Source organism: Mytilus edulis, chromosome 3, assembly GCF_963676685.1.
Source record: "Mytilus edulis chromosome 3, xbMytEdul2.2, whole genome shotgun sequence".
Classification (NCBI taxonomy): domain Eukaryota; kingdom Metazoa; phylum Mollusca; class Bivalvia; order Mytilida; family Mytilidae; genus Mytilus; species Mytilus edulis.
In genome coordinates, this window is record NC_092346.1 from 67,296,220 (window position 1) to 67,410,975 (window position 114,756).

General features: G+C 31.3%; 3 protein-coding genes across 15 annotated transcripts; 2 read left to right on the top strand and 1 right to left on the bottom strand.

The window, feature by feature from the left end:
* Nucleotides 1–32,290: 32,290 nt before the first annotated feature.
* LOC139517216 (probable RNA-binding protein EIF1AD) lies at nt 32,291–61,642 on the top strand. 2 transcript variants are annotated; one of them, XM_071307975.1, is made up of 5 exons: nt 32,291–32,407; nt 49,851–49,983; nt 53,625–53,733; nt 59,128–59,236; nt 60,555–61,642. In XM_071307975.1, exons 2-5 carry the CDS (start codon nt 49,897–49,899, stop codon nt 60,739–60,741), a joined length of 492 nt encoding a protein of 163 aa, XP_071164076.1. In that variant the 5' UTR covers nt 32,291–32,407; nt 49,851–49,896; the 3' UTR covers nt 60,742–61,642. The 2 variants fall into 2 exon arrangements, with proteins under 2 accessions (XP_071164076.1, XP_071164077.1); XM_071307976.1 differs by lacking the exon at nt 32,291–32,407 and adding an exon at nt 45,137–45,247 and having other exon boundaries at nt 60,555–61,514.
* A 3,850-nt stretch (nt 61,643–65,492) lies between these two features.
* LOC139517218 (uncharacterized) lies at nt 65,493–71,139 on the bottom strand. The gene is made up of 3 exons (XM_071307977.1): nt 70,992–71,139; nt 67,790–67,874; nt 65,493–65,814 (listed from the first exon to the last, which is right to left on the bottom strand). Exons 1-3 carry the CDS (start codon nt 71,057–71,059, stop codon nt 65,557–65,559), a joined length of 411 nt encoding a protein of 136 aa, XP_071164078.1. The 5' UTR covers nt 71,060–71,139; the 3' UTR covers nt 65,493–65,556.
* A 1,031-nt stretch (nt 71,140–72,170) lies between these two features.
* LOC139517219 (ectonucleoside triphosphate diphosphohydrolase 1-like) lies at nt 72,171–113,217 on the top strand. Of its 12 annotated transcripts, XM_071307989.1 has the most exons (8): nt 72,171–73,448; nt 77,677–77,730; nt 104,495–104,828; nt 105,253–105,439; nt 106,818–107,059; nt 109,583–109,872; nt 111,144–111,306; nt 112,940–113,217. In XM_071307989.1, the coding sequence occupies exons 3-8, from the start codon at nt 104,498–104,500 to the stop codon at nt 113,074–113,076; spliced, it is 1,350 nt and encodes a 449-aa protein (XP_071164090.1). In that variant the 5' UTR covers nt 72,171–73,448; nt 77,677–77,730; nt 104,495–104,497; the 3' UTR covers nt 113,077–113,217. The 12 variants fall into 12 exon arrangements, with proteins under 12 accessions (XP_071164090.1, XP_071164087.1, XP_071164084.1 ...); XM_071307986.1 differs by lacking the exons at nt 72,171–73,448; nt 77,677–77,730 and adding an exon at nt 80,706–80,798; XM_071307983.1 differs by lacking the exons at nt 72,171–73,448; nt 77,677–77,730 and adding an exon at nt 80,818–80,929.
* The last annotated feature ends 1,539 nt before the right edge of the window (nt 113,218–114,756 follow it).

Sequence of the window (114,756 nt, forward strand, 5' to 3'; positions counted from 1 at the left end):
GACATCATGCTAAAAATAACACATAGCGTAAGCACTATCGTTAGATTTTTTAAGAGTATGAATTTATAAGACGTCATATTTCAGTAATATTCTTCGTTAACTCTCTTTACTGATATCGGCTGTATTCAATGAACATTAAAATATTTTTATGTGAAATAATTTACTTGTATATTACTAAATATACCACTGTAATGAATGTGATCAACCATGCATAATAAAACCTAAATACAAGCATATATTTTTTAAGACTCGGGTTAACACAATAGGGAGGAAATTATAAATCACTTAACATATTACTTCTGTTTTAAGTAAATTGTAATATAAATGAACGCTTTGTGGATTTGAATTGTTAGTAAAAGGAAGACGAAAATAATTATGAGAGGTCACTAAAATCCAAACTGACCAATCGAACAGACCACACATTGACTAAGAAAAGAAGAAAAGAAAAAGAAATAAACAAAAGTAAACAAAACCCTTCACACTAAAAGTAACGTTGATGAAAACAAATCCGAGCCAAAGAATTTTGGATTGACTCGTGTGCAGTGCCTACTTTACTAGTGACAACTGCAACATTTTTCTTGATTAAACAGTTTGATTAATCATATAGGCCCCAAACTGTAGCGTACAGTCATCACCAAATTCGATATCCATCAGTACTTTCTCCAAATCTGAAACTTGTCAAAAAATGTCAAAGTTTGAAATAAAAACAGGATCTCCCAGGACAAAAGATGCTCAGAAGACAAGCTTCCTAATAAATTACAACAATGAAGACTTAAGCTAAAGCAATGGTAACTAAATAAAACAAAATAGGAACGAATTCAAGTGCTAAAAATGGATAAACTATTCCTTCCTCTTTTGGGGCATCAGTCTTTTGATACATTTGATATATACTCCAAGGAAAACTTAAAACCTTTTGGATTATAGCTCTTCATCTTTTATATAGGCTTTGGATTTCAAATATTTTGGCCACGAGCATCACTGAAGAGAAATGTATTTCCGAAATGCGCATCTGGTGCAGAAAAATTGATACCGTTAATGTTATTAAAACAGAAAGTCCCTTATCAAATGGCAAAATCATGGGTTCAAACACAGCAAATGCAAAGTTACATTCCTGACTTTGTACAGACATTTCCTTATTTAAAAAAAATAGTGAATTAAACATGGTTTTATTGAAACCTATTACTTGTGTGACAGTCGCAAGTTGGTGATATGTCTTATTGAATGAAATCAACATCGAGATAATTAGTTTCTAATAATATACCCTTTTTCAAAAGTTATAAAACGTTTGAAAGAAAACAAATTTGGGTTACAAACTAAAACCGAGGGAGACACATCAATTTAAATAGGAAAACAACGAAACAACAGAAACACTCAAGTACGACAATTGAACACACACCGAAACGAACTATAAGATAACAACTGCCATTTTCCTAACTTGCTACAGGACATTTAAAGAAAAATGGTGGGTTGAACCTGTTTTTGTTTTTATCTAGCCAAACCTCGCGCTTTTATAGCATGAATAAAAAATTGAAAACAACACGTTTAATAATTTCTTCCGTCCGAAGCGCTTTTCTGGATTTACCTTCATCAAGAACGCTCAAAGCCAAACATTTGAAATTCGAAGATGTATAAGTACCGAAACCGTTAACGAGCTATATGTAAAAAAAATACCTTAAATAGATAACCAAATTCATCAAAAGCCTGAGGGCTGAAACCTTAGTTTCTTAATAGTTTCAAATTTCATAAACGGACAATTTTAGTAAAGTTTGTTGAATCATGTCAGTACCGAAATACTGACTACTGAGCTGATAAGTATAACACTGAAAGGACAACATTACATGTCAGGACTACAGTACAAATAAATGGAAGAACATTCAGGACAGAGAAATACACAAATAAACAATTCAATACTACATTTCGACATGCTTATAGTTATCAAAGGTACAATGCTTATAATTTAATACGCCAGCCGCGCGTTTCATCTACATAAGACTCATCAGTGACGTTTAGATCAAAATAGTCAGAAAGCCAGACAGGTATAAAATTAAGAGCATTAATGACCCAAAATTACGGCTAAGGTTATCTATACCTTGGATAAGAAAATCCTTAGTATTAAGAATAATTCATCATTTTCGAACAGTACATTTATAAAAAAAAACCAACAAAAAAACATATGACCATATAATTTATATTCCTGTGAACCTTGATATTATTTTATTACTTCCTTAGTTTTCATAAAGTTTTTTATACAATTTTTAATAGACAATACGATTCAGTTCAATAACTAATCTTTTTTTTTTTATATCTCACTTATTAAACAGGTCAGGACCACTACCTTATATGGAAATGCATAAATTAGCATACTTATGTTCTCGCACATGTAATTGTTTATTTACATGTGACGCAATTTATTTTTACCTAGGTTTTTGACCAATCCACTAAATGAGTCACAATGCATGATGGACTTCTACGTGTTTACTATCAACAAAGAACACGTGTTATTTACTGAAATACAACACATTTTTCGTGCAATGCGGGATTCACAATTTCTCTTAGTTTTTCATTTTGTGATTCCTCATTTATAGTTCGTGATATAAAGTATTACTTCCATGCTCAGATTAACGAAGAGTTGTTTCTATGCGAAGAAAAAAGGGTTTGAATTACCCGATATATAGCCATTAACATGTTTGATGGTGGCACAGAGATTTCATGTATTTGTCCACCAGAAGCAACGAAACAACAGCGAAAAAACACAATTACCCATGAGACAAACTTACTGGTGTAAAGTAAGCCGTCGATAACAGCCGCTGCTGATATTCAAGAGTACAGCAATGTTCGTATAGATAATTAAAGGCAAATGTGGGATCCTTGAATTTTGTGTTCGTAAAAAAGGCGAAGAAATATTTACATACATGGTAGTGTTAACAAAATCTATAAGTATTTTTGTTGGTCACATTTCAGTATATGGGACTTCCAAACTGTTCCTTTTTTTTTTTAAGGTAGTGAAGTCAGCAACTGTAGTTTCAGTTTGTTCGTTTTTTAACGGGCTCGGACATTTGCCAAACTGAATAAAATCATTACAGCTGATTTCTTAAACCTGCGAAGTAAAACTTTGGTTGGCTTGCTTGCTTTGTTTGTATAGTTGTTTATACAAGCTTTGAAAATAAGATTGACATATTTAAACAATGAATATATATAGGCATAGTTTTACTTGTATATTTTATATTTTGTACAATATACAAACAAAGCAAGCAAGCTAACCAAAGTTTTGCTCCACATGCATTAGGAAATAAGCTGTAATGATTTTATCCATATGTACAAATGTATGTGCGACAAGGTGGAAAATTTGATATGTTTTGTGAAAATTGCAGCCTGGGTTCTATAATAAAAAAGAAGATGTGGTATGATTGCCAATGAGACAGCTGTCCACAAGAGACCAAAATGACACAGAAATTAACATTTAGAGATCACCGTACGGCCTTCAACAATGAACAAAGCCCATTTCGCATAGTCAGCTATAAAAGTCCCCGATATGACAATGTAAAACAATTCAAACGAGAAAACTAACGGCCTTAATTATATATATATTTAAAAAAAATTTAACGAAAAACAAATATGTAACACATAAACAAACGACAAACACTGAAATACAGGCTCCTATACAACATATTTTTTTTTTGATGGGATAGATTTCTTGTCCTTTTATATATTTAATTGGGCCGGTTTTTTTATTTTTTTTGTTTTTTTTGTTTGGATTGTTTTACACAAGTATTTGTTGGGTCATTAATAGCCGTTACTTTTCAGCATTGGACCTATGACTGCTTACTTTACTAAATTATGTCTTTGTTGGAAAGATGTCTCATTTGGCACTCATATCTCATCTTCTTATTTCTATATACAAAGCACGTTTTAGAAAAAAAATTAATAGGTAATATGGCACCCACTATGATCCAGAGACTTTTAATATTGGAGATATTTTACATATGTCAACAGGACAGCAGCCGAACGATAAAAAAAACCTCTGAGGTATATTTTGTGATAAAATTAGCAACAAACGGATATTATCGATGGATGAAACTTTAAAAAAATGTATTGAGGTATATACCGTACCCGCTCAGTGGCGGATCCAGGGGGCGGGGGTTCCGGGGGGTGGCCCCCCTTTTTTTTGAACGATCAGTGCATTTGGATGGGGACATGTAGTTGGAACCCCCTCCCCTTTTGTCCAGGGTTAGGACCCCCCTTTTTTAAATGGCTGGACCCGCCCCTGCCGCTTTCATAACACTTCTTTTTAGCATACTGAATATTATGATGTTCTTACTATTAGTTCAGGTCCTGATAAAAAAAAAATACACATTCAGTACAGAAAGAAGTGTTTCAATGAAAGTTTCGTGTTTTTTCTAGGCAGAAATGATTTTGCAATGACATTATACAGGTTTAAAAGAGCTCAAATGATTTTCTTACTGGACAGTGGTCACTTCATTGGATATTTCACTGTATCATGTCGTGAAATTAATGCAGGTTCAATTCATAACAATACACAAAACCGGTTCAACTACTTTTGCAAGGCGAAAAAGAAAGTCGAATCGTGAAGCCAATAAACAATATTTTTTTAATCTGAGCATGCAAATTGAAGATTACGTTATATATTTTACATTAAATATATTTGCAGAATAAAAAATTTGGTAATGAGAGTCCCAGACAATATTAATTAACTGTTTTCCCGCTAATTCCACGTGTTTTAAGTAGTAGTTTACTCGTAGTAGCCCACAATGCATTGTAGTTCATTGAGTCGATTGGTCAGTTTTTCAAGGCCATATTGGCCTTGTGATTTGGAAATTACTATGCAAATATAATCTGACGTCAGAAAATCTAGAGTTCTCGACCTGTTAAATGCTTGAAAACGTACATTGCCTTGATATTTATCATTATATTCTAAAACGTTCGCTATATTTTTAGCGTTTTTATTACCAATGTTATTTGAACTGATCCGGCGGATCTTATGTTTTAATTTGCATAAGGACAGTCTATTTGAAGATGTGTGTGATAAGGACGATTACCGTTATAATAATTATTGAATTCTAATCATCAAACGCATATACAAAAGAACTGAGTGTACGATATGGGACAAATAACTGGACACTTCATTGATGAGTTTATCCCATAACTCCTGTCTATAGATGGACTGGTCTTCAATAAGCGAACTTCTTAAACCCCGCACAGTCAAGTAAAATAAATCTAGTAATATAACATGAAGAAAACCAATCCAACAACATAGTATAACCTGTCAAAATACCCTTGCAATTCTTATTATATACGGGAACTCTTTCAAATGCTTCCTGAAATGAACACAGCCACTTAGTGATAGTTTATCAAAACGATATTTATAGATTATCGCTATTTGACGTATGACGACGTTGTCAATTTCATAGCAATTTCATTAGCAATGCCAAATGCCACCTTAGTTTCAAGCGATAATTTTCATATGAATCGACTACACTGAGAAAGGAAATTACCAGTCAGCAAGATCAAAGGAAAATTTTGTAAAATAGCGATACAAATAGTTATAGATGTATTCTTACATACATTGATGTACATCCATAGCATTTCGGAATATCGATTGAATATGTGTGCAGGTGTGTGATGTAACCCTGGTCAAGTGCTGTATACACAAATGATTTCAATAAAATGAAATCGACTCCCTTGAATATTCTAGTGTTAATTATAGAAATATGTATCCACGATAACTTTTTTAAATGTTAGAAGTTCCGAAGCATGATTTATATTTTTTTTAATTTCTAAATCTTCAGAATATTGTTTGAAATTATTGTACTTCATGTATTCGTAGAAAGCTATATAAAATAAACGTTGACATGAACTTTAATGCTTTCAGTTATAATCTTTTTTAATTCGTTTATACTTGCTAGAGATATGCTACTTTGGAGTCCGCGTCCTTCAGTCCAAGGATAAAATGTGAAATTATTTTATATTTCTGAATGACTAATGATCTTGAGAGATGCTTATAAATATAAACGTACTCGTTTGTCTTTGAATCAGCTGAAATTTCCACCGTCCCCTTTCATAATTGTTTTTGGATTTTGCATGATTTTCTGGTAGACACCCATTTAAGGAACATATAAGAATCTAATAAAATTTCTTCATTTGAATATGCTAGTTCACAATTGTTGTCTCTTTGGCACATTCCCCATTTCCATTCTCAATTTTATTATAGTTCACAGTATTTGTTTATGAACCGTAATGAAGTTCAATTTTATTGGTCATTTTGTTGAGCAACCTTGTGCTACAATAGTGCGAGCGCGACATACATTTTCCATACAAAATTTAGATTTATGCAGCACAAACGATGGGAAAGACTTCAAATATCATCAAAGTATCTTATTTCAAAGTATGATCGATATTACGAACGATCGCTTTGTCTGGTTTACGGTAAGCGACTCAGGAAACATCGTGGACATAAAATGGAAAAAGAGAGTCTCTTGAATTAACATTCTGCAGAAGTTATACCTACAAGAACTACAGACAATATTTTTTTTTCATAATCTGACCGACAAAAATATTTGATATCTCTACCTGTGTGACGTTAAGATTCTAACGTCAAACACGCGATTCTAATTCAGAGTTAATGTTAATCTAAGCGGCGTTTGATGCAAGTACTTAAAATATTTCAATCCTTTATGGGCTGATGATTAAACATACATACATAAAATACAAAAAATAAGAAAACCATGAATGAGGTTGTTAAATTTGATATACTTGTATGCCATTTTGTGCTTCTTTGTAAGATGTGTGTTTGTTTTTTGTGATTAAGATAATAACACACTGTTGACTGTTGTACCCCTGTTTTGACATTTAACCCATTATGTCTGTTTGTTTTGTTAATTCATTGTTGCCAATATAATGGAATTCGATGCGACTGTCTTACAAGTGGGAGGTTTAGCGCTATACAACCAGGTTCAGTCAACCATTTTCTACATACGAATATGCCTGTAGCATGTCAGGAATATGTCAGTTGTTATCTATTCGTTTGATGTGTTTGAGCTTTTGATATTTGCCATTTGATTAAGGACTTCTTGTTTTGAATTTTCCTCGGAGTACATATTTTTTGTGATTTTACTTTTTGAAACTGACCAGGTTATCGAATGTGTTTTATGATTCAACATCTGGATTAATACAACATACTACAATCAACAGAAATATAGATTGTCAGTAAAAAATCAACAAAAAAGGACTCTGTTCGAATTAACGTTATCAGTATATACTACATAACTGTTATCTATATCTACTACTGACATCTAAACATTTAACAAAAGTAACAGCTATTTAAGTGTGACTACTTTTATTTACACAAATACTAGTTTTCATAAGAATCTGACTAGTATATAACTTCCGTTTCACGTATGATGAATTCAGTGGTCAAGTCTGCTAAAGAAAAAGAACAAATCTATAAAGCTTAATTCATTATGTACACATTAACTAATGAGAAAAATAATATGTTTAGCACATCACGCACCACTCACCCGATTACAGTTTTATATACAATAAAATCTGCATTCTAGATCAAACCTTTATCTTACTTATGTTTTTAAACAGTTCACATCATGATGAACATCATTTGAACATAAAGCTCTTACTTTTAACTACAACCTTTAACCTGATAAAAACAGGACAAAGAAAGTATAACAACTATTGAAGGTTAAGTAAAACGTGCATTAAAATCTCAGCAATCAGTAGAAAGTGTCAATCCAAGCTTATGCCATGCATTTGTGTTGTCATTGTCGCACCATTCAATTATAGTGATATCGTCCTGAAATTTGGCAACTTCTTGTAGAGGAAAATCTTCTGTGCGTGCATTTCTCTCAATGACTATTATTTTCTGTAATTTGTTGGTGAATTTTTCGACTTTTGCTCTTTCTATTTCAAACTTTCCCCATGTTTTTTTCCTATACTCTTTAGAAATAATGATAAGAAAATGCCTGCTATTTTCAATTGCATTCGATAATTCATCGGCGACAGACATACCAGCATAAATGTCACGGTCTTCAATACACATTTTCAAATTCCAAAACTTTTCAATTGTTGGAATTAATTCCTTTGTTATCCAGTTTATACTATCGTCAGCATAAGAAATGAAAATATCATATTGAAAATTATGATAAAGTTTTTTTCTTGATTTTGAATATATCCAAAGAAAAATACGCCATCTAAAATTAAAAGTAATAGCTACTATGATTGTTATTGTTATGAATGTAAAAAGACTCCAAAGACCCACCTTTAACCAGACACTATTACTACAGTGCACAAAAAGCTGATGAAATTCATTGTAAACTGTTTTTGTATCAGATATAGTTCCATTACTTAGCTGACAAGTATAATTTCTAGAATGAAATTCAAATGTCAGATTCGATCTGACGATCCACTTTATGAATTCCATACTGTCACAGTTACAAAGGAACATATTATTTGCAAGGAAGAGTTTAAATTTTTTTTTCGTTTTCTCATTTTGACTTTCCATCCATGATCGCATCGTTTCGTTTATTGACTGTAATTCGTTATTTCTCACATCTAGTATTTCTAATGTGTCTATATGTGTAACTGCGAGGGGTATTTTCAATAAAATATTATTTGACAATATAAGATGCTTTAATTTTTTACTGTTACTGAACGTAAATTCATTCATATACCATATGCTGTTTCCAGAAATATCAAATTTGTTCACTGTTGATACTATATTAGAAACCAGATCACTGTCACGAAATATTTGACCAAGATTAGCATCTCTCATAATAAGTGTACTTATACTTGTTATTGAATTAAAGAACGGGGTTTCTAAAAGAAGTTTAGAGTCAATTCCAGATACATCTAAGTGTTCAAGGTTCATTTGTCCATCAAAAGTAATTCCTTTAAAAACATTCATTTGAAAGTAAGAAAAATCTAAATGCCGTAAATTAGAAACATTCTTGAGTGTTAATCTCTGGTTATTATAGCCATCGACCGATAAATAATATGACATTCTAAGTGTATGTAACTTGTTTGGAAGAGCAAACGTTTTATGAGGTCTATCTTGAATATCACTTTTAAGTTTAGATTCAATACATTGGTTACCATGATCAGATTTTCGTTTTACATGTCTTGGTGTCTGGAACTCCTGAATCAGCTTTTTTTCTTCTAATGGTTGAAAATGATTTCTACATACATATGGAATTTTTAAATACTGTATTTTATTGTATTTAACTGGATTATACGAAAAGTCAAATATTTCTAGATTGGTCAATTGATTGAGCAAAGCAAAAAACAGTCCATAATTTGAGCCAGAAATCATGGAAAATCGGTTTCCAGATAATACAATAGTATTAAAGCAGTGAGCATTATGAAAAGCCGCCAGAATGTTCGGGGCAAGGCCAACAATATCATTTTCAGCTAATACCAATGTTATGATGCACACATTTTTCAAGTATGATACCATTGTTTCTGTAAGTACAACTGAATTTCCAGGAGGTGTGCCAATTTGTTTGAATATCACAGCTTGCATGGACTTATTTTGGAAAGGATATACGATTTTTAAAGCATCGGAAAGACTGCATATCATTCTGCATAAACTAAGCACTTGAAGATTTGGGAACGGCTTTAAAAGGTCGCTCTCAACAAGTGAAATATGTGGTAGTAAGGAGTTAATATTTCCAAAATAGATCTCTTCTACACTATCAGGAAAATCTTGAAAAGTTATATTTTTAAATACTGTTAAAATACAATGTTCAAATCTTATTACCTTCAGTTTTGTTAATTTTTTTACATCCATCATTGTGAAATTCGGGTTGTCAGTCAGGTCAATATATAAATAGATGAGATTAGTTAAATGTCCCAAGTATGGATATGTCACCAATGATTTCATGGTTTCCAAATTTTGTCGAATATCTAAAAGCTCCAATGATTTAAGAGAGCGAAAGGTTTCATTAGTGTTAAATTCTTTAAAGTTAACAGTATTCTCTTCCATTGAGAGATTTAACAATCGTTTAATTCCAGAAAAGGCATCAGTTTCAATCACAGACAATCTGTTATTGTCAAGAATTATGGTTAATAACATCGAATATCTTGCAAAAGTATTGTTTGGCAATGTTTCAATTTCATTGTGCTTTAAATCTAATGAAATGATATATCTTGGTAGATCCTTCAGTACAGATATGAGACCTCTACTAGTGCAGTCCGCTGTTCTATATAATATTGAACAATTATGGCGATTACTTTTTGCCAAAGAAAGTAGACTAAAAACAATGCATATGGTAATCTCCATTGTTCAAAATCTGAAGTGTAAGCTATCCTAGATGTTACCCCTTTGTTATTTGTTATTAAGAGTCTCGTTTTGTAGTCGGAAACATATGTCTCGTTTTGTAGTATGAAATAGTATACTTGCACGCACTACATTGTGTGTTATAACATTATCGTTTTAATAATCAAACAAGTCTTAATAAAAGTGGATATTAAGGGTTAAAATCAAACTATTTACAAGGAAGTTATCTATCGCTTGAAATTGATTTATGATTTAAACATTGCTTTTAAATGAGTAGAAACATGATGTCGCGTTTCTTTCAGTAGAAAAAGACATCCGTGTTATTAATAGCATGTATTAAGGAAGCTCGCGGGTATATAAAAATCAGCAAAAAAATAAACATTTGTTTTTTTCATTACAAATTTTTATTTATGACACTTTTGGTTATGACTTTATTATATGGTACAAAAATCATCCAAACAAATCGATTTGGTTTGGCCACAGATGACTTTAAAAATGTTTATATCATTGAAAAAGCTCCAAAATTATCTCCCTTTGGTGCAAAAATATAATTTTTTTACGTTTAAATTGAAATATCTTTTTTAACTCATCGGTGACCTATATTTATTATTATTGTTTTCAAACAAGCTGTACATAAACTAAATAATTGTAAAATTTAAGCGATTTCTGTAATTTAGTTCTTTTTTTATTTCAATATTACCAACAGTTCTCCTATTAGTTCAACAGAAAATAAGGACATTAACAAAAATGTATGCTTCTTTCGGAGGCAGATTGAGAGCTTAAATGAACGGTGACCCCATATTATTATTTTATATTTCTATTAGATATAACATAAAGTTTAAACATAGAAAAAAATAGCTAAATCCTATATTAGAAAAAAAAGTTGATTTAGACCCGCGAGCCCCCTTAATGTTGTTTAAATATGATGTCATTTTTTATACGCTTTTTATGTGCTTACCACACAAATTTAGCCAATCAATGTATGTTGTATTTTATTGATTACAGTTTGTTGACATCTAGGTTTTTATTTTTTATTTATATATATATATATATATTGATTTCTTAAATTTGCATACCATTTCTCAGTTTGCGAACAATATTTGGAATTTTACTGTCGTCCTCATGAAATGGTTTTATCGGTACTAGTACATAATTTCAGTTACTAAAATCACTATAATAACTCTGTCATGGAATTATCAACAAAACAGATTCATTGCAATATATTATTTCTTCATTTTACGCTTGCGCCTGGGGTTGAAGTCATTAAACTTTGCTAAGTGCTCGGAGCACAAATCCAGCATTTTTATTGGTTGATTTTGAAGTATGAGTATAAAATACTGTCTCGAAAGTTTTATGACTTCAACCCCTTGATCAGTCTATGGAAGAGGCGAATCGATAAAAACGTTTCTTATATCAATATAGAGATATTGTCTAATATCAATTGTAAATATGCAGACATTCCATGCGGAAAAAGTAGTTTTTGGCAACAAAAAATTAAGAAAATACGAATTCTTAAACAAATTGTTCAAATATAAATAGCAATTAAGTCTAAATATACATTCAGAAGTTATTTAAAAGCAAACGTTTTAAGTCAGTGTAATATTTGAAGTGCTGTGTTTTTCTTATGTACATTAATAAACAAATGCTATAGATTCTAATATCAATGCGATACTTTTAAAATATGATTTGTTATGTCAGTATTAGAAGTATTGTGTGATTATAAGCAGTTTTATTGTCATTGCTTAAATTCAAATTGTTTTTGGTAACATCTTTCAAATTTCTGAATTGGTTTAGGAAGCAAAACTAATCAAATAAGGTTGTCCAATAATCTCCCAACACATGCATGGAAGACTTTCTTTATTGTTAACAATCAAACTAACTTGTACCAAAGATGAATCACACTGTCCTCGTTCAGATTGAATCGACAAAATGTGACCTGTACTTTTAAATCTCGTTTTTTTATACAAATTAGGCCGTTGTTTTTTTTCTGTTTGAATGGTTTTAAACTATTTATTTTTGGGGTCCTATATAGGCTAGCGTGTTGTTTGGTGTTAGCCAAAGCTCCGTGTTTAAGACCGTACTATGATCTATAATCGTTTAATTTTAACAAATTGTCATTTTGATGGAAAGGTGTCTCATTCGAACTCATACCCTCATATCTCATATCTATCTATAAATCTTTAAAATTTCCCCTTTAATAACTGCTTTTCAGTCCCCCAAAATCGTCTGACTACTTCATTGTTTCGCATTGCACATCCATTTCAGTAGTGAACCAGGTGACAATATCGAGAAATAACTGATACGATATGTTGTTAAAAGGGAGAAGCTTATGGGCAAAGCTTTTGAAAATTGAAGTACTGAAGTACTGAACACCAGATGTATGCAAGTTCTTGTGGATGGTCACAAGCACTTGTCCTAGGAAAATAATATTATCTCTACCTTGAAAGTGAGGTTAATGTACCGAGACAAGTTCGAGCGTAAATAGTGAATAAATAACAGGCAATTCAACCTCACCTTAAAAACTATTTTATTATAGTGATACAATTAAGAATACTCTGATTTGTTGTTATATATAAATTTATATGAATATTTGTATTTAACATATCATATATAACTTTCATCTATTTGTATACCATTATATTCTACTATTTTAATAATAGAGTAGTGCAAGTGCATGGTGGAGACAATTCGATTTATCTATTCGATTGGATTTTAGAAGGCATTCATAATTTTCCGAAAAAAGTTTTTGAGATATTCTTCCGTGTGTGTTAACAAAAAATTTCTGTACGTGTGCATAGATATTAATGATTTTTATTATATATGTATATGGACACGAGGCTAAGCGATTGGTGTTGTAGTATATCAAAGGTGTGAGATCGAATCCCGCTGAGGGAAGGACAATATGTGTCAGCAGAAAAAACTTATTCTAAAACTGTGACTGTTAGCAGTAATTTTCAGATTTATATACATATTTCTAACGTCAAAATATTAACATATGATTAATTTGTGTTTAAAAATAATATTTTTATGAGTATTCATTGAAGAAATGAATGTATAAAAAGCGATAAGAATTGTTATTTTGCACTCAAAAATGTATACGTATTTATACGATGACCGAAAGTCAAATCCCTGTGGCAACAATACATCGGTATGCCCTCACGGTCATCGCGATGTAAAAGAGTGTCAAAGCGACGAGCTGATTAGTGCATAGAGATATCGAATTGCGATTGAGAAAAGTATTGATATCCAACCAAAACTGCTAAAGTTCCTCCTCAATATTTTTTTCTATGTTAATAATAAACACATCTTCTGTTTTAACAGATTTTTCAATCGTGGTGTCTGAAGTTGTTTAATTTATGGTATGAGGCTGCTCAATTTGTATCTTCAAAGTTGGGGACATAAGCATTTGTCATTTTTCTTTGATGGGAATATTTATTTTTCCATTTAAATATTCATTATTAAGTGTAATAGGTAGGTAGACCATTTACAGTAGGCGCATTTAAATACCACCATTGTATGATCAATTCAAATAGAATTAGTCGGTAAAACCTTATGATCGAAAAGAATGGACTAAGCAGGCTGTTAACAGTGTCAACTATCAATAGGGTCAAGCAACTTTTTCGAAATTATTAGTTCATGTAAGCTTTAATTTTGTCACAGGTACTAAAATTTAGTGACATTGGGCCTCAAACATTAAACCGGTTTTGAACTATGTTTGTGAATTATGTTCGCGGTTTTCTTGACATGCATTGTGACGTGTTATCGTATTCATTTTATATGAGAAAACTATCGCAGTTATATTAGAAAAATATCGCATTCATAATTTTTTGTATTAAAGTCACATCGCTACTGTATAAGACAAATATCGCATTGATATAATAAAATATAGCAGTATCTTTGACTTGTAGGTGATTTTGGCTTAGCAAACAATTGAATTCCACTTGATTTTCATGATATTTATTGAATGTGTACATCTACAAATGGTAAATTGTGCATTTATGTTTCATTTAATCAACAAATCAATTTTCTCGTATTAATACACCTTGCTTGTTATTATATTACACAATTCATGGAAATTATACAGCAGACGTATGTCGTGTTAAATGTCGACCTGTTTTAAGAAAATATGCATTACTTTATACCGAGAAATCTTTCTTTCTTCATACAAATGTTAACATTCGTCTGAAATTTCCCACAATGCAACTCGTTGATATAAGGCAATATAGCTATTTGATATCAGAAATTTTTTTATCGATTCGCTTCTTCCATAGACTGTTGATGTGATGTTTGGAATTAAAACTCTTTTCTTTTTTTTACGATTAGAGACTGTTATGGCTTGTCAGGTGAACTTATTTCAGCAACATCTTTGAAGTGTTTTAAAAGGTTGTTTTAGCTTTCATTAACTTTTTATATTATTGGGGTTTTTGTTCTTTCTTTTTTTATCTGATTGTGAACAGATGTATCATGTTAGCACTCCACAGTTAGGTGTGTAGTTTCGCATTTTGGCCCCTGTGGATTTTTCAAATATGAGAGCTAGTGTGCAATAAAATTCATTTTTGGATAGCTGAGTACTAAAATAGCCTTCGTATTGGGTTTATATGAAAATCAAGATTATGTAATGTATGTAATATAGGCTGTTTTCTGTATGACAGTCCGTATTTGCATGTCCGTACCATACATTGGTCCGGCAATTATTATAATGTTTCTTTCCAGCTTTTTGTCGCACGAATTTTGTGATAAGATTTCACGAAAAAAATGAGGCGAAAGACACCCATTTTTTATTTGATCATTCGGAAGATTAATGTGAACAGTTTCTAAAAAGTTATCACTCAAAGGCATTGAAATTCTAGTTTGATCAAAATCTATGGGGATATGTGACATGTTCACCCCCACCCCCTTTTTGCAATATTTTATGTTAAATAAATGCAGAATGTTGCCAAGGATACACATAAAAGGAATTATTTTTCACCCTTTTAACTTTAGAAAATCAAATCTATGGAAGATACTGATTACATACATATGTACAACACAAACAGTTAGGTAAATGTATTAGAAATCCAGGAATAGGAGATGATAAAATATTTTGTGGCTCATTTTTAATTTTATTTTCTATCTGTGGAGTGCTACTTAAAGAAGGGGGATTTGCGAAAAATACCAGTCGAGAGAATGTAAAATTTCACGAGCTGTAAGGCGAGGGAAATTCATTCTCAAGACTGGTATTTTTCGCAAATATCCCTCAAGAACATGCTATATCTGTTTGATTAAACCGAATGTTAACGTTTAAAAACGCATTGATGATCATGACGTTACAAGCGTTCAGTTGGATAAAGTATTTTTTGGCAAAATACCACGGAAGAGAGGGTAAAAAATGCATATCCTTTTCGCAAATACCCCGACGAAATTAAAAAATGAACGATATTAATTTGATAACAGTAAATTGGTGAAAAATACACTGGCTACCAACCAATCAAAACCCAGGGTTCTTACATAAGGTGTAATTATACTAAAACTCTTCTTTTATTTATCATTATTTCATATCACTGCGTTGAACATGATTGTTAGGTTGTGTGCGTCTAAGTAAGAATGGGTGAGTGATTGGATGGGTGTAAAGTCAATAGTTATAAAGTCAAGTTATATCCGCCTGCCTTGTCCTGTATTTGTTGTCTTGTTTTGTGTTTAACATGTTTGTAAACAAAACAAAATCTTTGTTAATTATGAATCTGTATATATCTATGTTGAGGAGACCCACACGTCGCCTTTGTCTGTTGGTAATCCTCTTGTAATGATAAAAGAATTGAAGCTTGAAAGATGCTTATAAATACAAATTCGTACAACTTTGTTTTAAGGAACATATTAGCATCTAATTAAGTTTCTACATTTGAATATGCTAGTTCACAATGTTTGTTTATGAACCGAAATGAAGTTCTATTTCATTGGTTTTTGGTTGAGCAACCTTCTGCTACAAAAGTGCGAGCACGACAAACATTTTCAATACAAAATTTAGTTTTTGCAGCACAAACGACGCGAAAGACTTCAAATATAATCAAAGGGATCTGAAAAGTCTCTACTTTGAAATTCAAAGTATGATCGATATTACGAACGATCGCTTTGTCTGGTTTACGGTAAGCTACTCAAGAAACAGTGTGGACATTAAATGGAAAAAGAGAGTCTCTTGAATTTACATTCCGCAGAAGATATACTTATAAGAACTATAGACTATATTCTTTTTATACTATATATGACAAAACTATTTTATATTTCTACCTATGTGACGTTTAGATTATGACGCAAAACGCACGATTCTTCGTCCGAGTTAAGGGCATACGATACAGATTTGATCTCGTATTTACAGTTTGATGAAAATTTCCATATAGGCTATTTTGGCCTGATTAAATCAAATATGTAATTAAAAAAATATACCTTCATGTGCTACTTTCTGAGTTAAATGAGGTCAACATTTTGTATATTTGCTCAAAATTCCGATTTGTGACCGTATTTTTCCTTTCGAAAGAAAGACATAACTTTTTTGTTTTAAAAGATAAACACATATTGGTTTTTTTTTCGATAATTTGTAATTTCTGTATTTTAGAAGTATTCTGAAAAAAATGCATTTTTTATTCAGAAATAACTCATATTTATCAAATGGACATGAATTGAGAAAAAAAGTCATTTTTTGCTGTATATTTATCAAAATTAAAAAAAATTGCACTATGTACAGTTTTATAAAATTTAGTCCACATAATCTCCCTGCAAAATGAAACAAAATGTCGTTTTAAAAAATAGGGGTCCATGCACTCGTTTTCAAATTAAATCAGTTTGAATGATAAAAATCAGTGGAAAATGCATCTTTTCCCGATATGTCACAGTTGGACGTCGCGAAAATAACATTTTACGTTAGCAACGTGATTACCTCCCCTGTAACTGTATCGTATGCCCTTAAGGTTAATCTAACCGTTCGGTCCCAGTACTTAAAATCTTTAAATCGTTTATGGGTACATTAAATATACATAAAATACAAAAACAAAAACAAGAAAGTGAATGAGGTTGTTAAATTTGATATATGCCATTTTGTGCTTCTTTGTTAGATATTTGTTTGTTTTTATTACTTAAGTTTATTACACAATGTTGCCTGCTGTACCCCTGTTTTGACATCTTACCCATTATGTCTGATTTTTTTGTTAATGCATCGTTGTCAATATAATGGAATTTGATGCGACTGTCGTACAAGTGGGAGGTTAAGCGCGATACAACCAGGTTCAATCATCCATTTTGTACATAAGAAAATGCCTGTAGCAAGTCAGGAATACGACACTTGTTATCCATTCGTTTGATGTGTTTGAGCTTTTGATTTTGTCATTTGATAATAGACTTTAAAAAAAAATTATTGTGATTTTACTTTTTGAAGCACGACCAGGTTATCAAACTTTTTTTATGATTCAACATCTGGATTAAAACAACATACTACAATCAACAGAAATACAAATGTAGATTGTCAGAAAAAAAATCAACAAAAAAGACTCCGTTTGACATAACATGGGACTAACCGTTATCTGTATCTACTACTGACATTTAAACATCTAAAAGAGGTACCAGAAATTATCTGTATCTACTACTGACATTTAAACATCTAAAAGAGGTCCCAGGAATTTGACTAGCATATAACGTCCCTTTTTATGATGAATTTAGTGATGAAGTTTGCTTAAGAAAAAAGAAAAGTCCATTACGCTTAATTTATTATGTACACATGAACTAATAACAAGAAGAATATGTGTAGCACATCACGCCCCACTCACCCAATTACAGTTTTATATACAATAAAATCTGCATTCTAGATCAAACCGTTATTCGAACTATGTTTTCAAAAAGTTCACATCATAATGAATATAAATTGAACACCTAAGCTCAAACTTTTAACTGCAACCTTTAACCTGACACAAACAGTAAAAAGAAAGTATGACAACTATTGAAGGCTTAAAAAAACGTGCAATAAAAACTCAGCAGTCAGTAGAAAGTGTCAATCCAAGCTTATGCCATGCATTTGTGTTGTCATTGTCGCACCATTCTATTATAGTGATATCGTTCTGAAATTTGGCAAGTTCTTCTAGAGGAAAATCTTCTTTGCGTGCATTTCTCTCAATAACTATTATTTTCTGTAATTTGTTGGTGAATTTCTCGACTTTTGCTCTTTCTATTTCAAACTTTCCCCATGTTTTTTTCCTGTATTCTTTAGAAATAATGATAAGAAAATGCCTGCTATTTTCAATTGCATTTGATAATTCATCGGCTACAGACATACCACCATAAATATCACGGTCTTCAATACACATTTTCAAATTCCAAAACTTTTCAATGGTTGGAATTAATTCCTTTTTTATCCAGTTTATACTATCGTCGGCATAAGAAATGAAAATATCATATTGACAATTATGATAAAGTTTTTTTCTTGATTTTGCATATATCCAAAGAAGAATACGCCATCTAAAATTAAAAGTAATAGCTACTATGATTGTTGTTGTTATGAATGTAAAAAGACTCCAAAGACCCACCTTTAACCAGACACTATTACTACAGTGCACAAAAAGCTGATGAAATTCATTGTACACTGTTTTTGTATCAGTAATAGTTCCATTACTTAGCTGACAAGTATAATTTCTAGAATGAAAATCAAAGGTCAGATTCGATCTGACGATCCACTTTATGAATTCCATACTGTCACAGTTACAAAGGAACATATTGTTCGCAAGGTACACTTTAAATTTGTTTTTCGTTCTCTCATTTTGACTTTCCATCCATGATCGCATCGTTTCGTTAATCAATTGTACCTCATTATATCTCAAGTCTAGTATTTCTAATGTGTCTATGTGTGTTACTGCGAGGGGTATTTCCAGTAAAATGTTATTTGCCAATATAAGATGTTTTAATGTTTTGCTGTTACTGAACGTGAATTCATTCATATACCATATGTTGTTTCCAGAAATATCAAATTTGTTCACTGTTGAAACTATTTCAGAAACCAGATCACTGTCACGAAATAGTTTACCAAGATTAGCATCTCTCATAATAAGTGTACTTACACTTGTTATAGAATTAAAGAACGGTTTTTCTAGAAGAATTTTTGAGTCAATACCAGAGATATCCAAGTGTTCGAGGTTTACTGGTCCTTGAAAAGTAATTCCTTTAAAAACATTCATTTGGAAGTAAGAAAAATCTAAATATCGTAAATTAGAAACATTCTTGACTGTTAGTCGCTGGTTATTTAACCCGTCGGTCGATAAATAATACGACATTCTAAGTGTATGTAACTTGTTTGGAAGGGCGAAAGTTACATGCGGTTTATCTTGCATATTACTTTGAAGTTTTGAATAAATACATTGGTAATCATGATCATGTTTTCCACTTACATGTGTTGGTGTCTGGAACTTGTGAATCAGCTTTTTTACAACTGATGATTGAAGATGATTTGTACCACATACATATGGAATGTTTAAATACTGTATTTTATTGTATTTAACTGGATTATACGAAAAGTCAAGCATTTCTAGATTTTTCAATTGATTGAGCAAAGCAAAAAACAGTCCATAATTTGTGCGAGTAACCATAGAAAATCGGTTACCAGACAAAACAATAGTATTAAAGCAGTGAGCATTATGAAAAGCCGCCAGCATGTTCGGGGCAAGGCCAACAATATCGTTTTCAGCTAATACCAATGTTTTGATGCACACATTTTTCAAGTATGCTACCATTGTTTCTGTAAGTACAACTGAATTTCCAGGAGGTATGCCAATTTGTTTGAGTACCACAGCTTGCATGGACTTATGTTGGAAAGGATATACGATCTTTAAAGCATCGGAAAGACTGCATATCATTTTGCATAAACTAAACACTTGAAGATTTGGGAACGGCTTTAAAAAGTCGCTCTCAACAATTGAAATAAGTGGAAGTAAAAAGTTAATATTTCCAAAATAAATCTCTTCTACACTCTCAGGAAAATCTTGAAAAGTTGTATTTTTGAATTCTGCTAAATAACAATGTTCAAATCTTATTATCTTCAGTTTTGTTAACTTGTTTACACCAACCAAGGTGAAATTCGGGTTGACAGTCAGATCGATATATAAATATATAAGATTAATCAAATGTCCCAAGTATGGATATGTCCACGATGCTTCCATTGTTTTCAAATTTTGTCGAATATTGAAAAGCTCCAATGATTTAAGAGAGCGAAAGGTTTCATTAGTGTTAAATTCGGTAAAGTTAACAGTATTATTTTCGATTGAGAGGTTTAACAATCTTTTAATTCCAGAAAAGGCACCAGTTTCAATTACAGACAATCTGTTATTGTCAAGAATTATTGTTAACAACATCGAATATCTTTTGAAAGTATTGTTTGGCAATGTTTCAATTTCATTGTGGTTTAAATCTAATGAAATGATATATCTAGGTAGATCGTTCGGTACAGATGTGAGTCCTCTATTAGTGCAGTCCGCAGTTCTATATAATACCAAACAAATAAAGCGATCACTTTTTGTCAAGGAAAGTAAACTGAAAACAATGCATATGATAATCTCCATTGTTCAAAACCTGAAGCTGTCATAGATGTAGCCTTTTTATCATTCGTGCTTAAGTGTCGTATTGTAGTCGGAAATATTATAATTGCACGCACTCCATTGTGTATTTTAATATTATCGTTATTATCGTTATTATAGTCAAACAAGTCAGAATAAAAGTGGTTATAAATTAAACTGTTTACAAGGAAGTTATTAACCGCGTAAACTTGATTCATTATTCATGCATTGCTTTTAAATGAGTAGAAACACGATGTGTCATTTCTTTCAGCGAAAAGTACAATCACAAAAATACTAAACTCCGAGGAAAATTCACATCCGTGTTTATTGTTTCTTAGAATATGACGTCCCTTTGTGTATGCTTTTTATGTGCTTGCCACACATTATGTTTTATAGCCAATCAATGAACGTTGTCCTTTATTGATAACAGTTTGTTGACATCTACATCTTTTTTTATAAATTTTTGTTTTCTTAAATTTGGATACCATTTCTTCTTTTGCCTACAATATTGAGAGTTTTATTGTCGCCATCAAGAAATGATTTATCGATACCAGTGCATTGTCTCAGTTGCCAAAATCACTAGTCCGACGCTGTCATGGATTTATTAACAAGGCAGATTTATTGCAATGTAATATTTCTGGATTTTACGGTTGCTCCTGGGTGTGATGTTTGGATTTCAAACTTTTTTTCTTTCTACAATTAGCGACTGTAATGTCTAGTCGGGTGACCTAATTGCAGCAACATCTTTGGGGTGTTTTAAAAGGTTGTTATTGCTTTCATTAGCTTTTATTTATTAATGTAGTTTTATGGGTTTTTTTGTTGACCTGCTTGTATTAAAAATCTTCTTTTCTTTGTCATTATTTCATATTACTGAGTTAAACATGATTGTTAGGTTGTGTGCGTCTAAGTAAGAATGAGTGATTTGATGGGTGTGAAGTCAAGTTACATCCGCATGTCTTGTCCTGTACATGTTGTCTTGTCTTATCCGCTTAAACATTTTTGTTTATTGTGAGTCTGTATATATCTATATTGAGGAGACCAACAGGTAGCCTTTAAATGTTGGTAATCTTCTTGAAATGATTAAGGAAATAAATGAAATAAGGAAGAAAGTATTGACGGGGACCCGATATTTCATTATTTTCCTATAATTTGATACTTTAATTGTTGGTAATTAGTTATCAAAAGTACCAGTAACCACGAATTTATTAGTATGACTATATTATTGTTTTTTACTATTTTGACTACATGGGAATTCCAGAATTCGAACGGTTAACGACGCGTAAATATAAAAAATGAACATATCTAACATCTAAAATTGAGAATGGAAATGGGGAATGTGCCAAAGAGACAACAACCCGACCATAGAAAAAAACAACAGCAGAAGGTCACCAACAGGTCTTCAATGTAGCGAAAAATTCCCGCACCCGGAGGCGTCCTTCAGCTGGCCCCTAAACAAATATATACTAGTTCAGTGATAATGAACGCCATACTAATTTCCAAATTGTACACTAGAAACTAAAATTAAAATAATACAAGACTAACAAAGGCCATAGGCTCCTGACTTGAGACAGGCACAAAAATGCGGCGGGGTTAAACATGTTTGTGAGATCTCAACCCTCCCCCTATACCTCTAGCCAATGTAGAAAAGTAAACGTATAACAATACGGACATTAAAATTCAGTTCAAGAGAAGTCCGAGTCTGATGTCAGAAGATGTAACCAAAGAAAATAAACAAAATGACAATAATACATAAATAACAACAGACTACTAACAGTTAACTGACATGCCAGCTCCAGACTTCAATTAAACTGACTGAAAGATTATGATTTCATCATATGAACATCAGGCACAATCCTTCCCGTTAGGGGTTTAGTATCATACCATCATAACATATATGAGAAGAACATAACCCGTGTCATGCCAACAACTGGTTTTTGAATAAATGTGTTTAGTTCCGATGCAAAGACCCTATAAGTGAATCATTATTAACGCCAAAATATGCAATCTTTAATGACCTGACAACAGTATCGTAACTATATCCCTTCTTAATAAGTCTATTCAAAGGTTTTGTTAGTTTTTGAGGTGAATACTGACACCTTTGTGCTTTATAAAGAATATTTCCATAAAAAATTGGATGTGAAATACCTGAACGTATAAGAAGTCTGCATGTTGAGCTATATTTACGAATGATGTCCTTATACCGATGATAAAATTTAGTAAATGTTTTGACTAGTTTGTGATATCGAAAACCCTGGTGTAATAATTTTTCAGTAATACATAAATTTCTCTCGTTAAAATCTAAAACATTGTTACATACACGAGCTAATCATACAAGTTGAGATATATAAACACCGTAAGATGGTGACAAGGGAACGTCACCATCTAAAAATGGATAATTAACGATAGGAAATGAAAAATCATCTCTTTTATCATAAATTTTAGTATTCAGCTTTCCGTTAGTGATATAGATATCAAGATCGAGGAAAGGGCAGTGGTCATTGTTAGTATTAGCTTTATTTAAAGTAAGTTCAACAGGATAAATTTCTTTAATATACATACTGAAGTCGTCATTATTGAGAGCCAAAATATCATCCAAATATCTAAAATTATTATTATCAGATGTTGTTTCGATGGGTCTTTGCTTATTTTTGTCATAAATTGTAACTCATAGCAATACAAAAACAGGTCCGCAATAAGTGGTGCACAGTTAGTCCCCATTGGAATTCCGATAATCTGACGATATACGGAATCCCCAAAGCGAACAAAAATGTTATCTAGTAAAAATTCAAGGGCATATATAGTATCAAAGCATGTCCAATTGACATAGTTTTTTTGTGTATTGCTACTAAAAAATGACCTAAAAGAGTTTGAACATATATATTCACATTTTGATTTTTTAAATGCCCATTTTATTAGGTGTGTGAATTTTTCTTAATGAGAATGTGAGGCAATGTGGTATATAGGGTAGAAAAATCAAAACTTTGAACAGATTCAAAATCACCAATATAAGCATGCAATTTATCAAGTACTTCCAACGAGTTCTTGACACTCCAAAAGTAATTAATTCCACTATTTTCGAAGGCCTTATTTGAACAATTTATTATCAGGTTTGTAATGGTACCAAGTGTGCTGGTAAGAAGTATAGACAATTTAGTAGTGGAACAATGGCTTGAAGACGAAATAAATCTATATTTGTAAAGTGTTTTGTGTAGCTTCGGAAGCCAATACATAGTTGGGACTTTCATTGTATTTGGCTCTGCTTGTAAAGCGGTAGCTAAAAGTTTATGTTTGTTACAGATGTCGTTTTCTGAAAATGGAGTCAGTTGGAATGTTGGTGAATTGGTGATTTCTTTTTTCAGAACCTCAATGTAAAATTTACGTCAAACAATAATAATATTATTAGCAGCTTTATCGGCCGGGACAAAAACAAATTTCTTGGCTAGTTCTTTTAGTTTATGTTTGATACGAGAAATAGGTTTATTGTGGTTATTGTTAATAGTAAAATGTTCTTTAAAATTTTGAATACGCATATCAACTATCTTCATTACTGAATTAAAAAAAGAGTCCAAAGATTTTTTGTCAGATTTTTCCCGTTTTATCCATTTCATACAGAAAGTATGGAGTAAGTCATGGATGATATTACGACACTCATTTCAATGAATAGTTGACGGGGGACGATATTTAGGTCCTTTACCGAGGAATGATTTTAACTCTCGGTCTTGAACGATGTTAAGATCTCCTGTTATAACATGGGAAATGGGTCCATAAATAAATTCGGAGGTACTACAATTACATGAAGTAGGTGTATTTTCACTGATATTAACATCTTTACACAATTGACTATAATTAAACACAAATTTCCGGGTAGATTTCTTGTAAATGTAACAAATAAGAGGTAGCTCAGTATTGTCAAAATATCCCGGAATTTGTTCTTTAACAGAATGGTCGTTAAAAATACCGGCAATATTTACAAAATCAAAACCTTTATTGACATAATTTATTTTAATAAAATGTTTTTTATGATCTTCAGGGCGATCAATTGTGGGAAATAGTTTAGAATAACAATATGCCATAATAATTTGAACAATTTCATACTTAGGACTGCTATATGAAATTGTGTTGCAATCCTCCAAAATTTTATTTAACTTATTAACCGGTAATGAACAGAGTTTTGTTAACAGATAATGTCTGCCGTTGTTTTTTGAATTAGAAATTAGGTCCGAAATATTGGTATGATTGGTCCGAAATTTTCTTTGATTGCGATTTGTTCTACGACCGTGAGAACGGTTTTTACGAACAGTTTTAGAAACTATATCCAAAATGTTAACGGAATCGGTTCTAGATATATTACCAATTCCCATGATATTATCATTAAGACCGAGAGGGTAGACTGTCTGTAATTTTTTAATCCAATTTAATTCAATTATTTTCTATCTATATGCATCTTATCAAAATATCTGATAGTCGAAATATTTTAACATGCCGTTCTGGTTAAACATATATATATATATATATATTTGTTTGTATAAAGTCTCTCGTATGAAATGTTATATTAAAATCTAAAAATATATAGGATTTGTATAAAGTCAATTCATTTTGGTAACTGTCCTTATAAATGAGAGAATTCTAAATTAAACATAATCAAACATGTCATCATGGTAACATAAGCGTTATTACTATTGTTACTTTTTAAATGCCTTAAATAGTAAAACAAATCGTTAATGAGTATAGGGCTACCGATGAATTGTTATTCATTACAATAATGTTAACATGATTTGTGGTCGGTAGGGTGTAGTATGTATATTTTAGCTTCAGGACTGCTGCAATCTATTTTTCATACGTATCAAGTTCCTTAGCAGTTTCCATCAAAAGTAACTTTCCATATCTTTGTTTTTGTTTTTTATATATATTAACAAAAGCGAGAAATAAAGGCCACAGTGGTATACCGTTGTTCAATAGTCACTGTAAGTCGATTCCGAGAAGACAAATCCGAGTTAATAACTAAAAAGTAAAATCACAAAAATACTGAACTTAGAGGAAAATTAATTCGTAAAGTGCATAATCACATGGCAAAATCAAATAACAAAACACATCAAAAACGAATTGACAAGACCTGTTATATTCCTGACTTGGTACAGGCATTTTGAAATGTAGAAAATGGTGGATTAAACCTAGTTTTATAGCGCTAACCCTCTCACTTTGATGACAGTCTCATCAAATTCCGTTATATTTACAATGATGCGTGAACTAAACAGACACAATAAATAAAACCGAGGGAACTCAGCTATAACAGGAAAACAACGAAACAAGATAAACACTGAACTCCAACAAAAAAAAAACGCCAATGTACATAGTAACGGACTACTTGATAACAATTACCAGATTCCTGACTTGGTACAGGATATTTAAAAAGATTGAGTGGGTAGAACTGTTTCTCGGGCTAGCCAAACCTCCAGCTTATATGACAATGTAACAAATTTCGCTAAAAAAAACTAATTGTCGTTTGTTTATTTAATTTATCCGTATCGTATCGTTTTTTATATAGACTAGACCACACTAAAATTTACGACAGAAGAGACGATTTTTCGTTCCCTATTGTTAATTTTCCATTTTTAGATGGTGATGGTCTTTTGGCACCATCTTACGGTGTTTATATTTCACAACTTGTTCGCTATGCCCGTGTCTGTTGTGACGTTTTTGATTTTAACGAACCCAACCTATGTATTACTGGTAAATTATTAAACCAGGGATATCGTTACCATAATTTACCTAAAACCTTTACTAAATTTTTCCATAGATATAAAGATTTGGTTTTGAAGTTTGGTTGTACCTGTAGAAAACTTATTTCAAACGGGATAGCACATCCTCATTTTTACGAAAATGTTGTTAACCGTGCCCGGAAATTTAGAAATGATCCATGTAAACTTGTCGCTCCTTTAAATAAACTTATTGTAAAAGGTTACCTATTCAACACTGTAATAAGATCATTGGATATTGTTTTTATTGGTATAAATATTGATTTTGTTATCAGTAAATTAAAAGCTAACTAAATATTACTAGTATATTATATACATATACATATTCATGGATCGACAATCTGTCGATACCTGTAACTTGGCATTGCACAAGGTCATGTTTTTCTCTGGCTGTTTATGACGTCTTTACACTAAATCCGTTGGATGTTGGATGTGTACGGATTGATAGTTTAGTCTTAAGATGCATGATTTTTTTATTAGTTGTTAGTGGCTTTGAACTAGCTGTCAGATAACTGCGAGTACTCTCAGATCTGTTCATTGCGTCTTTTTGTGTCGGGATGTATAAGTACCCGGCCACGTCCACTTGTATTTTTGTCCATCTGATGAGTTAAGCCTTTTTCAACTGATTTTTATAGTTCCTTCTTATGTTGTACTGTTATACCACTGTCCCAGGTTAGGGGTAGAGTGGGATCCCGCTAACATGTTTAACCCCGCCACATTATTTATGTATGTGCCTGTCCCAAGTCAGGAGCCTGTAATTCAGTGGTTGTCGTTTGTTTATGTGTTACATATTTGTTTTTCGTTCATTTTTTTTTACATAAATAAGGCCGTTAGTTTTCTCGTTTGAATTGTTTTACATTATCTTATCGGGACCTATTATAGCTGACTATGCGGTATGGGCTTTGCTCATTGTTGAAGGCCGTACGGTGACCTATAGGTGTTAATGTTTGTGCCATTTTTGGTCTTTTGTGGATAGTTGTCTCATTGGCAATCATACCGCATCTTCTTTTTACATAGACCGTTGGTTTTCCCGTTTGAATGGTTTTACACTAATTATTGTGGGGCCCTTTATAGCTTGTTGTTCGGTGTGAGCCAAGGCTCCGTGTTGAAGGCCGTACATTGACCTATAACGGTTTACTTTTATAAATTGTTATTTGGATGGAGAGTTTTCTCATTGGCACTCACATCACATCTTCCTATATCTATAAACTACGTGACAGAAATATGGTACAAACAAACGCAAGAACACTCAGCACAGAAACATACATAAATAAATAATATAATAGTACCTTACAACATAGAAACCGTAGAATTGCAACGGGACACCTCCCATAATTTTACGACAGCACATCAGGAATAGAAAACGATAGAACAAACAATAAGATTAAATTACACATAGAAAACTTATGGATTAAGAAACACGAAACATGCACAAAAATCTAGGGATGAAAGATATGCATGTGTTGCACTGATTATGTTGCACTAGTTTGTAAAAATTCGGTAAGAATTCGTTTTCTTCGGTGTCGTGTACAATCAAGGGAGTTGGACTATGGATCGGTTATGTGGAATATCTACCTTATTCTTTTTTAAGTCGGGAGTAACACGAAGGGTGTCTCATTATACAAATATTTTTTTCGTATGAACATCGAACTAACTTTTATTAAGTATAGGAAATAATAAAAAGCAACAAAACTGACTAAAATCTTTGTAAGTGCGGTTGATTGAATACCGAGCATGATAAAATGTGTTGATAGAGATATCCTTGATATGGTCATATTTATAAATGAATTGTTTTCAATAGTTTTAATTGTTCAAACTATTTGGGTATTTCGTTGACCTTGATTTAAGTGCTTATCAAACAAAGTTACTTAAAGACAAACGGATGTTATTTAAACAATTATAAAATTGAATGGACTTTAGGAAATAATAAAAATCATATTGTATAATTTTTAAGTGTTTAATAAGTAATAACATTTTAATCATTGACATTATCTATACAATGATTTCCTGTCAATGAAAGTTTAACTATTGGCAGTATGTACCAGTGCATTGATCTAAAAGCACTGTTATTTTCCAAGAATCGTTGCATGACAGAAACTGATGCAATACAAGAAAAAGAATAAATTTGAAAGTAATAAACTCCATTTTTTTATTTTATCTTCATCACCTCAGTCTTTCTAGATTTGGTAAGACTGGGTCGATGAAGATAAATTTAAAAAAAATATTGCAGAAAAAAATAGATAATCTAAACATTTACATTCAAGTACATGCGATCCACAAAGACTTAGAGTCATATAGTAAACAAATATATGATAACCACATCCAAGCTTAAGGCTTCTTTCGAACATTTTAAGGTCCCTTCTATGCATTGGTTACCTAAACTACACAAAAAAAAACCACTTACATATCGTTTCATCTCGGCCTCTGGTAAGTGTTCTACAATTAATATTTCAGTGCTTTTAACAAGTTCCTTAACTACTATCATATAAGCTTGTCATAAACTATTGTAATAAAATATATGAACATAGTGGAATTAACAAATTCTTTGGATGTTTTAGATAAATAACGTGCTTTTGGTGGTCCTTTTGATTCAGTTGACAGTTTTGATTATTCTACTCTTTTTACTACACTTCCACACTATCTTAGCAAACAAAAGTTTTCCTATTTAATTAAATGGTCGTTTGGTAAATCTGAATGCAAATATATTTGCTGCAACTCATTTAAAGCCTTTTTCTCTAGTGAGAAAGGTAAATATGCTAGATATACTTACTGGAGGTGTGATGAAATGATTGAATCTGTTAGTTCTCTCCTTGATAATATTTATGTACGTTTTTGTAACAAAGTTTATCGACAGGTTGTGTATCCCTGTGGGCTCTAATTGGACCCCTTTAATAGCATACTTGTTTTTGTAATGTTATGAAAAACAGTTTATGACTAAACCCAGTAAAGACCCGTCGAAATTGCATTTAATTGATAAATTCAACAACACTTACCGTTATCTTGATGATATTTTTTCGTTAAATAATCAAGAATTTTCTCAATATACTGCTGAAATTTACCCAAAGAAACTTTTTTAAACAAATCAAATTGAAACAGTAATAACTTCCTTTCCTAAATTTAGATATTTCGGTTTTAAACGGGAAACTCCAAACTAAAATTTACGACAAAAGGGACGAGTTTTCGTTCCCTATTGTTAATTTTCCATTTTTAGATGGTGATGTTCCTTTGGCACCATCTTACGGTGTTTCACAGTTCGTTCGCTATGCCGGTTTTTTTTTTATTTTAACGAACTTAATCTGTGTATTACTGGTAAATTATTACGCCAGGGATTTCGTTACCATAAATTACTTAAAACCCTTACTTAATTGTTCCATAGATGTAAAGATTTGTGTTTGAAGTATGGTTGTACCTGTACAAAACTTATTTCAAACGGGATAGCATATCCTCATTTTTACGGAAATGTTGTTAATTTAGAAACGATCCTGGTAAACTTATCAATCCTTTAAATAAACTTATTCTAAAAGGCTACCAATTTAACACTGTAATAAGATCATTGAATATTGTTTTTATTGATATAAATATTGATTTTGTTATTAGTAAATTAAAAGCAAACTAAATATTACTAGTAAGTTATGTGCATATACACATTCATGGATCTACAATATGTCGATACCTGTATCTTGGCATTGCACAAGGTCATGTTGTTTATGACGTCTTTACACTAAATCCATTAGATGTTGGATGGGTAAGGATTGATTATTTAGTCTTAGATGTATGATTGTTTTATTAGTTGTTAATAGCTTTGAACTAGCTGTCAGTTAACTGCGAGTACTCTCAGAGCTGTGCCTAGTGTATTTTTGTTGTTGGGATGAACAAGTACCAAACCACGTCCACTTTTATTTTTGTCCATCTGATGAGTTATGCCTTTTTCAACTGAATTTTATTGTTAGTTCTTATGGTGTACTGTTATACCACTGTCCCATATTAGGGGAGGGTTGGATTACCGCTAACATGTTTACCCCGCCACAGTCTGTATGTACATGTTCCTGTCCCAAGCCAGGAGCCTGTAATTCAGTGCATGGTTGTCGTTTGTTTAAGTGTTACATATTTGATTTTCGTTCATTTTTTGTGCATTAATTAGGCCGGTTATTTTTCGTTTGAATTGTTTTACATTGTCATTTTGGGGCCTGTTATAGCTGACTATGCGGTATGGGTGTTGCTCATTATTGAAGGCCGTACAGTAACCTATAGTTGTTAATCTCTGTGACTTTTTTGTCTCTTGTGTAGAGTTGTCTCATTGACAATCATACCACATCTTCTTTTTTATATCTATTCACAAAGGGAGACGTAACGTATACCATACTGTCAATGAGACAGCAATTCGACGACAAAAGCAGCCAAAGGACAGCTACATTGTTATCATGACATAGTATTTAACCATTGACAAGTTTCTGTTTATCTGAATGCAGGTTTTGTTTAAAATAAATCTTGTGTTTTTTCGTTAGGACTTGATAAGTTTTGCCAAAAGTCATAGAAGTGAGGAAATAAATACTTTAGAGGGGCACATTTGTTTTCATATCCGGGAGATGGGCGTGTAACTACAGATAGGAAAATTCTGCTAAGTAGAATTGCATGTTTAAAAAGAGGCGTAAAATTCTATAGGGAGGATCAAAACTAATAAGTTGAAAAGGGACCAACAAAATCAGACCAGCCATTTAAACTCTTCTTAATGATCGTTAAAAAAATCTTGATTTTGCATATTTACAAACATTTAAACATGATATCTAGCTTTCGAGCTTTTTTATGGAAATTATCTACGTGTGTATTAACAAATAAACTGGCCGATTTAAGCATGTAAATTAATGTCAAGCAGACCAAAATCTTTTTTTCATCAAATTGGGGATTAGGAAAAAAAAAACATACCCCCTGTTGAAGTTAAAGGTCATTCCCTTAGGTAGTGTAACCTGTCTCCAATTATTTTCCCTATCCTTTACGCCACTGAATATTTGATTTCATTAAAATTTGTTTCTTTTTATCGTAAACACATTTTTTTATGTTTGATCATTCATTTGATGTGTACAGTAAGACCTTCTTTCTATACAAATCCTTTGTTTGATATACTTTTTTACTACAGGCAGTTGAGTATCTAGGCAGGATGTTACTTCTTACCTTAAGTACATCTTTTTTCATTGAATTAAAAGATTTTAATTTTCTAAACATGACCTCAGAAAATAGTAGTTAAACTTGAACAAACACTTTCAAGACAGATAAGACTTTAATGTACATAGAAGCTTTTTTATTGTCATACTCCAAGTACCAAGTCAGAATTATGACAGTTGTTGTTCCTTCTCTTTTGATGTGTTTTGTCATTCAGTGATTTTGCCATGTGGGGACTTTTCGATTTGATTTTCCTCGGAGTTCAGTATTTATGAGATCTTACTTCTTCTTTTTTTTTGTATATAATAGGTTTCTTTAATTGTATATTCATAATAATAAGGTTGATTTACTCAAACTATTGGAGGAAGATAATATGGAGAAAAGAAGAAGAAGATGAAGTGATCCTGAGTTTTATTTCGTTTATTTTTTTTTCAGTTAGCGAATAAATCCGGTTTTCATAGCACTTCTTCTCCGATAACGGTATCTGATTATACTATTGTTTTGTAAAGTCTAATCAATGTTTATCATTACGAGCTTTAATCAAATTGATTTTAAGCACAAATTTTACATTGATATATTTATTCCACGGCGAAGTTGAGTTGCGAAATCTGTGAACGCATGAACTATAGGTATTTCTCATATTTCGTTTTAAAAACACTAGTTAAAGATAGGGTTTTATGTGGTATAGCCCATGTAACATTTAATCAAGAATACAGAATAGCCTAATTTTCCGGTTATAATTTTTAGTTGTCGTTGATAAACGCATGTTGGACATTGTCATAATTTGCAGTAAATGTATTTGTACCATTTTCAAAACACCTTCAAATAGGTGGTTTTAATTGTATAGTGCAATGTAATCATAAGTTTTCCTCTGACAAAATTCTAGAGAAATTTAAGAGCATAACACTTAAAAAAAATCATTCAGAAGAAACTTAAAAATAAACTCAGTAACCATCAAAGACCGAGCATACCAAGCCCTTATTAGACCAAAACTTGAATACTGCTGCACTGTCTGTGGATCTCCTGTAGTTGGTGATCGCAATACTGGTATACCAGTATTGTCCACAATACTGGTATAAAAATTTTGTACCAGTATTGTATTCCAGTATTGTACCAGTATTGTGCTTTTTTTTAAATAAATAATATAGGTTATTAATCTTTTATTAAAGGTGTCACATATATGCATAATGAAATTAACATATGACATGACAATTTTATTAGGAATGTTTGTGTTTAACTGATGAAGCCATAGCTATGTATCATATTCATAGATGGTACACTGTGATTGTCATCAAATAAAGTTTTAAATCTTCTGATGTTTTTTTCTTAACCATTCTGTCTCAGCATTTTAACAAACTCTGTACTTTCTTCTATGTTTTCTTTCAGCTCTCTCTTTCCAAGATTCATGTAGTATATTTTAGTGAATTTTATATTGACATTAATGCTGTTATAGCTTCTGTATCATCAGCATTGGTATTGTCTATTTCTTCTTCAGATGTGATTTCTGCAACCCCTCCCCCTTCCTATATTGGTATTTAGGTATTCAGTCTCTGTGGACTTTCTCTAACGCTTACTAGATTACAAGCTATTTCAGATAGCATTTGTACAGCTCTCTTACTGTCAGAATGCTGGTCTAGTATTAGTATTTGTTACTATCTATGTATTATCTGCTTCAACCCTTAATATTCATGTAGACAAACTAGTTAATTTGATTATAACAAGCAGTGGTCTCGCTAGCCCAAAATAGAAGGGCGCCGCGCCCTGGGTGCCCTCAGCCGCGCCCTGGGTGCCTTCATCCGCGCCCTTCTGCCCTGACGTCTTTTTCCAAAATTATCTTGTGCCGTTTTGGTAAAATTTTGTTTCATCGATTTCTGATCTCCAAGTTAATTACTTATATGACACCTGTGTGATTGCCCCCAGGTTAATCATGTCATTACAATCAATTACAATGATAAAGACTTCAAAGGTGTTAATAACTAGGTAATTTAATTAGGCCAATGTATCTTTTTGTCATACTTTTGATGAATGTGTCAGCGAGTGTGTTTAGCTTGGGTCGGCATTTTCGATCTCCAAAGCACAATGGAAGAGCGTATAAATGAAGACTTTCATGACTTTAGAATTGAATTTAAGTCATCAAAATAAAACTATGCCTTTACAGAAATGCCTTCCATCTCAACTTGTTAGCGACAAGCACAGTTTTTAATTAACCCAAACATGGTGGAAATTGGTTTTGGAGTTACTTCCCCTGTTTTAGCTTATTACAAATTTGTGCTCTAAAAATATTATCTAGTATCAAAAAAAGGAATAAATTACCAATTGAATATATAATAACATAATAATGTTACCTTTTAGATTTTAACTGTATTTGAACATATTAAAAAATATATATTGCAATTTCTACTTGATAATTATACTTTTAGCAATCCATGTTCTAAACATTGTTAAATTAGTAATGCTCTCAATTTCAGTTAAAGTGATGTTTTATATGCTATAATTCCTATATAGATAAAAAGAAACACATTTTCATTGATATTGGGTAGAGTGAAGTTAAACTGTAAAAACATAATATGTTGATGAAGATGTACTATACCATTCATAACTACACAAACAATGAAATAAAGACTATAGTTGAAAAGCATCTTTATTTTAAAAAAAACAACATATACAGTAAAAAAAAAAAAGAGATTTGTTAACTCGTGATACACACAGAAACATAGACAAAAAAATGAGCAGTGCCTTTTCTTATCATAAAAAGTGCCCTGCCCTCCACTGGCACCCTGCCCCTTTTGATTTCTAGCTAGAGCACTGACAAGGTTCCCCTATAAAGCAACTTTTTATAATTAATGAATAATATTGATATCTTTTGTGAAAGATTAATAAGAAAATAAAGACAAACAAATGCATATGATCTTAGTACTCAAAAAATGTATACATGTATTAAAATATCTGTCAAAATATGTGATGGCATACATGTAAATGCTGAATTTACAGTGTTAGAGTCTAATAATTTGCTTGAATTTATTAAATTATTACTCAGATAATAATAAGCTTTTATTTTATTTTATCTATATTGAATTAAATAAAATATAGAAATATGATAAAATTATTAGCAATTGTTCAAATAATAATGATGATTATGAGTTAATTTCAATAATCCTTTGTTTATTTGTGCAAGTACAGTACTTGCAACCTTAGGCGTTACTATTTCAGCGATCAGTCAGCGGTCATCGATCAGTCACCGATCAGTCAAGTTCGCGTCAAACTCACGTCAGCAATCCGTCTGACTTATAGTAAAAGTAATTGACTGATCGGACGGATAGTACCGATCGACCTTGATGACGGATTGAACTTTAATACGTCACATGATAAACTAATACAAATTACGGAATCTTAGTTTCGTTTAATCTAATTAAAATGGCGATTCTTGAAAATCGAACGTTCAATGATACATTTTGTTTATTAATTATTTAGCAAAGTTTTATAAATTGAAATGAAAAGAAATGTACAGATAAAACCTAAATTAAAATATCATCATTAAAGAATGGTCTTTTTCGTTTTATTTAGGTTATATATTTTCACAACCGGCGAGTTCTAAAACGCTGTCTACATCGCGATTTTTATTTTATTATTTTCCAAACATTCTCGGGAAAAACAAAATGAAAGAATCAGTTATTGAAAAATGTAATAAGCAGACTTGTCTCAAGATGGTAGAATAACTGATTTCAAAAAAAATAGTATCATCTTTAATAAAAAGAAGAAGAATTTTGGTTATTTTAAACAATGCGAATAAAAGTTTAGTATGATTTCTCTGACATTCCTTTAATTTTATGAACAAAAAAACTATTTTAAACTATAAAAAGTACAAAATCCAATGGCGGTCAATAATTTTCAGTAAAATGAAGAAATATTTGCATTTTAGGTAACGCGTACAAAAATTTAATATCTTTTTCCTTAAAGTAAGCATGTTTTATGAAGAACAGCCAATCCAGATGTACAGAAAGTACTGAAATCATATGACGGTTAATAATTTGTATCAAAATAAATCAATAACTGCATTCTTATTCCACAAAAATAAAAGTTTAAGTATCTTAATTTTCATTATATCTAAATTCTGATTAGAAGACTTGTCTCAAGATGGTAAAAATAACTGATTTCAAATAAAGCAGTAACATTTTTGATAAAAAGAAGAATAATTTTGATTACTTTAAACAATGCGAACAAAATTTTAGTAAGATTTTTCTGATATTATTTTAATTTAAATTTATAAAAAAAACTATTCTCAACTATAAAAAGTACAAAAATCCAATGGCGGTCAATAATTTTCAGTAAAATGAAACAATATTTGCATTTTAGGCAACCCGTACAAAATTTAATATCTTTTTCCTTCAAGTAAGATTATTTTATGAGGAACAACCAATCCTGATGTTAAAAAAGTACTGAAATCATATGACAGTTAATAATTTGTATTAAAATAAATCAATAAGTACATTCTTATTCCACAAATTAAAGTAAAAGTTTAAGTATTTTAATTTTCATTATATCTGAATTCTGATTAGAAGACTTGTCTCAAGATGGTAGAAAATAACTGATTTCAAATAAAATAGTATCATTTTTGATAAAAAGAAGAATAATTTTGATTGTTTTAAACAATGCGAACAAAATTTTAGTATGATTTTTCTAATATAATTTTAAATTTATGGAAAAAAAAATTCTCAACTATAAAAAGTACAAAAATCCAATGGCGGTCAATAATTTTCAGTAAAATGACACAATATTTGCATTTAAGGAAACGCGTACCAAAATTTTATATCTTTTTCCTAAAAGTAAGCATATTTTATTAAGAACAGCCAATCCTGATGTACAAAAAGTACTGAAATCATATGACGGTTAATTATTTGTATCAAAATAAATCAATAACTACATTCTTATTCCACAAAAATAAAAGTTAAAGTATTTTAATTCTCATTATATCTCGATTCTGATTAGAAGACTTCTCTCAAAATGGTAAAAATAACTGATTTCAAATAAAATAGTATCATTTTTGATAAAAAGAAGAATAATTTTGATGATTTTAAACAATGCGAACAAAATGTTAGTATGACTTTTCTGATATAATTTTAAATTTATGAAAAAAAAACTATTCTCAACTATAGAAAGTACAAAAATCCAATGGCGGTCAATAATTTTCAGTAAAATGACACAATATTTGCATTTAAAGAAACGCGTACCAAAATTTTATATTTTTTCCCTAAAAGTAAGCATATTTTATGAAGAACAGCCAATCCTGATGTTAAAAAAGTACTGAAATCATATGACGGTTAATTATTTGTATCAAAATAAATCAATAACTACATTCTTATTCCACAAAAATAAAAGTTAAAGTATTTTAATTCTCATTATATCTTGATTCTGATTAGAAGACTTGTCACAAAATGGTAAAAATAACTGATTTCAAATAAAATAGTATCATTTTTGATAAAAAGAAGAATAATTTTGATGATTTTAAACAATGCGAACAAAATTTTAGTATGACTTTTCTGATATAATTTTAAATTTATGAAAAAAAACTATTCTCAACTATAGAAAGTACAAAAATCCAATGGCGGTCAATAATTTTCAGTAAAATGACACAATATTTGCATTTAAAGAAACGCGTACCAAAATTTTATATCTTTTTCCTAAAAGTAAGCATATTTTATTAAGAACAGCCAATCCTGATGTACAAAAAGTACTGAAATCATATGACGGTTAATTATTTGTATCAAAATAAATCAATAACTACATTCTTATTCCACAAAAATAAAAGTTAAAGTATTTTAATTCTCATTATATCTCGATTCTGATTAGAAGACTTGTCTCAAAATGGTAAAAATAACTGATTTCAAATAAAATAGTATCATTTTTGATAAAAAGAAGAATAATTTTGATGATTTTAAACAATGCGAACAAAATGTTAGTATGACGTTTCTGATATAATTTTAAATTTATGAAAAAAAAACTATTCTCAACTATAGAAAGTACAAAAATCCAATGGCGGTCAATAATTTTCAGTAAAATGACACAATATTTGCATTTAAAGAAACGCGTACCAAAATTTTATATTTTTTCCCTAAAAGTAAGCATATTTTATGAAGAACAGCCAATCCTGATGTTAAAAAAGTACTGAAATCATATGACGGTTAATTATTTGTATCAAAATAAATCAATAACTACATTCTTATTCCACAAAAATAAAAGTTAAAGTATTTTAATTCTCATTATATCTCGATTCTAATTAGAAGACTTGTCTCAAAATGGTAAAAATAACTGATTTCAAATAAAATAGTATCATTTTTGATAAAAAGAAGAATAATTTTGATGATTTTAAACAATGCGAACAAAATGTTAGTATGACTTTTCTGATATAATTTTAAATTTATGAAAAAAAAACTATTCTCAACTATAGAAAGTACAAAAATCCAATGGCGGTCAATAATTTTCAGTAAAATGACACAATATTTGCATTTAAAGAAACGCGTACCAAAATTTTATATTTTTTCCCTAAAAGTAAGCATATTTTATGAAGAACAGCCAATCCTGATGTTAAAAAAGTACTGAAATCATATGACGGTTAATTATTTGTATCAAAATAAATCAATAACTACATTCTTATTCCACAAAAATAAAAGTTAAAGTATTTTAATTCTCATTATATCTCGATTCTGATTAGAAGACTTGTCACAAAATGGTAAAAATAACTGATTTCAAATAAAATAGTATCATTTTTGATAAAAAGAAGAATAATTTTGATGATTTTAAACAATGCGAACAAAATTTTAGTATGACTTTTCTGATATAATTTTAAATTTATGAAAAAAAACTATTCTCAACTATAGAAAGTACAAAAATCCAATGGCGGTCAATAATTTTCAGTAAAATGACACAATATTTGCATTTAAGGAAACGCGTACAAAAATTTTATATCTTTTTCCTAAAAGTAAGCATATTTTATGAAGAACAGCCAATCCTGATGTACAAAAAGTACTGAAATCATATGACAGTTATTTATTTGTATCAAAATAATCAATAACTACATTCTTATTCCACAAAAATAAAAGTTTAAGTATTTTAATTCTCATCATATCTGAATTCTGATTAGAAGACTTGTCTCAAGATGTAAAAAATAACTGATTTCAAATAAAATAGTATCATTTTTGATAAAAAGAAGAATAATTTTGATTATTTTAAACAATGCGAACAAAATTTTAGTATGATTTTTCAGATAATTTTAATTTTATGAAAAAAAACTATTCTCAACTATAAAAAGTATAAAAATCCAATGGCGGTCAATAATTTTCAGTAAAATGAAACAATATTTGCATTTTAGGAAACGTGTACAAAAATTTTATATCTTTTTCTTAAAAATAAGCATATTTTATGAAGAACAGCCAATCCTGATGTACAAAAAGTACTGAAATCATATGACGGTTAATTATTTGTATCAAAATAAACCAATAACTACATTCTTATTCTACAACAATAAAAGTTTAAGTATTTTAATTCTCATTATATCTCGATTCTGATTAGTAGACTTGTCTCAAAATGGTAAAAATAACTGATTTCAAATAAAATAGTATCATTTTTGATAAAAAGAAGAATAATTTTGATTACTTTAAACAATGCCAACAAAATTTTAGTAAGATTTTTCTGATATTATTTTAATTTAAATTTATAAAAAAAACTATTCTCAACTATAAAAAGTACAAAAATCCAATGGCGGTCAATAATTTTCAGTAAAATGAAACAATATTTGCATTTTAGGCAACGCGTACAAAATTTAATACCTTTTTCTTTCAAGTAAGATTATTTTATGAGGAACAACCAATCCTGATGTTCAAAAAGTACTGAAATCATATGACAGTTAATAATTTGTATTAAAATAAATCAATAACTACATTCTTATTCCACAAATTAAAGTAAAAGTTTAAGTATTTTAATTTTCATTATATCTGAATTCTGATTAGAAGACTTGTCTCAAGATGGTAGAAAATAACTGATTTCAAACAAAATAGTATCATTTTTGATAAAAAGAAGAATAATTTTGATTGTTTTAAACAATGCGAACAAAATTTTAGTATGATTTTTCTATTATAATTTTAAATTTATGAAAAAAAAAATTCTCAACTATAAAAAGTACAAAAATCCAATGGCGGTCAATAATTTTCAGTAAAATGACACAATATTTGCATTTAAGGAAACGCGTACCAAAATTTTATATCTTTTTCCTAAAAGTAAGCATATTTTATGAAGAACAGCCAATCCTGATGTACAAAAAGTACTGAAATCATATGACGGTTAATTATTTGTATCAAAATAAATCAATAACTACATTCTTATTCCAATAAAAATAAAAGTTAAAGTATTTTAATTCTCATTATATCTCGATTCTGATTAGAAGACTTGTCTCAAAATGGTAAAAATAACTGATTTCAAATAAAATAGTATCATTTTTGATAAAAAGAAGAATAATTTTGATGATTTTAAACAATGCGAACAAAATGTTAGTATGATTTTTCTGATATAATTTTAAATTTATGAAAAAAAAACTATTCTCAACTATAGAAAGTACAAAAATCCAATGGCGGTCAATAATTTTCAGTAAAATGACACAATATTTGCATTTAAAGAAACGCGTACCAAAATTTTATATTTTTTCCCTAAAAGTAAGCATATTTTATGAAGAACAGCCAATCCTGATGTTAAAAAAGTACTGAAATCATATGACGGTTAATTATTTGTATCAAAATAAATCAATAACTACATTCTTATTCCACAAAAATAAAAGTTAAAGTATTTTAATTCTCATTATATCTCGATTCTGATAAGAAGACTTGTCACAAAATGGTAAAAATAACTGATTTCAAATAAAATAGTATCATTTTTGATAAAAAGAAGAATAATTTTGATGATTTTAAACAATGCGAACAAAATTTTAGTATGACTTTTCTGATATAATTTTAAATTTATGAAAAAAAACTATTCTCAACTATAGAAAGTACAAAAATCCAATGGCGGTCAATAATTTTCAGTAAAATGACACAATATTTGCATTTAAGGAAACGCGTACAAAAATTTTATATCTTTTTCTTAAAAATAAGCATATTTGATGAAGAACAGACAATCCTGATGTACAAAAAGTACTGAAATCATATGACAGTTAATTATTTGTATCAAAATAAACCAATAACTACATTCTTATTCTACAAAAATAAAAGTTAAAGTATTTTAATTCTCATTATATCTCGATTCTGATTAGAAGACTTGTCTCAAAATGGTAAAAATAACTGATTTCAAATAAAATAGTATCATTTTTGATAAAAAGAAGAATAATTTTGATGATTTTAAACAATGCGAACAAAATGTTAGTATGATTTTTCTGATATAATTTTAAATTTATGAAAAAAAAACTATTCTCAACTATAGAAAGTACAAAAATCCAATGGCGGTCAATAATTTTCAGTAAAATGACACAATATTTGCATTTAAAGAAACGCGTACCAAAATTTTATATTTTTTCCCTAAAAGTAAGCATATTTTATGAAGAACAGCCAATCCTGATGTTAAAAAAGTACTGAAATCATATGACGGTTAATTATTTGTATCAAAATAAATCAATAACTACATTCTTATTCCACAAAAATAAAAGTTAAAGTATTTTAATTCTCATTATATCTCGATTCTGATAAGAAGACTTGTCACAAAATGGTAAAAATAACTGATTTCAAATAAAATAGTATCATTTTTGATAAAAAGAAGAATAATTTTGATGATTTTAAACAATGCGAACAAAATTTTAGTATGACTTTTCTGATATAATTTTAAATTTATGAAAAAAAACTATTCTCAACTATAGAAAGTACAAAAATCCAATGGCGGTCAATAATTTTCAGTAAAATGACACAATATTTGCATTTAAGGAAACGCGTACAAAAATTTTATATCTTTTTCTTAAAAATAAGCATATTTGATGAAGAACAGACAATCCTGATGTACAAAAAGTACTGAAATCATATGACAGTTAATTATTTGTATCAAAATAAACCAATAACTACATTCTTATTCTACAAAAATAAAAGTTAAAGTATTTTAATACTCATTATATCTCGATTCTGATTAGAAGACTTGTCTCAAAATGGTAAAAATAACTGATTTCAAATAAAATAGTATCATTTTTGATAAAAAGAAGAATAATTTTGATGATTTTAAACAATGCGAACAAAATGTTAGTATGATTTTTCTGATATAATTTTAAATTTATGAAAAAAAAACTATTCTCAACTATAGAAAGTACAAAAATCCAATGGCGGTCAATAATTTTCAGTAAAATGACACAATATTTGCATTTAAAGAAACGCGTACCAAAATTTTATATTTTTTCCCTAAAAGTAAGCATATTTTATGAAGAACAGCCAATCCTGATGTACAAAAAGTACTGAAATCATATGACAGTTATTTATTTGTATCAAAATAATCAATAACTACATTCTTATTCCACAAAAATAAAAGTTTAAGTATTTTAATTCTCATTATATCTGAATTCTGATTAGAAGACTTGTCTCAAGATGTAAAAAATAACTGATTTCAAATAAAATAGTATCATTTTTGATAAAAAGAAGAATAATTTTGATTATTTTAAACAATGCGAACAAAATTTTAGTATGATTTTTCTGATAATTTTAATTTTATGAAAAAAAACTATTCTCAACTATAAAAAGTATAAAAATCCAATGGCGGTCAATAATTTTCAGTAAAATGAAACAATATTTGCATTTTAGGAAACGCGTACAAAAATTTTATATCTTTTTCTTAAAAATAAGCATATTTGATGAAGAACAGACAATCCTGATGTACAAAAAGTACTGAAATCATATGACAGTTAATTATTTGTATCAAAATAAACCAATAACTACATTCTTATTCTACAAAAATAAAAGTTTAAGTATTTTAATTCTCATTATATCTCGATTCTGATTAGTAGACTTGTCTCAAAATGGTAAAAATAACTGATTTCAAATAAAATAGTATCATTTTTGATAAAAAGAAGAATAATTGTGATTATTTTAAACAATGTGAACAAAATTTTAGTATGATTTTTCTGATATAATTTTAATTTTATGAAAAAAAACTATTCTCAACTATAAAAAGTATAAAATTCCAATGGTGGTCAATAATTTTCAGTAAAATGAAACAATATTTGCATTTTAGGCAACGCGTACAAAAATTTTATATCTTTTTTCCTGAAAGTCAGATTATTTTATGAAGAACAGCCAATCATGATGTACAAAAAGTACTGAATTCATATGACGGTTAATAAATTTGTATCAAAATAAATCAATAACTGCATTATTATTTCACAAAAATAAAAGTTAAAGTATTTTAATTCTCACTATATCTCAATTCTGATTAGAAGACCTGTCTCTAGATGGTAAAAATAACTGATTTCAAATAAAATAGTATCATTTTTGATAAAAAGAAGAATAATTTTGATGATTTTAAACAATGCGAACAAAATTTTAGTATGACTTTTCTGATATAATTTTAAATTTATGAAAAAAAACTATTCTCAACTATAAAAAGTACAAAAATCCAATGGCGGTCAACAATTTTGAGTAAAATGAAGAAATATTTGCATTTTAGGCAACGCGTACAAAAATTTAATATCTTTTTCCTTAAAGGAAGATTATTTTATGAAGAACAGCCAATTATTATGTACAAAAAGTACTGAAATCATCTGACAGTTAATAATATGCATCAAAATAAATCAATAACTGCATTCTTACATGTATTCCACAAAAATAAAAGTTTAAGTATTTTAATTCTCATTATATAAATAATATTGTTCAATATTTGATAAAAAGAATATTAATTTTGGTAATTCTAAACAATGGGAACACACTTTTAATATCATTTCTTTGACATTCTTTTAATTTCATGAAAAAAACAACCTATTCGAAACTATTAAAAGTTCAAAAATCTAATGGCGGTCAACAATAACCATTTTCGTAGAAATAAGTTCATGTTAACAGAGTCATATAATCCTACAATTTTGTATTATATGTCTCTGATGTCTATAAGATTTAATACGAAAATATTAATCAACACAAACAATTTAACGCTCTAAGCATCTTATTCTGTTGAACTATTTTTACTTTTGTATTGCAACTAATTTTATTACAAATTATAACGTGTAAATTAAAGTGTCTTCGTAGAGGTCCGCGTTCATCGATTGTAAACACTGTGGAGTTCAGTTTACATAAGAATTTTAAATATATACGTATCCGTCCGATCCGTGCATAAATTTAATTTACTGATCGATCGGTGACAGTTGTCAGGGTAACTCTCACATAGGTTATTTGACTTATCTGATGGATCCTATGGGTCACCGATCACCGATCACTCATCGATCAGTCAAACATCCGTCACCGATCATTCACCGATCAGTCAAGTTCACGTCAAACAGTAACGCCTAAGGTTGCAAGTACTGTATAGTAATGACTTTTAACTGGTTGTTAATTGATTTCACAATTATCCTCTATAATCTTTTTGAGTTCCTCTAATCTCCCTTTGATCTTCAATATAGTCTAGTCAACAATACAACTACAATACTGGTATATCAGTAATGTACCAGTATTGCTGTTTTTTTTTATAAAAAGTTACAATACTGGTTCAAAATTTTTATACCAGTATTGTGGACAATACTGGTATACCAGTATTGCGATCACCAACTACAGGACCCTTACACAACAGAGAACATTAACTCCATAGAAAAAGTCCAAAGATGTGCAGCGAGATATGTATGCTCAAACTACAAATATACTGAAAGTGTAACATACATGATTAACACACTTCACTGGCCAACATTACAAGAAAGGAGACTCAAAAGCAGACTAAATATGTTCCATAGAATAACAAACAACAAAATTGCAATACCACATACTGACATATTAGTTCAAAGCCAATCAAACACCAGGTCTAGCAACGAACAAACATACCGACAAATTCGATGCAGCAAAGACAGTTACAAATTTTCATTTTTCTGCCAAACTATAAAAGACTGGAACAAATTACCTGAACCAATAGCCTGCAGCACCACTACTGAGTACTTCAAGGAGAAACTCGCTAGAGAGATGCTCCTTGACACTTACAAACACCTACATGTTTAATGTATCTTGTTTTTATCTTATACCAAAAATTAAAAATTAAAATAAAAATTGAAAAATATTACTTACATATACATTTATATTATATAAAAATTGAAAAATTATTACAAAATCAAAAATATATTTTTAATCATTTACAATATTGTTAAACCAGGCATGCGCCAGAAAGTAATCATCAACCAGTTGATGTTTTTCTGTATATAAAGAAGAAGAGAAGATTCAAAAAGTAATGCATGCTTGTCATGCTTGTCAATTATAACGGTTAACCAGGTACATATATAGCGACAGGACTTGATGTTCACATTAAATCTGTACCTATATGTATAGATTATCTGATTTTCTACACATTAATATCGTAAAATATCAGCCGCTAACCACAATGTGAACCTTAAAAGTTTCACATTATGTTGAGCGGCTGATATTTTACGATATCTATTAGAAGAAAAACCGATTATCTTTTTAATGTTCTATTACATGAATACTGATCTTTTCCCTCTTCCTAAGACAGTTTTACGCTTGACGAAAGCAAGCTTAATAACGTCTCCTCATGCATTGTGACGTCACTGATAATGCCTGGTCTCGTTTAGAAGCCTTGATACCAGAATTATGAACCGACAGAGCAGGGTGATATAGGCGTAGGGAAGCTTGATAAAGTGTGTTAAATACACGGCAGGGGTGTGGGGTCTCAACATGTTTTTTTTTGGGTACAGATGTGCAGCTGGGACACAGGCACTTGTTTCTATCCATTGGAAGGTCGACTAACCATCTAGTTATATGGATAGTCCACCTCCCAGTGGATAGAAACAAGTGCCTGTGAGCTGGGATTTCAAAAACACACTGAAATCCTGGCCCACAACCATATTTCATGTCAAAATCATTTCAAATTTGTCATAATGATCCCATTCATCATTTCATCACAGAAGAGTACAGAATGCAAATGAGATGATAAAAAAAATGGCAACGATGGCATTCTCATCAGCAATCATGGATGGGCACGATTACTGACAAATGTAATCTAATACTTTGAGGACTTTTGTGTATTTGATTAATAATTGATTACTCTGATTTTTGTATGTAATCGATTGCAATCGATTACTTTATTAAAAGTAATCACATTACTTTTTTATTAAGTGCTGTCAATTACATGCTACAAAATTACAAAAGAATAATAAAGAAAGTTAAATATAAATATTTTGTTTAACGTATGTATAGTGGAAATTTAGAACTTTATAAAAACAGCATTTCAAGCATCGTTTTCAAATTTTAAGTTTACAGTTGTTTTCTCATGTTTCTAGATGGAAGCTCTTACTGAGGATCCGAAATATTCAAAAATTCTTGAAATTTTGGTTTCAACATAAGTGAGTGGTGATATAGTTCTTGCAATGACATCACATGCATATGGCTTCAGTCACTTCTTTATATTTCAGGCTATTTTCTCCATGTTTTTTCAAATTTTTACTGTTATACTGACTTAATATAAGTTAGGTATTTTGTATTTACTAATTTTTAACTTTATTTGTATATATAGTTCATTACATAAGCACATACTTACAACTTCTCGTCCAATCAAATTGCTTGAATTTGCCTTCTAATTTTCATAGTACATACTTTTTCCATGTACTAAGTAACTACGCATGAATGACCACAAGGGTAAGATTTCATTGTATTGTAATCAAGATATTAGAATAAAAATTGCTACTGGCTATTTTGAAATAAATGATGTGTTCCAAATTTAACTAAATAGTTTGTAATTAGTTTTCAAACAGATTTTTAACATCCTACTAAGCAATCTTTTGATCTAAATTTTGTTTTGACAATTAAAAAAGTTTCTTTCATTTAAATAAAGAGTAATAATAATGGTGCCTTATACCTTGATTAAAGTACAACTCAATCTAAAATGTGTAATCCTTTATCTTCCATGCAATTACTTTGTACACAAAAAGAGTCAACCATGAATCTTTTGAAGGGAAATTATTAATAAAGCAATTTGATATATTTAGTCATAAATTGGTCGATAATTGGTTGCCTAATGTCCAGTGACAAATATTTCATGCATATAAACTATCTACTAGACTAGCTATGGGTACATACCAGGGGCAGATCCAGCCATTTTTAAAAGGTGTTTCAACCAAAGATGTGGGAGGGGGATCCAACTGTTTGTACTCATTCAAAAGCTAGTTTTAGGTTTTATGTGAAATTAAAAAAATATTTTCAAGAATGTAAAGCTTTCACTGCAATTTAAGAATTGTCTGCTCTTGGTCAATTCATTTTGTCATCTTACCATGTAAATAAGTACATGTATAGTAAAACAACGCTTCGTTCATATCAATAAACATACTTACACCAGCAGCTACCTTCTTTACATTCTAAAGTCAAGGGCCTTTTGAAATCCCATTTTTACAATGATATTATAGTGAGTAGATTTACAAAACTACGTAAATGAGCTACATCCAGTCAGCCAAAACATATCAATAGACTTATTACAGGATTACTCAAGTTGTAAATATGTGCTAAATTGGATATTGTATAGAAAGGTATATACCAAGAAAATAAGAGCTTGGGGCAAAGCCCCTCGCTCTAATTTTCATAGTATATACCTTTCTATACAATAACCGAGACATGTTGGAAGTTTCCTCTGAAAATTTTTTAAAAAGTAGAATAATTTAAAACTAGTTCAGCTAATTTAGCACATACTTACAACTTCTCGTCCAATCAAATTGCTTGAATTGCCTTCTAATTTTCATAGTACATACTTTTTCCGTGTACTAAGTAACTACGCATGAATGACCACAAGAGTAAGATTTCATTGTATTGTAATCAAGATATTAGAACAAAAATTGCTACTGGCTATTTTGAAATAAATGATGTGTTCCAAATTTAACTAAATAGTTTGTAATTAGTTTTCAAACATATTTTTAACATCCTACTAATCAATCTTTTGATCTAAATTTTGTTTTGACAATTAAAAAAGTTTCTTTCATTTAAATAAAGAGTAATAATAATGGTGCTTTATACCTTGATTAAAGTACAACTCAATCTAAAATGTGTAATCCTTTATCTTCCATGCAATTACTTTGTACACAAAAAGAGTCAACCATGAATCTTTTGAAGGGACATTATTAATTAAGCAATTTGACATATTTAGTCATAAATTGGTCGATAATTGGTTGCCTAATGTCCAGTGACAAATATTTCATGCATATAAACTATCCACTAGACTACCTATGGGTGCATACCAGGGGCAGATCCAGCCATTTTTAAAAGGTGTTTCAACCAAAGATGTTGGAGGGGGATCCAACTGTTTGTGATAGTTTAAGGTTTTATGTGAAATAAAAAAAATGTTTTCAAGAATGTAAAGCTTTCACTGCAATTTAAGAATTGTCTGCTCTTGGTCAATTCATTTTGTCATCTAACCATGTTAATAAGTACATGTATAGTAAAACAACGCTTCGTTCATATCAATAAGCATACTTACACCAGCAGCTACCTTCTTTACATTCTAAAGTCAAGAGCCTTTTGAAATCCCATTTTTACAATGATATTATAGTGAGTAGATTTACAAAACTACGTAAATGAGCTACATCCAGTCAGCCAAAACATATCAATAGACTAATTACAGGATTACTCAAGTTGTAAATATGTGCTAAATTGGATATTGTATAGAAAGGTATATACTATGAAAATAAGAGCTTGGGGCAAAGCCCCTCGCTCTAATTTTCATAGTATATACATTTCTATACAATAACCGAGACTTCAAAGATGTAAATTTATAATTAATACATACATGCATTAATCCTATTGTTTGGATAACCTCCCTAATAACAGGTTATAAAACTGCCAATGGAGTACATTTTATAACCTGGGGCAGTATAATGAAATCTCTTCTTAATTAGACATAATTGAAATAAAAAAAAAGTGGGCATCTCATTGATTGGAAGCCATTGATCATCTGATTCGTAAAGACAAAAAGTTTGTTGCGAATTTTTTATGCTCTATTCAAAATTATAAACAATATATTTTTTTAGTGCCAAAATGGGATACATGTATCAATTTCTAAACAAGAATTTGAATGCATAACTTTTGTTAAATTGTCAAAAGAATTTTGTATACTTTCTAACATTTTATATCATAATATTATGACGAATCAACTGTTTATCTATTCTAGCTAAAATTCCAACTCTTATTGAAAATTACGCTTCAATGTCAATGTAGAACAGAACTTAACATAAGACTTATTTCTCATTTTAATCTTTTTTCTAATTTCAAAATAAAAGGTCTTTAAATTATTGACAAGCATTGAAGACAGCAAAGTCAATTGTTTCAAAAGCTGGATATACAGTAAAATTTGGTAGGAGATCTGGTTGATCATAACGCAGCTTGAGACAATAGATACAAATAAGGCATTTGATAGACTCTGAAGTCTTATTAATACTTTCTATTTAATCTGTACTATAAAGTGATGAATACATACATATTTTCATTTAAAATAGATTATATTTCATCAAACTATATTACTAAAGTAATCAAATGTAATCGAAAAGTAATCAATGATTACATCATAATTTTTGCTGTAATCGATTAAATTACAATTACATGTAATCGAAAATGTCTTCGATTACAGATTACTGTCGATTACTAGAAAAAAAATGTTATCAAATTCAATTACCATCGATTACGATTACAGATTACGATTACCCCATCCCTGGCAGCAATTGCGAATTTCATAAACCAATATAAGTCACTTTTCATCAAAATATATACTGTTCCCTGATATAACTACATGTACATTTTGTTTTAGGATGAAATTTTAAAGAAGTTTTAGGGTACAAATGTAGTTGAAATAATGTTGTTCCATTTCTTTTTCTATTTTCAGTAACCTTTGACCTAATTTCTAAATACATATAGATTAATGGAATAACATGTCAAAAGCAACAAAAAGAAAGCATGTAACTAAAGAAGTACTAGATGAATATGTCCTTCCTGAAGAAAACCAACAGATTGTTAAGGTATGGTCAATTTTTAATGTTCACATGTATAAATTATACAGTTTTAGTCTAAGAGTCCTGATTATTTTATAAAAAAAAAATTAAAAAAGAAGATATGGTATGATTGCCAATGAGGCAATTCTCCACAAGAGACCAATGACACAGAAATGTCCGTCAGTACATCCCATACATGTAATGTGATTTTGGTTCTCTTACTTTAGTTTGACTCAACCAAATGTTGTGAAACGTATACACCTTGTCACCTATACTTACCTTTAAGAATAATTATGCACAAACTGAAGGATATTTTGAAACTTATACAAAATCTACACTAACCATGTATTACAAGTTAACTACATGTACTACATGTAATACATGTAAATTAGGCTGATAGTTTTCTCAAATAAATTGTTTCATATTTTGCATTTTTGGTTCTTTTAAAGCCTAAAATACGGTACAGATTTTTCCCATTGATGAGGCCATACTTTTGCTTATAATCTTGATTGTTGCTTACATCCACTTGCTTAAACTTTGGTAGATATTTGATTCATTGGCAATTTTACCTCAACTCCTTATTTTTATACGGCCGCAAATATTTTTTTTGGATTGTATAATGGTAGGATGCTGTCATTGTCGTTTGCGTTGTCCGAAGACACATTTGGTGTCCTGCCAATAACTTTAGTTTATGTGAATGGATCTCTATGAAATTTAATAAGAAGGTTCAATACCACTAAAGAAAGGTTGGGATTGATTTTGGGGATAATTGTCCCAACTGTTTTGGAATTAGGGGCCAAAACAAGCATTTTTCTATTTTCAGTATATTAACTTGTGTATATGTATTTCAATGGCTGAGGCTCTGAAATTGTACCACAATGTTTAATACCACAAGTAGAAGGTTTGGATTCATTTTGGGGGTTATAGTGCCAGCAGTTTAGGTATTAAGGACCAAAAAGGGGCCAAAAACTAGCTTTTTTGTAGTTTCTGGACAATAATTTGTGTGTTAGTTTATGGATCCCTCTTACATAGTACCACAAGATTCCATATCGCAAAGGGAATGCAGGGAATAATTTTGGGGTTAATTGCCCCCAAACGTTCAGGAATTAGTTGGAAAAGGGGCCAAAAACAGGCATTTTGCTAGTTTCAAGACAATAACATGTTTAAGTTTTTCCAGAAAACACAATAATCTTCAAATCTTCAAAATTTCAAAAAAAATGAAGGGGAGTGGGGGTTTCTTCCAAGATTTTTACAAAATCATATCATATTTTAATTTCCTCTCTTATAATGGCTTTGTTATTAAGAAAGGATGTTTATTCTTGAGGTGATTAGCTGTTCAATTTATTTTAGAAATTACTTTTAAATGCAGATAAAGCAAATATCTAATTTAAATTTTTTTGATCCTATAATGGTATGATGTTGTTGTCTGCCTCATCGTCGTCCGAAGACACATTGGTTTCAAGACAATAACTTAAGTTTTAGTGAATAGATCTTTATGAAATTTTTTCAGAAGGTTCAATACCACAAAGGGAAGATTGGGATTGATTTTGGGTGATGGTCCCAACCATTTAGGAATTAGGGGCCAAAAAAGCATATTTATACGACTGAAAAAAAAAATTTGCGTTGTATAATGCTATCATGTTGTCTGCTTCGTCGTCTTAGACGCATTTAGTGTTCGGACAATTACTTTAGTTTAATTAAATGGATCTCTATAATTTTTTACCAGAGGGTTCAATACCACTAAAGGAAGGTTGTAAAAAAAGGGACCCAAATAAGCATTTTTGTAGTTTCCAGACAATAACTTGTGTTTAAGTGTATAAGTGTCTCTGAAATTATACCACAAGTTTCCATACCACAAAGGGATGGTTCAGATCAACTTTAGGGGGTTTATGGCTCAAACCATTAAGGAATTAGGGGCAAAAAAGGGGGGAACTAGGTTTTTCTGGTTAATGGACAAGTAACACAATTTAAAAGCAGTGTAAGGGAGGTAACTCAAATACATTTAAAATACAATGTTGTGTTTGTTTGGATTTACCTCCCTTACCCTACTTGTAAATTATGTACAAAGAAATGTCAGTTTTTGAACTACAAAATGTATTTGCAGGTTATAAGAGCGCAATTTTCGTAATGCATTTTCCATAGGGTACCACTAGTGTTCCGTATTTTTTTTCTCGAAGACTACACAAACTAGGGAAAAACGGGTGGCAGTTCCTGTTACTAGAAATGCCAGTGTTGCATTACAACTAAAAAAAATATAGGGTCAAGCAGCTCAAATTGACTAAAAATGCAGTTGAAAAAGATCGTCTACTTTTTTAGCTTAATGGAAAAGGCATATTTTTAATGGCTCCGACGTGCAGAAATTGAAAATATTTTCTATACGTCGTAAAATATGAATATGATTTTCGGCAATTTTTAAACCTAATTGGATAAGCTTTCTATTAAATGTAATTCCAATCCTGTATCAACCAATCAGAAGCTGTATAGGATTCTATTCTGAGTACCATGTTGGGGTAAAAAACTTGCCTGTAAAATGTAAACAAATAATTGCGCTCTTGTAACCTGCAACAAAAAAAGGGCAACAGCATATTGTATTGCATAAAAGCAAAAAAAGGGGTAAACATTTTTTTGGGGGGTTAGGTTGGGGAGGGGGTCAACTTGCAACAGCATAGTGTATTGCCCAAAGCAAAAAAGGGGAGGTTAACTTTTTTTTTGGGGGGGGGGGGTCAATTTACAACAGCATAGTGAATTGCACAAAAGCAAAAAATATATATATCTTAATCGTATAACCAATTCTTAGTTCTTTGACTATAGTAATTCTGTGTCAGAAACCTATTATGTGTCAAATATTTAATTACAATCCAAATTCAGACCTGTGTCAAGGGCTAATATTGTGTCCATTTTTGTCTGGGGTCGTATCCAGCTGCGCTTGGCGAAGCAATTTATTCTAGTTTCAGGATGATAACTTGTGTATAAGTATTTCAATTGCTCTGAAATTGTCCCACAAGTTTAATACCACAAGTAGAAGGTTGGGATTCATTATTGGGGTTATGGGACCAACAGTTTCCAAATTAAGGGCCAAAAACAAGCATTTTTCTAGTTTCCAGACAATAACTTGTGTGTAATTGTATGTAACTCTCTGAAATTGTTATTGTACTACAATGTTCCAAATAACAAAGGGGAGGCTGGGATTTAGTTTGGGTTAATTACCAAAAACATGTAGGAATAAGGGGCCAAAAAAGGGCCAACAAGAAGCATGTTTCTAGTTTCCAGACAATAACTTGTGTTTAAGTGTATGGATCTCTCTGAAATGGTACTACAAGGTTCCATACTACAAAGGAAAGGCTGGAAATAAGTGTTGGGGTTATTACTCCAAGAATGGTTTCAATAAGTTGGGGGAGGGGGATTTTTTGTATAATTTTTTTAAGGGATTCATTTTTTTACAAAAAAAATCAAATTTTGATTTTTGAAAAGTTTCAAGAGGAAATCTTCAATTGCACAGTATTGCACAATATATATTTGTAAGATCTTTGACCACATTTATTTTGTGTCAAAAATCTATATTATGTCAAAAATTTGATCATAATCCAAATTCAGACAGTTACAAGCTTGAATGGTGTGACCAAATTTGAAATGTAGTTGATCAATGCTTTAGGTATATTTTATTATAGGTTGTAGCAGGAAAAGGTAACAATCTCCACGAAATACTGACAGCTGATAACCGAACATTCCTTGTTAGTATGCCAACTCGATTCAGGAAAAATGTCTGGATAAAAAGAGGTAATAGCACATAGTTTGATATCATGTTGAAATGACATAAACAAGATTCTTTATTATGGGTTGGATACCCAATTTTTGTGGATCTTGTGTACGTTGTATAAGAACATGTATAGCACTAATGCAAAGGTTAATGGAAGTTCACATTTTCTGAAGGCTTACAGGGTATATAGAGATTTTCTTAAGGCTTACGGGGTATATAGAGATTTTCTGAAGGCTTACCGGGTATATAGAGATTTTCTGAAGGCTTACCAGGTCACTGTGTCTAAACCACACCGGCAAAATTTGCTCGGACTCGATGGTATCTAACATCCGGCACAATGACGGAACACCAATAGACAAAAGAAAGGTAGGTTTCTCCTTATTTTTTTTTTATTTTTTTTATGATATCGAAGAATATATATACATATACAACTATTTTCTATTGTGAGATGCAATATTTTCTACAACCGTTCTATATTAACGGAGAAATAAGTCAAAATGCATGTCAAAATGACGAATTGAGTGAACCTTGCCTCGAAATTGTTTAATATCTCGTTAAATTGTTCACATTGTACGGAAAGAAAGGTACGGGAAGATAAATATTGACACGGAGATTGCAAATTTAGTTATTATGAGCATCTCCATAATTGTATTTCTGTGTATGGAACGAAAGAAATGCGTCATGTCAAAATGGAACTGGCCGGTTTCGTCAATGTATACAACCCGGTTTCGTCATAGATTTCAAAATGCATAACCCGGTTTGGTCAAATAAAAAAAATCATAATCGCATTACATTATAATTGATTATTTAACTTCAGCGTTCAAAAGGAGTTTTGTGGGTCGTTGGAAAACAAATTCGTTCACCGGACAACGGCTTATTATTTATATGAGTCTGAGATTCAAAAAAATAATAAGCAAAAACTTGAATTCCTACTCTTATAGAACACAAATATTTTAATTTACTTTGCATTCCGAAATTTTTTAACAGCATATTGAGATTAAAGCTCTCTAAATATGCGTTTTCTATATGAGTTATAGGAAAATATGTTGAACATGTTTAAACTTGAAATTAAAGTTTACGGTCTTAAAAATCGAAACACACAATTGATATGTGATTTTCTCGCACAAAAGGATGGACACCTTTATAAGTAATCTAATCATTCTGTGTGTGTAATCTTTTCTACAATCGTTAAAAATAAATCTTCTTTTAGGATAAACGTTGATAATAAGACAACTGTATATGCATGCATAATCAACATGGAAAATGAATGTAGGATTACAACTACCATGCATTAAAATATTTTTTTTATCCCTTATTGTAACTATACTGTTATATATGTAAAAACTAGTATAATAGTATAATAGTCACAGGTCATCGACAAAATTCAATAATAATTATTTTGTTAACATTACTAAAAAAAACGAGTCTGTATTGTCGCCGTTGTGTTATGATGATCATACACTGACGTTGGTCAATATATTTTGACAATATATACGGACAGACGGATTCAGTTTATTTCAAAGTGGACGTATTATTTAAAAATGTCTATCAACATGAAAAGTTCATACAAATTCCAAACGACAACAACCCGACCATAGAGCAGAAAACAGCCGAAGGCCACAATGGGTCTTCAATGAAGAGAGAAACTCCTGCATCCGGTGGCGTCCTTTAGCTGGCCCCTTAATAAATATTTATACTAGTTCAGTGATAGTCGGGACTTCATAGTAAACTGCGAATACATGTATATTTATTATATTTAAGGGATAATTTAAACTATACAAGTTTTGGTACACATCGTGCATTTACTATACAGGCTCTGTCATCGGACGAGTTAAGGTTTTTTCATCATTTTTTATTATTTGTACTTTTTGTTGTACTGTTTGTGTCAGCGACAACACTTTGACTCAGTCCATTCCCGAATCACACGTTTGTAATTCCATGGTTGTCTTTGGTTGCTTTATACCATATGCGTTTTGAACATAAAATAGGCAGGTAGTTTTCTTGTTTGAATTGTTTTACATTTATAAATTAGGGTCCTGTTATAGCTTGCTTTCATGCAGTTTGTGTGTTTTTCTCATTGTTTAAGGCATACGCTGACCTAAACTTGATTAATTCAACATAATTTTTGTGTCTAAAAGAAAGTTGTCTCATTGTCAATGTTTAAGTGGTTACCGTCACTTCTTCTTAATAAGACCTAGATATAAATGACGGTCATGTTTTGCAAACCAACTTTTATTCACATTGAAAATACAAAACTGTCAGATATTGTTTTCGAAAGTTATCTTGAAGTTTCAATTGAATTTGAACTGTACAAAAAATGAATTTGAACTGTAAAAATAATCGCTTTAGTGCGCAAGTAACACAGTATATATAGTACCAGAAAATCTGGCAGGACTGCATGCATGATTAATTTGTGCAGAACAGTATAGACTATAGTCGGTTTGGGACTGTTCGTCAATGATTGAATGCATAAATGTATTAATAATTGATAGTAAATATTGTAAACTAAGTGTATATAATATAGTATAGTAAATTAAAATTATGGCACAATCAAAACACATCCTTTTATTTTCATCTTTACATACTACTATTATAAACAAAGAAAATATAATAATGTTACAAAATAATTAGATACCTGTGTTTGCTATTCAGTATTTGTATTCCATTTAAAATTAGTTTGAAGTTAAGTGAAATAAGGGATACGCCTTTCATTAGGAAAATGTGTATTATCATAATTAAATATGTCCAAAAGTGCCCGTTTACAATAGATTTTAACACGCCAAGTTTACTTTACAATAAATATATATTTAAATTCTCGAAAGACAATGTTCAGATCCGTGCCAAAGTTTCTTTTCATAAATTGTTTGTTAAAAAAAAAACAAAAAAAAACGGGTGATATATATAGACGAAAATGGGTGATTGTGTAGTAACAACATTGACGAAACCGGTTTATTTTAATTTGACATGACCCTTTTCTTTTGTTCCATACACAGAAATACAATTATTGAGATGCTCATAATAACTAAATTTGCAGTCTCCGTGTCAATATCTATCTTCCCCTACCTTTCTTTCCGTACAATGTGAACAATTTAACGAGAAATTAAACAATTTCGAGGCAAGGTTCACTCAATTCGTCATTTTGACATGCATTTTGACTTATTTCTCCGTTAATATAGAACGGTTGTAGAAAATATTGCATCTCACAATAGAAAATAGTTGTATATGTATATATATTTTTCGATATCATAAAAAAAATAAAAAAATAAGGAGAAACCTACCTTTCTTTTGTCTATTGGTGTTCCGTCATTGTGCCGGATGTTAGATACCATCGAGTCCGAGCAAATTTTGCCGGTGTGGTTTAGACACAGTGCAGGTATATAGAGATTTTCTGAAGGCTTACCGGGTATATAGAGATTTCTGAAGGCTTACCGGGTATATAGAGATTTTCTGAAGGCTTACTGGGTATAGAGAGATTTTTTCTGAAGGCTTACCGGGTATACAGAGATTTTCTGAAGGTTTACCGGGTATATAGAGATTTTCTGAAGGCTTACTGGGTATAGAGAGATTTTCTGAAGGCTTACTGGGTATATAGAGATTTTCTGAAGGCTTACCAGGTATATATAGAGATTTTCTGAAGTCTTACCGGGTATACAGAGATTTTCTGAAGGTTTACCGGGTATATAGAGATTTTCTGAAGGCTTACTGGGTATATATAGATTTTCTGAAGGCTTACCAGGTATATATAGAGATTTTCTGAAGTCTTACCGGGTATATAGAGATTTTCTGAAGGCTTACAGGGTATATAGAGATTTTCTGAAGGCTTACCGGGTATATAGAGATTTTCTGAAGGTTTACCGGGTATATAGAGATTTCTGAAGGCTTACCGAGTATATAGAGATTTTCTGAAGGCTTACTGAGTATATATAGATTTTCTGAAGGCTTACTGGGTATATATAGAGATTTTCTGAAGGCTTACCGGGTATATAGAGATTTCTGAAGACTTACTGGGTGTATAGAGATTTTCTGAAGGCTTACCAGGTATATAGAGATTTCTGAAGGCTTACCAGGTATATAAAGATTTCTGAAGACTTACCGGGTATATAGAGATTTCTGAAGGCTTACCTGGTATATAGAGATTTCTGAAGGCTTACTGGGTGTAAAGAGATTTTCTGAAGGCTTACCAGGTATATAGAGATTTCTGAAGGCTTACCGGGTATATAGAGATTTCTGAAGGCTTACCGGGTATAGAGATTTCTGAAGGCTTACCGCGTATAGAGAGATTTCTGAAGGCTTACTGGGTATATAGAGATTTTCTGAAGGCTTACCGGGTATAGAGATTTCTGAAGGCTTACCAGGTATATAGAGATTTCTGAAGGCTTACTGGGTATATAGAGATTTTCTGAAGGTTTACCTGGTATATAGAGGTTTTCTGAATGCTTACAGGGTATATAGAAATTTTCTGAAGGTTTACTGGGTATATAGAGATTTTCTAAAGGCTTACCGAGTATATAGAGATTTTTACAAATCATTGAAATCAAATCATAAATACAAGTTTTTTTTCATTCTGCTATAATTGGTATTATTTAATTTTGTTAGTTTTTTTCATTCTACTATAATTGGTATTATTTTGTTAATCTTCTGAATCACTCAAAGATACATCAAGAATCTCTTTTTGTTTTTGTTTTAGTTTAGAATAATTACATGATGATTATTCTGATAGGATATGCATCTCCTAATATAGAATTAATAGTATAAAATTTAATAAATAACCATTTATTTTGGACTTGTGGGGTTACGTTGGATCTGTTAGAGTTATTTACATCACTTGCAATTACTCAGTGTAGTATTGTATTGCTGTTAATAGAGAGATTTATAAGGCATGCAGAATTATACCAACATCATTTTATCCCTAGATAACTTTTTTCATTTGAGGACAAAGGGCGATAACTCAAATTTGCTTACATTAATTTCCTGATGATTTCCAACCTTCATTTATTTTTTTGTCAAACTAAGTTCTGATTTACCGTCTCTTAAATGAAGAGAAGATTTGATTCCAAAAGATTATTGTAAAATAGTGTTAAATGTTTTCATATTGATCTCTATTCAAATAATAATGCAATTAATAATAATGATTGGAATCCATGATATATTTTGAGGGGGTAAAATTGTGTTATATGTACCTGCCTGTAACTAAGGGAGGAACCATTTTAAATTTGAGGATTTATTGGAATGAGATTTCTTTTATAAAAAGTAAAAAAATCACAGGTCAAGTAAAGCCGAAATAATAAGACCTTTTTTTATACATGTACACCAATATTGAAATACAAAGTATTTATCTCCTAAATCAGCTTTTAAATATAACCTAGTTATCCATTTATTAGAACAAATTTCATCATACATTTCGTTATTTCCAGGAGATTTTGTTTTCATAGAACCAATAGAAGAAGGAGATAGAGTTAAGGCAGAAATTTCAAGAATCCTTTACAAGGACCAGATCAAATATATTAAAGAAGAAGGGAAATGGTAAAAATTTTATAAAAACTTAAGAATTTTGCTTAAAACAATTAAGGGGACTATAAGAGAATCCCATTGGGTAAAATTTGTGTGTTCTGTTGCACATTCCATCTATGTCTCAGAAAATGATTATTATACAGATATACAGTTGCCAGTCAGAGCAAAAAATAGCTCAACACACAAAACACTAAAAGGGATTGTCAGATCATTGTCCTGTTTGTTTTGACTTTTCAAGCTAAGAAATTGTTTTTCGCCATCATATGCTATTAAAATCATATTCAACAGTTTAATGGTTGAAATAAAACAGGTCACAAAAAATTGACAATTTTGTTATCACAATTTTTTCTCTTATACAAGGGTACAGTTGGTGTGTTCTCATTTCGCCTTAGCTGTAAATTCCTGGTAAAAAAGGTAAAAAAATACTAAGGCCAGATGGGAATTGAACTAAGGCGAAATGTTAATTTAGATAAAAATATTAAATAAACAATTAAACCTTTGTGTTTTTATAACAATTTGAAAAACATGTTATCAGGGAATTGTTTCTCTTGAATTATTATCTTTAATAAAAGTGACAATTTTTATGATTTCAAAAGTTGTGAAATCAGGAAAAATCTACAATAAACAAAATGTAGTTGGAAAGTTGCTTCTCTTGAAATATTGTTTGTTTCATATTTAATAAAAGTTGAATCTTTTTTTAATTCATGCAGTTAGAAAAATCAAAATAATGTAATTATCCTTTACATTTTGCAACACAAAAAGTTTAATAGAAATAAAACCCACATATTTCCCCACAGACTTGTTTAATTGCAGATTTGTGAAGAAAGTGTGTTTTTTTTCATAAATATTACTTTTTCTCTGCACACATCGAATAATTCAGACCAGATAAACTGGTTGGAAAATTTAAACAGGCCAAACAAAGTCTTGGAATAAAGCTAGGCAGAAACAATCAGAAGCCTTAACATAAATTTTTCATCAGAATTGAATGCTACCTCTACTCATTTCACCTAAAAACCAGGGCTACAGAAGAAAAGACATTATTAAAGGTTTCTCTCATGCTAACAACATCAGCTTAGATGAACTTAATTAGAAAACATTTGAAAAACATACTAAACTGTCTTAAATCTTTTCAGAGTTACCCGTACTTACTTTCTGTAAGACTATTGACATAATTTACTAAAATTTGAAGCAAAAGTTACTGTGACCTTACTCCAATAATGTATAGATATATGTAGTAATCCATATATTATGTATTGATGGAATTAGTTGGCTAGACTGTGGTACCCGCACTTGCTAAGATTTTTAAATAATTGACTTCTTGTTCTGATAGGCCTGACGCTTTCATGGAAACAACAAACACAGAAAAGGATCAGATGATACCAGATGATATGCTGCCACCTAGTGACAGTTCTGATGAAGATGTCGGAGATCTTGTGGTGAATACTAATAGACAGAAAGTAGCAGTGTACGAAGAAAGTGACAATGAAACAAGTGAAGATGATGATGATGTAACATAAAACACATTGAAGATGCAACAATCAACAAAAAGGAAGCTTAAGACAGAGCCATTACTCCTGACTGTAGTACTTGTGCTCTTCCATACAGCATGTCATATCAATTGATGAACAACAGATTTAACTTTATTTATCGAAATTAAAACTTACAAGTGATATGAAATTTAATTAAAATCACCCTGTTTAAATTTAAATGACAATGTAATATCAGGGAAGCTTGATGCAAGATAGTTATTTAAACGTTGTTATTTATCATAAACTGTGCTTTCTTTTTCAATCTTACAAATTGTTGTGTGGACAAACATGATTTTATATGCATAAGGCAACGTCAGACTCAGCCTTTAGGTTTGGTACAGAGCAGAGTTCATATATACATTTATATATCACATTAACATGTTCTCATCTTAAAATGCATGTAATATTTGCCACTGTATGTCAATTTAATTCATCATTATCATCATCAGATCTTTATGTGATGTAATTTTAATATTTTCTGTGCTGTTGTAAAAAGATACAAATTGAAAATTAAAAGATGCTGTCTATCAAACTTGAAATGCTTTGAAAGTTGTTTTGTAGGATTCTAATGACTAATTGATGTCAATTTTAATTATAATGAAAAGAATAAATTCATATTCTGTGCTATAATATTCTCACCAGTATTCATTAATTTGATAAACTAATATGCATGAAAACAGTTACATACGTCTGTATCAACACAGGTATAATGATGACTGACGTTTTAATAACGTTTTTTTATTAACCAGTTATAAGTTAAACTGGTTTTCCATTTATATGTCTAACTGGTTTTCACAATTCAAATCCTTGAACTATCTGTGAATATTTATCAAACATAAACATAAGAAGTTACAAAGAATTAAAAAGTTCAACTTTAACAAGGAAGCAATTACTTCTTCGTCTTTTCTTTTGCCATCAATTTGCCAGAAAAAAAGAATGTTACATGCATGGTAAAATGATCACACCAACAAAAATGTCCTCTGAATCACTTGGTGTCTGTTGTAATTTGTCTCTGAAATCACTGGGCTGGATGTTACAACATTTTATGTGAATATTTCTTAAAGATTTGGTTTGTTCATTGTAATCTAAGCAATTATGAACAGCATCTGTTTTGGGTCAATTTTGAATACTGTGAATTCATTTATTTTCATGGGTACCAATTTTTGTGGATTGAGGAAAACTTGCATATTTGTGGATATTTGATTTCGTGGTTTTGGCAAAGCCAGCATTCATTCCTTTAGACCATTTGTATTTCATTGAACAGTTGAATTTGTGGTTCCCCTGTACCCGTGAAATCCACGAAATTAATATCCAATGAGTATTAATGACTCCTCAGTAATTGTATTATAGAGATATAGAAAAGCCAACACGTCAAAACTATCAGATCTATTATTAACCAGATTCTATTTGTTGAATAATGTCATTTAATTCTTTATGGTAGGTTTTACCCTTTAATGACAATTTAACACAATATTTTACAATTTTTGTTTGTTTGCTGTAATCTCGAAATTTGTAAAAGATACAAATAATTTAATCAGTAGAAATTCTCTTGGAGTTATTGGCTTCCAATTATAAGTTTTAACTATTTTTTTTGCATTCTTGCATAAACTATTTTTAATTTAGATTGTCTCTACCAAATATTATGAAACTTGCATACAATGCTTATTACCACAGAACCTAGATCAAGTTTGAATTTTGGTGGTGTCACTTGTATACTTTTTAGCTCACCTGGCCCAGAGGGCCAAGTGAGCTTTTCTCATCACTTGGCGTAGTCCGTCTTCATTAACTTTTACAAAAATCTTCTCCTCATAAACTACTGGGCCAAATTTAACCAAACTTGGCCACAATCATCATTGGGGTATCTAGTTTACAAAATGTGTCCAGTGACCTGGCCAACTAACCAAGATGGCCGCCATGGCTAAAAATAGAACATAGAGGTAAAATGCAGTTTTTGGCTTATAACTCAAAAACCAAAGCATTTCGAACAAATCTGACATTGGGGGTAAAATTATTTATCAGGTTAAGATCTATCTACCCTGAAACTTTCAGATGAATTGGACAACCCGTTGTTAGGTTGCTGCCCCTGAATTGGGAATTTTAAGGAAATTTTGCTGTTTTTGGTTATTATCTTGAAATCTTTTATAGATAGAGATAAACTGAAAACAGCAATAATGTTCAGCAAAGTAAGATTTACAAATAAGTGAACATGATCAAAATGGTCAGTTGACCCCTTTAGGATTTATTGCCCATTATAGTCAATTTTTAACCATTTTTCGTAAATCTTAGTAATCTTTTAGAAAATTTTCTCCTCTAAAACTACTGGGCCAAATTAAACCAAACTTGGCCACAATCATCATTAGGGTATCTAGTTCTAAAAATGTGTTCGGTAACTTGGCCAACCAACCAAGATGGCCGCCATGGCTAAAAATAGAACATAGGGGTAAAATGCAGTTTTTGGCTTATAACTCAAAAACCAAAGCATTTAGAGCAAATCTGACAGAAATTACTGGGCCATGTTCATTATAGATAGAGATAATTGTAAGCAGCAAGAATGTTTAGTAAAGTTAGATCTACAAACACATCACCATCACCAAAACACAATTTTGTCATGAATCCATCTGTGTCCTTTGTTTAATATTCACATAGACCAAGGTGAGCGACACAGGCACTTTAGAGCCTCTAGTATAGATTTATTCCCATTTACAAATGTAAAATTTCTGAATTTTACATTTCCTTTCTCTAACTTAGGTTTGCCTCTATGAAATGTTATGAAACTTATACACAAAACACAGATCAAGTTAGAATTTTGGTGGAGTCACCTATACTGTTAAAGAGTTATGCCCCTCTATGTGTGGTAAAATTGTTGATTTTTTGTTTCTGTTCTCTTATAAAATAATTGTTAATATTAAGTTTGCCTAAACCAACTGTTATAAAACTTACACACTATGCTTATTGCGATCTATTTACCACTAAAAAGGATCAAGTTTGTTTTGGTGGTGTTGTTTTTTATATTCTAAGAGTTATGCTGCTTTACAAATGGCAAAATTGCAAAATGTTTCGTTTCCGTTCTCTAAATTAAGTTTGCATCAACCAAATGTTATGAATCTTGTAAACCAAAAAACTCAGATCAAGTTTGAAATTGGATAGCATCACGTTTACCATTCATGAGTTATGTCCCTTTCTAGAGTTATATGCAAGCAGGGGCAATCGGCTGTGTGCTATGAACACATTACCCTCTTATTTTTCAACCAACATAGCCACATTGGAAAACATGAAACATAAGTGTTAAATACATTTATTGTCCAATATCTTGAAAACTTAAAGAAAGTAAAAAATCTGACGACAGAATGTCCATTCTACTACCTATTCCAACCTAAATTACCACAAAACTCCATAAAGCATTTATTGCTCTTAAATGACCATTTATGGTTAATTTTCTAGTTTTGACCATATCTTAAAAGATAGGTAGAAACTATTAAGAGCTATACAAATTCTTAGCTAAAGTCACCAGCAGTACAAGATCTACAAAAATGTCAATATGCCCAAAACTATGACTATTTTCGATGTTACGTTTTCTGCTTGACAGGTACTGCATGTGAAGGATCACTGCATGAAGTTACATTACTATCAGTTTGACGAGTATTTCGAGGCTCTGCCACCTAGTTTTAGGTCGAGTGGCTGAATTAATTAGCAATTTTGAATGATGAGTTTTCTGCTTTGACAAGATCAGTGATATTTTGTATTAAATTGCATTTTAACTATCAGTAAACATCTGTTTGTCGACTATTATTTTGCATCGATATAGCCACTAGGGTATGTTCCAGTGACTTTGAATTAATTAGCAATTTTTAATATTAAGTTTTCTGTTTATTATATAAGTTGAATTGATATGAACTCCTTTTTACAGACAAAGATATTTTCTATAAAGTTACATTACTGACTGTTCATTTCAAGTTTGTCGACCATTGGAAGGCCCTGTCAACTATTCCCGATCATAACCCAGTCCAGCGACTGAATTTTATGCCGACAGGGAAGACATATCTTTGATCATCTTTGTGTTAACAGTTTATTTAATAACTTTTTTACTTAAAATACAAATTACGGATTATGATCTACAGTTTGTTTTGAACCAGTACTTTCGTGCTGTAATGCAACTGCATATATACAAATATAGGTTTTCATTCCTTGGAAGAATTTTTGAATTTGATGAAAACTTGTATTATTTGTAAGCTACGGCCGCCTTAACAAAACGTTACACTACACTCATATTTAAATATAACCAGATGTAATTTACCCCAAATCAAAATAGGCTCCCGATTATGCAGAATTTCAGATATGATAGTAAATCTTGTAAGTGGATGTCTTAAATATAATTTCTGTCTTCCACTTTTGTCGATGTTTTTTTTTTTTTATCTCATCCGTAGATTCTAGGTTAGAGTTTGTGCGATACAACAAAAATCTAGTATCAGAAACAGTTTATCGAAACCTCATACACCAAAGTGTAATATCAGTTTCCGAGGAGAATAAATTCAACTCGAGAAGATAGGATTTGTTTAACTTTTTTTGGATTTTAAAGTCGTGCATTTCTGCCAGTGTTTTTAATACTTATTCTAACGTAGATATCGTACCAATGCACACATCGCGAAAAATGGCTCACACAAAAGGTTGTGTAAAGGGACAAAAACATCAAAGTCCATAGCAACCGCAAATGTTAAAATAAAAAAAAATAAAAACATCACTTTGACTATTTTACCCTTATTTTATTTATTAAATCCAAAATTATTTGCTCTTTATTCTTCATTCTTATGGATGACTCTCCTGGGGCCACTTCAGTAAATTTAGTATTCCGTTCTGACCACGGGATTTGGGATATTTTCCGTAAATTTCTAGCTTGCATTTCTGATTTCCTGCCTTCCATCCAATCAACCGTGAAGTTGTCTCCGGAATATTCGTGGTTCGCTTCTGATGGTGTAGTATAGGTGGTAACTTCAGGTCCGCTGTTGTTTTGGTCATGTATGATGGTTTGGTTTTCAAATTTGGACCAAGTAAATCAAGGGTCATCTAAAATATTCAACATAAAGTTCAAGTTGATGTTCAAAGATACCGTATATTTTTTAAAACACAGATTAGTCACAAGTAACAAATTATATTTTTAGTATCAAACTATTCTGTGGATTACACACAATGTTTTTCTCTGCATTTCTTCACATCATATTTCAGTCAATTATTTCCCTTATAATTACTGCAAAACTACTTAAGTGTTCTTTTTTCATATAATTAAAAGTTGCTTATTTTTAGCTATACCATGCATTCTTTATCATATGAATGTGTATAGCAAATATAGTAAGATAGCCTAGCTGGTTTGCTGAATCATTTAATCATTTGTAGGTGTAGAACAGGTGATGATTATTTTCTGTACGTTTCCATATCTTATGTTTTTGTACACAGGCACTTGTCTCAGAAAACAATTCTTATATACCACAAGGTGACTTAACTTGCATTTTAGAAAAATGTCAGCCGGTGACGAAATTCCGTTATATGTCGCTTTCTAGGCTGTCAACTCCAATAAAACTTGTATCGTAAATCTAAATTGATTTATCTTTACAATGGTGTATAACATGCCCACATTTGTTGTCAGAATCATCCGTAGCAATCCTACCCAAGTATGTCAATCGTAATAATTTTGAAAACCGCTATATTTTCTAGAGAATTTATTCGAAAAGACTCAAAATTTCATAAATTTGGTTTAAATGACGGTGGGCATGGATATCATAAACAAGCTCCGTTGGAAGTTGGTCATGATACTTTTTGGCTTCAATTTTTAAAACAGAATAATAAAGTACTAACACCACACATAACTGTTTTATCCAGGTTTTTATGTTAATAGTATTGTCGCCTATGGCAGAATAAATAGTAGCCTACCGTTTTCCCTGATACAGCACAACATAAGAACTAATTTAACTTATAAAAATAAATTGAAAAGGGTGATCAACTCTTCAGATCGATAGACAGCACAAACAAATAAAAATACTGATTTGAGAGTACTAGCTGTTATTGAAAGCTAGTTCAAAGACAGACTAAGAAGTCTACCTAAATTTGAAGCTTTGAATAAAAACCGTAAACATACATATTTCGACGTAGAAAACTTAGCTGGATCTGAATTATATGACTTAACATTTATTTCTATTGCTGTAAATCGCTGGTATGTATGAAATCACAAACATGGGATTTGCTCACTGTTGAAGGCCGTACGTTTATTGATGAATTTTGTACGGCTACCTAACGTTATAGGGGTTAACTTTTAAGTCACCTTGTCTCTTGTGTGGAGTTGTTTCATTTGTATTCATACACCACATCTCCTAATTTGTATACACTAAAACGTTATGATAAATGCTGATTATCAATTTGAAAGATTTTAAATACGTAAATCTTAAACCGAAATAGCCGCAAAGTCGAATTTAAACTTGGCCTATATATAGAAGATAAATGTATCGAATTTTAAGAATGGTCTATACATAAAAGCTGGTTTTAATGTCGCAAATTGATTTCTACTTGGCGATGCGTTATGATTTACTTTCATAATTGTTTTTTAGGGTTTTCGACATATTTTTTTCTCGGTTTTTACATTTTCTAGGGGTTTGAAACAGTGCAAATCGCATAATACTTCTAATTTTCGGTCAACAATAGTTGTGCTTTTAAAAAGTATATGGTTCTAATTAACAAAATAAGCTTATTTCTTCTGACTGATTAAGAGCTGAGCTCTTGGTCATAAAATTTTACCCAGTACTCGGAATACAAATTTATGCTTGAAACACCAAATATAGTATTCATGTGATTTGTATATTCCTTAGTCTGAGAACAAGAACCGTGCTCGAAATTAAAGATCATAGTTATGACCACAATGTCTAGAAACTTGTTGGCTACAAAAAGCTTAAAATAATCTGAAATGGTGAAATCGTTGTATAAACAGAGTTTTTAAAATATACAATTTAGACTCAAACTGACTCTTTTTCGTCTATTTTTTTATGTTACTTACAGAGTTATATTCGTCCACTAGATATCCCCATTTTTCTGGCCATTTACATCTCTGTGAAAGAAATTCGTGTCGGACATGGTCTTTCCTGTGGAAAAAAACGTAGACCAGTGATCCAGGAGCCGTGTCAACGAAGCTGTCCTAGGACTAGGACATGTCTTAGGATGGTCTTAGAACACGTCTTAGTCCTAAGTCAGGTTAACGAAAGTCTCCTAAAATAAGATATGTCCTAAATTTTGTCCTAAAGTTAGGACATAGAAATAGGTGTCTTAGGATAGTTCTAAAGGTTACAATGTCCTAAAACGTAATAAAAACAACAAATATGGCATAAACTCAATACTAAAAATAAATATACAATATTAAGTTATAGTTATTGACCAAGCAAGTCGGTATATGCCATTTAATCTGCACAGCACGAGATGACCCAATAACCCGAACGACGTAGGAGTTCGGGTTATTGGGGCATCTCGTGCTGTGCAGATTAAATTACATATACCGATTTGATTGGCCAATAACTGTTTTAACACATGACGTAATCAATTTACGTGAACGTTTTAGAAATGTGGACGTTATTCCGCAATCCACCGATCCTAGGAAAGTTTCTTGTAGGGGAAATACGACTTTGGTAAGTTTAAAATTAATATTTTTTTGATATTTATATTTAGACTCATTCTAAAATTGCGATTTAATGGTGTATTTATTTTTATCGTTTCCGTTAAATTTATTCCCAATTTTTATTTAATTGGTGACGATTAAGACTTTGACAAATTGTGTACTTTCAAATTGGTGTATGAAAAGAAAAATAACTGCAAGGGTTATTGAGTTTAAATTAGATTAATTGCTTTTGAATTTCTTTCCCTCAATTATATGCTTAGAGAAAAAAAGAACCGAGGAAGATGTTATATTACCTAAATTTTAAATGTTAAATAAACAGAAAATACATTTCTCTTTTAAAACATTTACATTTAAAAAAGACACGTCCATCTAAATAAAGTCTGATTGATCTCCAGCTAACCAGCTAATCCCCGTTTTGAAACTAACTTAAATATGATCCTCATTAAATTCGATCCAGAAATAGTCCTTTTATAGGAATAACTATCCAAAAAGTCGTTATAATTCCATTGAGTCTATTTCTTTTATTCGGATATTCTAAGATACATTTCTTTTTTGGCAGAAATTACCAAAAATTGTTTTAACTATCTTTCTAACTTTAAAACTCTGATTTAGATTTACGTTGTACACAAAATATAATAAAATAGTTTATGTTCCAGCTTAGATATAAAAAAAAAAAAGGAATGAGAAACCTTTTGTTTTCCTATTTTGAAACTACGATGTTTGTACGAAGTTCAACTTTGTCGTAATTTCAAGGCAGATAGCGAATTCGGGGGTGGGGGCGAACAGGTCTTTATAACCCTTAGATTGGACAAAGTATCGTGTTTTAGTTTAAAATCGTCAATTTTGTCTTTAGTCTCGCTACACTCGGTGATATTTTTTTTAATTTGATAGAATAACGCCCCTTTTAAAATCCAGGAACCGCCCCTAAAGGTAAAAATAGATTTGAACTGTGCAGTATATCTGAGGTAGTTAATGCACACCTTTGCTGTGCATTATCCAGATTATAACACAGTAAGAACAAAGAGATTTAACTCTTGCCATGTGTTAAACTATCATAGTTAACTTGTTATGAGAATTAAATTAAAACAAAAAATTTTGTTAAAGATTTAATTGTATTACATTAGATTATTTCGTGCTGCCTTTTTGGAAGCCTAAAACATACAAGCATTAAAGCAACATTTTTGCGACTAACTAAAAACGGTGCAATATTAATTTTAAAATGGGAAAAATATGACTTTTTTTTTTAACTAATCCTCATTCGATACATGTAATAAAATCGAGTGGACCTAAGGACAAAACTAGTTCATCGACTTAAATTGCAGCACGAATATCGCTTTAACAAAGTTTCGTGACTATTTACTTTTGTTTTCGTATTAAATTCATTTATATATCTTTTATCATATTATTAAACAACGTTATTTATTAGAATAACGTTAAATCTTTAACTTTTATTTTCAACGGCGTTTATTGTTTTCCATATAAAAGTCCTCCTCGCTCTCTTTATACATATAGATACTAAAATACCATAAAATCTATGTCATAGCAATCTCAACATATTTTTTCAATTAAAAAAATGTTTTAGGATGGTCCTAGGACCATCGTAGTTAGGACTGTCCTAAGACAGCTTTGTTTTACATCCTAAGACATGTCCCAGACACGTCCTAAGACCATCCTAAATAACGTCCTAAGACATATCTTAGGATATATATTAGGATACTTTCATTGACACGGCCCCAGACTACTAATTGTATTCAGAATTTTAAAATAAATCTATCAAAATTTATCACACTAAAAACGGAACAACGATATCAATGTGCATACAAAAGCCATAAGTCAAAGAGAAAAACAGACGACACTAAAGTCTAAAGAGTAAAAACTACTTTAAAAAGGAGATTTATATTGGGCAACACAACTCCACTCAAACACAACAAAAACGAACCAATGCTAAAATAAAATCTTTAAAAACAATAACAAACAACGAATGGTTAACAACACTAACGAATACAACACAACACGACTGAGGACGAAACACTCTGCGAGTGTCTCAAGCATTTATTCCTGTTTATTCCGGTAGAGATGGTTTATACCAAGTTACAAAGAAGTGGGATACCCATCAGTACATTTTTACTGTTTATATACCAGTAGTAAATTTGATGTAAATTTGTCGTATAGTATATATTAATATTCCAATATAATGCATGGTTAATCCATAGATCACGAACGCTTTATAACCATAAAATAATACAAAGACACAATAGCCTGCTATAGTGGGAAAATCAACAATGTTTAACTCATTACAGTATCTGCTGTTAATTATCACGCCGTCTACAACTATGTATGTTACTACTGATATGTAATTATATATATAATGGTGCTGTAAAGGATTGTTATGTAACAACTGTTGTTAATTATGTAATACGCTTTACTAAACTGTGAGTTTGACATTTTCCTCTTATAATCATACTTTGTGAAACCGTGATACATTCCGACATGATGGAATTGTACTATTAGTTCACATTATCAAAGAAATCGTTTGTGAGAATTGATAAGATACAATGTAGAAATGCTAGAAAATCTGAGAAAAACTCACCAAATTTCGTCATTATGAACAAAATTAAGATTAGAAAGAGGTTTTTTGGCCTGTTGTTGTCCCGCCATTAGCTGCTGCTGTTGTTCCTTCAGAAGATAAGAGTTCTGTGTCCACAGGCAACGGTTGTGACGTCAGTGTCATAGGACGTCGATTGTAGATCGACGTGAGCTTACAACGTTCTATTGGCCTTATCGTGTTGAATAAAACGTGTTTGATTTTTTTTTTGATAAATTTAATGTATAGTATAAATATGAAATAGCCAAATAAATATTTGAGACGACATTCGCGATAACATCATTCCTGGGCCTTTTACAGCTGACTGTGGTGTGGACTTTGCTTATTGATGAAGGCCGTACTGTGACCTATTATTGTTAATTTCTGTGTCCTTTAGTCTCTTCTGGAAAGTTGTCTAATTGAAAATCATACCACATCTTCGTTTTTTTATATCAGAATTTGTAAATAGTATTAAAATAAACGTTTATGTACTGATGAGGGTTAATAAAAGAGAGGTTCTTTCAAATATTTGGGAGAGAAAAATATAAGAGTAATGGGTTTAAAACTGTTTAAATAACTTTCCTTAATATTGAAAGTCCACATTTTTTTTCGTTTATTCGATGGTCATTTTTATATCTGTATTAAATATAACCAGACGTTGTCGAAGAATTAAAGCTACGTACATGTACGACAATGAACGAATGAAATACTAATTTCCTTTCTCAATCTTATTTTTAATATTTATGGGTTCTGGTTTATATTCACAAAGCTTTTACAATTTGTTAAACTAACCATTCTATACTTAAACTTTTAACACTTCATACATCCTAATTTCAAGGTTTGTGTAAAAAAAACGATCGAGAAAAACAGTAAAACAGAAGTAAATCACTCCAAATGAACACAGAACATTCGTTTTGTAATAAGGTTTTTAGGTTCATTATTTAATTATTGTCTTATTAATTTGACGGTTTATGCATTAACTTACACGGCAATATGTCTTGTAAATGTAATACAATTTGTAGAATACAGTGGTTTCTAATCGAATGAGATTGCATTAGAATTCATCAATATCCTCAATTTCCATCGTTTCGATACGTTCTGAACGAACATACTCCGGTTAATTGTCTTTTTGCAATTGTACCTCGGAGAACGTGTCATGTGATTCGTTTCGTTTAATTACAATTAACGAAATCCACAGATAATAGAAATCGTACTTAGAATAGAACTTAATCTGTTGTCTGGCAATGGATATTTACATTGATCGTCTGCCTGTGGTCCAAATTCCCACGACGCAACTTTGAATGACACAGCTTCACTTGTAATGACGTGAATGTCATTTTCTAAAGAGACATAAAAAAAAAAACACAAACTGAGTTTTTTCATCTTTTTTATTTGAGTCGGACATTGTAGGGAGTAAAATGGTTCTTTAATGGAAAATATGATTCACTGAAAATTTATTTTTGACAACAGGTTACGATTCTACGGAAGCTATTGACATTATACTGGAAAGTCTTTTTAAAGATCAAAGTTTGACGTAACAGACTATCGGAAATCTGAAAATATGTTTTATATGTGTGCAGTTAAATAAATGCTCTGACTTTCTCTTGAAATGCTGATATTTGCAATTTATAGACATTGCCATGATGATAAAGGTTAATCGAAAGAGAATATCCGAAATACAGATGTATGTCTTTGATTGATAAGTTGAAAGAAGTATTTACATTTTTTCTGGTCAAAAATATAAATAATTGTTTTGCCAGGATCTGATTAGAGAGATATTTTAACACAAAAAGTAAACAGAGTGAGAAAGGAATTATACCTTAATGATAAAACCAAAACGGCAAATGAATAATAAAGTTGTACATGCAACATATGTTTTATCTAAATGAAATGATTGATAAACAGAAACGTTGCTATATATCTTCTATTATCTGGATCTAGGAAAGATCGATTGTTTATCATTCCCGCCAATTATCTTAAACAAAACAATGCGAACACATTTTTCATTTTTGATTCTGCACTTAAAATGTTCTACTTAACGAAAAGAGAGAACGGCTCATCAATGAATGAAGCTTAAATAACGTACTTTTGTAAATTGTTTATTGTTTCAAGAGCATCAGAAAAGTAACAAGGCTGTCATACATTCACACGGATTATGTAAACATACTTAAAGTTATTACTTTTGGATATATTTTTTATAAAAGGTACTTTTCCATTGTAAATGAATCGCTTCTTTCTTGTGATTTCGAACTATTTACATCTCGTATATTGAATGTCAACATGTACAAAGATGGGGCTAATAAAACTTGATGACATATATAGGAAAATCCCGCAGTGTTTAATGAGAGAACGACAACAGTAAACAGAAATTGATATTCCATATTGGTATTTGTGTATGCAATAATCCAGAGTCAATACTCATAAACGGATACTGGTAATCAACGCAAGTTAACTCAGTCAAAGGTAAGCAGATTCAGATTCAATAGTTTAATTTTGACGTATTTAGTAAATTATCAATCAATTTTATTAAACAAAGTATAATTAGTTAACTTTTTTTTTTGAAACTATTTATTCTAACAAAATTAGTTTAATCGAGTTTTGAAAACATGTTATATACCATGTTAGCTCGTTAGGAATATGTCTATTGAAGCTGCAGATATGTTTACACGAACTTAAAACTTTCCGCATTGCAGACATTCTGCAGTCAGTAGTATTGATAAACACTGATAAGACGATGAGAAAAAGAATTTGTAAATCAAACAATTAAATTCCACACCAAGGCTTACTATTTAGCTTCATTACCTCGCGAGGAAAGAGAGACAGATGCCACGAATAAAAACAATATTTACATATTCATTGTAACAGCAAGACAATTCATCAAGAAATAACTAGACGTGTAGTATAGCTAAGACTTGAAAACTGTTATGTTAATCCTGGGCCTTTCTTTAATGATGGTGTGGATTTGGGTTTACAGAATAGATTTTAAAGGGCAAAAAATATAAAGGATATAAAAAAAATGGATCAAATAAAATAAAGAATAGAGAAAAAAGTGAGAGAAAAAATAAAGAATAGAGAAAAAAGTGAGAGAAAAAATAAAGAATAGAGAAAATGGCTAAAAAATCAAAAATACAGAAATGGAGGAACCCTTATTCAGACCCTTCTTTTTAGTTTAACATTTTCTTTTTGTTCTTAATCAATTCAAATTTTAATAAGGGTGAAGTTTTTTTTGTGAACTTAAATTATCACTTTTCGAGTATTTTGTAGTGGTAGGTAACTGTCTCAGTGTCACATGTGCCAATCAATATATTTTTATCATTCTGGATTTCGTTTAACTTCGAAGTTATTTATATTTACTTTTTTCATTTTGTAGCATTCTATTCTTTTATTCAATAGCTACTACTTTTTCAATAGTCTGTTTGTTATAAAAGCTCTGTCTCGTCAGGAATTAAAGCAATGTTACAAGAAAATTTCACAATTTCTTTATTATTTTTTTGTTCTTGGTCTGTCCTGGTGAATTAAGAAAGAATTGTTAAAATAATCAAATATTGAATTTAGATAGTGTTCAGATATTTACCACGAGTACAAAACAAGACCAACAAACATTTACTTTGCTAATGTAGCACCGAGTTTGACGAGCCTTTCTGGGACAGGGTTCCCGGACTCTTTTCTAACAGCTATTACATTCAATCTGTTAACTTAATACAACTTCTATTGTTACATTTGGCACTTCAGTCGAAAAAAAAAACGGCAGTGAAAATTAGGGACTAAACGACTGGTTTTGATGTTGAATATCGTCTTATGCCATTAGTATAATGACCATATTAAAGTTTGAATCATTTTCAAACCAGCGTGGACAAGACCAGTTAATAACGTGCTCATGATATCAATTGACTTGGTCAGATTAGGTGAAATCAATGATCGCCTGTAACGCCCACTTGTCATATCGTACGATTTATAGAGTATAAGTGCCAATGAGACAACTCTCCGTCCAGTCTTTTTAAACTGTGCGGTCGACAAAGGTTCTAAACGCATTCATCAAATAATACGAATACCTAGCACTAAAACTAAAACTTCCTTTTTTTTCTTCTCGTTCACCTACATGTACTTTACTATTTTATTCAAAGACTGGGCCCACGGTGAGCGTAATATCACTGTTATCTATAACAGATGACAAACTAAATTATTCAGGATTATTACAATGGTCCATACTGTAATGAAAATGATGTATAATTCAAGATGGGTGAAGTGTTGCAGTGCTTCCCTTGACCTGCAACAGTTCTTCATCAGCTAAAAACGTTGTGCATCTTTAGCAAAGTCGGTCGAGTTGTAGTATACACATCTGGTACAATCCCAAGCTCACAAAGTGGTATTTTGTATGACACTCTATTGTTTTTTGTTTATCAACTGATCGAGGAAGAAGTGAACTCAAACAAACAACTGTCTGTTTGTAGCAATAACCTTCGCTCTTTTCCTACTATAAAAAAGTAACAGAGGCATCAACATTATGTCAATCTAGCAGTTGGAAGAAAAAATAAGTTGAGATAAAACATCAAAAACAAACAAACATGGATTACTAAAATAATTTTAATACATTGGTTTTGATATGAACATGGTATTTTTATGTATTTCTAACCAACAATCAGAGCCTTGAGGGTAAACATTAGACGAATTAGGCGGACCATGCCCACTTGATTGTCATTCATTCTTGATATACATAAAACCAACACCACAATGATTAAATCTAGAATGACCTAGACAATGAGAATGGAAGTTATAAATGACCTGGATTGAAATTTAAAGTCTTTTGTCTTGTTTACGTAAGGTATGAGACATAAGTCAAATAAAAAGTACATCATAAACGAAAACTTATACGCCCTCGTTTTATCATTTACAGTAAATACTCTAACATACCAACAAAGTATTCAAAGACTTCTCGTTAACAAAAAGTTTTAACATTTATCTGTAAAATATTTTTGCGATTTCAATCTTTTTCTTCTGATGAAAATAATTGCATTTGTGCAACAGAGCACATTGCTGTTTTCGGCTTTAAAATCTTTCGCTTTGGCTGATGCAAATATTACATTAAAAAGGGATAATACCGCACAGAACAAACCACGCCATCCAAGAATACCCGACTTTTCTGTGAAAAAACTATACAAATACAGACATAGACACAAATACCGATGACGAGCACTCATGTTTCAGATAAAGTTTTGTCAATTATTGAACGAATAATGCTTTCTGTAATAAAGAAGTACCTTGCTATTTGAAGATTTGAATAATGCACATTTTTACAAAGTTTCATTAAATCAGAATCTTTATACAAATCTTCAATCAATCTACATTGCTGGTATATAATTATGATAGAGTTTGCTACTTTATCATTTTTCTTTAAATGTCTCCTTCTAAAAATAGAATGAAATTCAAAACAGTGTGGTTGTGGCCATTGATTGACACATTAAATTCATCCACTGACATATATATCTTTATTCTCAATAAACCATCATTTTGACAAGGTATAGAGAAACTGACTGGGGCAATTTACGTGAACGTTTGTCTGTAACGACCACTGTTCACGACGTACCTACGATAGACATTTAAACTGTGGGGTCACCGAAGGTTTCTTAACGCCTTTAATTATAAAATAATTCGAAAAATTAATCAGGAATATCCTTTATGTTTTGATTTATATAATTGATATAAATCAAAACATCGTGTTATTTCTGATTAATTTTTCGAATTACTTTATTAAGGTGTTGAGAACCTTTGGTGACCCCATAGTTTAAGTGTCTTTAAAAAGTACATAGTGAGCAGTGGTCGTTACATACAAACGTTCACCTAAATTGTCCCAGTCAATGGATGAATTTAATATGTCAATCAATGGCCACAGCCACACTGTTTTGAATTTCATTCTAGTCGTTAATTGGTGTACACAACATGTTATCGATCTATTATTTCCTATCGAAGGTCGGTGGTTTTCTCCGGGCACTCCGGCTTCCACCACCAATAAAAACTGGCCACCACGAAATTGCCTAAAGCGATACTTAAAAGTGGCGTTAAAACATCAAAAATCAATCAATCAATCTTAATACATTGGGAAAAAACTTTAACCGATGAGTATTTCAAAGAAAATATATTAATGAGCTTTTTATAGATAGATGGTTTGAAAGGGTCCTTTTAAAATGACAATAGCTATCAAATTCATGGTCACCGCTGTGACTTAAATTCTCATATAGACAACGAACACGTGCATTGATTTTTCCTCTCAATATCTGAAGACGAACAGCCTCTCTAGCTAAGTGATTAAATTAAAGGTCTCATTGAATGAGGTCGAATTATTCACTTGCAAGTGAATAATTCATCAGCTATTCATTATCTTGTTTTAACAAAAATTAAACCAAACTGAATGGTTCCTTATTTGACTTTTATAATCGTTAAACCATTAAACAAATATCATGTTTTTATGTTTTTTTTATTTCTCGAATGTCCCTTTACAATGTATACCTTTGCATTATATATAGTCGGAACTTTATGGTGTACTTTACTTCCCTCTCTGAAGATAGATTTTTCTCAATAAATCATTTTTTTTAAACAAAAAGTAAACAAGGTACAAATGTACTTGGTAACTGTGTTAATGACCGACTGTAATACCTAATGAGACAATGTAATCAATACACAATCTATTACACAGGTACAGAATGGTATAATTACAAAGTAATGGAAAGAAATAAACACTTCTAACCAGGTAAGAAAGAATTTCAGATTTATTTTCTTTACTTTCAGGTCCGTCCATCTTAAACCAATAACATATTTCTAATTTGAAACCATCTCGAATTTAATGAATAGTACTTTTTTCGATAAAAATGTTTTTCAAGTAATGTATCTTTGATATTATGAGTTTAATTTTAGTTCCTTACTTTACATCGTTACAACCACAATAACCAATGTTGCCACTGATTTAGATGGTAATATAAAAACAAAACAGTATGTGCTATGATTTCCAATGAGACAACTCTCAACAAGAGACCGAAATGACACAGAAATTAACAGCTATGTGTCACCGTACGGCCTTCAACAATGAGCAAAGCTCATACCGTATAGTTCACTTTAACAGGCCCCGAAATATATGTATTTGTAAATATTCAGTTTCTGTTTTAAGGTTGCTGTTCTGCATTTTCATTGGTGGTCCTAGATTTTAAGTGTTTTGATTCATGATAAACTTTCAGCCTAAATCATATCCTTTTTAAAAGTTAATTCATATATGCACACGTTCTGTGTGACTGGATTAGTTTAATTTTCTCTTAATTGTTTCACCCTATCGACTTTTAATATGAAGGAAACCTTGTAGAAAATTAGCTAAGGAATGTGTATCGATATTAGGATGTTCTGTCAAGTAGGTATTACCATGAATGACCCGATCAAATGAGATTCTTCAATAAGAAATATCTGCCATAGATATGAACCTATTGTCGGAAAAACCGTATGAAATGACTTTGTTATATGTCTTATATTGCATATTGATTTTGACACATTACGTGAGTTATTAGTTTTGACAAGAGTAATATCTCGTACTTTTAAGGTGCATGCGTGTGCAATCACAATATTATAGCAAACAAATGACATGATACTCGTCCTAGTTTAACTATTCAATTTGTACCACAATAAGTTATGTTGTATGGTCTGCCTCATATCTTTGACTTACATCTAGAAATTGACAACAAAATTTTACGACAAAAGAGATGATTTCAGCTTCCCAATTGTGAACTTTCCATTTCTATGTAGCTACAAAAAATGTATATTCCAACAGCGCCTGTATACGGAGTATATATTTCCCAGTTGATATGATATTCCAGGGCTTTCGGAGCACCTGAGATCACCACCAGTTTTTGTTGGGGTTCGTGTTGATCAGTCTTTGTTTTTCATGTTGAATTTTGTGTACTATTGTTTGTCTCTTTCTTTTTTTAGCCATGACGTTGTCAGTTTGTTTTCGACTTATGAGTGGGTATTGCCCTCTGGTATCTTTCGCCTCTCTTTTACAGTCCTTATTTCTCCTTTTTCCTTATGGCATTTTTACTAAAATTCTCAAAAATGTCTTTATATGTTATTATATATCATTGCATAGCTAAATAATAGATATAAATATTTTTTGTCGATAATTTCCGTCGATAAAATTTATTTTTTTCAATTTCTTATATGTTTGAGTCAGGGGTTTACATCACTTACATCTGTCTATTAGGCATACATATAAATTTGTGCCACATTTCCATAGCATTATACCATAGATATTTTCCTCAGCTTAATTTAGATCTCTGGTTTCAGTATACTACATGAGCGCATATGCAGTATAACGAAATCAGAGATCAATATTTTGATTGGATTGTTATCTCATTTATTATAAAGGACCACCGAGAACTTGTTCAAAATGTCCACTTCAGGACTTAGGACCATAGTTTAAAAAAAGATCTGCACCATTTTGGCACTCTAAAATAGGCCTTAATCAAAGAACGTTATATTTATCTTCAAAATCGGACCAAAATTAGCCGTGAGGTATTTTGGTTTATTGAATGTTTTTAATTTACCTTAATAGTCACCGTACTAAACTTGAAACCACGGATATACGTTATAGATAATGCATATTTTAAGGTTTTTCTTGTCGTAGAACATACCTAGGGGGTGTCAGGATTGATCAAATGAAAGACCGACTTACGTAGACACATTGTAAGTAATTTATTGTACCACTTTGTTTATGGAAAAGGGGGAGGGGGTATGTTTTTTTTCTATTTGTAATGTCATTTCTATCGCGGAAAAGTGGTTATTTTTTTTTAACAATTTTAATTGAATCGAATGAAAAATTCCGAAAAGATTTTTTTTGAATAGCAATACATTTTACAGAAAATCAGGATATAATTATATACCCTCCGAATCCGACCCTTTTATGAGTTACGTTAATGTTATTCAATAGAATATAAGATTATCTTATTAGCTGATCATTTGATATACATAAATTTAAAAAAGTTAAGAACTGACACGAAGACGAATATAAATACATGTAGGTCACAGTATGATTATCTATTCAGTGTGTATCGTCCTGAACATGCATGAAATATTTGCCACTGGACGTTAAGCAAGCAACCAAAAATCAATCAACCTATTCAGTGTGACTCAATAAGATTTTCAAAATCTTACACACGAATATGTTAAATCTGGCTTTATTATATGAAAGTCTACATTAAAATTCATTTCACATATATGATAATGTTTCTTTATTGTAGCGATAAATTAACAAAACTTCACGTTATTTGTTTCCTAAATTAAAATGCCGGCAATGACGGTTTCTTTTACACCTATCATCTATTGAACTTTAAAAAAAAATAATTTCAAATCGGCATCAAAAAACTATCAGATGAATAAAATTTTGAAGCAAATTATAAATTGCATTTTTATCAAGGAAAATAATGACCTCACACAGGTCATTAGTTTATGCCTTGGAGCATATTTCATTGAAATATGATATCGTCCGGGTTGATTCTGAAAAAGAATGACCTTTCGTTCTGAAAGAAAATAACTCCATATAGGTATATAAAGTGTATTACCAACTTAACAGGTTTTTATATGTAAAAATACAAATAAAAATACCCCCTCGGTCAAACATCTGTTTAAATTGATTTAGATAGATTGGAGTTTATAAACTTATAGTCAAGTATTAACCTATTATTAGAGGGTTGTTATATAGTATGGAGAGACAATTAATGATATAAGTTATCAAGGAGAAACGAAGTGGTATTCTTAAGTAACGGATGTTCTTCAGAAACGGTAAGCTAATACTTTATCATGGAAGCTGTATTTGTTATAGGAAAGATGTTATAGATATATTTTGAAATTCCGAATTTGCAAAATAGGAAATATAACATATTCACTTATGTAACGGATGTTCTTCAGAAACGGTAAGCTAATACTATATCATTGAAGCTGTATTCCCTTATGTAACGGATGTTCTTCAGAAACGGTAAGCTAATACTATATCATTGAAGCTGTATTCTCGTGTAACGGATGTTCTTCAGAAACGGTAAGCTAATACTATATCATTGAAGCTGTATTCCCTTATGTAACGGATGTTCTTCAGAAACGGTCAGCTAATACTATATCATTGAAGCTGTATTCTCTTGTGTAACGGATGTTCTTCAGAAACGGTAAGCTAATACTATATCATTGAAGCTGTATTCCCTTGTGTAACGGATGTTCTTCAGAAACGGTAAGCTAATACTATATCATTGAAGCTGTATTCCCTTATGTAACGGATGTTCTTCAGAAACGGTAAGCTAATACTATATCATTGAAGCTGTATTCCCTTGTGTAACGGATGTTCTTCAGAAACGGTAAGCTAATACTATATCATTAAAGCTGTATTCCCTTATGTAACGGATGTTCTTCAGAAACGGTAAGCTAATACTCTATCATTAAAGCTGTATTCCCTTGTGTAACGGATGTTCTTCAGAAACGGTAAGCTAATACTATATCATTAAAGCTGTATTCCCTTATGTAACGGATATTCTTCAGAAACGGTAAGCTAATACTATATCATTGAAGCTGTATTCACTTATGTATCTTATACCTATAGAACTAAATATCAAACACACTTTTGATAGATGAACCATAAATTAATGAAATTATGCAATCTATATAGAATTTACTGTAGGCAGCATTTATTTAAGTTAAACGTGAGGTATATAATACACATCTATCTCTTTGTCTTTCTGTCTTCTTCTCTTTTAGATCTCTTTCTCTCGTTTTAGTTGTACTTTTTGGACTTTTCATCGTTTAAAAGAACATGTCGTTTTTGAAGTGCTTGTAAACCTTGTATAAAGGAATTGTGTATTTAATATTGGATTGTAAACACATTCTGATTTCACATGTGTGAATTATAAATGGGTGCATAATATACCTGTAACTTTCGCTCGGTAATATTTACCTAGCAAACAAAGTAAGTTTTCTATGTTATGATAACATTGTTAACTAAGTTGTGTGTAAACATATAATGCAGTCTATTTGAAAAAGGAAAACCACATTTTTTTTACACATTGAAATGATCCTGTAACACCCAGACATGTTGGTAATAGATAATAAAAATAAAAAACTTTTTTTGTATATTCGCTGGTGTGGTAGCAATACGATAAAAATTGGTTTTAGCCTCCAAGTGTACGACCACTCCATTTCATGGCTTTATCCTAAGGATTTTCTGACAAATCTGACGAATGGCTACGTATTTTTTTCCCACTTATCTACTCAAATCCTTAGCTTGAACGGGTTTTTTTTCTTTTATAACTTGCAAAATTAATGAACTCTCGCTTAACAGATGTGGAAAACAAGTTTTCGCTCTTAATATTACGTTCACCAAAGAACTAAGAAATGACATGGCCATTTTATTTTCATTGACATTCTATTTTTAGACTTTTCGGACATTCATAACATAATTTCGTAAAATCCGTGTTTTCTTATAATTGCAATATTTCACTTACTTGTGTGTGGTTCCAGGCCAACACATAACCCAGTCACAAAATACACCCAGTTTCTATTTGTGACACATAGATCAACGATATGACGACTTATTTTGAATTACGAGTAATGTTGGCGTTTTTCGACCACCAGAAACCTCTGCATTCCGATGCTACAATTTGTGAGTTCAACAAAGGCTTGTCATGTAATATCTAAACATGCAGCCTTTGTTACAACGTGTGACAGATCATTGACTTGTTCACTGAGTGTGTGGTTGTGTAGTGATCAAATCCTTGTCATGTAGTTCCTGTACACGCAGCCTTTGTTACAACGTGTGACAAAGCATTGACTTGTTCACTGAATGTGTGGTTGTGTAGTGATCAAACCCTTGTCATGTAGTTTCTGTACAAGCAGTCTTTGTTACAACGTATTACAGATCATTGACTTGTTCACTGATTGTGTGGTTGTGTAGTGATCAAATCCTTGTCATGTAGTTCCTGTACACGCAGCCTTTGTTACAACGTGTGACAAAGCATTGACTTGTTCACTGAATGTGTGGTTGTGTAGTGATCAAACCCTTGTCATGTAGTTTCTGTACAAGCAGTCTTTGTTACAACGTGTGACAGATCATTGACTTGTTCACTGATTGTGTGGTTGTGTAGTGATCAAACCCTTGTCATGTAGTTTCTGTACACGCAGCCTTTGTCCCAACGTGTGACAAAGCATTGACTTGTTCACTGATTGTGTGGTTGTGTAGTGATCAAACCCTTGTCATGTAGTTTCTGTACAAGCAGTATTTGTTACAACGTGTGACAGAGCATTGACTTGTTCACTGATTGTGTGGTTGTGTAGTGATCAAACCCTTGTCATGTAGTTTCTGTACACACAGCCTTTGTTACAACGTGTAACAAAGCATTGACTTGTTCACTGAATGTGTGGTTGTGTAGTGATTAAACCCTTATCTTGTAGGTTCTGTACAAGCAGTCTTTGTTACAACGTGTGACAGATCATTGACTTGTTCACTGATTGTGTGGTTGTGTAGTGATCAAATCCTTGTCATGTAGTTTCTGTACACGCAGCCTTTGTTACAATGTGTGACAAAGCATTGACTTGTTCACTGAATGTGTGGTTGTGTAGTGATCAAACCCTTGTCATGTAGTTTCTGTACAAGCAGTCTTTGTTACAACGTGTGACAGATCATTGACTTGTTCACTGATTGTGTGGTTGTGTAGTGATCAAATCCTTGTCATGTAGTTTCTGTACACACAGCCTTTGTTACAACGTGTAACAAAGCATTGACTTGTTCACTGAATGTGTGGTTGTGTAGTGATCAAACCCTTGTCATGTAGTTTCTGTACAAGCAGTCTTTGTTACAACGTGTGACAGATCATTGACTTGTTCACTGATTGTGTGGTTGTGTAGTGATCAAACCCTTGTCATGTAGTTTCTGTACACACAGCCTTTGTTACAACGTGTAACAAAGCATTGACTTGTTCACTGAATGTGTGGTTGTGTAGTGATCAAACCCTTGTCATGTAGTTTCTGTACAAGCAGTCTTTGTTACAACGTGTGACAGATCATTGACTTGTTCACTGATTGTGTGGTTGTGTAGTGATCAAACCCTTGTATGTAGTTTCTGTACACGCAGCCTTTGTTACAACGTGTGACAAAGCATTGACTTGTTCACTGAATGTGTGGTTGTGTAGTGATCAAACCCTTGTCATGTAGTTTCTGTACAAGCAGTCTTTGTTACAACGTGTGACAGATCATTGACTTGTTCACTGATTGTGTGGTTGTGTAGTGATCAAATCCTTGTCATGTACTTCCGGTACACGCAGCCTTTGTTACAACGTGTGACAAAGCATTGACTTGTTCACTGAATGTGTGGTTGTGTAGTGATCAAACCCTTGTCATGTAGTTTCTGTACAAGCAGTCTTTGTTACAACGTGTGACAGATCATTGACTTGTTCACTGATTGTGTGGTTGTGTAGTGATCAAACCCTTGTCATGTAGTTTCTGTACACGCAGCCTTTGTTACAACGTGTGACAGATCATTGACTTGTTCACTGATTGTGTGGTTGTGTAGTGATCAAATCCTTGTCATGTAGTTTCTGTACACGCAGCCTTTGTTACAACGTGTGACAAAGCATTGACTTGTTCACTGAATGTGTGGTTGTGTAGTGATCAAACCCTTGTCATGTAGTTTCTGTACAAGCAGTCTTTGTTACAACGTGTGACAGATCATTGACTTGTTCACTGATTGTGTGGTTGTGTAGTGATCAAATCCTTGTCATGTAGTTTCTGTACTCGCAGCCTTTGTTACAACGTGTGACAAAGCATTGACTTGTTCACTGAATGTGTGGTTGTGTAGTGATCAAACCCTTGTCATGTAGTTTCTGTACAAGCAGTCTTTGTTACAACGTGTGACAGATCATTGACTTGTTCACTGATTGTGTGGTTGTGTAGTGATCAAATCCTTGTCATGTAGTTTCTGTACACGCAGCCTTTGTTACAACGTGTGACAAAGCATTGACTTGTTCACTGAATGTGTGGTTGTGTAGTGATCAAACCCTTGTCATGTAGTTTCTGTACAAGCAGTCTTTGTTACAACGTGTGACAGATCATTGACTTGTTCACTGATTGTGTGGTTGTGTAGTGATCAAATCCTTGTCCTGTAGTTTCTGTACAAGCAGCCTTTGTTACAACGTGTGACAAAGCATTGACTTGTTAACTGATTGTGTGGTTGTGTTGTGATCAAAAACTTGTCATGTAGTTTCTGTACAAGCAGCCTTTGTTACAACGTGTGACAAAGCATTGACTTGTTCACTGATTGTTTGGTTGTGTTGTGATCAAACCCTTTCATGTAGTTTCTGTACAAGCAGCCTTAGTTTGTTACAACGTGTGACAGAGTATTGACTTGTTCACTGATGATGTGTCCGGGTTATGTTGTGATTGTTGTAGACTGCCTTGTTTGTTTGCCTGTTCGTTAAAAAGGAATCGGTTGTTGGAGCTAATCGTACGTTGTCTATAATTGTACAGTATAAACATTTTATAAAACCCTGTTATCCCTTTTTTATAATTGGGAAATTATTTTGGCATTTTTGTTTTCAAGTTAGAAAGATGAAAAGTCAGCTGTCAGTTAGTTACACATGCAGGTGACCTAAGAAACACAGCAGCGCTAAACCTTTTCATATTTGCTCACCTTCATTTGTTTGTCACTCTACCACGGCTTTTACATAATTGTTGATAAAAAAATGTGGGATGTTTTTTTTTTAATTTGGCTGAAAATACAAGACCCGATGTTGCAAATCTCGTGCTAGGAAGATCTAGGAAAAGTAAATCAGATTTTTAATGATAAATAATGGGCATAAAAATCAACACTGAACTCAACTAATCTAGAACTGTAAATACTTCCTGCTTAGTATAACAAACACAATCGACTTTTCTTATCTGAAACTTCAGTTTCTAACAGAGATTTGTTCCATTATGAGATAAATCAACATTTTTAGTAACTTCTGATGCCGCTTTATTATCCTCACTGTCAGAATATACTTGTTTTAGCATAACATACAACCTACCTTGTTCATTTTAACTTAATAAAAGCTGTTAACTATGGTTTTTAATCAAGATAAAATTACAGCTATGGGTTTAATACAATGATGAACATTTATGTCAATAGACAACATGTTTAAAATGATGTTGATTTTTGTTAATTGATATTCAATATTTACATTAAGTCAATTATCCCTATTATTATCTCCCCTGATAAACGAGAACATTTACAGCAAAAATTGAAATACCATACTGTGACAACTTTTATGTTGAACAAAAACAAAATAGGATTATATCTGTAGTGCTATTCGGCATATCGGCCATTGTAAGTTATCTTTTAATTTTATTTCACGATACGGATAGGATGAATGAAAAAATGGGAAAAAATGAAAATGAAAGACGTTGCAGATTCTTTTTGTACTTTATACATGTAGTATACTTTTTTTAATTTTAATTTTTGTATGTTTATAATAGGATTTTACTTCATTGGACATTTTACACTGTCTATGACGCTGCCATGTCCAAATATGAAATACATTATTTCTCTATTGTTATGCCCGACTGGAGGCATTATGTTTTTCTGTCTGTTCGTCCGTCCGTCCATCTATCCCGCTTCATGGTAAATTTTTTGGTCAAGATAGTTTGTGATGAAGTTGAAGTCCAAACAACTTGAAACTTAGTACAAATGTTTCCTTTGAAATGATTTTTCTAATTTTAATGCCAAATTAGAGTTTTGAATCATATTTCACGGTCCACTAAAAAGTAAATAAAACTAATAAAAACAACCGAACTCCTTGGAAAGTTCTGAACGGAAAGGCCCTACGCAAATGGCAAAATCGAAAGCTCAAACACATCAAACTAATGGATTACAACTGTCAAATTACTGACTTGGTACAGGAATTTTCTTATGTAGAAAATGGTGGACTAATGCTGGTTTTATAGATAGCAAAACCTATCACTTGTATAACATTCGCAAACAAATCCATTATATTAACAACGATATGTGAAAGAAACAAAACAGACATGATAGGTAAAAATATAAAAATAAAATAGAGACAGTACTTTTTATCAATTGAACAAAAATAAAACTGGATATCTATTTTATCATATCTACACAGACACATGTCTCTGATAATATTAGTTACATAGTGTGCTAGTGACCTAATACGGTATATGTGGGGTCAGTAAATTTCATATGGGGTGAGAGTGTAACGAATTTATCTTACCGACTATCTTAACGTGTGAAATGTTTGACTAGTGACCTTTCAAAATGAGCAAGTCTTCAATATACTGTTAGCATTAAGAAACTACTTCCATTGATCCTACAAAACAGATACCAACAATAACAACTTGTTAGGTTTAAATGTGTTTTATGAATTTATTTCAATCTTAATCATCACTTTCTTCGTCTGTTGAAACCTTTACGATTTTTTCTCAGTACCGTTTTGTTTTTATAAAGGGACGTAACCCCACTACTAACCGTATATGAAATAAGCCCCGCCTCCTTACTACCTTATAAGGACTATAAAGGCACGTAACACCACTACTAACCGTGTATGAGATAAGCCCCGCCTCCCTACTAACCTAATATCAAATAAACACGGTCTCCACGAGGGCGCTTTTAACCAATCACATTCCTAGAAATGTATAGAAGGTAAGATAAAAAAATATATATACCTTAAAGCATATTTTAGGGGCCAGCTGAAGGACACCTACGGGTGCGGGAATTCTCGCTACATTGAAGGCCCATTGGTTGCCTTCGGCTGTTGTTTGCTCTATGGTCGGGTGGTTGTCGCTTTGACATATTCACCATTTCCTTTCTCAATTTTATGCTTTAATACAAAGGTTCTTATAGGGTCTTTTTTCCAGAGAGAAGTCTCAGGCACTTGTCTCTGATTTGTTTTTGCATGTTTTTCTCCAGTTATTATTGTTTAAAAAACAAATTATTTGCATTTTGCAATACTCAGACGATGTCATTGTCATGAATAAAAAACGCCCATATTGTATGACATCTCCTCGATAACACAGATGTTGTTATAAGGCACAATTTGATAAGAAGTATATAGTAAGTGCTCTCAGCTATGTTATTTGTGAGGCATGAAAGGACATCATTTAGTTTTGTTCAATTTTCCTTTTCTGTACAAAAGACTGGTAGGGGATATATGCTGTTTCGAAATTTCGTATTTCCATTATGACATTTCTTATTATTTTTCAATTTGCATAGTTTTCTCAGAGAAAATAGTTTATATTTATTATTTATTTGTATTTTAAAGTAACCTTAACTGCCAATTTCTTAAAACTTCCTGGGAGTTTTTAACCACAAGAGGGCATACTTCATCTCTTATAAATGTCATAACATTTTTTAAATCTAATATATCATGTTTTGGAATGAGTATACATGTGTTTAATGACATTTTAACTCCATTACAAGCGTGTTTAACGGATTTGAAGAGTTAGGTCAACACCTCTCTTTAGGGTGAATTCTATCATAAATCGGGAAAGATGGCAGCTTTGATTTATCATCACGAATTTCGTAATATCAATCAGATCAACACAAGTTTAGGCTTTTTACGCAGGCGCAAAACCCATCAACAACCAAATGTATAGGTGTTCGATGTCATTACAAAAAAAATGACTATGTTTATGCTCCATTCGCGGTGGACGGGGCATTGGTTTTGACCCTTGTCTGGAGCTGGTGTACATCCTCTGTGATCTTATGTGCGTCCCAAAACTACTTCCCGTTATCTGACGATAGTTTGCCTCAACTGATTTTTATGTTCGAAATAAGATATAAAAAAAAATGTGGTGCCTACCTAACAGGCTACGCGAGGTATTCAGTGTGCACCACATTTTTGATGTTAATTTTCATAGACAGCAAAAAAAAAATAGCACAGTCAAGTCTTAATGAACATAAGAAGTCAAATTGATAGACTAATATGATAATTATTCACTATTTATCTAGTAAAAGATTACATGTAAGTTTTACAAATGTTATTTGTGTTACAGTATTCCAACAAAATGAACTAGAGGCTCTAAAGAGCCTGTGTCGCTCACCTTGGTCTATGTAAATACTAAACAAAGGACACAGATGGATTCAAGAAAAAATTGTGGTTTGGTGATGGTGATGTGTTTGCAGATCTTACTTTACTGAACATTCTTGCTGCTTACAATTATCTCTATCTATAATGAACTTGACCCAATAGTTACAGTGGAAAATGCTAGTAAAATTTTACAAATTTTGTGAAAATTGTTAAAAAAAATGACTATATAAAGGGCAATAACTCCTTAGGGGTCAATTGACCATTTTGGTCATGTTGACTTCTTTTTAGGTCTTACTTTGCTGTACATTATTGCTGTTTACAGTTTATCTCTATCTATAATAATATTCAAGATAATAACCAAAAACAGCAAAATTTCCTTAAAATTACCAATTCAGGGGCAGCAACCCAACAACAGGTTGTCTGATTCATTTGAAAATTTCAGGGCAGATAGATGTTGACCCGTTTAAATTTTTTACCCCCATGTCAGATTTGCTCTAAATGCTTTGGTTTTTGAGTTATAAGCCAAAAACTGCATTTTACCCCTATGTTCTATTTTTAGGCGTGGCGGCCATCTTGGTTAGTTGGCCGGTCACCGGACACATTTTTTAAACTAGATACCCCAATGATGATTGTGGCCAAGTCTGGATTAATTTGGCCCAGTAGTTTCAGAGAAGAAGATTTTTGTAAAAGATTACTAAGATTTACGAAAAATGGTTAAAAATTGACTATAAAGGGCAATAACTCCTAAAGGGGTCAACTGACCATTTCGGTCATGTTGACTTATTTGTAAATCTGACTTTGCTGAACATTATTGCTGTTTACAGTTTATCTCTATCTATAATAATATTCAAGATAATAAACAAAAACAGTAAAATTTCCTTAAAATTACCAATTCAGGGGCAGCAACCCAACAACAAGTTGTCTGATTCATTTGAAAATTTCAGGGCAGATAGATGTTGACCCGATAAAATTTTTTACCCATGTCAGATTTGCTCTAAATGCTTTGGTTTTGAGTTATAAGCCAAAAACTGCATTTTACCCCTATGTTCTATTTTTAGGCGTGGCGGCCATCTTGGTTAGTTGGCCAGGTCACCGGACACATTTTTTAAACTAGATACCCCAATGATGATTGTGGTCAAGTCTGGATTAATTTGGCCCAATAGTTTCAGAGAAGAAGATTTTTGTAAAAGATTACTAAGATTTACGAAAAATGGTTAAAAATTGACTATAAAGGGCAATAACTCCTAAAGGGGTCAACTGACCATTTCGGTCATGTTGACTTATTTGTAAATCTTACTTTGCTGAACATTATTGCTGTTTACAGTTTATCTCTATCTATAATAATATTCAAGATAATAAACAAAAACAGTAAAATTTCCTTAAAATTACCAATTCAGGGGCAGCAACCCAACAACAGGTTGTCCGATTCATCTGAAAATTTCAGGGCAGATAGATTTTGACCTGATGAACAATTTTACCCACGTCAGATTTGCTCTAAATGCTTTGGTTTTTGAGTTATAAGCCAAAAACTGCATTTTACCCCATGTTCTATTTTTAGCCATGGCGGCCATCTTGGTTGGTTGACCGGGTCACCGGACACATTTTTTAAACTAGATACCCAAATGATGATTGTGGCCAAGTTTGGTTAAATTTGGCCTAGTAGTTTCAGAGGAGAAGATTTTTCTAAAAGATGACTAAGATTTACGAAAAATGGTTAAAAATTGACTATAAAGGGCAATAACTCCTAAAGGGGTCAATTGACCATTTCGGTCATGTTGACTTATTTGTAAATCTTACTTTGCTGAACATTATTGCTGTTTACAGTTTATCTCTATCTATAATAATATTCAAGATAATAACCAAAAACAGTAAAATTTCCTTAAAATTACCAATTCAGGGGCAGCAACCCAACAACGGGTTGTCCGATTCATCTGAAAATTTCAGGGCAGATAGATCTTGACCTGATGAACAATTTTACCCCATGTCAGATTTGCTCTAAATGCTTTGGTTTTTGAGTTATAAGCCAAAAACTGCATTTTACCCCTATGTTCTATTTTTAGCCATGGCGGCCATCTTGGTTGGTTGACCGGGTCACCAGACACATTTTTTAAACTAGATACCCCAATGATGATTGTGGCCAAGTTTGGTTAAATTTGGCCCAGTAGTTTCAGAGGAGAAGATTTTTGTAAAAGTTAACGACGCCAGACGACGGACGACAGACGACGGACGACGGACGCCGGACGCCAAGTGCTGAGAAAAGCTCACTTGGCCCTTTGGGCCAGGTGAGCTAATAAAAGGAAATTGTGAGTAAGACAATATAAAAAATATGCGGGTTTTTTGGGGGGTTTTTTGTTGTTTTTTTGGGGGGGTGTGGGGGGGGTGAACAGGGTTGAAAAAACGGGACCCTTCTACAATGGGCCTTTTCTAATGGTATAAAAAGACTAACTATTATAAAATAGTTTCTTTAAGTCAAAATTCGATATCTTGGCATGTTATTTGCACCTTTTATCCAAATGTATGTTTGATATTATTTGCAGCATTTCTTTCAATATAATGAAATTCGAAGCAGCTGTCATACAAGGAGGGGTTTAGCTAGCCATAAAACCAGGTTTAACCCATCATTATCTACATAATGAAATGAATGTTTTAAGTTAGTAATATGACAGTTGTTTTCCATTCGGTTCATGTGTTTGAGATTTTCATTTTTTCAATTTATAAAGGACGTTCCTTTTTGAATTTTTCTTGGAGTTCGGTATTTTTTGTTATTTTACTTTTGACCCCCGCGTAGCATTCCTTTTCAAAAAATCTTTACAGTTATTAAAAAATTAGCAAACCAGTGACGGAACTTTTAAAATTGCAAAAAGAGTGTTCCAGCTTTCTCGAATAAAATTATCGGAAAAGCTTTACCCTTTACCATGGAGATAACGCAATGACTCAGATCGGAAATAGGAGCATAGTGCACATATTCTTGACATGATTATAGTTCGTGAAGTCGTTTCGTCCTTATTGCTTGATAATAAAACTAAAACGTTAACCATCAAATAAAAGGTACTTTAATAAAGACACATTGCATTAGCATAATTCTGTTATGTTTCTAATATTGTGACATTACCACTTGGTTCATTTTACTTGCCACCAATATCTCGACTAGTGCCAATGGGGACCGCTAATTCATCGTTGACACCTTGGTTTTGGTGACTTTCTTCGTGCTCAATCAGTTTTCATCTTATAGTTCTTTTGTTTGTGAGTTGCAATGTCGTTTTGGTTTTTTGTTGCACTTCAGTGTTTCTGTTGTTTTGTTGTTTTCCTCTTATAGTTGATGTGTTTACCTCAGTTTAAGTTTGTTACTCGGATTTCTTTTCCCTCAATCGATTTTATGACTTACGTACAGCGGTTTACTACTGTTGCCTTTATTTGGCTATCATAGTAACATCTTGCGTTCTAAGGTTGTTTGGTTGTGTGTGTTGTTTTTCTTTGGTCATGGTGTTGCTTGTTTTTGTTGCGTATGGTTGAGGATTATCTCCATGCTATTTTCACATTAGTGCACTCGAATCAAAGCAGGAGTCTAAATTCAAACGCGATGTTAAAGTCATAAAGAGTCTTGAAAAAACAAAAAATAATTGTTTAAATTGTTTCGAAAAATTATTCATTTGATAAAAATCAAATTAACAGGGAAGTTATGAATTTGTGACACAATTGACCTAAATTTATGACAATGTTAACCGAATGAATTAAAACTTATCAAAATGCATATTTGAACGAGGCGGTAATGATATAAATTGCAATTGGGATCTTGACAATTCCCATGAGAAGAATTCATTGACTATACGGAATAACTTCATACGAATTATAATTCAAAGGCGCGGAAACAATTATACACTTAATTTTATTTGTCTATATATTTATACAAATCTACACAATACAAAGTTACGGAAATCATTATGAATTTTGTAAAATATATATTTCCGGACATGAAATGTCTCCGTATTTTCTTTGTACATTGTAAGTGGAAAGTACTCAATAACATTTCGGTAAGTTATTTATGCAGAACTAAAAAGAAGATAAAACCATCATTATGTGATATAAAGGTTTTGTTTTGATTATGTGACTTTTATTCTGTGATAAACATCTACTTTGATTAAAATAGAAAAATGTTATGGAAAGTAAGATAAGGTATGTTTAGCATAAATGACACTACAAGTGGACGTTTTGGTCCTCTTGTATCACTAGTCAAGTATTCAGTACGGGAACATGACATATTTTTTATGAAATCTTATAAGTTTTAGTGCTGATACTTAGATATTTACAACCAGGCAAATAAAGATAGTTTTTCAACAAATTTTGACGTTACATACTTTTCAATTTTATAATTGATTAGTCCTTCATCCTGTTTTGGATCTTACTTTACTAATGGGTTGTCTGCATACGAAACTAGCGTCTAGCTTACTCAAACGTTAAACTAACGAAAACGTCCTGTTTACTAACATATTTCGATATGATGATGTATAATACGCGATATATCAGAAAACTGGACCTTATGATCTATTAATTGGAAACATAACTTCACACTATATAGAATCAATTTCATAACAGCGTGGACAACCGCAATACATATGTTGGTGAACATTCTGAATCATTTACCCTTAACTTTGTTTGCGCAAAGCATAATTTTTTAGGTATAATTATCAAAATTATTGAAATGTTCTTCTAGAGAGGGTGCAAAGTAGATATATCTTGTCAAGCAAAACGTGGCGTGAAATATTTGTGGAAAAATTAGCGAGAAATTACAGTTTCGAGCTAATACCGCATAATATCACCCCTGTCAATCTTCAATCACCATAATTAACAAGAAATCTGTGAGCTTCTTTTCATTGACTCAATAATAGCTCACCTTATCAATAAAACACAAATTTATAGTTTTGCCAGCAATTTTTAATTGTCTTTTAATAAAAAAAAAATTATTATTATTATTTTTTTTCGGAGGTCGTGCCAAAAATTTTATATACATTTTTTTTTTAACGCAAACCACTTAAATCAGAATGAGATCATTACGAAGATATGTTTATTTTCATGGGATCATATGTAATACGGAAGTACACGTTGGGGCCTTCACCGTTTATGCATGCTTCGGCATACATTACAGGTTGCAAATGAGAAACAAATATTGATAGAGATATCAAATAATGATACAAATTAATAAACTAACCTTTCGCTTGAACCAGTATTTCTATCTTTCATTATAAAGAATCTAACCTGGACGATTTTCTTGGCCGTGCAATGATAAAATAACCAATTCAACCGTGGGTAGGGCACTTTTACCTACTTCGTGGGAAAGTGAGGTAGGGATGTTTTTGAACTTCGAGTATCAAAGAAATTGTTTATAAAATCCGCAACTACACTGTCATAGGGCAATTGTTTTACTTTAACTGCTAAAAGCCTATGATATTTGTCATCAAACGCAGTACCAAGTTTCACACCTTCCTTTGAAGTATATAATATTCATAGAACTTATAAATAAACCGTAGGTCAGTTTGCACGTTATCACGTTGATTCTGTTAAACTTACTGTTTTATATACTTCTTTGAATGCTAAAACAGATGCAATGCGACGACATTAATTTTCGTCGTCTGTTCACATACTTTAATAAGCTGAGGACAACACATGCTTTGCGAATTTTAGGGGGGCATAAATCCGCCCCTGAAACCTTTATATGCCAAGCACATACTTTGTCTTTCGAATTATGTCCGAGTTTCAGCGTGTATTTTTAATGCAAAGTTTACCTAAGAATATTTGGACATTTGGTTAGGCATCTTTTATTGGGATGGTGCGTAATGCATTTATCCATTGAGAAACTACTGTTACCTCTAATTTGACTCAAACTTTTGGAATATTTTGTTTTCAATGCTCACCAAATTTATATTTTATTCGGTCTTCCAATAACTTTTGTTCTAGAACCACTGATGAGTCTAATGTTTACAAAACGCATGTTTATAAGCCGGTTATCTTTGATGAGTTGTTATCTTTAATTTCCATTTAATTTTACATTATATTACCATATCAACGATGAATCATGTCAGCATTATAGTTGTTTCAAATATAAAAGTTTTGGTCAATTTATTTAACATCTGGCGTACAAAATTATAAGCCTGGTATCTTAAGAGTTTATATCGAATGATACGACTATAGGGGTACTACCATATAAGTTTCATTGTCTTGCTTACTTCGAACTATGACGATGGTAGATGAGATTAGGTTGATTTTGTATTATGGCGACAGTAGTAAACCGATTTTAAAAGTTCCTTTGTCGATTAGCAAGAGACAAAAAAAGGTAACCAACAAACGCCCAGGGAATAAGTGGAGTGCGTTGACAGAATAAATATGAAATGTATCCTTGATTAGTATATATAATTTGATATGAAATCATTTTTATCAACTGATAAACATGTAATTTAATTTATCTCATATAAAATTTACATCATCATTTTTTTGGTGTAAATGCAACATGATTAATTCATCTATATAGAAATAAAATCATAAAGGAATTTGACTTAATTATGTAATCAGCGTAAATGCAGATTATCTAATTATAATTAATGATATCATAATAGATTCATTACTATATATGTATTTGTGTATTTGTATCTGTCATATAGGTGTCACATATTTTGACGTATAAGTTACATTCATACTGAAGTGATATTAAGACAAATAAGACAACGGAAGACAAGGTATTTATTGTGTCACTGTGTGTTACAAACCTAGATTAAACATAATTTAACTTTATTTTTGGGGGTAATTAAAAATTAAGTGTAGGAAGGATAACACAAATTTGCCGACCTGACCTGTATATGTTGCAGGGATTTCATAAAATTTGGGGGAGTTTGTTTATTACCTAAAAGATTCTGTAAAATAACTAGCACCTTGAGATAGTTTGTAAAATCACTAAAACTGTACACAATTACCCTGCACCCACAGTAAGAACATACCTATTTTACATCTTCCCAACCACAACTACATTGTACATGCTTTAATTAACCTTGTTCAGCACAAATGATTGAAAGTTGTATCTGCTTGACTGAACAAATCAACCGACCACAATGGTGTATTGTCCTACATACATGCCATTAAAAAAAAACTTTTTATTACTTTTTATCTAGAAAACTATATCACTGCCCGTTTGCCCAGTCTTGTTAGCGCTCTCACATATACAATTCTTGTTATAATGTTTTAAACTTATATCTTAAGTTCATATCACCAAGGTCTCGGACGAATTCGAAAATAAGTACTGATGAATTACTTATTGAAGAGTTATGCCCCTTGGAATCCTTTATTATATTGAATATTTCATCGTTAGCGATTTCATGTCTTCAGTTTTTGATAGATTTTTATCATACTTATATCATAGGTTCGTTATATCAGCGATGTCTTCGACAAACATGAAAATCAGTGCCGACCAATTATTTTTAAAAGAGTAATGCCCTTTAGAAATATTAATTATGGTTACAAGAGCGCAATTATTCGTAATGCATTTTCCATAGGGTACCACTAGTGTTCCGTATTTTTTTTTTGAAGACTACACAAACTAGGGAAAAACGGATGACAGTTCCTGTTACAAGAAATGCCAGTGTTGCATTACAACTAAAAAAAAATATAGGGTCATGCGGCTCAAATTGACTTAAAATGCAGTCTACTTTTTTCGCTTAATGAAAAAGGCATATTTTTAATTGCTCCGACGTGCAGAAATTGAAAATATTTTCTATACTTCGTAAAATGTGAATATGATTTTCGCCAATTTTAAAAGATAATTGGATAAGCTTTCGATTAAATGTAATTCCAATCCTGTATCAACCAATCAGAAGCCGTATAGGATTCTATTCTGAGTACCAAAACTTGCCGGTAAAATGTAAACAAATAATTGCGCTCTTGTAACCTTATATGGGCATTTAGAAATATAAATAATGTGGGCATTAGCATCGTAAGCGCTCGCAAGTGTACAAATTTTGCCATATTTTTATTAAATTCATATCAAAGGTTTATATCACCTATGTCACGCACAATTTCGAAAATAATTGCCGATCAAGTATGTTCAATGAGTTATGCCTTTTGAAATATTGAATATGTAAGAAATTGCTCTCATGTCTTCAACTCACTCAGATAATTTTGAAAAAACAGGAAAGAAATGTTTTTTTTTGTTATTGACCACGGACAGATAAACTATGTGCAATGCAATTTTATTTTTTTATTTTAGCGTCACTGATAAGTCATTTATAGACGAAATGTGCGTCTGGCGCAAATACAAAATTATAATCCTGGTATCTATGATGAGTTTATTGACATTTAAACTTTGTTCTTTTTACTAATATTGAAATTGAAAATGAAATTTTGGTATTACTTGGTGATCTTGTTAGCTTCCATGCTATTGTTTGAAATAGCTTTTTTTAAATACAGTATCTAAGAGATGACTTTAGCGAAATTAATAGGTCACAGGAAAAGATTTTCGTCTCTATCTTTATGAAACGAATATTTTTAAAATGAATGGCAGCTTGTATTTAAGTTAATGTCCAAACTAAATAATTTCTTTGTTTTCCATCCTGGAAAAAAATGCCTCCAACAGAAACCATTATGACAACTATGCTGCTTTTACGTGTGATATCTATAGATACTTTATGAAAGATAGAGATAAGACTAATATTGAGGTAATCTCTGGCTTATCTAACTGATTGCATGATAGGTACCATATGCTGAAAGCAAAAACATGTTTGTATGTCCACCGTTATACAGGAATAACTAAAACTATCAAAGTAAGTCTTGATTACTTAAATCAGTTAAACACGAGAAAATTGATGCACATAAAAGAATTGATATTTTTTTTTTGCTTTTTAAATGAAATCAGAATCTCTAAAAAAAAATGTAATCCTCCTGAGAATAAAAAGGTTAGATATAAAAGGCGAATAGGTGGATGTTTATACAGTTGACTTACAATATGAGGTTCAATATTCACATGATAAATTTTCTATCGTAGATCTCATTGTAAAAATATTATGTATATATTAGTGTTAGACAAAATTGTTGCCGTTCAACTTTAACTTTTATTTATCTATATTGTCTGTTATATTCAATGACAAATTATAAGTGGATTTGACATATCGTTTCTGCATGTCTGTTGGCTGTCAATCTAACAGTCTATCTGTCGTTAATTATTTTAAACGCAAAAACTGCAAATGTATGATCGGATCTCAATTAAATGTATGTTTTATTCCAAATCAAGTTTGTGTGTGTTTGAAGGTTTTTGTTAACGTAACTGACATTACTCAATCTTTGACAAGGAATTACTGATCTTTTCTCTATAGCATAAATCATTCGTTAAAATGTCATCGTTGATACCTTAATATCTTTTTATATGAATTGAAAATTGTACTTTCAATATTATAATATTTGTTTTCAAAGCTTTTCTCTGTTTATTTATTTCAACAGATAGATAGTTTATTCTCATAAAACCATGAAAGTACAAAGGTTACAGAGAAGTTAAAAAAAATAATATACATAAAAATAAAAAATGCATTAAAAATGCATAAATTTCAAAATGACATTTTAATCAACATGAGAACACATCCCATTCAGCAACTGATATATTGATTAGGATTAAAGCGTAATTAATTTCAAGTGTACTTTGTGTATATAAATTAAGTTTGATTATGTTTCTAATTGCACATATTGCATTTTATCAAAGTAAATGGATAAGACTCAAGTACATTATACTTAATATATAATGCAAAAAGTATAATGATCCAATATAAAAGGCGGAACTTAATTACAAGATAAGTGCCAAAGAAAAATTGTACAATTTATGGCGATGGGTGTTTAGGGTTTTGTACCATAAGACGAGACATCTGTTTTATCTAATACTATTTTTAAACATGTATGTCTTCGTCAAACAAAAAAGAGAAAAAAAGAGTTGTATATCCATACGGCATTATTAATGAATCCAGCTGAGAGTTATAAATATAAAAGGCTTTTTATTTAAACAGATGACACAGCCAAATAGGAAACGAATATCGACAAACAACATTTCCGTATAAGTCAACGTAAACATTAAATTTTCCCCAAAATAAGGTTTGTTTATTAAAACAAATATATGACTATTTTGTTAATTGGTTTAAGAATTCGAAAATTTTCGACAAGATATAAATAAGGGAATATGGTACGTATGCCAATAATCGTCTAAGAACAAATATCAAGGATTTAAATTATTTATTCAGCTTCATTTTATCTGAATTTAGTTTATTGTATTCTAGTTATGGTTCAATGGCACAGAATGCGGAAAATTGCGGAAAATAAAATAGTTTGGTCGTTAAAATATTTCCTAGAATTTTTTCATCAGTTTATCTATGATATCGAAATTTTATCATGATTGAACCGATATTAAAGTGATAGAAACATCCGTGTGAATTTTTTCCAATACATGCGGAAACTTACTTAATTGTTCTATTGTCATTGATTGCGAAAAAGAAGGCAAAAAGTTTGAGGAAGCGGTATAAAAATTATGATTGTTTATTTATTGAAATGTGTAATGCACCTCGATATCCAGGTCATGTTGACATGTTATATTACAATAAATCTAAATACGTCAATGTTAGAAAAAGTCGCCGAACATCGCGATGGAGTTAAATAGTGTTTAGTTTTTTTTGGACATACAAATACTGTATATGTGTATTCAGTATTATGTGTGTATTCAAAGTTCGAACTTTCCAATTTAGGATTGGATATCGAGTATCAGCTTCGAATTGAAAATTATAGGCAATTGTTATCATTAATTGTTGATGGAGTAAATAATTGAGAAGTGAGCAGAATGGTAAAATGACATCTGGTCTATTTCACAAGGGATATGTAATGTAACCAAGAAAAGTGATTTAGCTACTGTATTAAATCATACTACATAACTTGAGCTTTCTGTGTAGGAACGACAGATTTCTCGGTCATCCGGTATTGCATGTTCAATGATGTAAGTGGCTTTTAAGCATTCGAACAATTTTTCGTCAATTGGTAATTGGTAACTCAAAGATAAGAACAATAATTAAAGTTATTTTGTTCCCTTCACATACATACATTTGAAACTGTTTGATTAATTTTGATTTTTGGTGTTTTAACGCCACTTTTAAGCACCGCATTTAGGCTATTTCGTGGCGGCCCGTTTTAATTGATGGAGGAAGCCGGAGTGCCCGAATGATACTTTTTGAGATTTTATTAAACTTAATAGTATATCATACGTTTACATAAGCGATGTCTCGAATAGTTATCAAAAGTACCAGGATTATAATTTTAGCATGGTTGACAATAGTTATCAAAAGTACCAGGATTATAATTTTATACGCCAGACGCACGTTTCGTCTACATAAGACTCATCAGTGACGCTCAGATCAAAATAGTTAAAAAGCCAAACAAATACAAAGTTGAAGAGCATTGATCTCGAACATGTTCGAAAATTAGTGCCGATCAAATTTTTTTTAAAGAGCTATGTCCCTTGGCGCTCTCATATGTTCAATTCTTGTCAAATTTTTAATGAAACTTATATCATAGGTTTATATCAGCAATGTCTTTGACAAGTTCGAAAATCAGTGCCGATCAATAATTTTTAAAAGAGTTATGTCCTTTGGAAACATAATTCTCTGTGTTACAAAGTAAGCTTAAACATATAAGACCTTGAAGTTTTTCATGTAAACTCTTTCTTTATTAGCCTTGTAATTTTATATTAAGGGTACAGTAGTTTATCGATATTCAAGACGAATATAATCTTAGTAACAAAGAAAACAATTAGATAATCGCATGCACACTATAAGGAGTGAGACCTAGAGGGTCGACAATGTTATCGTTTTATTTGCCACGGTAATTTTTGTTTGTGTCAAAAGTTGTCTTCAAAAGCAGAAAATAATTCTGACCAGGTATTCATTTGTCACATTTACATTTTTTTGTCAATCTTAATAAATGAAGAATATATTGTGTTCCAATTACGGATCCTGATGGACAACACACCACTAATACATATTTTAATACATATGCTTTAAATAACATTTATGTAATGGAATTATAAGCTGTTTATACATTCTTATTGTAACCAGCTGACAAAGCAGTCAGCAATAGTGTTTGTTTTTGTCCTTTATTGTATACTGATATACTGAATTAATGGATAGCACATTCCAACACTTTTAACTACTATTTTTATTTGATAAACCATCGAAGATGAACATTTTTCAACAACGAAAAAACTGAAAATGAACTTTGAAACATTATTTTCAAACTCACAATAATATTTCGTGAGTGTGAAAAAGTTTCAAATGTCCCTAATGCAAGAGATATGAATGCCGCTTATTTGACATTAGCAAATAGAACATTAATTTATACCTGCAATTTGACATTTCTATTTGAATTTGTAAAACTCATTTATGGCTTATTACATTCTTTATCTTTTTATTATACGTCTGTAAAAAGCTTGAAATGGTATTGCCAATGGTTTTGCTGCGTTAAAAAAACATTGAAATGATTCAAAAAAACCATGTGTCTAGTCGCGCGACTGTTAAGCTGTACAAGTTTGATGCTTTGTTCAGTGTCAATTTGGAATGTTTCAACAAAACAAATATTTATTTAGCTACCAATATTTACACATTGGAATAAATTTATTGCCTCCGCATTGTTTCAAGAAACCTATACATTATGGGTTTAAGATATATATGTATATATAAATTACCATTTTATCTTCAAATATTTAAGTTTTTATAAATAATGCTCTCTCGATAAATCGTGATTTCTCTATATTTTTTCAGCCTTTACAATTTTCTATTCTATAACGAAATAAACTAAATATATTTTGTTGCAAATACTTTTATTTGTTTTGGAGATAGAGTTTACCGTTAAGTGATATGTATTTTGATAGGGTGAAATAGTGCCCTGTTTAGCGTAGATTATTTGTTTGTTTTAATGTATATATAATGTCAAAATATTTGTATTCTCCACAGTCTAAGAGTCCTTCAGTCATCTTGGTTTCTTTTGAATATAAAGTCACACAAGAAAAAGCGGAAATCTCTTATTTTAATAAGTTCGTTTCTATTTATGTTGCATAGGCGTTTGTTTTTTGTTGCACTTGAGTGTTTCTGTTGTTTCGTTGTTTTCCTCTTATAATTGACGTGTTTCCCTTGATTTGAGTTTGTAACCTGGATTTGTTTTCTCTCAATCAATAAATGACTTTTGAACAGCGGTATACTACTGTTGTCTTTATTTGACATCAATTTATTAAAAATTGTCCGAAATAATTTAGGAATCTGGAAAGGAGTAGGTCCGGTAAGGGCCGATTTTGGCCTCAAATTTCATGTTCATCTGAAGAAAGATTTTGGACACTTTTTAAACACTTAAGTGTCTATTTCAGTTGATTCAATTAGTTTATGTAAAAGATTTTAACTGATGTAATCATTAAAAACGCTCCGATTCAAGATTAAATATGAAAAATCTATCAAATATGCCAAAAAATTTCACTTTTCAGATGGTTTTTGTCAAAATTGAAAGGGACTGCGCCGCATCCGTGTTCATCCTTACCTTTATATGTTATGTATTATCATCAAATACAACTTACATTTCAATATTAAGAATGAACACAAATGCGGCAACTTTCATTTAAGACAGAAACCGTCTACAATTTAACTTAAAAGCTTAAATTGTGACGATTTCAGTAATTTAGCATGACTTAATGATGCTAATAGCCGATATATATGCATTGTATTGTCAAAAAAGCACATATTTATGTAGCAGAAGCATTCTACTTTCCAATAAATAACTTAAAGTTTACAATTTAACAATTTTGTAAAACTGCTATATTTTGGAGCCAAAAATGGGTCTTACATATTGTTACATGTCACTCCTTATTCATTTGGATATCAATGTGTTATAATTACTTTAAGGATTTCCAAATACACCAGAACCCCCTCTCAAAACTTGCACTCCCGTCCGGTCATTAAATCCATGTTTCGGGAGAGTTTGCTGAGTTGTGTGAGCTGATATAAAATTCTACAACGTTAGGTTTGAATGCCACGTAAAATTTGATTCATAAGTATAATTATGTGTGTTATAGTTATTACAGGAAACTTGCTTGGTTTGATATTTTTAATTTTTTTCTTTGTTACCATTTTTATTATAATGAAGATGTGTTTTATGGATATTTACTGGGCATGTACATGTAGTATTACAATTTGCATAACTTAATATTTGGTAAACGTGGTATTATTATTGTAAATATATACCAGAAGGGACAAGTTCATACAACACCACATGAATGAATGAGGCATATATTAAAAGAAATTAACATTTGATTTACCTTCATCAGAAACACTCAAAGGCAAGGTATAAATATAAAGATACGTTACGAGCTATTTGACAAAGGGGAACCTAAAATAATAACAAAATTCTTTTATCGAAGCTTTATCTGATGAAGTTTGGGCCTGAGTTTCTTTTTTTTTTCATTTTTCGATAAATTCAATAGATGTCAGACTCGATTTTTTTCAATTGATGATTTCATGTTGCAGCTTATCTTTAGATAAAATGCATTATACATATTCCATATTTCGTGTTGTTTCTGGAATGAAAACTTTTATCTTTGCAAGCCTGGACCATTATTCCATACAAACTGAACTAACGTATTATTGAATATCAAAAAAAAAAATTAAACCGTCTTTTTAAATTTTAATGGAATATAACAAGAAAACTTTCAAACGGTAGAGAAGTTTGTCTGTTTCATATTTTGTTCATAAAGTAGCTAAAATACAGATATGAAAATTCCTCTTAATAAACTTCGTAGAGCTTTTCTAGATAACCCTACAAAAGGACTGCTCAAACTTAAACGTTTGAAAACCGTATTTGTATATTTACGTATACAGTTTATGAGTTATATGACAAAATATGACCTTTAATAAATGGCCAAATTAATCTACAGTCAACTTTGCATGAGTGATTTGGAATCTTCGTTCCATAATTTACAAATTAATTAAAACAAAAGTGATACAAGTTAGATGATATTGAGAATTGTCCGGCTATAAACTTGAGACAAAAGAGTTGAATGGTATTTGTCCATTTTTTTATCAACTAATATAGTGTTACAAGTGATTCACCAAATACTGGTATTTAGATCATATAGAGACAATTGTGTAATTATATACATTTTATATGGTAAATTAATTTTAATTGGGTTTTAACGAGGTAATGAATTCAACACAGAAAACACAGGGCTGATAGTAGAATCACATATAATCACTGTACTGTTTATAAATAGTATAAAGGTTGCTATCTGTGTCAATTGTAGGACAAAATTATACGGAGTTCTAAGATAAACGCATTGATCTTTTGTGCGTACTCTAATGTTCTTACTCTTTGAATGTTTTGTAGGAAATGGGCACAATTGTCCTGCTTATGTGCGTAATGATATTTATACCAGAAGTTGCATACGGTAGTTCAAACTGGCAATACGGTGCTATATTAGACGCCGGAAGTAGTAGTACAAAATTGAAAATCTACCGATGGCCTCCTAGAACTTCTTTAGATTCTGTCTTAGACATCAAACAAGTGGGTGAAAGTGAAAAACATTCTCCTGGAATTTCAGACTATGTGGATAAATTGGGAAATATTAGCAATTACATTGGAGGGATGATTGAAAGAGTCAAGGAAATTATACCAAAAAATGTCCACAGTACTACATCTTTATACCTATTAGCAACAGCAGGTAATATTAAATAATAGTAGCTACAATGTATTATTTTTCGAAAAACTAAGGATTTTCTTATCCCAGGCATAGATTACCTTAGACGTATTTGGCACAACTTTTTAGAATTTTGGATCCTCAATGCTCTTCAACTTTTTACTTGTTTGGCTTAATAAATATTTTGATATGAGCGTCACTGATGAGTCTTATGTAGACGAAACGCGCGTCTGGCGTACTAAATTATAATCCTGGAACCTTTGATAACTATATGTGATTTATAACTTTTTTGGACCATCGATTTTTGTGTATCTTTCTGATTATACATTTCATGTGTTCCAATATATATCACCAATAGATTACATTGTCATTGTCAAAGTCATGGATTTGTTCAAAGATCAGTCGTTTATATACAGTCTGTGTAACATGTTTAAATTCTTTTTCTCAGGTTTACGCGTCCTTCCAGAAGACGATGCAAGAAGTTTAATGAATGCGATTCGAAATGTGCTTCAAAACAAAACATTAAATCCATTTGTTTTTAATCCTTCGAATGTAAGAATTTTATCTGGAGAAGAAGAAGGTGTGTTTGCCTGGATAACCATCAACTACCTCAAAGATTATTTTGGTTCTGATAGGTTAGTTCAAATAGTGTTTTTTTTATGAATCGAGCGTTACTAGTGAACCTTTTATAAATTATAAGCACCTCTGATGTACAAAATCACTAGACTGGTATCACTGATGTATTATTTTCCATACTCTATATTAGACCTGATCTTGAATAAGTATGGAATTAATTTTTAGAAGTAACTTCACCTGATGGAAAGGAGTAAAGAATTTGTCTTTTCTACAAGGGGAATTAATTCTACTTTTTTTTCTTTCTGTCAAAAGAGCAAACATAAACCTCCGGTAGATTTTTTTAAGACAATGATGGTTCATGAACGTATATTTTTAGAAGAAAATGTTATAAAAGTAACGAAAAGGACAGTGAAAAAATGGAAAAGGGATGGCAATCCTGTCAACAGGATGTCGTTTGATTATGTTTGTCGTTGTGTTGCTGTCATATAGACGTATTCATGAAATCTATTTTTATTCATAACTGCATGCACGTCCTTAATTTTCAAATAATGCCGTCGAACTATTGAGCGATCCTGTCATTCAACTATCATTTCACACGAATTACATAATGTGTATATTTCTTTTCATTCTATTACTCTTTGAATGGTCTACATCGTTTGTGGGACATGCTGATAGATAATTCTGAAATTGGCAAAGATACATCATTTAAACAGCATTCCATTCCGTTATCATTGTTTTGATAACACAAATCAGATAAGATCTTTTAATGATCATTCGCTCTCGTTTCACATTCTTGTTCTACACTTTCATCGACAAGCGTGGCAAAGATACCTGTTGTATCAGATTAATCTATACAGTTTACACGATGAATGCCAAATTTTTAGTGACCAATTAATAATACTTTTATTCTAAAGTAGTACGTTGAGATATTCTAATATATAGTCACGGTTTAATAGGTCGAAGTAATTTACTGCATAACGGATGCGCATTAGATCTGGTGCAAGAAAATTATTGAGGTGTACATAATTTGTTGTAAAACTTGTCGACTTGACTAAATATACAAAACCTAAATATTAGTTAAGAACGTTTTTTTATACCTTTTCATCTTGTAATAACTTGATATTAACTAATGTATGCAAATTACCTTAAAAAAATTAGAATGTTTAACACAACGCAAACAACAACTGAACAAATTAAAATAACACATATATGTATGTATAGCACTTACAGAACAAATCTGCATTCATCATCTTTGTATATGAAATAATAAATCAGTTTGAGTAAAATGTTCGAATAGTAAGACATCTCAAGCACAATACACTGTCGTATTTTTTTCTCGGCAACTCCAGTAAATTCTTTAGGACATTGCATGTTTTATTAACGTTTTTAAAACCGTTAAATCAATAGCATACACAATTATGTTTCTTTTAATTTAAGACCTCAATCACAGGCAGTTGGTGTTTTAGAAATGGGTGGTGGATCAACGCAAATTGTATTCCTGCCTGATGGTCCCCTGTTAGCCAACATGTTTCAGGTCCGTATAGCAGGGAAAAGATACAGTCTCTATGCACATAGTTATTTGTTTTACGGACAGGATTACATGATCTACAGAATAGGCAGATACATTATACAGCAAAATCCTCAATCGTCATCTCATCAAAATCCATGTATGTTAACAGGTAATATCTAACTGCTAAACTATTTGTCATCTTAATAAAATCTTTGTTATTTGAACACCATCACAGTAAAATCTATGTATGTTAACAGGTTATATATCACACAGCTTGATCCTTTGTCGTTACGTCAATATATATCATCGCTGTTAACATGTTATATATCATACAGCTTGATCCATTGTCGTCACGCCGTTAAATATTATGGTTGTTAACAGGTTAAATATCATGCAGCTTAATCCATTGTCGTCACGTCAATAAATCTAATGGTAGTCAACAGGTTATATATCATATCATACAGCCTAATTCTGTGTCGTCAACTCAATAAATCTCATGGTTTATAACAGGTTATATAGTCGGCACGTCAATAAGTCACATAGTTGACTTGTTAACAGGTTATATATCATACAGCTCGATCATTTGCCGTTGACTCAATACATCTCTTGGTTATAAACAGGTAATATATCTTACAGGTTAATTATTTCACGATATCTCAATAAAAGTCATGTGCCTCAGTCGTCATGTGATTTTATTTTATTTAGCTCTTCGTGTTTATATTTTCTATTCAACCTTCAGTTTCAAATATTAGGTTTTTTCATATGGTGTTGTTTTCATTATCTAGCAGCAATTCGTCGATACAGCTTCTGGTAGATAAGTATTACGTAATGGGTTAATCATCTCTGTAATCAGTGCCCAGTGCTTCCTTCATTTCACTTTGACCAATATGTCGCTTGATTGAATGCATTATCTCATTCAATGCGCGTAAACATTTTGGAGTTGGTTTATGCAAATGATACCAGTGACCTTCATATATATTAAACGGGATTGTTTGGTCAGCAAATCTCTTGTGTGCATCTTGCCGTCTTAAGTTTAGGCAAAATTGAAAATGAAAAGAAGTCAGAGCGATCTACCTTGTTAACAGGTAATTTCATTATAAAGCTAAATCCCAAGTCGTTATTATCCCATCAAAATAAATGTATGTCAACAGGAAATATCATACGGCTAACACATAGTTATACAGTCATCACATCAACATTAATTTATGTTAACAGTTAATACAAAAACAATCCATGTATGTTTACGGGTAACTAACTTGAATTAAACCGATATTATACAGAAAAACTTTGGTAATTTTCATATTAAAAAAATAATACTTTTATTTGCAAGTCAAACAATTTTGTATTTGTAACATGCAAGGCATTTTTTAACTTGATTTATGGGTTCTTGAATCAATATCATTTTCAGGTTTAAAATACAAATGTTATACATATAGTTCATAAAATACAGAATGTTTATAGTGTACATAGAAAATACAAAAATCGTACTCCTCAGTGTTTGCCACTGATAAATCGATTTTAATGTCGTCATTTTACCATAATCCAAAGTTCATTTACATCAATATCGACAATTTAGAAAGAATTATTCAAATTCATCAAAATGCACAGTGCATACGAACAAAATAAGGGAGCAGGCTTCATCCCAATTAACTAGCAAGTTTAAGAGTTTCAACATTATAATTTTTAGTTATAATATTCGAACATCGTAAAAAAAAAATAGTCTTTTGTTCAATTTAAAGAGATGACACTGTTATTCGAAATATGGTCATCTGGCTGTCAAACGCATGCTATGCGGGTGTATAAATACGCAAAAATGTAGGTTCTTTGAATTTTTTCCCTTGTGTGGGGAAGTGGCATGCCGTCTTCAGTTATAGACATCTGCAGCGTATTTTGAAGTCCTTAGTTATCCTCTAAAAAAAGTTCTTGTGGCGATCAAAAATATCCAGCTCTCCATCTACGTCTACCAACTTAACAGATACTACATAATTATAACATTTCTTGTTAACGGACTCCCGTCCTGAATATGCACGAAATGTCTGCTACTGGGCGTGATTAAAAAATTTGTTGATTACATGATAAACTTTTCACAACCTATTTTTTGGTTTTTTTTTCTGTTGAAAAAGATAAATCAGTGTTACATATTTCAAGTCACTTACGTCTGTCACATCTGAAGTTTCAGTTATGTAACGAAATATCTTCATAATTGTTTTTTTTTTCTTTCGGATGACGCCCTTCAAATGCAAAACACCTTCATAATTCAATGATTTTTTTCCGTATGTCGGCCTCTAAATGCAAAACATCTTCATATTTCAATGATTTGTTTTCGTTTGACCTCTAAATGCAAAACATCTTCATAATTCACTGATTTTTTCTTTCGTATTAATTGCAAAACATAGATATATCATGAGACAACTTGATCATCGAACTGGATGAGTTGATGTTACATATCAATATCTCTAGAACTACTGTTTGTTCTTACTTCCACAGTCTTGGAGTTTTATTGTTATTTTTTAACATTATTAGAATAAAAAATATATCAAATATAGTTAAAGATTGTATTCCTTTGGACAACCACGGGTTTACACTTGATAATGTTCATTTTATTATTTCATCAATCTATAATTCAATCAATATAAAAGAGATAACTTCAAAAAGATTTAAAAAAATAAAATGACTTTCCACTTTTTTGTAGGAGATACAACAACAATGATATATATGGGAGCTACAAAAACATTCATTGGAGAAGGAAATCCATCAAAGTGCCTTACCATTATTAATTCCTTCCTTAAAAGTGCCGCCGACGATATGTGTTATCCTAAACCTTGTGCAATTGGACGAACATATCAGCCTTCGATAGGAACGGACAATTTCTATGCTATAGCAGCCTTCACATATGCACCACGTTCACTTGGCACAGTAGATTCTTCAGGGAAACTTAATATGAGTCGACTCAATGAAACAGCGTTTAACTACTGTCAGAAGGTAAGATCTAGTAACCACTGCTATGTTGTTTCTTTACTGCTTAAAGTATGCATAGTCTTAGGGAAACATCTTCGCTAGCCAAGGGTTACGATACACTCCCGTTCTCTCCACCCTTGGCAGATTAAGCCAATATTTGTGATAACAAGGTCGTGCCATCTATCGGAAGAATAAAGTCACGTCCATTCCGAATACATTATTCTTAGCCAATGGTAGCACTTGAACTCTTCAATTTGGAGGTAAAAACACGGTAGTGTCTAGATTCTACACACTTGGTAAAGCCGGAAACGAATATATACGTTGACATTCATGCATTTGTGCACTCAGTTTGTGCATGAAACATACACAGGATCTTCTATTAGTTGATTAAAAACATTCAAGTTGTCACTCAATATAGTCGTATGTTTAGGGATGAAAAGACTTGTTGCACAATAAACACGTGGCAATTGTTTGCACTTTAGTCTTTTTTATGTGTGTCTTGTTATAAACCTTATGCATAGTCAAATGATTATTTCCCGTTCATAATCAATCTGATTTAAAGTAAGAGATGTCTGGATTCTGATAAAGTAGAGTCAACAGTAATTCGCAAATGTTCAAATCTCATACGTTTATTAAGAAGGGAAATACCGTTTCAATTGCAGAGACTTCTTTTCATATTTTATCATAATTATATTTTTATTCATTTTATTGTCATGTTATTGTTCATTTAGAAGTTAAATTATGAATTCAATACTTTCATTTCATTTACTACATCAGTTTTTTTGTTTTTGAAAAAGAGATTTTTGGGATAAATATAATAATAATTGATCAATGATACAGTAAAACAAAGACAAGCCAAAACCAAAAGACATACACAAATTAGCATACAGTCTTACACGATAGAAATCTAGTACATATGCAATATGTAATACTGATTCTAGAGGAAATGTGAATACATATACAGATTAAATAGAATTGAAGCGACAGTAGTTTACTGAATCAAATCTTATAAATCAATGAAGGACATGCAAATCAATGTAACAAACAAAAACTGAAGGAATCGCATGTACCCTAAAAGAAGTGAGACAAGTTGCGGCAAGTGATAGCGTTTCTGGATACATACTATAGTTTAATAGAAGATAGATCTCATGTTACAGGTCACATTTTGCAAAAAATCCCAAATAGTTTACATATTTTCTGTTTATTTACATATCCATACGTATATCTACGAATGGATTTATATGTTTTCTCAGTATCTTGAATGTACTTTTGATTATATCTAGTTTTCATTGCAGAGTTTAACCGATGCAACTACAAATACGTCTATCTCAGAAAAGTACGGTTCAGCGTATTGTCTGATGGGATTATATATCCCGGCATTATTATCTGAAGCATATGGATTTACTTCAGAAACTCAAAAAATTACGTTGATTCGAAAAATTAAAGATATTTCAGTTGGTAAGTTTGATTTTTCTTATTATTTTTACTTTTCATTTTAAAAATAAAATGTGCTACAGAAAAACAATCCATTTTCTTATGAATAACCTAAAGGTCAATAAAAAAAATCGTAACAAGCACATACGTTGAAGATACTCTATCTTTTCCCTTCGACTATGATGACGTCTGTCAATTTGAACATGGCATTTTAGTCTCCCGTAGGCTCCCGTATACTTATTTATACATATTTGTTTTATTATGACTGTAAATAGACTCGCTGTAGAGACAACTAAGATAATAAAGTTAGTTCTTAACTAAAATATCAATTTTCCATGATTTGATTCTATAAAAAAAAAGACGAAAGATACAAAATGTATATTCAGACTGAAAAGTTGACGTCAAACTGATAACGCCAGGGCAAAAAAAAGATAAACAACCAAAAGATAGAAATCAGTATAAATAACACAGCATAGATAACTAAAAACTAAGATAAACGAACCCCACCAAAAAACATTGGTGAACTCATGTGCTACAAAATCGAAATCAGAACCTACTCCACATGTCGCACCGGTAGTATTGCTTATGTAAATACTATTTACAGTCTTATTCGGTAATGGCTCATATAGGTAAACAAATGAGTAAAATAGGACGAGATAAGCAAATTGAATAGTACTGGATTTAAAAGAGGGACGAAAGATACCAAAGGGACAGTCAAACTCATAAATCTAAAACAAATTGACAACGCCATGGTTAAAAATGAAAAAAAAAAAAACAACAGCACACATGACACAACATAGAAGACTAAAGAATAAACAACACGAACCCCACCAAAAAACTAGTGGTGATCTCAGATGCTCCGGAAGGGTAAGCAGATTCTGCTCCACATGTGGCACCCGTCGTGTTGCTTATGTGACAACAAATCCGGTAAAAATTCTAATTCGGTAGGTCACATTCATGAAAGAGAAGGGGATTGTAGTTACGACGTAAGGAACATATCCGATATCATTTGTGAAACGGTTATTCCATAACGGTCAACAAACTCGTGATGGCGTCCGTAAAATTTACGAAGGGATGATTTCAACTTCACCATTTGGAACTCTTGGTTTAATAGCTTCCTTGTGAGCAGCAACCCTTCATCAAGAAAAAGAAAATCTTGATAGGAAATTCAAGCACGGGAATATCGTATCAATTGGGAGATATATACCCCGTATGCAGGTGCTGCTGGAAAGTTGCTACTTAGAAATGAAAAGTTCACAATTGGAAAGCTAAAATCATCTCTTTTGTCGTAAAGTTTTGTTTTCAACCGACCCTCATTGTCAATTTCTAGCTGTAAGTCAAGTTATGAAGCCGACTTAACTGTATTTGTAGTATCCTTTATCTCTAGCTCTTTAAGTTGCATTTCGTAGTTTCTGATAATCTTGTGTTTTGCACTTTTTTCGAATGTTCATATTGCTAAAAAAAACAAATTGATTGATTAGTTGTCTCATTGACAATCATAAAATATCGTGTTTGATAATTCTGTAAATTAAGTAGACAAAAATAACGTTCCCAATTTGATTAGTGTCTGTGTGTCGTGTACTTTTTGTATGATTGTGCAAATTAAACATATCATGACTGTTAACTATAGCTTTAACATATTTTTATACGATTTTAGATTGGACATTAGGAGCCATTGTATACGAAACAGAGGTGTTTGAAACCAAATGTGGCACTTCAGCAGGACATATCTCATATCCTGACATTTGTTTTATAAATATTTTACTTTTATTAACGTATCTGATGGTTAGATGATAACAGATTATTGTTTTGTTAGTTTTCTATATAATTGTATTATTTGTAATTGTAGTCTGTAAATAGAATTAGATATGTACATGAATTATTAAACTTTACACTTTCATACATAACTATCAAATAAAATATATGCCTATCCTAGTTGAGTTGCCTAAATTTATTTTATGCATTTTTTAGGTAAATTTTTTTATTTTGCTGATATGTGCTCATAATCTCTTTTTTTTGACATTGTTAAAGTCAAAGTCTTTTAATTTGATGTCCAAATTAAAAAAAAAAACGAAAAAATATAACCTAATCTTAATTGAAAAGAACAGTCCAACCTATGATTGTGTTGGATACAAACCGCAAATTTGTATACGTGTGCATGCAAAACAAATAACTTGGTAGAGGGGTCTAAATACTGAACAAACAACATTTTTCAAAAAGACCAAATAAATGTAAACGTATAATAAAACACTGCTATACCATGTCGAAGAGAAAAGTGAGAGCACAGAGATTTCATGTATGTGAGGAATTGACCTCTTTCTCATCTGTTGAGCGAAGGAATAAATACCGCTCCTACGACACAACAGGTGAGAATGCATCTATAGCGAGTTTTTATGTTATAAAATTGTTGATATCACATACATTTGTAAAACAATTTAAGAAGTTACTTTCAAAGCAAAATACCAAATATCAAAGATAGAATGGTATGGCTATTTGGACATCGTTACAATACAACAAGCCCAAAGTACTCTGTCACAACAGCGCTGAAATGAAACATGTTCTATAATCTAGTAAACATTACAACTGTCACATTGCTAATTCGGTACAGCCATTTTCTGATGAAAATGAAGGGTTCGCCTTGGTTTATGACTAGTTAAACTCACAACCAAATGACAGTTGTTTATTGTTCCGTTAAATTGACAAAATTTGATTAGCAAACCAAACATACATAACAGGTTAATATGACAATAATTGAGATAAAATGTGTAAATGCTTATACAACTGGAAACAGAAATATTGAGAAGAAAAAACATATGTGCTCAATGTTTACAATTGGCATAACTAAAAGAGTTTGAACAGAACAATTCACAAAACCAAAATTGCTTTAATTTAGTATCTACTTTATAAATATACAATTAAATTCAAACTGATCATTCATTGATAAATCATACCATTACCGAAGCACTGGGTACAAGGTAAATCTTCTTTCATATGTTCCAGGGTTGTTTTTCTCAAACAATTGCAAACTCAACCATTTAAATCAAGTCTTGTAGAACTTGCTACAATGCTGATAGTTCATTTAAAAACTAAAAATTAAATTGTTTTAGCAGCCGTAGTACCGAACCATTGAGAGAAAACGAAAATATGTTGGTGAGTTCGGCACATGTTTTAAAAATAACTTTCACAAGAAAATCTAAATATATTTTTTTGTCATATACATGTATAATATAATGAATGCTAAAACAATGAAAATCAACATTACTATGCTCCTTGTTTGACGTGTCACGGTACTTGTCTATCCCAAATTTATGTATTTGGTTTTGATGTTATATATATATATATGTTATATTTGTTATTCTCGTAGGATTTTGTCTATGTGTGTTACATTTTAGTGTTATGTCGTTGTTCTCCTCTTATATTTAATGCTTTTCCCTCGGTTTTAGTTTGTTACCCCGATTTTGTTATTTGTCCATG

Bases quoted from the DNA above. Each gene is read 5' to 3' on its own strand.
- LOC139517216 (XM_071307975.1), top strand. From the start codon at position 49,897: ATGTCAAAAGCAACAAAAAGAAAGCATGTAACTAAAGAAGTACTAGAT. The intron at 53,734-59,127 runs GTAATAGCACAT...CGTTATTTCCAG, and splicing joins AAATGTCTGGATAAAAAGAG to GAGATTTTGTTTTCATAGAA. The intron at 59,237-60,554 runs GTAAAAATTTTA...TTGTTCTGATAG, and splicing joins ATTAAAGAAGAAGGGAAATG to GCCTGACGCTTTCATGGAAA.
- LOC139517219 (XM_071307980.1), top strand. From the start codon at position 97,810: ATGCTGAAAGCAAAAACATGTTTGTATGTCCACCGTTATACAGGAATA. The intron at 105,440-106,817 runs GTTAGTTCAAAT...TTTTAATTTAAG, and splicing joins GATTATTTTGGTTCTGATAG to ACCTCAATCACAGGCAGTTG. The intron at 111,307-112,939 runs GTAAGTTTGATT...ATACGATTTTAG, and splicing joins AATTAAAGATATTTCAGTTG to ATTGGACATTAGGAGCCATT.
- LOC139517218 (XM_071307977.1), bottom strand. From the start codon at position 71,059: ATGGCGGGACAACAACAGGCCAAAAAACCTCTTTCTAATCTTAATTTT. The intron at 67,875-70,991 runs GTGAGTTTTTCT...TTTTTTCCACAG, and splicing joins GTTCATAATGACGAAATTTG to GAAAGACCATGTCCGACACG. The intron at 65,815-67,789 runs GTAAGTAACATA...TGAATATTTTAG, and splicing joins TAGTGGACGAATATAACTCT to ATGACCCTTGATTTACTTGG.